The sequence below is a fragment of the Puntigrus tetrazona genome, chromosome 3 (genome assembly GCF_018831695.1).
Source record: "Puntigrus tetrazona isolate hp1 chromosome 3, ASM1883169v1, whole genome shotgun sequence".
Taxonomy (NCBI): domain Eukaryota; kingdom Metazoa; phylum Chordata; class Actinopteri; order Cypriniformes; family Cyprinidae; genus Puntigrus; species Puntigrus tetrazona.
Window position 1 is genome coordinate 21,754,204 of NC_056701.1, and position 121,896 is coordinate 21,876,099.

General features: G+C 38.6%; 3 protein-coding genes across 17 annotated transcripts; 2 read left to right on the forward strand and 1 right to left on the reverse strand.

Annotated features, from left to right (window-relative positions):
* The first annotated feature begins 29,252 nt into the window (after positions 1–29,252).
* Positions 29,253–41,200, forward strand: cdc27 (cell division cycle 27). Of its 2 annotated transcripts, none has more exons than XM_043235446.1 (19): positions 29,253–29,416; positions 30,556–30,631; positions 31,556–31,703; positions 32,971–33,096; positions 33,791–33,888; positions 34,016–34,188; positions 34,517–34,728; positions 34,891–35,002; positions 36,887–37,002; positions 37,082–37,181; positions 37,269–37,473; positions 37,758–37,930; positions 38,014–38,166; positions 38,261–38,469; positions 38,635–38,752; positions 38,989–39,117; positions 39,586–39,660; positions 39,746–39,911; positions 39,983–41,200. In XM_043235446.1, the coding sequence occupies exons 1-19, from the start codon at positions 29,390–29,392 to the stop codon at positions 40,069–40,071; spliced, it is 2,505 nt and encodes an 834-aa protein (XP_043091381.1). In that variant the 5' UTR covers positions 29,253–29,389; the 3' UTR covers positions 40,072–41,200. The 2 variants fall into 2 exon arrangements, with proteins under 2 accessions (XP_043091381.1, XP_043091382.1); XM_043235447.1 differs by having other exon boundaries at positions 39,986–41,200.
* A 1,616-nt stretch (positions 41,201–42,816) lies between these two features.
* On the forward strand, positions 42,817–88,669 carry kansl1b (KAT8 regulatory NSL complex subunit 1b). Of its 4 annotated transcripts, none has more exons than XM_043235271.1 (15): positions 42,817–42,919; positions 52,898–54,134; positions 76,889–77,030; positions 77,580–77,675; positions 78,107–78,219; positions 78,330–78,510; positions 81,184–81,349; positions 83,086–83,268; positions 84,156–84,323; positions 84,426–84,565; positions 84,645–84,763; positions 84,864–84,921; positions 85,376–85,488; positions 85,912–86,167; positions 86,382–88,669. In XM_043235271.1, the coding sequence occupies exons 2-15, from the start codon at positions 52,987–52,989 to the stop codon at positions 86,613–86,615; spliced, it is 3,117 nt and encodes a 1,038-aa protein (XP_043091206.1). In that variant the 5' UTR covers positions 42,817–42,919; positions 52,898–52,986; the 3' UTR covers positions 86,616–88,669. The 4 variants fall into 4 exon arrangements, with proteins under 4 accessions (XP_043091206.1, XP_043091208.1, XP_043091205.1 ...); XM_043235273.1 differs by lacking the exon at positions 42,817–42,919 and adding an exon at positions 43,037–44,281 and having other exon boundaries at positions 86,391–88,669; XM_043235270.1 differs by lacking the exon at positions 42,817–42,919 and adding an exon at positions 43,043–44,281.
* Positions 88,670–89,507: 838 nt separating this feature from the next.
* Positions 89,508–121,439, reverse strand: maptb (microtubule-associated protein tau b). 11 transcript variants are annotated; one of them, XM_043235279.1, is made up of 16 exons: positions 121,173–121,439; positions 119,373–119,468; positions 106,331–106,516; positions 105,172–105,267; positions 102,970–102,984; positions 100,823–102,022; positions 98,847–98,881; positions 98,378–98,569; positions 98,065–98,128; positions 97,530–97,580; positions 97,085–97,317; positions 96,597–96,689; positions 94,643–94,724; positions 94,347–94,453; positions 92,812–92,950; positions 92,211–92,346 (listed from the first exon to the last, which is right to left on the reverse strand). In XM_043235279.1, the coding sequence occupies exons 3-16, from the start codon at positions 106,497–106,499 to the stop codon at positions 92,342–92,344; spliced, it is 2,481 nt and encodes an 826-aa protein (XP_043091214.1). In that variant the 5' UTR covers positions 106,500–106,516; positions 119,373–119,468; positions 121,173–121,439; the 3' UTR covers positions 92,211–92,341. The 11 variants fall into 11 exon arrangements, with proteins under 11 accessions (XP_043091210.1, XP_043091209.1, XP_043091213.1 ...); XM_043235275.1 differs by lacking the exon at positions 92,812–92,950 and having other exon boundaries at positions 89,508–92,346; positions 119,373–119,449; positions 121,173–121,437; XM_043235274.1 differs by lacking the exon at positions 92,812–92,950 and having other exon boundaries at positions 89,508–92,346; positions 121,173–121,437.
* Between the last annotated feature and the right edge of the window lie 457 nt (positions 121,440–121,896).

Sequence of the window (121,896 nt, forward strand, 5' to 3'; positions counted from 1 at the left end):
GACCTGTTTTTGATTGTACACCTGTTCTGTATATTATAAAAGTTACTGTTTTCCATTTATCTTAATTAGCGATTCACTAAATCCTGTAATTTCAAATCAATTTCCAATTCAACATCCCGTGTGACCAATTCAATTTAAACTCCAACTCATGAATGTAAAAGCAGAAATTTCAAGGCTAAAAACAGCAGTGCTTTTTGGATAAACGCCACCTATAACCTTCACATTCTGAGAAGAGACTCTGGACCTAAATCCTCTTCAAACTGGCCTTATTCCAACTCAAACACACATAATCACACACATTTCTCCCTCAAACGCAAGACACCACCGTAACCATGTTCTGTTCCTTCCATTCTGTCTGTGTATTCATGTGTGCCTATTAGATGTCGACTTGAATGAAGACCATATTCCTTTCCATCTGACCCTTTCAGCCTTTCCCTATTATAGACGTGCCCTCCTGCGAAGCCTATACACAGGTGTCCCCACTGAACTGTGCCCTGGGACGTGAGCGAAGACCACCGAGCTGCGAGGCGCCCACTGAATGGACACAACAGCATATCTTCTGCGTGACTGAGCAAATTGTTTTGTGGTTATATTCCATATCTATCTCAGGACTTGGTGTGCCATTGCTTCCGCTCTTTCTGCTTTTCATAGACGTTCCTGATTGAGAAGCCAGTCCCTTTGAATTCTCCGTGATTTCTGCTCCATTCTAAATCTGCTCTTTTGGTGCACAAAGCGCTTTCAGGGTGTGAAATGTGAAAGGTATAGTTGTCATCATTTACTCACCCTCGTGTCATTCTGATGCCGTATTATCATTTTCTTTCCTCTGTGAAATACAAAAGGAAATGCTATAGGCTGAATGTCTGAGCTGCTAATTTCCATGTGATGACAGAGGATGATGATTTATGCTGCCAAGCTCCAAACACACAAAAGAACAGCATGCTAGTATCATAAAAGTAGTCCATATGACTCACGCTGTTCCAATTCCTTTAAAGCCATAGCTTTCTGCAAAACAAAACGTTTTCTTAAAAAAAAAATTCTTACATTTTCTTTAAATATTTTCACATTCGGTGACATCTTACCCGGTTTCACTAGACCAGTTTTGAATGTAGTTTCTTTTAATTACTTTTATGATTAATTTATTTACTATTTATTTGAGCATTTCATACAACTCTTAATTTGATCTGATTTTACAGTTCTACTGTTAGTCTTCTTTCAGTGCTAATTTAGTACAATTTATAAACTATTATAGATTTCTTGTTTAGCTTTTAGTGATTTTATTTAGCTTTAGTAAAATCTTTTTTTTTACTATTTAGCTTTGATGTATGTATTTATTTTCAGGTTTAGTATTTTTAAACTTATTTAAACTTATTTTATTTTGGTTAGTTTTCCATCTAATATACAATACAAAAACAATTTTATTTTAACGATTTAACAAAATACTTACTAACAATACTTATTTATTCATTTATTTGTAAAACATTTTAATGAGGAAAGTGCATGTTTAAGTTAGTAAATAAATAAATGCATTTATGTTTTAAGTTAATAAAAGGTATGTCTCTATACTTCAGTGCCTGACAAAATGTATCTGAGCCATCTGCATTTTAACATGAGCTGTTCACAACATGTTTTTCAGAGAGGGTTATTGGTAATCGGAGGTATGAATAATCAAATCATTCATCCATCTGTATTATGCATTGTAAGAAATAGTACAAATGGAAAACTGCACTGCTAATCTTCTGCAACATAGTTAGCATTCGTTACATTTACAGACATTTCCTTTAACCCTAAAACACAGAGTATCACACCTGTGAAAAAATAGCACAGTGTATTTAGCCATATTTTGAGCGATATTTCTTAGAGTGTAGAAGTGTTAGTGTCAGTCTTGCATGAAATCAAAGCTCTACTTCTTCCTTGCAGTTGACCTGCACTTAACAGAGGGCTTTGTCAGCTTAATTCCTTTCATTCATCCCTAGCAGAGAGAAACGTGTATCGCAGGCTTATGACAAAACAAGACGATTTCCACTATCGCCTCTTTACAGCGGTCAAAGCGTGCACCTGTGTCCTTTTTTCCTTCTTTCTATCTGGGTCTATTCACAGAGGGGAGAAAATGCCTTTTTAATGACTGACTCACTCCTGCATGTCATACGGGTCAAGGACACTGCAGGTATTCGTAGCAGCACTTGCTTCACGCTACACTGTTCTTTAAATGAATCTCAACTGTTTTTAATCAGAGGCGCCAATCGCTTTCGATTTTGAACATTAGTTACAACTCACAGTTGACAATAATGTGATTATTCCAGTTCTTCTGTTCGCCCAGAACAAGTTTCTTGTGTTGGGAGCCTGAGAGCATAGCTGTACGAAACCACAATTAACCTACTGCTGCAGGATCAAGCTGTAAATCTTGCTGAAGCAGAATTGACCACACGAAATTCAGTCTCAGATATGTTCTCTTCGGGTTGCTCGGCAATTGCTTTTAAACACTTTATCTGTGAATTATGGCCACGTCATAGCCAAACGTTGTCTTATTGCTACATTTTTTCCTGATATTCCGCCAGTAACCCAAAAAAGCAAAATATGTCCTTGCATTAGGACAAAAAGAAAACCTTCTCTAACAACCTTCTCAATCTTCAGAAACCTTCAGGGGTGTTTTGTTCTAACCAACCAAATTCATTTAAATGGTTTAGTTATTTCAACTGAATCAGTGCTATCTAATCATGCTTGCACGTTAATTATAAAACCAATATTGAATTTAGAAGTAATGGATCCTCCAAGTGCAACATGGTCCAAACTGCTTATTAAAAACATTATAAAAAGTTATTCACACATCTCCAGCCCACCAATTAACATCTTGTGATGCAAAAAGCCAGGAAACAAAGCCGTTAACTTTATGGCTTTTTTTTACTACTGCTTTCTCAATTGTAAAAGCTACTGTCATAGTTTATATTTATGTTATCACTGCTTCAGGGATTAGAGTTGTTTGTTTTTCATCAAAAACCACATCAGCTACACATTCAGCAACCTCTGAGACACTGAATACAGATATCTGACAGCTAAAGGTCACTACAATGTCTACACTAAAGCAATATTAAAGCCAGAGGAAGGACCTAAAATAGAACATTATGAAATCTTATGAAATATGTCAAACATCAAACAGTACAAAGACATTGTTTGAACTATCTGGGACATTTTCCCCCAGAGTTCTGGTTAATGTCACTCCCTGGCATCTTCTCAATTCAGCTTCATGACTTTGCAGCCAATGACAAATATACTATAACAACTCATTTCAAACATGCTGCCAGTCTGTGTATCAGTAATGAATTGTTTTAAACGTTTTTGCCGGTTTCATTGGCAAAAATTGATTTGTTGTATGAGTGAGTTGCTTTAGTCATTTACTCAGTTGAGTCATTAGAAAAATTACTTATTAAGAAACAAAACAAGCTACTACTATTTTATGGATTTTATTTGAACGAAACAAGTGACTGTCTATTCCCATGTGAGTTATTCACTAAACCAGTTTGTTTAAAATATGATTGATTGCGACACAGAATACGATATAATGCACCACTGCACAACTGGCAATAAATAAATGAATAAAATCCTTTCAGCTCAATTATTTGTCATGTGAGAGACGCACATTAAGCGCTGACATGCCAACCTTTAAGTCATGAATATTTGATGCTGTAGCTATCTATTGATTTAGTGAATAGTGTCACGTTTTCCTTCTTGACTAAAATAAACCACATCACTTCATGTGTAACAACACTACTGCAGTTCTGTTTTTTGCCCTTGAGTAAGGCACTTAACACCAGGCTGCTCAAGGGGAAGACTGTCCCTGCAATTAACGTACCATAAGTGACTTTAAATGAAAAGCATCTGCTAAGTGACAAGGAACTAACTTCCTCTGATTGTGAGTCCAGTTCGCATGGATGATGTTTAAAACGGGTTAATACAGAGACTTGGGATTTTATCTCTGTCCCTGCACCATTTGTTCCTGGAGCAAGGGCAGAGGTTATTTATATATATAGTGCATCAAGACAGATCTGGGAAAGAGTTTGAAAAAAAAATGATGCATTGAAGGTTCACAGAAGCATGTAGCCTCCATTATGCATAATGTAAGATGTTTGGATCAACCAAGATTCTTCCTAGGGTTAGACTGCTCGCCAAACTGAGCAACTGATGGAGAAGGGCTTTGGTTAGACTGGTGACCAAGAACCTGATGGTCACTCTAGTTGAGATCATATAGGAGCTGATGGACAGACATCACTATAAAACGCTACCTAACTGGATCTGGGATTTAAGGCGAAGTGGCCACATTCAATTTTCTCCTCAGTCAAGACATGTGAAAAACCACTTGGAATTTGCAAAAAAGCTCCTCGTGGACCCCAGACTGTGAGAAACGAGATTCTCTTTTCTGATGGCGCTCAAGTCCAAGGAAACCAGCCACTGCTCATTACCTGGCTAATACCATCCCTACAGGGCAGCATGATGGTGGTGTCAGCAACATGCTGTGGGGTTGTTTTTCAGTGGCAGGAACTGGGAGACTAGTCAGGATCAAGCGAAAGATAAGTGCAGCAATATACAGAGACTTCCTCAATGAAAACCTGCTCCAAAGAGCTCCAGACTTCTGACTGGGGTGGCAATTAATCTTTCAACAGGACAACAACCCTATAAGCACACAGCCAAGATAACAAAGAAGTGTCTATGGGACAACTCTCTGAATGACCCAGTCAAAGCCCAGACTTGAACCTGATTAAACATCTCTGGAGAGATCTGAAAATTGGTGAAAGCAGACCCTCCCTTTTAACCTGATGGAGTTATAGATGTATTTCAAAAAGAATGGGAGAAACTGTCCAAAAATAGGTGTAGAATTTTAACATTAAAAATGTGGAAAAAGTTAATACTGTTTGGACACAAGTAATTAGTAGTAGTAGTAGTAGTAGTATTTGTTGAAGTTTTATGGCAAAATTAGTAGTACCATAGTCATTGTAAATATTACACAATTACAAACACCATTGGGACATTTTGTAGAATGAAAAAAAGTGAATAAACAAACAAAAAAACAAACTGCAATTGATATATAAGTCCAGCAAGTGTGTGTGTGTGTGTATGCACTGCACTGCTGCATATATGTACTACTTCATATGTGTGAGGTGTGTGTCTGTGTGATAAAGCATTGCATTGCAATGCAAGCAGGAAGACATACAGGTGCCTATAGCTGATTGACCTAACCAGCGATCTATTCAGTCATCTGTTGAAAGCAATTTGTTTCACAGACACTTGTAAAAGAATAGCTCATTCCCTATTTCCACAGATAATAAAGGTTGAAATGCAGATACAGGCGAGATTATGGGTAATTAAGGCTGGCGTATGTTAAATGTGAGTGCTGTGAAATCCAAAGGAGGAGGGGCAGTGTGGGATGCCAAGCTCTGAGGCCGTCAAGGGCGATTATTGGGTGCTGGGAGAGATGCTGTCCTTTCCAATTAAGCAGAGCTGCTGTCGACAGGGGTGAGAGACTTCTGGAGAAAATAAGACCCAGGGAGACAGCAGTGAGACGTGGAGAGTGGAAGAAAGATGCCAAACATGTTGGAAAAGGGGTTTTCATGACAAAATGTGATGGGAGCTGAGGTCCAATGAGGAGATCCTGGATAGACTTCTCAGATTTAATTAGCGCCCGTATCAACAACTGATGGGGGCTATGTTACTGTGGCCAAGCTTCAACCAACAAACCCACCATGAAATTAACTTGTTGTTCACATTTGTGTCTCTAATTTGCTTCTCAGTGACAGTTTCTGAGTTGCCTCTTGCTTAACTTTTTGTACTTCAACTCATGTCACACGTCAAGGGCATACTGAAGTGCAGTATTGTTACCACTGATTCAACTAATGGAGAAAAAATTAGGTATTTGTACAGGTAACTTAGAATTCATTTTTCTAAATAGTTTTGAATCCACTTACTATACTATTCAGATGTAGCACCTCAAGCATACAAAAGCACGTTCTATGAACACTGGTAACACTTTATAACAGGGAACAATTATTCACTATTAGCTATGACTTTTACCTACAGTTGCTAAGGTAGTTAAGTTTAGGTATTGTGTAGAATTAGGGATGTAGAATAAGGTCATGTAGAATAAGGCATTAATATGTGCTTAATTACTACTAATATATGACTGATATTATAGTAATATGCATGCTGACAATCAACTAGTTAAGAGACCTTAAAATACAGTGTTACCAAAACATTGGAATGTTACTTTAGCATGTTCTCTGGACATTCTGAAACAAGCTGTTCGTTGTGGCTTTTTCAAAGTTTTTTTTTAATGGAAAACAATGACTACTGGACTACTAATATCTCATAGCATCAGCAGTTGACCACTTGTAGTAAGTCACATACATTAAATAGATTTCCTTGTGGGCTTGCTTGAAGCGTTTGGAAATAGATAAAACATACAAATTTTGTTACCATTAATCCAAGTCATACTGTTCTTGGTTGTAATTTAATATATAAACAAACACACAAACATAGTACATTGTGATAGAAAAGCTGCCCTGAGATGCTGCTCACTTCCTTGAATTCCTTCAAAAGTTTTTTGGCCGGGATGGCTAATGTAGCCACTGGAGATGCTGAAGTACTTTTTAATGATGTGAAAAATATCACGGACATGAAAGTCAGTTACTTGGAAAAAAAAAATGTCAACAAGTTCTACGAAAACTGTGTGGAGGGAGTTATGCAAGACGTGAGCTTAACTTAGTCCAGCCACATCTTGTCAACGCAATATGTGTTAAATCAACAGGGGAGGATTTTCTGCTGTCATTACATTACCAGTCACAATTTAAATTGTCATTCACAGTTAAAATTTCAAAACAGATGGGATATAGCACAGCCATGCGGTTAGGTGTAGCATTATATTATGAACATGTGAGGTTATTTGTTTCCATCCATCCGTTCATCCATTCTCCGTAGAGCTTGTCTTAGGTACTGTCACACTGTTTCAGTCATGGGATGTTGAATCCTATATGCCTATATCTGTCTGTTTATTTAGACTGATCATTTTCTTCTTTTAATACATTCTCATAAAATTTTTCTGAAAGAACACATATAAAGTTTTTTATATTTTTATAGATAATTTTACTATTTTGCCAGTGACAGTGTCTGACTGAAATAAACACTCTGCAGCTACAAATAAACTTTTCAGGCTTATCTTCAAATAAATACTTTTTGAATTAATACAGTATGTACAGTATGAGAGAGAGAGAGAGAGAGAGAGAGAGAGAGAGAGAGAGAGAGAGAGATAGATAGATAGATAGATAGATAGATAATACTGGCCTTAGCCTCATCACATATATTTGAGTAATTTCTTTATTTATTTGTTTAGATGTTTTGTAGTCTTCATCAAGGAATTTTCTGTAACACTGACATTTGTCACAGTACTCACTGTCCGTCTAATTTTCATACTCCTGCAAAGAAAGCATTACAAATGGAGCCTCAATTCTGTGGCTAGTGTTCTCAAACCGCCAATATGCAATCTGCTCAAATGTCTTTTCAGAATTTTCAGACTTTTAGTCATATTTCCTTGGCTTTCTGTTTAACGTTGGCTGATCTGAAAGCTGTCTGGCTCCAAACGTTCTCAGGTATTCTCCCTGAATGACAAACACACGCCCTGCATGGTGTGTCAACCAAAGGACACTATTGAATAAAGCCGTTTGAAAACCCTTGTGAAAGTGCCAGAAGTTTTCAGAAAGAGGATGTGGGGACATAACCAGCAAAGACAAAGAGGCACTCTTACCCCTTTTCCACTGAATAACTGGTGTTCAACCTGGCACCGCTCCATACTTCTCCACTGAAGAAAAGGTGATTCGGCCTTAAAATCAGAGTACTATTTGAATCAGAAATCTTTTGTCACATTAGACATATTTTTACTGTTACTGAATAGAATAAACCCTATAATAAAATGTTAAAACCCCTATTGGCAGTTGAGTAGTTAATTTTACATTGATCATGCTTTCATTGTGATGTTTGTTTGTTTTTGTAGCACTGGTGCCCGTCCACAAAGCTTATATGAATTTTTTTCCTAACATCTGTTCCACAGAGAATAGAAAGTCATTCAGGTTTGGTACGCCAACAGATTTTCATTTTCAAGTGAATTAATCTATTAAAAAAATGTGAAGAAGGATCATTTGGAGTATCAGTGTAGCGTTGGAACTCATTTCAGCGCATCTAACTGGAATGAATTCAATGAATTTCATAAATGAATTGCAATGTGAACTCTAAGATAAGGCTAAGAAGTAATTATCTCAGAAAATCTCCTGACTTGACTAAAATCAACCAACATTGAGCCTGCTGCTCCTGCTATTAGCAGACCTGCCTAACCTACTTGTGTCTCATGTCCGGTATTTATTACTACCACCTCTATACAGCCTTGAACTGATAACCTATTTTAAAAACCAAATGCAAGGACGACATGTTTGAGGTTACTTCACTTTCACCTCTAGCTTGAATACAAAATGTAATGATTCTTGCACCCACTTTGACCTATTTTTCCTCTAACCGGGCCACAGTGAGGCTTGCTATACATTACTTCAGCTAAAAACAGTATAATGTACAAGGATAGTCTTTCCGCCTTTGTGTGTTTGTAGAGCGGTGATACATCCTGTTTCCTTCTAATAAAATTGGCCTACAAGTAGACCTGACCTTCTTTGTCACGATTTTACTGACATAATATGTAAAACTGGGTGCTATTTGACAGAAAAGAAAGGTATGTCACTGCATTCTTCATCATGAACATTTTGCTGTATTTTTTTCAGCAAACTGAGAATCCCGTGAGGATTTATTCTCTTCTATCCAAAATTTAACCTTTACCATAACATAAAAATGTCACCGCTGACATGAAACGTGTGAGACATTCACCTGCGTCCTACTTATTCATGAAGGACATGAGAAGAACAAATAAAGAAGAAACACTTTTCAATAACAACACAAAACTTTCATTGGATTTTTAGCACATGTGAGGAATTCACTGTTTAGACTGTTTTAGCTCCCAGTGCAGTTCATAAACCAGGTAATGGTGCAAATGGGTTCACCAAATCCAAAATATTTGAAAAACATTCTATAATGAGCATAATTTGCACAGAAAAGAGGTGGATTCCATTTAAATATGCAGTGATGTTTAAACAAACGGTAAAATACTGCATGACACAGTGCCGCAGTTATTTCGTGTTGATTTCATACAGGCTAACTGCATGATTTATGGATTTACCACTTGCTTCATTTGGAATTCATTGTTGGATTCAGAAAGTCACGACACATAAAGAACACGTAACTCCTAAGCAAATGTAATTAGCCTCCAGTTCTGGACCATGAGTCATTTTATACCACTAGAGGGGAAAAATCATGTATTTTAAAGTCATACTTTGAGTTTCTTTATCCTGGCTAAATGATCCCATTTCCCACAAAGTTTTTTACTCTTTGCAAACTCATGCAGTAGATTGCAAACAGACTGAGCATGTCCAATCTTCACTTATTTTTAATGGAAGTTTTGTAAGCTCATGAGCATGGCACTGCTGCCAGTTTTACAAAATTTCTGTGTTAAAAGGGGGCCAAGATTAGCATCTGCCACCACAGAGACTCATTTGCTGGCTTTCATGTGTGTATCAATGCTAACAAGCACGGATGCAAACTGATGTTAACTTAAACGGAAGATGCCACTTGTGATATGGTAAAGTTTGGGATACTCATTCAAAGAGATTCAAGCTTCACCGATGTGAAAAATTAGGAACTAAATTACCTGATAAGGTTTATTTTGCAGTAACGAATAGTTTACCGTACATTTGCTGGCTACTATCAAATAATTCAATATGTGGACGTAATATATACATTAAAAAGTTGATCAAAAAAAGACAAGAATGCATTTTGGTTTTAGGACAATTTAAGGACAGTTTGAATCTTGATGAAGATTTCGTTCTACTTGAAATGTTGAGTAGTGTACATATATAAAATTCCAACTTTAAACAATAAATACAGTTTGGGTGTTAAATGCTGTTCGAAAGATCAGCAGCAAAAAGTTTCAAAACGTCAAAGAAACGGCTTGTCACAGATAAGCCATTGAGTAAGAATAAATTTGTTACTTAACTAGGATGATTTTGTTAAATATATGCGCTAGGTGACATTCATATTTTTTTACTTAACCTGTTCTTCAATATGTAATGTAATTGTGTTAATCAGAGAGGTTAACAGGTTCAAGGGAAAATCCAAGGGCAGTAGTCAAGAAACAGGCAGTGGACCTATACCAGGTCGTGAGTCCAATCAGGCAAACAAAACAGTAGCGCAGAGACTTGAATCGGTGAACAAGGAAACAGGCAGAGATTATACACGTGACAGGTAATTAGAATAGCAAGAGAGACCGCTTAGTAAGGCATGTGAGCAGGCAATACGCCGCAACGAGTCTGAGAAGGGCTTCTGTTTATATAGCCCTGAACAGGAAATGACGGTAGAAGAAGGGAGTGGAGTACTGCTAGCACTCCGGTGAGGGCTCCCTCTGCTGGTTAGGCATTACAGCATGCAGTCAGAACCGCTGCAGATTTGCAATATGCAATCGAAATACATAAATCCTATGAATTGAGGCTAAATATTTTTTTATTTTATTTTTTTATTATAAATATTTTTCACTCAGTGACGAAATAAACAATATAAATACAGGTAGTCAGGCAGGCAGGCAGATAAGACAAAATCACACGCACATAAAGACGAGATCGGACAAAAAGAACTGAAATCACAGGACTTAAATACACCGGGTAAAACACTAAATTAACTACACAGCTGAAGGCAATCAGGACAATAAACTAAAGCGGGTTAAACGGATCACATGGCACATGACAAAAACAATAACACAGTCCAGAGAACGTGACAGTATCATCATTATCACGTGATCGCAAACAACCTACTAGTCCATAATTGAGACATTTATATGAAATAGTCACAAAAGTGGCAATGGTCATTGCTGCCATCCCTTTAGCAAAAATAAATAAATAAATAAATAAAAATCGAATGATTTCTTTGATAAACTTATATAGGTTCCATGACTCACCGGTTCCATGACTAAATGTTTTAAGCTACTTTCTGTTGAAAGTAGTTGGCATCCTATTTTTAGCACCGAAATGTTGCAGAGAATGTAGAATTGCTTTTCATGGCAATTTTTCTTTTGTACTCATTGCGTGGACATTTGTTAAATGCAGTTTACTGTATATAAATGTGCTGTTACACAGTGTTGCCATGAACGATGACTAATCTTAGGAAATATCTGAAAGCTAGATTTCACGACTGAGCAGTCGGTGACCTGTAATGAAGATGACATTATTAGAGCTTCTTCAAGCGTCTCGCACACTGGATTTGATGTGAACCACTCACAAACCAGATCAGGAAAACACAGCAAAGCCTCTGCTGCCTCCCGCTTTTGGGAACGATCAGAAAGGCCTCCAGATATCGAGATGTGTTTACACTATTGCACTACTGAACGCATCCTGTCAAGCAGTTAAAATGCACCACAGGAGAACAAAAGGACCCGGAGAGGGCGGTACATTCAATTTAACATATCACAAACAGGGTTTCTTGGGGGAATCTGAAGTTGTGGTTTACCACCAGCTTCTGGAACCTCTAAAATGGATATTTCTCTCCTTAGAGATTTTGCCCACAAGTGCCAGAGATGTTAAATATTATAAGGGTTTTTGGTCGCAGTCCTAGATACAACTAAAGTTTATGAGAAAAATAGGAAACAGAGCACTACACTCTGCATTCAGGATTGAGACAATGTCTCATGTGGAAAAGATTTTTGCACAAAAAGAAGAAAATAATTTCTTTTAACTGACAGCAGAAAACAGTGCAATTTCATACTCTGATATAGACTCAGAGATTTTTCCATATGGCTTGTTCACACGAATCAGCAAGATTTCTGACAGCTGAAAGCTTCACACTATTTTATGTCCCCCTCGGTTCAAGTGGAGCTTTCTTGATGATCTTTAAATGTGAGCTCAGATGTTTAAATGTGATTCATACACTTCATGTTCACTATGCGGGCTTGACATCCAAATTGAAGTGACAAAAGAGCATTGTGGGTGTGTAGGTAGATGATGCTCAGGTTAGAAAAGAGATTGCTTTAAGCAGGTGAAAGAGCTGCAGTTATATAAGTGTACAGAGCACTTGTAAATGTAAATGTAAAAATTCAGTTCTGATCTTGATTTTAAAAAAAATATAATATGCTATCATTATTACAATTAATTTTTTTTAAATATGTTGGACAGTATGACCAAACAACAATTACTTGAAGAATATCCTGTTAATATATCTATATTAATGTAATAAAAATGTGTGAGTGTAAAGCACTGAACCTGTGTTTTAGCACAACTCGGTGAACATTTCTCTATTAAACTGAGAGACCAGTTTAAAATGTATCTATAAATCACATTAATTCAATAATCTTTAGCCCAACCTATACTGAATAAATGCTAGAGATAGATAGATAGATAGATAGATAGATAGATAGATAGATAGATAGATAGATAGATAGATAGATAGATAGATAGATACTTTAAATGGTATAAGAAAGCATTAAGCATTTACACTGTGCTTAGTGGCCTTCACAGATACAAAGGTTGACATAAATTAGACTTTGTGTTCATTATTGTTACCGGCTTTTATTGTCAGGGAGGAGTGTGTTGATACACAAGGTATTATATTGTGTGTGTTAACACAAGGTGGTTGAGTAGTGAATTGATAAACCTGCAATTTTGCTTTCAGAACAGGGACACGTCTGTGTACTTAACCATCCAAGTGTACAGTGTTCGCTCTTTAGATGTTTGTTCGTTGTTCCCGGTGATTTAGTAAAGAAGTGTTCTGCTATCTCATGCTCAGCATAATTACCATAATTATGTAGTATCCATGTTTTTAACAGAACAACAATCCTATTACTTATAGTCCCCATGGTAACCACTAAGTGGTTTGCCCAAGACCAGCTTAAGAGCTTCTAGAGTGGCAATTTAGAATTTACTTTTACTGTTACAGTATAAACACAATGCTGGCAGGGGACCAGCATTACATTACAGGCACCCCAAGTTGCTCATTAGATCAGATTCTTAATGGCAGCTGCTGGGTTGCCAAATTGGAAAAGTTTTAAGGAGCAGATTCATGACTAACCTGTATGCCATTTGGAAGTCTGCCTTGCCCTTGACTAGGAAAAAACTTGAGTCATGCATAAATCTTCCTTAAGATCTTCAAGTGTCAGGTGTGTAACTATAACTTTAGGGTAACTTAAATTGCTTCAAATGGAGGTAATGATTTACCTTCTACAGAATTTTGTAAGTGTCTAGAGAACAATTTTATACAGTCATAAAATGCAGGAAAATATTTGTGAAAATTCTCCTAAAACAAAATATTAGCTATATTTTTATGACATTCGCGGAGCGACTTATGACAGTTGTTACTAAATAAATACATAATAATAAAGCTTACGTCTGATTTTTTAAAGCGTACAATGTATACTATGGTAACTTTAATGGCTAGCCGCGTATTCTTTTTTATAATTTATTCATATTTCTGCCTTAAATGGTGATCATAATTCCCTTCGGATCTCAAACAGAAGAGATTTGAAACACTCGCTGCTATCTGAAAGCGAGCTAAAACTATTTTATCTGTTAACTTTATGAAATGATCCATGGTGCTGACACTCCAGATGCGGTGAAACTCTGCCTTTGTTTATAACCACTGCTCTAGCCCCAGGCAGAAAACCAGGGCTGTTGGCCCTGAGGAAGCATCGACAAGGCATGAATGCTCGCTTTTGGCCCAACAGTGGAAATGCTGCTATTATGACAATTTTTCAACATGCTGTCCTAACAGTACATTAAAATAGAAATTAAATAGGTACAATTGTGTTTCATGAGAAAACAAGTTTTACACACATATTGCATAAAACAGTATTTTAAACATTTGTGTTAAATATTTTATAGCATAGTTGATAATCAGCCTTAAACAAAGTTTGGCATAAACAATCCTGACGTTCAATTGGAAATTTAAAAAAAAATTAAATCACATTGTTTTTGCTGTTTTGCTTTTTTGATGTCTATTCATGCACTTTAAGTGGACATAAAACTACAGTAAAAATTTTTTTTTTTTCTTAGTTTCAGGAGGATATGACAGAGGGAATTGTAAATTAGAAAACAAGTAAGCAAAGTCGAATACAGCAAAAATGTGACAAATTACATAAAAGTCAATATTTAAGAATGACTATTAAGGTGCACACCATAACATAGTGGCCAGTCACAAATAAATGACTGTTATGAACCACATCTTTTTAGTGAATCAAAAACAGCAAAGTCCAATTCATTAAAAAGTGACTAAGGTTATCACGCGTGTGGTAAGCAGGAGAGCACGCAACTAGTATAAATGAAAATAAAGTGTTTTAATCTACTCAGAGATGAAATAAACAATATAAATACAGACAGGCAGGCAGATAGGACAAAATCACACACACGTAAAGACGAGATCGGACAAACAGAACTGAAATCACAGGACTTAAATACACCGGGTAAATCACTAAATTAACTACACAGCTGAAGACAATAAAGACAATTAGGTCACACGGAACGCATGGCACACGACAAAAACAATAACACAGTCCAAAAGTAACAAAGTTTTTTTAGCGAACCAAAAATATACAGCACTATATACAAATATACAGTAATGTAAACATGGACAAATTGCTTTCTTGAGTTGGTCCTTGTAATTAATTATTCATTTCACTGAATAGACTCAATAAATGTATTGTTGACCTTCTTCTTGATCCTGTTCAGGTAAATTGTAATTGATGAAATTGCTACTGTGAAATTCTGCAAGAAAAATGGCAGACAAAAATCACCATGGAGAAAATCAGCAGTTCAGAGTAAGCAGAAAGTAAGCAGATGTGGCGGAAGGCAAAATTTGAAATTCACTATAGCATCTATAAAGACAGACTTCATGTTTTTATTGTGGAAGCTAGACAGACTTTCTTCTCAAACCTCATAAATAGTAGCTTAAACAGCACTCATACTCACATAGGAGAGTCTAAGTGGACATCCATGACATGCAGAGTCCCACAAGGCTCCTGTTTAGCCTGTATATGCTCCCACTAAGTCAGATAATGAGAAAGAACCAAACTGCCTATCACAGCTATGCCGATGATACCCAGATTTAAATAGCTTTATCTCTAAATGACTATAGCCCCATTGACTCCCTCTGCCAATGCATTGACAAAATTAACAGCTGCCAAAATGTGGAAAAAACTGAAATCATTGCCTTTGGAAACAAAGATAAAGTTCTGAAGGTGAAAGCATACCTTGTCTCTAGGGGTCAAACAACTAAAAATCAAGTCATGAATCTTGGGGTGATTCTGGAGACAGATCTTAGTTTCAGTAGTCAAAGCAGTGATTAAATCAGCATACGTACTATCATCTACATAATTAAATGTTTTGTTTCCAGTCAAGACTTGGAGAAACATGTACATGCCTTTATCACCAGAAGAGTGGATTGTTGTAATGGTCTCCTCACCAGCCTTCCCAAGACGTCCAGAACGCTGCTGCCAGGACTCTCACTAGAACCAGAAAATCTGAGCCTATAACACCAGTCCTTAGGTTCTCACACTGGCTTCCAGTTACATTTATGATAAATTTCAAAGTACTTTTACTCGTTTATAAGTCAATTAGAAATAAAAAGGGTTCACACAAAACAAGGGGACTCTGCCTTTAGCTATTATGCCACCAGTAGTTTCAACCAGCTTCCAGAAGGACGTTAGCCACTTTTAAATCTAGACTAAAAACTCTGTTTGGCTGTGCATTTGTTGAAAGATCACTGTGCTACGTCCAAACTGACTGCACTGTATGCTATCTGTAATACTTTTTTATTTTATTTTATTAAATATTTTTAAATTCACATAATTATAATCAATTTTAATATATTTTTCTCATAAATTTTTTTTTGATTGACGTGTTTATTATTTTAATGTCTATTTTACATGCTTTTATGTAAGGCACTATGAATTACCACTGCGTATGAAAAGTGCTATATAAATAAACTTGCCTTGCCTTGCCTAGAGCAATTTCTGAATAAATGTCACCAAATCTAAATTTAATAAAAAGCTTGTGCTAATCAGAATTGAATCAGGAAATGTGTACCAGGAGGAGTAAGCCATATTGATTCCATTAGGCTACTATATAATAATGAGAACTATCATTAAAGGCCAAACCAAAATACAGTAATGCCATACTTCAATTAACTGCACATAGAACTGTGTAATGAATACAACATTGAGACAAAGCTCCCCTAAAGATTGAATGAAAGGTCTAATAGTGATTTGGAGCAATGTCAAAGATGCTAACTCTGGCTCTCAAAGCATTTTTGTCACTTCATTTATCCTGGCTGCTTATGTGCCTAAAATGTCCACACATAGGTTCTGGTCTATTTCTCTTGTGTTTCACCACAGTTAGTCTTCTTGTTAAAAAATCCTGTCCACTTTCTAGGATACAGTTAGGAGCCCATCTGTGAGGTGCGAATGGAAAAGCTGTCAGCAAGATGTGTTGAACAGCTGAAAGCTGTGAAAATGTTGACGCAAGCCATATTTGTGCCCATGTCCAGAAATAAACCTACTACCTGTTTTAGTGCCAGTTCAGGTATTTAACCATTCGGGTATCACAACTCCCTCAGATGTCACTTAATCTCCGCGAAATCAAAGGTTTTGAAAAAGGTCATAGGTTCCTCCTAAATTCAATTATGGTAAAGCACAATTTATTGACCTCAAAATACCTAATATACTTCAAATGTTTTTTTTAGGCAATAAAAGACTCTCTTCACGAGTCACTGAATCATTTCAGATTTGTTCAAACGCATTAATTCACATATTAATCACTCAATTTTCACTGTCCCTGCAATTTTTCACTTTGTTTTGAACCGTATTCGTTGGTGAGATAAAACAGACAAAGCAACTGCTGCCAAATCAGTATTAATTTCTTTATTAAGCTATTGCGATACAATATGGATGTATTGACAACTTAACGCATAAAAGTATTCAGCTATAGCTTTAGAAACAAATCTACAAATAGTTTATTACGAATGTATTTTTATTGCATATTACTTTTTGTTTGTTTTTTGCAGGTAGTTTGAAAATCATTGTGAGAATTTCAAGAACAAAAGGACCTACTGAGAATTAACTTGTACATTTTGTAGCAGGTTACAATCTTTACCCTGGCAGTTTTTTCTTATTCAGTGCTTGAACAAGTAGTCGGAAATTGATTTTTTTAAAGACAACTGTGATGGAATACCAGAAGCTCCTTTATATTGAGAACCAGGTCATTGACATCACAATTGACATTGATCCTTGCTGACTCGTCCAACCTTTATATGGATTTCAAGTCCAGTGACATGCAGTGATTAAATGTTAATCTTAAAAGGCATGTAATTCACTGCATGCAAACATAAAATGCTGATGATGAAAGTTACATTTGTTGTTGATGAATAATGTTGATGGCAAAGTTCAAATGCATACAAATGCATCTGGAAGAATAAAAAAATCACAGAGTTAAGCAGGTGACACAAATAAAAAAATTCTTGAGTCTGACTTGGGCTCAAATTTACAAGACAATATTGAAAACATTGTGTACAATACACCAACGCCTGTAACGGTAAAAGGCGCTACACGTCCGGACAACATGCATTAATTGGTGAGTCAATCACCACACTGAGCCCATTGAGTTTCTGACGGAGGAAACAGGAAGTCAACAGACCATTTTTAGAAGAATGTAAAAGCTGTGTAGAATAAGGTTAAAATATGTGAAAAATAATGGATTTTGTTTTTTGGGGGGTTTTTTTGTTACAATGCACCCCATAAACACAATCAAGTCTATGAAAAAAGCTGGTGGACCAGCCCAGACAGAGTTCACTTTTATTTTGTATTTTAATGTAAGTAATCCCCCCCACCCCCACCTCTACCTCCTCACTGGCTCATTTAAAATCATAACTCAGAACTCTGTCACATAAATGTAACATACACAAATGCGTTTTCTTTTTTTCTGAAAAGAGTCAATACAGCTGTTTTATTCTGAAGCTTCACTTCCCCAATTGGTCACACCCTCTCATAAAGATGCAGTCTAGTCCTGCAACATCCCCGCGGGGACAGAGCAAATTGCTTCCATTTTATCAGATGCCACAGACGAAAGGCTAACACGGATCGGCTCGTTTCAGGGCTGAATACTCGGAAAGTAGCACAGATGCACAACGGGAATGGTGGGAGGAGATAAGATCTGAGTTTAAACCCGTGGTTACTTGCAGTTGCTTTTGTTAAAAGGAGGATGATGGGTTAGTTGCTCAAATTCTCTGGTATAGTAGTTAACCGTTTATGATTCAGACTGCATGGGCAGTTGTCAAAGAGCTAGTCGCTTCTGTTCCTGCAGAGCTGCAAATGATTTTGGATTCACCATAGGGGGTGATGTGATAAAGATGGGGGAGATGAGCTTTGTGAGCTACAGTAATGCCACTGCAAATATAGGAAAACAGCAGCATGTACAGAGGTGATTCAATTTTTGAGAATGAGCAAGAATTTGTAAACGCAATTGCCATTTTGCCGTTTTCATATCTTTCGGTATGTTTGATTACATATTTAAAGGTGCGGATAAAAGGAAGGCAGTTTACATTTTTAATCATTTCTGAATAAATAATGCATTATATAGGGGAAATGAAAGAAATTACGTCAACACGAAACATAACACAAACACTGAGGTCTTTCATCTGACGCGGAAATCATCATTTCAAATAAATATGTAAATGTGAAATACTCTCACTGTCTGTCATTTCGAAGTGCCCCTCAATCACAACTGAGATCTCTAAATTATATATCCCCCGCAAAAAAAAAAAAATCTAAGTAATGCCTTCATGGCTAAATTCACACTACAAGTGTTAGTTCTCACTTCTGATTTGTTTATTTGTTTTATGTGGCCAATATCAGATTAGAATGTGAACTGGTCAAGGTCCTGAACTACTAAACGCGTGCAATAGAATACTTAAAAGGGAACCTGGAGGTGGGGGTGTGCAAAATATATTTTCTGCAGTATCGTAATTGTTGTTTTAACTATGTGCGATTTGACATTATTGAGTATTTTGCAACAAACGTTCAAAGATCTATAGAGCATATGCATACAGCACTAGTCCAGACCAGTGCGCATTAAGAGTGTGTTCTTTCACTGCAGGATTCAGTCTAATGAAATGCCTTTAAATTGATCGCAAATTTAACACATACAGGCAGAAAATGTACCACTTACATTTTACAGAGCCTGGTTAATCAATTTTACACAAAGAGTGACGTTTTTTCTCCAAAATAAGCATAATTACAAATGGCATATAGATTTTTTTCAACAATTCAATAAACAGGAAGTTAATTAAGAGACTTAGGTTTAAGACAGCATGTTTCCTGTTTTTGAGCTACTTCGACAACAACAACAACAACAAAAATAATCATCCGCTTAAATGATTCAGTTCAATGGTAATCATTGTGATTGTTTACACTGACTTACTGCCACCTACTGGTTGTTTCAATTTCTTTTGTTATTTAAAAAAATTCAAATACCGGTAACCAAAAAACAATGAACGCCTTTAGAAAAAAATGGCTTTATAAAGGTAAAAATGCCCATAAAATGTCAGTTAAAAATATAATCTGATAATAGTTATCGTTATGTTATAAAATCCCAGAAAATATTGAAGTATGATTTTTTTGTCAATATCGCACAGCCCTAAATCGGGGTGACTGTCAGTGTTTACACCTTCAAGGTCAGGTGCTGTAAAAGATGGAGGACAAAACAAAAGGGGGACAAAACAAAGATTAGGAGTAGGATTTCAGTCATCAACACGTATAAGAAACTATGAAAATCTAAACATTTTATATGATAAATAAATAAACACCCGCAAATATGAACTGATTGCCTTAAATGTACATCTGAAGCCACATTGCATATCTTGTTGCATACCACTATCTGTCAACACACAAGCAAATGACCCATAATATGGGTCAGGACAAAATCAATGCCAGTCCACAAGCGTAAACCCATGACCGCATCTACACAAACAGCATTAGAACAAATACACACATCACTGGATGACACTAACGAATACTGATGGACACAATCAGATGCAGTAACATGCTCTCAAATCTTCTGGAATGGGGCATAAGTCCACTCACTGTGACTCCTGTTTCGATAAATTGGCATAAGTGGTTTAAAATCTTCCATTTGTATATAAATATTTGGTTTCCTTGTGAAATTAAAACTTATATGGTGTGATGTTTCTTCTTATATACCCTCAAGGAACACATATATACAGCGTGATCACAGTCTCTATGTTTTGACCTCTGGGGTCGATTTCATCCAGTTTATTAGTGCCCAATAGATTTTGACCTGCAGTCTCCCAGGCATTTGTGTCTCAAGAGTAAAAGGTTGTGACCTCAATCTCATCATGTGGACACAGATATTGTTTGACCTTTGAGAATATGTGTGCATTTATGTGCATTCATGGGGAAAAGCCTTTAAGACCTTTTAGAGCAGGAAAACTAAACTGTTCCTCTAAATGCAGTCTCAGTTCAAGCTTCACTCAGAAAAGATATTAAATCATGCATGCACCCTCAAGCAACGACAGCTAAACAGTCTCTACAAATTTGTAGCAATCTAACCTCACTAGGGCAATTAAACCTTCCAATTAATTTAATTTTCATAAACATCAGGCAGAGCATTTGACACAATATTTAAAAATGCTCCCTGTTTGCGCGCGATTTCCCTGTGGACTTGTTTTTTTTTTTCTTTGACATACAGTAAATTAATTAATTTTAAATGGGATATGAATGTTGTTAAAGATATAAAAACATTAAGATTTCATCTTATTCAAAAATTACAGGAAGCAAATGTAACTAATTCCAATTCTAATTACTTTGATAATTCGTATCAAAAAAGATTGCTCCAGAACTCCAGGTCTAACTAGAATTTTACAAAAGAAATTCATTTTACTGAATTCCTCTCAATTTAAGCATTAATATATATATATATATATATATATATATATATATATATATATATATATATATATATATATATAGACGTGGACAAAATTGTTGGTACCCTTTGGTCAATGAAAGAAAAACTCACAATGGTCACAGAAATAACTTTAATCTGACAAAAGTAATAATAAATAAAATTCTATAAACGTTAACCAATGAAAGTCAGACATTGTTTTTCAACCATGCTTCAACAGAATTATTAAAAAAAAATAAACTCATGAAACAGACCTGGACAAAAATGATGGTACCCCTAACTTAATATTTTGTTGCGCAACCTTTTGAGGCAATCACTGCAATCAAACGCTTCCTGTAACTGTCAATGAGACTTCTGCACCTCTCAGCAGGTATTTTGGCCCACTCCTCATGAGCAAACTGCTCCAGTTGTGTCCGGTTTGAAGGGTGCCTTTTCCAGACTGCATGTTTCAGCTCCTTCCAAAGATGCTCAATAGGATTGAGGTCAGGGCTCATAGAAGGCCACTTTACAATAGTCCAATTTTTTCCTCTTAGCCATTCTTGGGTGTTTTTACAAGGTTTACAAGGTTGTAGACACCTGTGATGCTAATTAGTGGACACACCTTGAATTAACATGTCCCTTTGGTCACATTATTTTCAGTGTTTTCTAGGGGTACCATCATTTTTGTCCATGCCTGTTTCGTGAGTTTATTTTTTTAAATAATTCTGTTGAAGCATGGTTGAAAAACAATGTCTGACTTTCATTGGTTAACATTTATAGAATTTTTATTTATTATTACTTTTGTCAGATAACAGTTATTTCTGTGACCATTGTGACTTTTTCTTTCATTGACCAAAGGGTACCAACAATTTTGTCCACGTCTGTATATATATATATATATATATATATATATATATATATATATATATATATATATATATATATATATATATATATATATATATATTCTTCTACTCTGGATGAACAATCTATACAATTTAATGTATTTCGAAACATTTTAACACATGTATTATGTTTTCCAGTGTTTCTCTGCTTTTGTACTTTCTGACCATTGTTGAATATATCGTTTATGTGAACATCAAGTGGACTACAAATAGGCTATACCACATGCATTATTGTGCATAAATAAAACTAAAAGACAACAAATTAAAACTTCTTTTTTACAAAGCTAAGCAAGAAGAGGAAAAACAAAGACTTGTTGAGAGCAGAGAGAAAACCAGACGGCTTGCGTTCTATTTAAAGGGACATCTCATGCCAATAGCACATTGCCTTAATGAACAACAAGGTGTCAAAACAGCTCAGACGCTTCTCAGTGTTTTTCTCTGGTTTTGTAGAGCTCCCACCATGAGTTCAACAAACCCAACCCCCTCTAACAAAGGAACAGCCTGAAAATTGACCCTGGAGCTTCAGTGTCATGCCAAGCAATTTCAGATAGAACATGGTGCTAATGAGTAAACATCACATCACTTTTTAAATACATCTTCATAAGGTCGAAGATCAGCAAAGTAGAAGACAGTGTGTTTGTGAAGTGCCAGTTACGTCTGCAGTTTGATGTATTTCTGAAGTAAACAAGACTTTTAGAGCGAAAAAATGCAGGAAGGGAATTCACTGAATGGTAAAGCCCTCAAGACTGAGCTAACAGTGGTCAAAAGAGCAGTGTAATTACGTCAGTCAGCAATATAGCCTTCCCAAGAGTCTTAAGTTCTTACAGTGCAGATTTTTAATCCTATAAGAACCTGCGTCTGATGACAGAAGCACCTTTAGACAGCTGTGTTTTATTTTCTGTTCTATTACAAGTTTTGTGTGCTTCCTGTAAGATGCTACAAAAAATAGCAATCAATGCTCTTGAGGTCCATGCACAATATATTTACGATAACAATCCGATTTCTCCCAGCAGCACAGAGATGTTAACATTATGCATGATGGAAGTGGGTTTTTTTACGTCAGTAAGATGCTCTTGAAGCCTCCGCAAAAACACTCCACTGCAGTCGCATTCTGGCAATTGGAGAACTTTAGCAAGTGGAGCTTGTGTGAGCAACTACATGGGTGTGCAAATATTGTGTGTGCTGATGCTTATTCAGCTTTTAAAATGCTACAAGGGGCTAATTGGCTTTCCTAGACCCAGATGGGGGCTTTATCTCACGATTAACCTAGTAGGTAAACTTAAGTCCTCAGTGACAACGTTAAAAAAACTACAGACGATGCAGATTATCGTTCATTTCCCTAGACATCCTAATGTTTGGGGTGTTCCATATTTTCAAACTAAGGATGTCTATAATGTGGCAATCCATTCAGCTCAGTGGCATTTACTTGCAGTAGAGCTTTGAGTTTGAGAAAAGCTCGTTACAGATACAATTTATTATTATTATCATTATTAGTGTTATTATTATAACGATTCATTGCAATTAGTCGCATCCAAAAAAAGATTTTGTTTTCTGAATATATATGTGTGCACTGTGTGTATTTATTACATACACAACCGACATATATTTAGAAAAAATGCACATGTGTTTTTACGGGGGGGAGCGAGGAAGGTGAGGAGGTGGCCTCGGAGGATGAAGGCAGAGGTGAGGGATTCTCTATCTCCTGCGACGCTGGAGGATGGCAGTCCAAACACAGCAGAGGAGGAGGCTGGAGCGGGTGCGAGGATTTTCTAGGAGCTGGTACTGGAGGTTTTTTTGCAAGCACTGACACTAAAGGGGCTCTGCAAGCACGGTGTCTGGTTGGTGCCTACGAGGAGCAGGCATGGAGGGCACTCAGTAAGAGCAAGCACTGGAGGTTCGGGAGCCCCTTCTGAGCTGAGATGAAATAGGGCTGGACGGGACCAGCGGGGACGACAGAGTGAGGAGAGGGGGCATATTGAGAGGAAAAGTCACTTTACACCTCCATAAAGGAATGTTGTAAATAGACTATTATAATATTGCCTGCAAGTTTCAGCACAATTCCCAAACAAGCATTGATCCACTTCTTTTTAGTAAATTAAAAATATACAGCACTATGTGGTATTATGAGTTATAATTCTTTAATAAATTGTTACTACATACAAGTGCTAAAAGGCCTTGACTTCCAAATTCAAACTATTGTTTTCCTTTTCGAGTATTTAAAGAACAGAAGGACTTAAACAAATAAAAATGAATTATCCTCACACTTTTTGGCTGAAATTTCAATCAACTCTGAAGTGTCTTGTTCCTCTGAGAGCATAATAAACTCTTCTGAACAGTCGGAATCTTACTAAGGGCGCTTGACTAATGACTAATCCATAAATGGTGCTTACAAATAAAGAAATGATTTAGCATTTCTGGTAACCAAATGTTTCTAAGCACTTTTCAAACACATTCACGCAATTTAATAAACTACAATAATGTCTATGAGAGCAGTTACATCTGCTGATTGTGTTAAATATGCTGGGGGATGTGCTAACCAGTGGATTAGTAATCATCAATTGTAAAATGGATCCAGGAACAAGTTCTCTGATTTTAAAGTGCCCACTGACTCTCTTCAGGTGATGTAAAACTGTGTTGAATAAGAGCCACTCGTGGTCCCACCTCCACAGGTCACGGGTGCCTGGCTTAATTTCCCTTACATAATATGAGTAGTCCATATTAATTAAGCCTTATAAGTTTTTTCAAAAAACTTGCGAAAGTGCTCATTCTTTAACAACAGGCAGTACAAACAGGCTCATTTTTAAAAAATAATGGCCTCAAAATGCATATATTTTTGCATTTTTCACACTGTTTTGAAATCTGAGGCTATACCGTCAACAGAAGGATTTCAGTTTTTGCACATATATGATTCATCTTTTCATTTTAGGACATAATGTCTCCAAACGGAGGTTCGGTCAAATTTAACAAATTTCTTGTTCTCTCTCACGCATAATCTAAATAATAATCATTAAAATAAGTTGTGTTATGCACAATTTTATTTTGACCAACAAGGATGCAAACATTCGTTATGCATTATCATTTATTATATAATTTTTATATAATTAAAGTGATGACTTCGGATAAGGTATTTGATTTCATCACAAAAAATCCACACATTTTATCAACAGAAGCTATTGCAGTTATGTGTCACAAGGGGCAGCATGGAGTGAACCAGACGGCTTGGGCCTTGATCATAACTGGGCAGCTGAATGAGGAAGCCTGGCGTGGGAAGAAGTAGACCTGCTGGTTTTATGATGTTCTGAAATAGCCACACTCACAGCATATGGATTTGAGATTAATATTTCTTTCCCATGAAACAAAAAAACTCAAAAAGAAAAAATGAAAACCACAATAACCGTATTTAACACAAAGCAATATCTTGTACATTTAGTGGGGTGATTTGTGACAGAGATTGAGGTCTGCTGCATCTCAGAATGATTAGATCTGATGCCAAACGTGTCTTTTCTTAGAGCTGGTTTTGTTCGTTAATTGATTTTCTTTTGTTTGATGTGGAGCATAAACAAATGCCAGGGGGACCAAATTTAGGCCATTACATCTAAAAAGGAAAATATCATCTGCAACATCTAATAACAAAAAAAAGAAACGCTTCTCATGGGGAGTGCAAGTCGATGGTAATGCAACATCAAACATCTTTGAACAATAACACATTCACTCAGCCCATATGCAGGCGGACAGACTTTTTTACCAGTAATTGTATAGAGCTGTGCAGAATGGATTTAAACATGGTAAAATATGACTTTTGCTGGCAGGTACAAATTAGCCAAATATGTAATAAATTCATCAAAGAGGTCTTAGTGATAGAATAAAATTAACAGACTGAATGTCATTCTATGTGTTAGTGATCTCACATATATTCTACGAAAACGTTCCGAATGAGTCACGAAAGACTGTCTGCAAGCATTTGGTGTGAATCAGTGTTGTTTTTGTGAAACCGACTTGTTGTTTAGGCATCTTATATACCGTCATCGAACCACTGTTAACCACCATATCATTACAAATTCGGTTAAGAAAATGTAATTAGTTCTAAGAGAAAGCAGATTCAAATCAAATCAAGTGTCCAGATGAACTTCTCCCAAACCTTAATGAAAATCAGTGATTCCTCTCTCCCAAAAGTCCACGCGCCCTCAAGGCATAGCTATTCTCAAGAACTATGTTTAATACATAAAGCTGTAATCACTAACATGTTCCATTACCCTTAAAAGCCGAATTTTAAAATCATTGACTCATCAGACTGAGCCGAACATGGTTCTGCAGTGCCACCAAGTGAAATGTAGAGTAACATGTAAATGGATCTCATTACCAGATAACAGGCATCATGAAAAAACAGAGGAAATAAAGTCCAAGAAAGTGGCCTGAAATAATCTCCAGTGCTATTAAACATTATATTAATGAATAAAATATACTATACTAAACACATTCAAGAACGGGTCAGCTAAAAAACTGTCTTTTTTAAAAGGGATGCATATATTTAAAACAAGCTACTTTTATGGTTAGATCATATTTTTCCGTGCAAAATGCAGTGAACAGCAATACGCTTTGAAGGGCAACTTCTTTCTAAATCCGAGATGGTGCAGAATTGCATTGGTTTTGGCTCATGTTCACAGTGTCAATTACCAGACCTGATCTAAAAGTGTTGCGCTATCTAAATGTTGTAAATGCAGCACCCAGCTGAAAATACCACAGCTAAATTACTTATCGACCCAGTGTCACATCATCCCAGCTGAGCATGTCACATCATCAGTGCCGGTGTGCCCCAGGATCGTATCCCGGTATCCTCAATCGCGTGCTGGAGTTCATCCCAACTCCAATCAATTAAGTGTGTCACTTTAACTGAGGTTAGTAAATTTAGAGTGCAGAATCTGAGATACTCATTCAACCTACAAGGAACTTTCATTAAGCTTTTATTAGACCCAAGAGGATGCATCCAGCCTTCAAAAAAGCCTGGAGTAGTGGAATGCATTTGCCCATGACTTCAGTGTCATTGCATTATATCAGTGAATATTAATGCATTACTTACTAAATAAATAAAGGGACCGGCGAATTGTATTATGTGTAAATAGCAATAGATGCAAATAGCATATAGAAAAAGTAGCTAAAAATAATATATTGTCTTAGTGATATATGCTATTTACACTATAGTGAAAACATCAGTATTATTCTTAGTGATATGCTATCTGTTTACACTGTGTGCAAATATCTGTAAAAATATTATTCAAAATAGCTACTATTTTCTGCAAAATTGTCTGCATCTTAGTGTTTTAGTACACTGTAAATCAGTATTCAATAATAACGTATTGCGTGTAAATTATACATTTTATTCAAATAATTTAATTTTGAAGCCTACCCGATGCTTTTATAATACTTTACTATACTTAGTTTATTATAGATTACTTCTTTATTTAAAAATAAACGCCTTCTTGGTTTGATATGAGATTTGAAAAGTGAGACAAACTAGATACAAGGCGGAATTGAACCTGGGTCGATTGCCTCAAAAATAACTACAGTAAACACTTACACGACCTACACCAATAGAGCTGTTATTTGTCGTCTTGTGTAATGATGACTAGCCCAAAATCACACGTTGGTGGGTGGAGTTACTTTTGGAAACTTTTGGGTCAACTACTCCTTTAAATTATATACCACGCTCTTTGTGACCACTATATTCTCATATATCCTCAAAAGCAAAATCTAAAAGTAAAGGCATTTTTTTGTCATGTCATGATGTGGTGTGCTTACATAAAACATACAAAATGTCTGTATTTGTTTGTAATATCTGTATATATAAATGTTTTCTGCATATAAAAGTGATGTTGTGTAGAATTAGCTTTATGAACAGTCAGAAGAGAGATGCAGACAAGAAGATGTATTATGAATAGCACTAGTGCCATCTAATGGAGCACATCCGCTTCCACTATAAGACAAGTTCACGCTGTCCAACAAACAGCAGGGAAACATTGCTGGATTGTATGTTTAGAAACATAGTCTTTTTTACTCAAATTCGGCATTATTTTCTGTATTAATTCAACAATCATTGATTTCAAGCCATAGTTTTTGTCAGCATAGCATGAGAAAATCGATACTGTTTCTAGTCATTGTTTAACTTAAGGGTTATATTACTTCCTGGACTGTAAATCATTCATTGTATTTATATGCACATACAGTAAATAACAAAACAACTAGCTTACAAAAAAAACCCCAGAAATGTTGCAATGTCATGCCATGTTGCTGCTATCAGGCATTGGCAAGACACTGATGTACAAGTATAGTAAAAAAAAAGACATTAATTTGGACTGAAACCCTCCTCGTGAAGTCATTGCATTGAAAGGATTATATGGGCAGTTTAGCATTAGAATTCTGATATTTGGGAAATATAGACTCTGGCCAATATATAATAATCACTAAACATCCACTTGGGAAAAAAGACATCTGAGAAGACACCGGTTTCATATGTGCCAATGCATTTTTCTGAGAGGGTCTTTTTGCTTTAATTTTGTTCTTCAGGCTGAAAGTCAAAAAGGGAAATGTGCCACACTTAGTGTGGTGATCTCCAGACCAACCAAAAAAGTAGCCAAATGTAATTTTGTTTTTTGTAATTGTTACCGAATTACACTAACGACTTTATGTTCTGTTTGGTTTTTGGTGTTTGGTGTGATCAGATTGCCTTATCATTTCAGTCCTTTCTAAGACAAATTCACTTGGTATGCCCCAAATTTCACCTATTTCCAGTCAAGTCCATCATATTCCATCAGAATATAGGCTAGTATATTAAATAGTACAGTATAGCACAGTATTATTACATGTCATGCAGATTATTGTTAGCCTATATTACTCCACCTGAATACCTGCATAGGTAAAGTATGATAGTTTAATTTGCTTCAATAGCTTTTGGCTGGTTCTTGTATTGTCACCATCTTATTTTATTAAAATAATAACTTCTACATTGGATTATGTTTTGTCTATTCGAAGATTTGTCTATTCAAATCGTAAAAAAACAGGATTGAATTGAGGTTTAAGCTTAGACAGTTATAGAGTAACAGGTTTACAGATTTTAACTAAAGAGAGCAACATTCTATACGTAGTGGGCATTTTATGTCAGTTTTGCCTGTCAGTTTTCACCCTGTGATTCCGCAAATAGAGTTCTCCTAATCGGCCATTTCCGACAGCCTTCGGCCCTTATCGTAAAGTATGTATTTGAATCGGTCGTGTTCGGGCATTTCCGGATTCACCGATAACGGTTGGAATGTTCAAATCTTCGATGCTAGTTTTGCTACTTCTGGCCTGGAGTGGATACTGAGCTAAGAAAGCGACTGAAGAAGGAGCAAAGAAACCAAAAAAGGAGGTGAAGAGGAGCCTGGCTACGGAATGACGGTGTTGCAGGAACCTGTCCAGGTATTTGAGCTAAATGTTAAAGCGCTCTGTTGCAGACCCAGTTGCGGGAGAAGACTTTTATCCAGCGCGAGAGACCGGATGATTGAGCGCTGCTACACCGCGGCCTCAGTTAGCAGCTAATGCTAACGGCCTCTACCCTTTACCTCACACAAAACCTGCCCTTAAACATACCACAACTTGCTTTTATTTTAATTTACAATAGCTGCTTTAATAAACCAAGTGCCTGTCAACTCGGGGCAGATTGTTTGTTGGTAGTTTTCAAGGAAGCTAATGTGTTGTCTTGCAGGTTAGCCAGCTAACGTTACCTGATTTATTGGGATTTATTTTGGTATAGTGATGTTTTCTTTTGCCTCTTGCTTTAGAGAATATCAGCGGGGTTGAGGATAATTACAAATCGTGAAACTGAATGCTTTGCAGAGATATTCACAAACACGCAGTGTGTGAGGAGTAACACAAACTAATGCGTTTGAAGAGATTTGGTGCATTAGCAATACTGGAGCTGGTTAGTTGCCTGAAATGGAAGCTCATCGTCGAAAATCATGTATATATTTTATTTTTAATTTTTAAATGATGGTGCTTAACGGGCCAGCAAACGTCAAAGGTTGTGGGTTCAGTCTTTGTCAAAATACCAGCTAGCCAACGGTTCATCGAGCACAGCTGCTAAACCTGTGTGTGTCTGTCAGGAGGAAAAAAAACCATCAAACATCACTTCAAATGTATGTACATTGGCTGTGCCTCAAAGAAAGAACGAGCAGCCTAACTGGAGAATTTTTTGGGCGTCCAATATATGCGTCTCATCTGTCAACATCATCTAGTTTCCCCCCTCGTCTTCAGCCTTTGTATATACTGAAATCGTTCACCATTTCTTAAAACTGTGATCAAGATGTGACTTCATGACAGCAGATTATTTTGTATACGTGATATGTTAAAATCTCTGCGATCAGTGCCACTGTTTTTCATTGTGAGCCCATTTTCATTTGTAATGGTGATTTTCAGAGGTGTACGCTTGCTGTCAGGTGGTAATAAAATCATTAAGCCTGATTCATAAAATGTCATGTTTTATCATTGTTGTGACGCATACACCTTTTCGTCAACTGTAAAAGGGATGACGGTAACAGCAGTTGTGTTTTGGTCCATAGGCTGCTGTCTGGCATGCTCTGAACCACTACGCCTACCGAGATGCAGTATTCCTGGCAGAGAGACTCTATGCTGAGGGTAATTGCACAAATCGTCCTCCGTACATGGAAGGCAACATCCTCCATTTCCCCTTGTTTTTCAGAGCCGGCTTTTCAGGCATTGCATTAAAACAAGTTTGTGTGATTCAAAATGGAAGCTGACTTTTTTTATTGATTTTACTCATCAGGGTAAACGGCTTAAAGTGACTTGCACTGCATGCGTTGTTCTTTTTAAATCCTGAGTTGAATTTTTGTGCGGGGATTTAAAAAGCCTTAAATCAACCTTCCACAAATTCAAGCCTAGAAATGTTGCAGAATAAATTTGTAAACGCATTGAATGTTGCATGAAAAACAGGAATATATTAATCAGTATTTGTATTTTGTTTTCCAATACAAATATGTAGACATCCCAAATTTAGGATAAAATTCTTGAGATGCAATTTTGAGCATGTGGCTTCTTGTTTTTTTTGGGAAACTTAAATTTAAGAGAATTATAATGCTTTAAACAAATGTCTGTTAATGGGGCATGAAAACTAGTTTTCAATTTTGTGAAATTTTATGGGCAAATATTTGTTGTTCTTTTAACCGTAAGCGCAGTTTTTTTAATAAGACACAACCAACTTATTTTGTGACGTTTCTTCTCAAGTAAATGTATCTTGATTTGCACTGGAAAACAAAACTACAATCCTGAGGAAGTGCATCACTTTTTTGCCGTGTGACCAAAAGGTAAAGTTAAAACAATTTGCGTAGCGGTTAGGAGCAGAGGTATTGAGATCATAAGCTTTCTTTTTTTCTGAGATCTATTGTATTTTCAAATTGTAAGACATTTATGAGATGTACGCCATGTACAAGACATTTATATTTAGAGTGCAAGTATTGAATTCTATTCCATTTGTTCCTCATTTTCTTTGCTTGGTCCTACTTTTAGCTTCCTCTTAATTTTCTTTTTTTTCTCGCCTATCAGTCCATTCAGAAGAAGCGCTGTTTCTGCTGGCTACGTGCTACTACCGTTCAGGGAAGGCTTATAAGGCCTACCACCTCCTGAAAGGACACAGCTGCACCACCCCACAATGCAAATACCTCCTCGCCAAGTGCTGTGTGGAACTGAGCAAGTATGGATGACCAATTTTTTCCCCAACTAATTGTAACTCATGGCTCATCATCATCATCGTGTCTATATCTGTTTATGTCATTAGTATAGTATACAATACATGTATGTGTCTTTTGCAGTCAGCCACCTGTCTGTGAGAGTGAGGTAGTTTTATGTACTAGCTGTGCTGTAGACTGAGTTCAGTCAAGACGGACAGTTCTGACCTCTCAAAGTGGAACAGATACCAGCGAGTTTAAAGGCGGATAACGCGTTATTCACACTCATGATCTGTGTTGCTGATGAACAACCTTACAACATTAAATACAAACGTGTTGTAAAAAAGATTGTGAAATGACAACCATCACGTCACACAAAGATAACACTGCCGTGTTTAAGTATTCACACATAATGTAAACATAATTACGTAAGGGAGACGCCTTGAGATGCATTTCCAATGAGTGTGCATCTCGCGGTGATCACTGGTAATCAGTTCCGCAGTGATTTTGGTCATCCCAAATAAGCCTTGTGTCTTGACTCAATGCATCCCCCAGGATTTGATGAGACTTGTGGGGGCAGGCGATGTCACCATATTAATTTGCATATTTATGAAGTCATTGCATCAAGTTAGCATTCAGACAAGTTCGGCACTTCAGATCTATTCTACTTTATGAACTTTGATTCTCATACTGTAATATAAATGAATGCCCAATAAATATGTCCTCATTTATATATTTTCTGTTGTCATACATAAAACAAGTATAAATAGTGACTAAACATAACCCATTAATTCTATGTTAACTAGGAATCGCTCTCACTACTCCTTAAAAAAAATTCTCATTTACAATCATGGCATTATCTGATAAAATCAGCATGCATCTACACTATATCTTGGCTATATTTGTCTCATTGAGTGCATTGCTTGCCGCTGAGTAACTGTGCATATTAACTGAAGAACTATGCTCATAGCTAAATTCCATACAGTCAGTATGCGACAGGTACTTGGAAGCACAGTTTTGTACTAATTAATTTACAAGTATGCAATGCTATGGCTAATTGAATGCGCTGCTTCTCTGCCACTCAATGCACAGAATAAATGCAAAGAGAGGCCATACTGCACCAGGAAAATCAGACTTTTTTAGGTTGATCCAAAACGGTTGTTCATGATTTTATTAGCCGTAAATACTATGGCAGACAGGGGTAGCTTCACCTTCGTTCAAGATTGGCATCAGATATAAACAGTAATTGTCATCTTATGAATTTGTTCACAAATTTGTGTTTTTCTCCATCAGATTGGCAGAGGGAGAGCAGATCATGACCGGAGGGGTCCTGAACAAACAGAAGAGCCAAGACGACATTATTACTGAGTTTGGCGACTCGGCCTGCTTTACTCTGGCACTGCTGGGGCAAATCTACTGGTACGTTAAGCTTGTTTTGGCTGCTTTCCTTCGCCTACTGAAATCAATAAACCTTAGTGAAGATACAAAAATATCTGCTTTACAATTATTCCTGGGAGGGAACCACTAGTGAGAGGCTATGTTTTAATTTGTTGGATAAAGCAGGCTGGTACCAAAGCTCTTTATCTGTAAGGGATTTAGAGGTTTTGCACTTGTGTAGAGCAGCACTCAGTTACTGTGAGAGACTGCTTTAAGAGTTCTGAACATCTTCAGGTAAGTTAGAAAAAGCATTTGTTTTCCCATATGAGGGATTCTGCTTTTGCTATACTTCATGAGATGTTTTGTTAAACAGCCTCACAGCCTTTGCAATCTTTGTTTGTGTGCTAATAACCAAGAGAAACTCACTTTTGGGGATGTGGACTTTACTACACAACTAGTGTTAAATTTTTAATGTGTGTATTTTAACTGTAGCGTACCTCCATAGATGTCAATACATTTGTTGTTTTATTGCTCTCACTGTTTCTTTATGATTGTCTCAAAAAAAAGAATCAGTGCTTTTTGAAATCTGTAAATGTGACCTTTTCCTCCGAGCAGTGATCCATTGTCATTTACGTTAAATCCAGTAAAACCTGCTGTTGTCTTTAAGATTGTTGTTGTACTTTGAAGTTGTGGAAAACCAAAAACAAAGATCTTGCTCCTTTCTTTGTTCCTGCAGCAAAACGGATCGGATAGCAAAAGGAGCTGAATGTTACCAAAAAAGCATGAGCGAGAACCCTTTCTTATGGTCTCCATTTGAGTCTCTGTGTCAAATCGGTGAGTTGCGTTCTCGTTATTAATCGGGGTCGTCGTAAGAACTTCATCCAAGCTGCACAGTTACAAGACTCCCTGAGGAGAAGATGACTGATAATGTGATTTTTAAACTCCGCTCTCTGTGCTACAGGGGAGCGACCGGATCCAGAGCAGATATTTAGATTGACCTCCTTGCAGAATTTCAGTGGAGGCAGCGGAGGAGTCGTCCCCCCTCCTCCCATCAGCCCCGCACACACACCTAGTAACAACATGGGACACAGACAAGTTGACACCGTCCTAATGGAAACCCCACAGGACACTTTGGTATGTCTTTCCTGTGGTTTTATACAAAGATATGTATTTGCATGAAGGTGTTTGAACCAGTAGTCTAAATCATAATTCCTGGAGGACTACAGCTCTACAGAGTTTAGCTCCAACCAGCGCTAGCTCACACCTGCTTGAACGTTTCTAGCAATACAAAAGACCTTGATTAGTTGGATCAAGTGTGTTTGATTATGCTTGAGTGCTGTGGCCCTCCAGGAATTGAGTTCGAGACCATTGATGATGTATTGTTTGGGAATATGTTAAACGTTGAGAGTTTGGATCACCTTCTGCATCATATCTTGCCATTGTCTTTCTGCTCTCTCTAAAGGAGCTGAACCGGCTCAATCTAGAGTCTTCGAACTCAAAATACTCCCTAAATACGGACTCTTCTGTGTCCTACATCGACTCCTCTGTCATCTCGCCCGACTCTGTGCCACTGGGCACCGGTGGCTCACTATTGTCCAAACAAGTGCAAAACAAACCCAAAAGCGGCCGATGTCTGCTGGGGGGCACGGCCACACTTAGCCCTCTCACACCAAGGTAATGACTATCGGTCACTAAGGCTGTCATACCTCATACTTAACTGTGCATGAGGCTTTCTTAATGTAATGCCAAGTACGTTTTTATTGTTTCAAATTAGGCATGTGATTATCTGGCTTTTATGCTTTCATTCTAGTAATTTATCTGCTTAAAATTGTGTAGTTTTGGAATTTTGCCCCTTGAGCCGAGCCCGGGTGACCCAACATACCTACAGAATTACAGTCACAGTGGAAGTGGGATGGAACCTCCTCCTCCGCCTGGTCCTCCGAAGAAGGTAAACCTGTTCTTTATTTATTTTTTTTTAGCAGCTTGCTATTAAAGTGCTTCCATGCGACTTAGTAATTTTCTGGGGCTGTGCTCTACACTTTATTTTTTTCCTTAAAAACTTGTAACGTTCGTCAAGGTTTTTTTTCACTAGGAAAAAAAAAAGAGATGCAGTTTAGTTTTTACCTTTTTGTATGCTTGTATTACTGTAACGTTGAGCCTTTGTTTGGTTAACCCTTGTTAATTATTGAGTTGATTTTAGCAGAATGAGACAGGTTTCAGATACAAAGATTTTGATGTGTACTTTGTATATAATGTGATTTTGCAGCTCTTTAAATTGTCTGGGTTAGTTAATTCAGCGTGTTGTTTCTTTGTCATTAATTGTGAAGTTTACTAGCAAGAAATATGTCTTAATTGTGAGGTTAGTCTTCACATTTAAACACGTTATGTTTCTTTGTAATAAAAAGGGTTACTCCACCCCAAAATTAACATTTTGTCATTAATCACTTACCCCCATGTTTTTTCAAACCCGTAAAAAAGCTTTGTTTGTCTAGGAACACAATTCAAACTATTTTGGATGAAAACCGGCCCAGTAAAGATATCATCAGAATACTCCATCTGCCATCAGTGGTTGAACTGAAATGTTGTGAAGATACAAGAATAATTTTTGTATGGACAGGAAACAAAAATAACAACTTTATTTAAAAAGTTTTCTTTTCTGTGCCATTTTGGTGAAAAACCACTGGATTCAAACTATGTATGTTTTTTTGGTGTCAGCCGCAACACAAGCTGTTTTCATACAGTATTAAGGCATAAATACACGTTGAAAACGTATCCTTGTATCGTAAACGTATCCACTTATCCTTGTGTTGCAGCTGACACACATCAAATATATATTTTTTGTAAATAAGGTTGCTATGACATCTACCTTTTAGAGACCAGCAACATGCCACGATTCCCAGTAGCACAGCAGAATACTAGAGCAACTAATATTAGTTAAAACAACAACAAAAGGTCCTCATAATTAAACAGCCAATAATAAAAAAAAAGCAAAGGAATACAATGTCAGTAATAAAACAGGAAAGTAATACAGTAAAATAAAGTTATAAATGAAACAAACTGTTCAAGTGTTTAATGCAAGTATTTAGTTAACAGCCTGCTAGAGAACTTGAATAAACTAAAGTAGAACAGCATAATCTTCACTGTAAGAATTACATTTCCTTTGATTCTTATTATAGCATCAAAAGTCTTCTGAAGAGCAGTGAGGGTTTTTTTTGTTGTTGTTTTTTAAATGAATATAAAGCGTATAGACAGCGGAAAGGAATATAGCCTGCTGTCACTTTAAAAGCCGCATGGATCCAACTTCTTACGTTCATTTATTACAAAACCAACAAGGTTTCACATGAATAATCACTGCTTTTTTGACACATTGTCAGCATGTATAAGCATTTTATCTTGATTATTGTATTTACATGATCTTTGGAAGCTAAAATCAAAATCGAATCTGAATTTTGATTAATTGCACAGTTCTACTTGATAGTGTTCATTGTTTGGCCATCCATGGGAAAGTCAAAAGCCAAAAGTTTTCATCCAAAATATCTTTAATTGTGTTTCTGAGGATTAACAAAGCTTTTACATGTTGGAAACGACATGGGGGTGATTAGGAGATTAATGATAAAGTTTACTAGCAAGCACTAATTTCACTGCAGTACATTAAACTAAAGCATGGGGGGACCTTTCTGTGTCTTATTTTATAATACAAATTATCCAAATTACATCTTAAAAAATATATATATTTTGAAGTTTATTTTGTTCTAGCAAAACATTTGTTCTTTTTATAACAAACTGTAAATAATAAATTGTCTTTTAAAACAATACGATTTTGCGATTTCAGGCCGTCAGTAGAATCAGCCAAGTGGGAACGAAATCAGTGTTTGCACAGAGTGGAAACAGCAGAGAGGTCATTCCAAACCCTTTCAACCAAACTCAGACCACTGCCCCACAGACCAGGTACATGTCACCACTCATTTATACAGGCAACTCGTGGCTATGATAGTGGCTTCTGATGACATCCCTTTCTGTTTTGTAGTACTACACCGCAAGTGCTGAGCCCAACCATTGCTGCTCCCCCAAACGTGCAGCCGCGGCGGAGCTCAAGACTCTTCACCAGTGCCAGCTCCACTGCCAAGGTACCGTCTTTCACACATACAAGTTTATCCATATGCCACTCTTTTAGAGGAAGTGTTATCAACACTCTTTATGATGGAATTGAACAGGAAAACAGTAAGAAGCTGAAAATGAAGTTCCCCACCAAGATTCCCAATCGAAAGACCAAAACGAAAACGGGTAAGGGAGGAATCACCCCATCTAACCTGAATGAGAGCATCGAGATCCTCAAGCTTGATTCTTCTATATCGGAAGGAAAAGGCAACATCAGCTCACCACAGTTCCAGGCTTTTAATCTACAAAAGGCTGCTGCGGGTATCTGAGATTTGTTGTCGTTTTATGATGTATTTAAGGCATAAAATAAAATGAAATGCAATTAAAATCATTATTTTTTCTTATTGAAATATTGCATTATTGATCCATTTTTCTAATAATAATAATTTTAATTCAATTATAATAAACGACTTTAAAGAACCAAAAGCAAATAGTAACCATTGCTCAAAAGAAAGTAATTCTTATTATAAGGATTGTTAAATATGATGCATTTTTGAAAATGTGACTGCGCCAAAACTTGAATTGGTTTCCTACGTTTTATTCAGATGGGCTGATGACGTTGATGCGGGATATTGGGAGGGGCTATCTTGCTCTCTGTTCTTACAACTGCAGAGAAGCCATTAACATCTTGAGTCAGCTGCCTTCACACCACTACAACACAGGATGGGTGCTGGGACAGATCGGACGTGCTCACTTTGAGTTGGCTGAATACATGCAGGTGAGTCTGAGCTGTTAAAATGAGCAGGACCAAAAAAATCTGTGAATTGTGGAAAAGACTAAATTTTGTGTCCATTTAACCAGGCGGAGAGGATATTCTCGGAGGTCCGGCGTATAGAGAGCTATCGAGTGGAAGGTATGGAGATCTATTCTACAACACTCTGGCATTTACAGAAGGATGTGGCACTTTCCGCCCTATCTAAAGATCTCACCGACATGGACAAAAACTCACCAGAGGTACGTCTCTCTAGAGCAAATAAGCAGGGTTTGCAGATCTTGAATGCATTTAGTCATGGTTGTTTTTGTTTTTTTTTCTTCTCTCTGTGTACAGCCCTGGTGTGTAGCTGGTAACTGTTTCAGCTTACAGCGGGAACACGACATAGCCATTAAGTTCTTTACAAGGGCCATCCAGGTGGACCCCAGCTTTGCGTACGCATACACCCTATTAGGGCATGAACTAGTTCTCACAGAAGAGCTGGAGAAAGCCCTGGGCTGCTTCCGCAATGCTATACGCCTCAATAAACGTCACTACAATGCCTGGTATGGTTCAAACTCTACATTTTGGCTTTGAAAAGGACACTTTACTTTAGCTGAAACCATAAATGTATAAAATAAAACTGTTCATTTTATATTGTCTGTTAGGTTATGAAAACCACTTGCCAATTTTACAGTAAAAAGGCTCAAGTGTCTCTGTCTTTATGCTAGGTACGGCTTGGGAATGATTTACTACAAGCAGGAAAAATTTAACCTAGCCGAGATTCATTTCAAGAAGGCTTTGAGCATCAATCCTCAGAGCTCTGTGCTGCTTTGTCATATTGGAGTGGTGAGTAAATATAATGAGAGGAAAATAATATTCATCTAAAGTAAAGCAGCCTACACGCTCTCATTTCTTTGGTAAACAATAGTGCAAGATTGTTGCTAGACATCATTTTTTGATTTTGGTAATACCAGACTAGCATATGTGCACATGTTTATTGGTGCATGCTGCCGACTGTTTGAATATTTGATGCTTTTTGCATTGCTGTAACTTCATATCCTTTCTCATGTCCTCCATGTCAGGTTCAACATGCTTTGAAAAAATCAGACCATGCACTGGAGACCCTCAACAGAGCCATTAGCATCGACCCCAAGAACCCGCTATGCAAATTCCATAGGGCCTCTATTCTCTTTGCCAATGAAAAGTATAAGGTACTCCACCAACTTGTTTCATGACATTAAACAGTCTAAGATTCTGCATTTTTAAAGCATCAAAATTGTTGATTGCACTGCAAAAAACAAACCAACTTTGTTTTTTGTTTTTTCAACAAAAAAAAAAAAATCTAAATGTGTATTCATTATGCAAATAGAAAACCCCAGCTATTTAAGAATGTTTGGACATTTGTACTGGAAAATAATGTTGTTTTTTTGTTGTTTGTAAAATATTTTCATATTTTTTTGGTTTGGAACAGAGATATTCAAGCCATAAACTTCTTTTTTTCCTGAGATCTGTTTGAGAAATGGTTAATGCAAAAACCATGTCTTCCAATACGTTTATTTCCTGATTTTTTTTTTTTTTTCTTTTCTTTTCTTTTTTTTTTTTTTACTTGGTCTAAAAAGGCTTAAATGTAAATTTTTAGAAACAATCTTTTTGAAAATGAAATAATTTATTCTTCACAGGCGGCTTTGCAGGAGCTTGAAGAGCTGAAACAAATAGTGCCCAAAGAGTCCCTTGTTTACTTCTTAATAGGAAAGGTACTGCAACCACTCACTTGCATTTTTCTGTGTACTATTTATCAAATATATATTTTACTAAAAAAAAAAATCATCACCTACATAGGTCTATAAGAAGCTTGGCCAGACTCATCTGGCACTAATGAACTTTTCTTGGGCCATGGACTTGGACCCTAAAGGGGCCAATAATCAGATCAAAGAGGCCATAGATAAGCGATACCTCCCAGATGATGACGAACCCGTCACGCCTGATGACTATCCCTACTACTCAAGTAAGTCTACTACCCAGCGAACCATTCAAGTAGGCCTGTGTGCACCATGTAACGTTGTTCGTTGCTCTCAGCAGCTGAGGTGGAGGAGTCACAGGAGAGCAGTATGACAGACGCTGATGACACGCAGCTCCACACCACGGAGAGCGATGAGGTTCTGTAGCCCCCGACACCACTCTGGACTTTGAAACAATGCCAATCTAGGGGCTACTTGAAGACTTCAGCTCTGAAAAAGGAGGAAGAAGAAAAAAAGGAAAACAAACTGCTGCTAATAACAGTACCTCCTCATTTCTGTCGTTTTATTTTCGTCATTCGTTCTTGCCTTTTTCCACCCCCTCGTCATCATGCCTTAGAGGTCTCTCATCGGTCTGATCTTCTGGTCCTGTCTCATCCCTCATCGTACCTGGCAGGCATCCCTAACTGCAGACAGAACTCAAGTTCTGCCTGAGCCCAGATTTGCCAATGACCCCACTGTCTTCTCAGCAAGTTAATTGTCAGTTGAAGACTCAAAACAGGGCCACAGACGTTCATGGATGTTCCTGTCTTAATGCTTAGGCCTTTTATGTTATTTTATCGGCATTTACTTTGAATAAAGACCTGTGTAAGAGTTGGTAGTCCTTTGATTCCTCTCCCCTCCCTTTTTCATCGTGGAACGTAATTGCTGGGAGAAAAAAAGCACTTTCTGCCCACATCAAAAAAGCGTTTGGCAGTAGAGATTCAATGTAAACTGCATATCTTCTATCAGATTACCATCTGTTTAGAAGAACAGTGTTTTTGAGAGTTAACTAGTTCTGGATGAAGCAGATCTTTTTCCATTTTGAAACTTGTGTGTGACTGATGCTTAAGCACTTATGTTTAAAAAAAAAAAATTGTCTTAATCTGAAGAATTCGACACTCGCTCTCATCTGTTCAGTTCTTATCTACCTTCAAAACATCCATGTGTTTTGCCCAGCTGCAAGACATTGATTAGATTTAATGATAAGCGTATAGGTGGGGTGGTTTCCTTGACACACTTTCATCTGTGTTTAGGACACCAGACCATGATGTCCAAATTAACAACACTATTGTATGGCACAGTGACCAGTGGTCAGACTACTTGAGACAATTTTCTGAAATGTTGGTGCTGTTGAGGACAATACTGATGAACATAGAAAATGTGCACAAAGTATCTTTCATGGATTTTATTTTACCAGAACATGTTTATTATAAAATGTTTTTGATCTCTGCTAAATGCTTCTTATTGTACATTTTAAGGAATTAAAAGGTAATAGAATAAACAACTTTGACTGAAAGTACTGATGTGGTCATTGCTGTTGAGGACAATACTGATGAACAGAAAACGGAAGAAAGGAAAATCGAAGGATTGAGGGAAATTCGTAGAACGTTGATCCTCACGTTGCTCTCTTCTTAAACGTGATCTTTGTTTATAGGTTTGTGAAATTACCACGGTTTACACGAAATGCCATGATCGTTACAGTCATTGGTACAAATGTGAAAAATAACAAGTTAAAATGCGAGCTTGTTTCAGTGGACAGTTAAAGGTTTCAGTAGTTGTAACGTGATTATGAATATCTAACAATAATAATTTATTTCCCTAAGTGTTGACATAAAACTGCGAGACTGACAGCAGCTAACAAAGATACTGTGACATTAAGCTTTATGTTAGGCCTGATTTAACTTCAAACGTGACAGCGTGCTTTATACATATTTATGAAACAGACAATAACAGCTAACAAATAAACAAAAATCAACACTTTAGCAAAGTTACAGTTTTTTACTTTCACTCGTAAGCCCATCTCTTGCTAAAAACATGAAAATCAGCCAATCAGCGTCCGCCTTTCCGCCCACTGACCAATCACAGGTTGAAATGAGGCGGTACTTCCGGCTCAAGTCTGGTTGATCTGTGCAGGTAAGTGAACGTGAATTCTGTACTCTGTCATTTAAAATATACTTATTTTTGCTATTTTCGCGTGGGCTAAATTCCGTCTTCAACGCGGAGGGCTGAGTAAGGTCTAGGAGAAGACGATATTTCGTTTTCCTCTCATTCGGCGAGCGGTAGACATTATGACAAAGTAATTTCATCCCGGAGATTGCAGTCAACAGGCCAAAAATTGTTTGGGTACAAAAAAATCTCTCAGCCTGTCAGAATTAACATCCAGATAAAAACAAAACGGCTCCCAAATCGGCACGTCTCCCGTAGTTACAGGTGAAAATGTCCGCTAAAAAAAACGACTCTTTGAATTCGTCTTCAAGATGTGAGTGTGGATGAAAGAAAGGCTGTAATACAGCAGAGACTATCAGCTGATGATGTTAGCATGCTAAACCTACAGTCAACGGGCCTATGAGTAAATGAAATTATCACTGGACTGTATTTTAAAGAACTTACCTAATCGGCAGATCACGTAATGTTCTTATTATTCTTATTATATTCGTATTATACTTGTTTCCTGTACAAGTTTTTAATTACATTGAAATTGATTGTGTGCGGTTGTGTTTCAAAACCAAGTGAGCTCCCTGTTTAGACGGCACCTGAAAGGCGCACACGCCGCCAGAAACACTGTCAAGTAGGCAGCTTGTGTGCTTTTGAAACACACTCCGTAACTCCATCATCTGCCTTCGGAAGCGCCGTTGCTAAAGCGCTGTTTGTTTTGGATTTGACTTCTCTTTTTTTGATAGCCGCCCCCTCATCCCCCGGTTTTAATTTTTTTAATGTTTTTTTTTCCCAAGATTTGAAATGTTGACGGACTAAAGACCCTGTTTTATGTAACAAATACTGTTGTTTAAACCTTAAAATATAAAGATGTGAGAAACAGTTGAAGCTGAGTAATCAGACTTGATGCGTTATTTTTAATCATCTCACAAATGATGCGTGGATGTAAATGCTAACGGTCTTTTATTTGGTTTACAGGCTGCGGGTTGAACCGTCGTTTTGGAGATTGCAATTTACTTTTGGATTAATGATGGAGGTTCCAGTAAACCATCAGATTAGACCGAACCCAGTCATTTCTAAGGTCTGATGCTCGTTTAAGTCATCGTGCGCATTTCTGTCTGTCTTAATACATTCACGTTTGCTGTTTTTAGGGGGGTGTACTTGCGGTATGCATACTTAAAGTTATCAGGATAAGATCGGCTAAATAAGTGCCACAGAAAGGTAATTCTGCTTTTAAACAGTAGATGGTGCTGTCCTTTTGTTTATGAGGACCTCTAGAAACAGGAAGCTTGTGCGGGTTTCATAATTTCTAACCTATTACGATAAAAGCTGCCTTTGCTGCAGTTTTAAGCTAGAAGTGTAGTCCGTTAACTTTTAATTTCACGTTGAATTATTTACTTTTTTTGTCTTCCAGCCCGATTATGACTACTATCAATGCAATTCTTGCGTTTTAGTGCAGTTCGTAGGCATGGGTCAGGAATAACACTTATTGAAATGCGTAGAATTCAGTGCAGCGCCGTTTGATGTCTTTTTGTACTTCAATGAGTATGTTTTTCTCGAGTACTTCCTGTCTCTTGGTCATTTTGGGACCCTTGAGTTCCCTCTACTGGCAAAACGTTTAATTTTAGAGCTTCTTTCTAGAAACATTCGACACTGGGCAGGGCTCTAGGTACTATTTATTGTCTTCATTTCGTCCACGTGCTATACTGTGCTATTGTGTTAAGACGTAAACGTTTTTAAACTACGCTCAAATGAACGTTTCGACAGTTTTCGACTAATTACGCGGCCTTTTCAACGTAAAATGTTGCCGCTGTCGTACGCTTTCGCCTCCGCGTGGCGCCCCCTGTCGTCCTGACGCATTATGACAGGAAGCCGAGCGCCTCTAGCGGCCGGTGGGGGCAGCGCGTCTCTCTCCCGCCACTGCGCCGCTCCGCTTCTTTCTGTTTGTCAGACTCGCGATCCGAGGGAGAGAAGCGAGCCGCCATTTTCCGAGCTCGTCGCTTCCCCCTCGAACGACAACAATAAAAAACGGACAAAAGCGGGGTTTTCTCAGCCGACGTCGACCACGAAGGGCTTCGGGAGAGCGACAGAAGGGACTGCGCTCAAAGAACGACCGGAAAAGGGATACGTTTCACTGCTTTTTCGCGGCTTTTGTCGGGGGCGATTGAAAAACAGCCGACTGGGCTCCTATAGCTCGACTGCCCCCGTTTCTTTCGCCCATTTCGTGATTCCTAAACGCAGCCCGGAGGAGTGGGAGGAGGAAAAGGAGGGGGGTTACCGAGCACCGGAGCGCGCGAGAGGCCCGGGATTTTTCCACCTGAACGTGCAACAGCGGAATCTGCATCTGGATAATTGCTTCTGCCTGTCAGTTATTACTGCTATATTTCTTAAGCGTGGGGATTTATTACATACATTTCCCCCGGAATCGGCTCCTCATCACGTGGTAGGTTCCTCCTTTTCTCTTTGTTAGTTTAAAACTCGCTCGCGTGAGGCAACTCTAGACGTTTTTAGCGCATTTATGCACTTAAATCGACGCGCGGCGGAACGGTGCACGTCGAGGGCGCGTTAACTCTTACAAATGCGGACGCTTTTCGCTCTCCGTAGTTATTTTCCACCGTTTGTTCTGGTTGAAGCCGAGAAGTAGGCGGCGTTGAAAGTCAGACCATCAAGGTTGCAAAATCAGCCCGACATAATTATACGTGTCAACTTTACGAAAGCGCGCGGTTGGTCTCATCGAGCGCGAGACGAGTTCGTTCACGCTTTACATTGAGTAGGTTAAACGCGTACGCGCGTGCGAGCGCGGGGTTGGGTGCGCAGTATATGTCTGCTGCATCTAGATCAGTAGGCTTTCGTTTGAGCTGGTGCGAATCGTATGCATTACTATCTCGGTTACTGGATGTTGTCCCGGGCCTATGCGTTACGTGGATTTCCAGTAATACAGATTAATTATAATACAGTCAGAGCGGACTGGCCCTTTAAGACTCAACGTCGGGGCAAAAAAAACGCGTTGAAATTGTTATTCTAATATCTTCCGAAGAAAACGAGTCGCGTATGGATTTCCGGAATCCGTTTAGTGCTAAATATACGCATGTATGCGTAAAATAATGATTAAAAATGATGCAATCGGGTGGTAAACAATTACAACTTTTGCATTAAGCCCGGACACAGGGAGTTTTCCATAACTAGCTGCATTACATAATATTTGGTTGTTTTCCCCCCTCTTTCCCTCTAGTTCTGCCCTCGCCCCGCCGAACCGGACTGACGTCGCGAAAGAATTCTTAATGGAACCCTTTGCGCCGCGCGACGTTCCGCTTCGTTCCTAATAACGTACAAAAATGCCGTTTTAGTAGGCACCGCGCCAGCTTTTGAAATGCCGCCAGCTATTCTTCACGGCCCTAAGCTCGCTCTAACCCTTATTTTCCGTATAATCTGGGGGTTTATTTATATTTAGCGCAGTATTTTGCCTCGTCGTGGACGGCAGAAGGCTTTATGTGTAATAGAACATTAACCTGCTCAACCTGTGGTTAGTGTAACGCGCTGTACTTTTCCATTATATAATGTGTTACGTTGCATATTTTTCGCAGCACTCACTTGATCTCAGGTCTCAAATATAACAGGTTCCGCATGTGTACGTGATGTTTATGGTTTAAAGAGACATCCGTGATGTTTTGTTCCTGATCAATGACGCGAATTTATTATGGCTTTGATGGCAAATTTGACTTTTGTACCTTGATCTGTTTAGCCCTTTATAGGACGTTCAGATGCATTACACGTTGTCTGTCCCACAAAACAGCGACTGTTATTCATTAAATGGAGGCCTATTTGTCTGTGAGACCTTGTTTTTCCCCAGATGGGGGTTAAAACATGGTTGAAACAAAGACTTGCTAGACCCAGTCCTCCCCCTCCTCTGATAGATAGATACTTTATTGATCCCTAATGGGAAATGCCATGTCTGTCTCTCGTGCTGTTTGTTTTCCGTTCGCTCTCTTATTTCCTGGTTTTGAGGTCCTGTACTGGAACATGGTTCTGTTTCAGATGTTTTTCTTCATGTTAAGCTTGCTCTCTTGTACACAGCACATGTATTGAATTGTTAAGATCTGTCTGTGGGATATTTTAGGAGTCTCTAGGGGTCGGCATACGATTATGAGCTGTTGTGTACTTTCTTTTTGTTTCGTCCAGATTTATCATTGTCCTACATCCCCTCCTCACAGGAAGAGCTGTTATGTAACGCGTCGATACCATTGACTAAGTGACTTAATTTTTTTTCAAGGCGGTGCAGTCATTTGGAAATCACTTCTTTTTTTTTTTTTTTTTTGTTAGTGCAAGAAATGAGCTCTGGGTAGAACAATGTGACCTTTAAAGTAATGTTGACACTAGTATATTGTTTTTTTTTGTTTTATTTTAGTTTTGTCTATTTCTCTCGTGATGTACATTTTGTGTGGGCCGCTGCAGATTTCAGCTGTTGAGCTGCATGGAATTGTTATTTTTGTCTCCTAGATTGTCGAAGCTAATTTTAATTATTGCTTTGAGGCATTTAAATCATTATTTCTTTAATCCTGTTATGATCCATTTGAGTATTGATTCCTATAAAATATTGATTGTGAATTACACATAAGTTTGAAGTATAAATCGCTGTCACCTGCAGTACTAGTTTTTTTTTTTTATTATTATTTATTTTTAAACTGACTCCCAAACCCCAAGGCCTGGTTTTATTCTAAACCTAAAAGGCTTAGTTCCTTACTTGTATCTGTTAAGTGCAAGATTTGAACTCTGTTCTTTTTGGCAGGGGATTAGATTGGCAAGTTTTTTTTTTTTTTTTTTTTTGCTCTGGGAGGTTAAAAATGAAAAGTGAAAGAGAGTGCAAGCTGCTGACAAACAGTGTCTGGAGACATCAAGGATGTTCTGGAAAGTTCAAGGCCAGGGCTAGAGACATCCACCGGGCCTTTTGCCTGGGAGCAGAGAGAAGAGTCAGTTAGATTGTGAGACAAGACCACCTGTTCAATGTATTTAGGAAAAATAACCTGACATGGTGGCCTGCAGCTGGAAATTTTTGCCATTTAACTCCAATTAACACGGATTCTTTTTTACAATCGCAAGGATTTCTGTTTTACAAAAACAGCTGACTTTTTTTTTTTTTTTTTTTTTTTTTTTGTGGGTAAAAGTTATTTTCTTTGTCTTTTTATATTAAATTCTTTCTGATTTGAGGCTTAAAGGGCTTCTGTAAGTAAATTCACCCAGCTGGGAATACTTGAGTCATATGGAAGAAATCAAAGACCGTTCGGCTGCTCTTCTGTCTCTGAAGTCCAAAGATTTTCTTATTTAGATTTTTTATTTTGTACATTGGTCTTCCGAAGTTATTGATAATGCATAATAATTACACTTGAAAGAACAATTGTCCACTAATGTTGAGTGTATCAAAATAGTCCAGAGTTTTTGAAAGTTAGCCGAGGTAAGACCGAACCTAGAGTTTAAAGTTCATTTATGTCCCACAAGGATAGCTGACAGGACTCACTTTCAGGAAGTTGAAATGTGTAGTCTCGTATTCAGTAAATTGCTTTTGAATTGTTATTTATAAACACAATTCTCATGAGCCCGAGATGTCAACTTTTCACAAATGAAGGTCTTTTAATATAGGTGCTCTCTCTTACACGCCTACATTTACACAGTGAAAAGATAAGCTCTCATTCATATGCTTCCTCATCAGGCCAGACTGAGACATTTCATCTAGGAGTTACAACCGCTTAATCATTTTTTATTTCATTGAATGTATCGTTTGTTTTTGAGTTTTGAAAGTAAACAATGATTTTGAATGTGAATGTTCAGAAGGGCTGGATCACTTATTTAGGCTTTTCAGCTGATTTTATATATGCATGTATATGTGTGTGTGTATGGAGAAAGAGAACATGTCCTGTGAAATATTTTGTCTTGAAAAACTGGTATAGTGTTAATTAGTAAGCACCTTAGGTTTTCTCAGAAGCCAGCACAGTGTGTGTCATCGGTACATAGGTGCTGAGATCAGTGTGGAAAGGGTTGTTGTGGCTTTAGGTAATTGTAATTACACAACTGCACTCTGCTCGGGATAAAACGTGTCCCCTGGGAAAGTATGAGTCTGTAGTTTATGATGACATTCTTGACCCATCTAAGAATAGTCCGTGGTCTGTAAATGAGTGTCCAAATGCAAATTCTTGGATTGTGTGAGAGACGGGCACCAGGGAAGCTTTTCTTTCCCTCTACCACTCCGGAGTCATTCAAATACATGTTTCTGACCTTCACACGTTTCGGGGAGTGTGATAGAGGGAGGTTATCGCAGTCCACAAAGCAGGTCCTTTTGAAAGCTTCCTTTGTGATAGGTTGTAGTTTGAGGGTCAAGATTAGAGCCTCAAAGATGAAAATGACTTAAGAGGACAAGCCCGTTTATTAGAATGTTATCACTGTTTTAATGAAAAGAGTCTAAAGTTAGGAACACCGTTTTAGGTACACTGTTTTCTTTATTCTTAGACATATTGAGCCTTTTGTTTAAATTGATTCAGTTGTTTTCTTTTAAGTCTTAAGTGTCCCAAGACATCCCAGTAGGGAAGCAACAAAAAGAAAATTCTGGGCCGAAACTGAACGTTCTAGATATAATTGACTGAAAATGCTTTGCAATGATTTTTTTTTTTTTATTAATATCAAGTAATTTTTTGGAAGACTTTTTCAGTTAACACAATTTTAATGATACTGAATAAAAACAAAACACAAGCCTATAAAATAACCACACTTTTTCTGAAAGTAACAACTGGACAGAATTTATTTTAATTATGGTAACTTTTTACAATAGGGTTCATTAGTTAACTGTAGTAGTTAACATGAGATGAGAATGAACAATAGTTTATCAATTTATTCATTTTAATTACTGTTAATTGCAAGATTTACTAATGCATTGTTAAAACAACAGTTGTGCTTCTTAGCAGGTAATGCACTCTAAACTACATGAACTAACATTTAAGACAGATTAATAAATGCTGTAATAAATTTGTTCATTGTTTGATCATGTTAGTAAACGCATTAACTAATGGAACCAAAAAGTGTTACCCTAATGTTAAATAGCAATACATTATTTTTATTCATTTCCATGCAACAGAATCAGATATAACTAGTTGTCCAAATAATGTATAATCTCACAATGTTATTATTATCAGAGCACATGAGCAGAGCGTGGCGTCACAAGAGGGTAGCATCAGCTGTACTATAGCATGTTACAGCACAGTGGAGCTGTTGAAAACAGGAACAAGTATACTACATAGAAATTTCCTGTTGGCACGTTATTTGAGCAGACTCTGCTTTTTGAGATTTATAATTTGACGGGACTTTGAGCCTTAGCAGGTAGGCTACTATACGAGCAGAAACACATTCATTTAGAGGATAGTGAGCGGGGGTGTGCCATATATTATATAGCCTATTTTCAGCAGTTTTTCCTCTTACGGTCAAAAATGGCCAACATCTCAGACATCTAAATTTTCTTTGACCTTAATTAGTGAAAGCATGAGAAATCGTCCATTTAGTCCATTTTAAGATTACTCGCAGCGCGCTTGTTTACTAGCATGATTTTATACTCTTAATGTTTAAAGTTGTGCCAAAGCCTATTTATGACACACACCGTTCATGCGGTTTATATATTTTTGCATATAACCCTGATTTTTGCACTGCATTTAAACTGTTTATTTTTTATTATTTTTAATCGGTGATCAGATGTGTTTATATGGGGTGCACTTGTTTATTTGCACTTCCGCTAAACTGGAGATAAACCCAAGTCTTTTAAATCTCATGCATAAGCAGTTTGTATAATGGGGGTTTCATAATAAGCAGATTTTTGATGGTTTATTAGTAAATTGTTGTGGATGTAAACATGCTGATTGTCTGGTTAACAGAAGTCATTTTGTGTCAGTTCCAGAATCGACGACCTTGTCAGGCCTTAATCACTTGCTAATGCACAGCGCACAGTTTCCCTTTAAAGTCAGCAAGTTTGTGCACATCTTGTTCCTTTAACTGCACTGTATCCATCATTTATTTAAAAAAAAAAAAGTTCAACCACTTTTTTTTTTTTTTTTTTTGTAGGTTATCACTGCTCAAATAGGTGTGGTTTCAGAGTTTTCATGGAACACTGCTCTGAAGAAAAATGTAAATAAGGTCAGAGTTGTTCTGACTAGTAGTTCCTTAATAGAGATAATGGATAAAAGGCTTTGTGACAAGGCTTCACCCCACCCAGGGAGGTTTGGATGCACACACAGAGTTCACAAAGACAGTCTTGTGCTTTTCTGACACAATCTGATGCTTGCTTGACTGTTTATTTATTCATTTTTGTGTTTCAAGAATAGCCTGAAGATCAGTCGTCTTGTACTGGTAAAGGTCACACTCTGATTGACATGTCATCGGTGGCACATGGTACTCAACACCACACTTTTTCACACGACCGGAAGCCGTTTTGTGACCATGTTGAACACCATGTTGTAAAACGAGGAAAAATTAAAGAGAAGTAAATCTTTAACTGTTGTCTCTACTAGAAAAGCATTGTTTATTCTTGACTGTTGTCCTTTACAAAATATTCAGTTAACTTTCTTTTAATTTTTACCGTTTGCATTAAGTCCACACACCGGACATGCTGTGAGCAGAAGTAGTATTATTAGGAAGGAATAAAGCTAGAAATTGCCTTTTCAGTTGCTCAATTCCCAACCTAAATCTGCCTCTCATCTGTCTCTGTCCACACACTGGACCTAAACATGACATTTTTATTATCCGGTCTTCCCACTATTTAGTTAGGCTGTGTGAGGAAATGGAAAGGCAGAATTAAGTGTAGTGAAAACAATGGGACTCGATTTCTCCTGTCATCTTTGCTATTATGAAAACCTTTTTTCCCTGCCACAGGATTATGATCCTTCCACAATAACTGTGTTTTTGTTTTTATGCACACACACGCCAAGTAAACATCCATTATGTGTTTCTGTACTTTACACGTCAGCCAAACATTGGAACTAGCCTGTATTAAAGCTGAAAAAATTGCACCTAAAAATGGAAAATGACACTTTAATTTAACAGACACACCTATTCCCCCACACACTTCTTGACATAACATGTTCTAAATTTCGTCCACCCAGTTTGCTTGCGCTTTAAAGGAGTCATTCATCCAAACATTATCTTTCCCTAATGATTTATCATCATTGAATCTCGTAGTTTCATTCAATTTCATTTATTTTCAGGCATCCTTTTTATAGTGTAAAAGTTTGGCTATTTGTAAATGTATGGAAAATAGTGACTTGTTTTGTTGTTTTCTGCTTGTTGATTTTAATTTTTATTTCGATTAAATGTTTAAACGGTTAAATGCTTTTTTTTTTGCAAAGTTGCTGTTTTCATTTTGAGAGAAGACCGTTTAACCACCGTCTTTTTTCTTGCATATAATTTATTGTAACGGTCATCTTACATGACAAGGAGACGTTTCAGCTTTAAGCCCTGTTGCTCTAGTGTGAGTCACCCCACTTCATTTTTATGTGTCTTAAGAACCTAGGTCTCTGCAAATTTTTGTATCTCTACTCTCAAAATATTCACCAAATCCGTTAAGGCACAGCGCATCAGCTTGTTAGATTTAATAAGAATGGGTTACACCTAAAGGGTTTTGACAGCGCAGAATGAATTGGTTTATGTTCCGGATTTAGTTATTGGTGCTGTCAAATAGTACCTGCTTTCATAGTCACTTCCAGCGTCACGGTCTGTTGTCATTTGTTTTAAGAATGAGAATAAACATTACCTGGCGTCACAGAACAGTAAATCTGCAGTTGCTCCATGAAGAAGTACACTCATGTTGAACTGTTCAGGCTTTGTCATTGTGTCTTTCTCTCTTTGTCTTTTGGTCTTTGATACGGTCAGGAGTTGTGCAGTGGTCCTCAACTGGTAGGTTATGTCCCATAAGTGGATTGTACGGCTGTTTGGATGGAAATAACGCAAAGGGTTTTTGCACAATTTAGAGATCTGAGTGATAAATGATATGAGCCCTTTTGGACGGTTTGGATGAGTGCTGATAATAAAATGTAACGCGTCATATAATCATTCATAGTTGGGATAATTATCTTTTACAGTTGTTATCAAAGTCCAAATCAAACTCAAGTATTTCAAAATGAATCTGTTGCTTGGTAGAAACTAAAAAGTAGCTGAGATTCCAGCATTGACTTAAGTGACCATTAAAAAAAATATATAACCCATATTAAATATGTGCACTTTTATTGTGCTTTTAATTGTTCAGCCTGTTGATTTAATCAAATTTATTGTATATTTATAATTATAAAGTATTTTTAAATGTCCATAGCACTATAATTTGTTGTTTTTTTTATTTTGCATTTATTTTTGCACTGTAATATTTGTGTCCTGAAGAACAAACTATAAGCCAGTGTTAACAAAGATTTTAAACCGGGCAGGCTGCACAAAAAAACTCGAATACTTATCAGATTTCATCTACAATTAAAATCACATCTTTATGATGTGCAACACAAACACCTTAAAATGTAGTGTTTCAGAATCATTTATTGTTACTAAAAATATAAATAAATATAGAAAGATCGATTAGTTTTTTTTGATAGTAGTATTATTATTTGTTTTATGTTTCTTAACAATTTAAAGATTTTGGCTTTGCTAAACCCAATTTGGTTCAGAAATGTGAATATATGCCTGTCCAGTGAAACTAACCACTCTAACCACTCCACCTTTTTTTGTTTTTATTTTTTTACTCCAACTCCAAGTTTCCCTGAATCATGAATGTGATATGTATATTTGCTTCCCATCTCTGTCGGCCACTAGCGTAACCTAGCCTGGCTCTTGCTTTTTATTTTCTTTTGTGCACTAGAAATATAATTAAGTGCTCAGTGTTGCACGTACATGTTACAGAAACCCAAAGGGGAGTAGTGTTAACTAGCCTAATGTTTTTTGCATGTTTTCCTTTGATGCTTAACTTGTGGTTTGTTTGTTGTTTCATGTTCATTCAATCCACGATGAACCACTAAACTTGTCTTGTGGTCTTTTTGTGCTGTTTCTTCAGGCTGCCCCCTGGCACAGTGGTAGGTGGGTGGTGTGGAGCTGGCCTCGGCACCGGGAGAGGCCCCCTCGCCCGCCCCCTCCCAGCGCTGCATGGCTGCAATGGCGCCCGCTCTGACCGACGCTCCGGCCGAAGCTCACCGCATACGCTTCAAACTGGCTCCGTCCTCCTCCACCCTGTCCCCGAGTGGCGTGGAGGGAAGCGGCACCGGCAACCACATCCTCGTGTCCAGTAACGGCACCGTCAAGCGCAAGGCCTCGGAGGAGCGCCCCTCTCGCGGGGCTGGCCCCTGCAAGCCCCTCGTTACCTCATATCACTGTTCAGATGTGTCCTCGGCAAAAGAGTCCCTGAAGCTGCAAGGTGTTCTTCTGCAGACGCACAGCATCCTGCCGAGCCTCATACCACGCCACCACCAGGCTTTAGAGCTCTGCGAGGAGCAGTCAAAGAGCGTCATGAGTGCCAGTGGAGGAGGTGGGCCGCCCACCGTCCAAGGCGCCACTGTCAACGGCATAGCAAAGAAAGTGACTAAACCGACTGGCAATGCGGTGACCTTAAATGGTGGCCAACACACTGTCGAGCCGGACTTGTCAAATCAGACTGAAGTTCTTAATTCCTCCAGAGCACTGACAAGCAACGGTCCTCTTCGAGAAGGTGTGGAGCAGCACCTGCCGCCGACAGTTGACTTCCAGAACTGTCCTAGCAATGGAGAACCTCCAGCAACATCTCCCGCCTCCATCGCAACTTTCACAGAAGACCAAACCTCGCCGCTAGGCAGTGAAGATGCACTGGCTGCCCACCAAGACCCTTTAGGGGGTCTCGGGGTGGAGGTGAGCGACCGTACTCAGCACAGCCAGAACAGACAAGGGGAGATCGAGGCACGGCTACGGCGATTACGCAAACGGCTGCAGGTGGTGCAGGCTAAGCAGGTGGAGCGGCACGTGCAACAACAGTTGGGCGGACTCCTCAAGAGCACACTGGGAGCTCTGGATGCCAGGCGGCCGAGGGGCCGTTACGGCGATGACTCGCTCACCCCTCAGGAGAGGGACGGACTAAGACGCTTCATGAAGAGTGGATCCATGCCGGCTGAGTTAGAGCGACTGTCCCTTAGCTGCACCACCAACCTGCAGTCCGCAGAATGTGCGTTCGATTCTGACGCCACGGAAAGCAGCTCAGGAGGAGAAACTGATGTGGAGGAGGATGAACTGGCTCGGGTCGACATCGAGCAACGTCACATTCCCCTGTGAGTACCCACCTCCATAATTCCTGCCATTATGCAAATCCAGATGGAGTAATGTTTGTGAGGATGGTACGTGTTTTTGATGTAGGACAAGTGCCGGTGCAGGCTGGGTCAAGCTGTGTCATGAAACCATTGTGTTGTCACATTTTTAATTATCTGTGATGTGCAAAAGACATTGAATGATCAGTGAACAGCTGTTGTTCATTTGTAAGTGTAGATTTCTTGTCTTACGTTTGAGATCACGCCAGTTGCTTTTGCTACAAAGGAATTTCGTGGTAATTAAGGTACGTGTTCATCTCTTGAATATCATTACATCCTGGTTAGACGAGGACAAACGCCTGCACTCTCTCTAATACACACCAAGCCAGTCGCTCCCTTCCCAAGTGCTGAGCCTTATTTAATACACTCAAATGTCAAAGGATTTTTCTTGAGAGGCAGTGAGTCACTTCCTTGGGCCCAATCACTGATTGAGAAAGTGTGCATATATGGGTTTGTTTTCACCCATCCCAACCTCCGGGTAAGAACGCACTGAACAAGCGGGAGGGCAAAGATAAGGCCTTGTTTAATTTCTACATCCTTTTGTTGTTTGTTTTAGATGTTTGTTTTTTTTTGTACCATCTTTCCAGTAATTCTTTCATTCTCCAAATGGCTTGTTGTCAAACGCAGCTATTATTCCAGATGCAGAAAAGTAATCCTGTTGACAAGGCATATCTGATAATTAATGATAGTATTGGCACGTAAAGTTGTATAGCTGAAAGAAATTTCGCTTTCGACTAATTTTGCTTAACTTGGTGTGCATTAAAAAATGTCCAATCAGTCTCTTTTGCTACATCATTTTTGGATGGTGTCTCGACGGCCAGTGAGTCAGTTTTTTTTTTTTTTTTTTTTTTTTTAATCAAACAGACTAAGGCCACTCCATGAGGGGATAACCTACATTCAGCGGAGTCAGTCACATGACTGTTGCGCAAGGACAAATAGGCTTACTTGCAGATTATGCGACAAGCATAGTGAAGCGTGTTGACATAGGACTGTGTAGATTTTATTTTATTTATTTTTCTTTATCGTTTGCTTTCCACACATCCATAAACGCCTCTCTTCATAGGTTTTTAGTCTTCGCTGGTAATGCATCAGATTTGCTTGTGGGATTGAGTATCACATGACTGCGTGTTGTAACTGCATGCAACTAACTTTTTGTTAATAGGTAGCTGATTTGCCTTTCTGCTTAATCAGCCACTAAAGCCAGCGACTTGATGAGATGAGAGGTCACTTGAGTGCAGTCTGTAATACCCAGTGATTCATTCCTGCTAGTTCGATTCATAGGTGGTAAGTCTTAGAAGACTCTGTAAGGAGGATGTGTTGCTGTTGGATTCAGTTATGTGGAGTTACTGAGATTTTGTTGCTATTTTGTAGATTAAAATTTAATTTTTTTTTGTATTATTTCCTTACGTCAGACAGATTAAGAAAGCTCAATCACTGCTAATGATTAACCAGGTTTGCCACAAGCAGTCAGGGGATGGTGTAGCATGTATCCATGTCCCTCCTGGAGCGAAACCCCAGTAAATAATCAAGTTTCCATGAAGACCAGCCTCAAAATGCATTATGAACACACAAGTGCAATCGCATTTCTCATTCTTGCTAGTGTCCTTCTGGTACTGTGGACTAGCTATTAGCTTTCAAGTACTTGCATGCACCAGCTGGCGGCATTCATTGTTTCTGTGTTGTAATCCTGTTAGCTAGAACCGGAACATCAGACATTTGTACCTGTCATGCAGCCTTCTCAAAAACTGTTTTTTGCACAACCTTATGTCTTTCTAAAATCCTGTGGCCCGCAAAAGGAAATTCTGAATATCATAGCGGTAAAAAGGGATAGGATGCAGTAATGGTTCATACATCTCATGCATTATTTGGCAAGTCTTTTGGAGCCTTATGGTAGAAAAAGTACTCCTCCCCATACATGGCTCTGATTAAATGTTCTTCTCTAAGTACCGTATGGTTTAGAGAGCATTAATCAATGTTTAGATCTCTTGTTTTTATTAAAGATATTTGCATTTTGTTTTGAATAGTATGATGATTTGAGGATATGGACTTTTTTGAATATGGACTTTTGTAGCGCGGTGTTTAGAACCGTTTCCTGGGTTGTGTATACCTAAATAACTAATTTTAAAAATACTCACTCATCACTAGTTTGCATAATATCGTTTATACATATAATGTATTCAGACCATTTTGAAAAGCACTTTTTCTTTTATAGTTATCAAGAATTTCCCATGGTTTCTGGTTTTACCAGTCAACCGTCTAGGTTACATAGCCAGCTTGTCAAGGTTTTTTTTGTTTTTTTTTCCCTACTCCTCATTTGTCTTGTCTTATTAATCCAGTATTAATGATATTTTGATGTTTTTGTTCTGGTATTTTCTCTAGTTACAAGTTTTGTATTTTTCTCTCTTTGCAAGATAAAGTGACCGAGAACAAGGCCATTCTAAATAGAGTTGGTGAGTCAGAGAGACATGTCTTTAATCAGTCAGGATTACAGTTTTTCCAGATTAATACTCCAGACCTAGTGCCCACTGGCCACAGGTCCTATGTGAACAGAGTAAAATTGTTTAGCACCGCTCTCATTCTTAACAGATGATGCTTTAATATCCTTGAGGAGAAATATCAGGTCCTGTCATTCAATGTAGTTCAATAAAATACTTTAAGTAAAACACTGCAGTAAAATTTGTCAGGTCTATCAAAATCAGATCTGCAAGAGAGAGAGTCTTTTTCTTTTATCACCCTCTTGTCTTTCTGTATGATTTTATTTATTCTTATTATTTATTAAATTTTAGAAGTACGCAAGAATTAAAAAACATAGGAAAAACAGAGGCCTGACAACATCAGAACATAAAAATGTGCATCAGATGTTTGTTTGTTTTTGGTTTTTTTTTTTTTTTTTCTCCTCCATTTTTATGTCAATGAAAGCTCTGTTCACAGATTTGAATTCCTGTGGATGTTATAATGTCCTAATGATCATGCTGGCTAAATGCTAAAACAGAGAAGGGCTGGACTGTATGGCCAAAATTTGCGTCACAATATATTTATTCATTTTTAATCATTTTATAAATGCCTTTTATCCCCACTTTTAATCGAAAGTTTTTGAATAGAATAGTGAATGTTAATGATCTTTCTATTCATCAAAGAATCCTGAAAGAAGTTTTAAATACTGATAAGCCGCATATTAGAGTGATTTCTGAAGGATCACATGACACTGATATATTGATGTTGAATTAATGTCCAGCCCTAGCACAGGTATGCCGGTTTGTATTGTGACCAAAAGAACTGTTTTTTTTTTTAAATGTATTATTATTCAGATCTGCAGAGTCATTTTAATGCAATTTTATTCAGTTGAATAACTATACAGATGTAGACTGAACACTGCACTCAACCCTGTCTATTTAAACAGACTTGATGTGCTCGTTTTCTGTACCGTCTGTCATGAAAACCAATCGATTATGATGATGGACAAAATCTTGCATACAGTTAATTTGCATTACAGAAGCAGTTTCTCATGGATCTGCTTTCGTGGCACTTTCTATGTTTATCTCTCCTGTTCTTTCCTCTTCCTTTTTCTCGACACCCCCAATGAAAGCTTTTGCGCTGCTTTTCCTGCATTCTGACGCTTTTTCTTTTCGCCTTCTCTTTATCTGCTCCCTCTCTTTCACACACTACAACCGTTGCTGCTGGAAATGCAAGCACTGCTAGGATAACATTGTCTCTGCATCCCATCCACAGTCATGTAGCAGCACCCGTGTAAGGACTTCTGTTTGTATGCACGGTAGATAGGCCACCTAGTTTTCATCCTAATCTCATTGATCTAATAATCAATATACCCAGGCCAATAACCATGGATGTAGCTGCTTTCCAGTTGTATCGGGAAATTGGAAATTCAGAGTTCCCAGTAGAGAACTTTAACTGGAGTTCTGGTTTGGAATCTTGACGACAACAACAGCTAAAAATGTTGAATACAATATGGCTGCTCAGTACATCAACAGATGAGAATCAGTGTTGAAATATCGTTCATTAGCTCTTATGTTTGTCTGTGTCTCAAACTCAGGGCACACAGTACACAGGCTGCCAAATAAAAAATTCTAATTTCAAATGTTCTTTGAACAATTAAAAAAAATATATCCTTAATGTTGAGTGTGTGTGTCAGGAAGCCTTATCAGTGACACAAAATGTTTTTGTTAGTCTGTCCAGTTGAACCCACCTGACGCTGCATTGTTCAAAGTATTGTGGAAAAAGGTGAATGTGGACATGTTTGCATCAACTTTTCACTTCTTCTTCTTCTTCCGCTTATCCGGGGCCGGGTCGCGGGGGCAACAGTCTAAGCAGGGACGCCCAGACTCCTCTCCCAGACACTTCCTCCAGCTCTTCCGGGGAACACTGCAGGCGCTCCCAGGCCAGCCGAGAGACATAGTCCTCCAGCGTGCCCCTAGGTCTTCCCTCGGGCCTCTCCCGGTGGGACATGCCCGAACACCTCCTTGGGAGGCGTCCTGGAGGCATCCGAACAGATGCCCGAGCCACCTCAGCTGGCCTCTCTCGATGTGGAGGAGCAGCGGGTCTCTCCGAGCTCCTCCCGGTGACTGAACTCCTCACACCTATCTCTAAGGGAGCGCCCAGCCACCCCTACGGAGGAAACTCATTTGGCCGCTGTAAAGAGATCTCATCCCTCGGCCATGACCCAAAGCTCATGACCATAGGTGAGTAGGAACGAAGATCGACCGGTAATCGAGAGCCGCCTTGCGCTCAGCTCCTTCTTCACCATGACAGACCAGTACAGCGACGCATTACTGCAGAAGCTGCACCGATCCGTCTGTCGATCTCTCTTCCATCCTTCCTCACTCGTGAACAAGACCCCAAGATACTTAAACTCCTCCACCTGGGGCAGGAGCTCCCACCAACCTGAAGGGGCAAGCCACCGTTGCTGAGGACCATGGAAATGCAAGCACTGCTAGGATAACATTGTCTCTGCATCCCATCCACAGTCATGTAGCAGCACCCGTGTAAGGACTTCTGTTTGTATGCACGGTAGATAGGCCACCTAGTTTTCATCCTAATCTCATTGATCTAATAATCAATATACCCAGGCCAATAACCATGGATGTAGCTGCTTTCCAGTTGTATCGGGAAATTGGAAATTCAGAGTTCCCAGTAGAGAACTTTAACTGGAGTTCTGGTTTGGAATCTTGACGACAACAACAGCTAAAAATGTTGAATACAATATGGCTGCTCAGTACATCAACAGATGAGAATCAGTGTTGAAATATCGTTCATTAGCTCTTATGTTTGTCTGTGTCTCAAACTCAGGGCACACAGTACACAGGCTGCCAAATAAAAAATTCTAATTTCAAATTTAATTTCAACATGTTCTTTGAACAAAAAAATATATCCTTAATGTTGAGTGTGTGTGTCAGGAAGCCTTATCAGTGACACAAAATGTTTTTGTTAGTCTGTCCAGTTGAACCCACCTGACGCTGCATTGTTCAAAGTATTGTGGAAAAAGGTGAATGTGGACATGTTTGCATCAACTTTTCACACAACATGTAATTTGTGAATTTTCTAGAGGGACATATGTTAGCGTTACTCTCGAGCAAGAGTGCTGCATGTTTAGAAATGTTTTAGAAAATTATATTTGGATTATATTTAACAGTCATGTTTTGGTTTGTATTTTTTTTTTTTGGTTTAGTTTTTTTTTTTTTTTTTGCTTTAATAAACATACAATTTTTTATATTTTACCTGAAGCCAAAATCTTTTTATTCCCTCTAAGTGAAATTAAATGTTTTCATTATTCAAATATTGATAATGCTAATTTTAAATTTAGCCTAGTTGTTCTGCCATTTTGATAACCCTACACTATAGTATATAACCTCTATTTGTGGACATGATACTATGGCGTTTAATTAATTATTTATTTATTTATTTTTTAAATCAGCTTGTTGCTAACAATAGATGTGTCCATCTTGGTTTTCTGAATCACACTAGAGTGACGTCATTCCCAGCTCTGATATCTGAGGTAAATTGAATGAAGCATATGATTTGCTTTGTGCTATTGCTAGTCAGAGGCAGATGGCACTAGAGGGAGGTGACATTTTAGTTTTAAAGAGTATTTTTGAACACACATTTGTAAGTCTGAGTGCAGGGTGAACCATCAGTATTTCTGCTCTGTTTTCCTTGATTTAACGATTCTCTTATCCTCTGTTCTGTTGTACTGTATTCTGTGGTTTTCACAAATTTACCAAATCACAAAAGTGGCATAATACAGTCAAAGCTGTCACCCAACAATTTTAAACTCGTGTAGAGTGTCCTACATTAGTGAGTGCAGGAAATGAGAGATCTTAAATTGTGGCACTGTGGTTTCCGGCGCGCACACGCACGCACTACGAGAGAAAAACAAACTCAGATGTTGCAAAGCACAGACGACGAGACAGGCGGTCATGTGTCGTACACCCCTAACTGCAGGGTGATCGTGTGTGTCACTCACTGTAACCAGCGACCGGTGTGACCCAGGAAATGTGGAGGATCTCAACACGTCCTGAGTGTTTGTGAGGCTGTTTGTGTTTGTAGTAGCCTGCAGCAGAGAAAGATTGACTGATTTTTAAAGGGCAGACCCAGCTGTGCGCCGCTGCCTCCGCTCTCAGGGCTGTCACTATGAGGCAGCTCTGTTCAGCTAATGCTGTCCTTTGTCTACATGGGCAAAATGTAAACCACCTTTTTAATAAATTCAGAGGTTGACACGCTTGAATCTGCAACAAGTTGTTTGGTCTGTAATGTTGGCTTAGATTACTCAAAACTAAAAAAATTTCCAAAGCTGTGTAAAATCGGAATGCCGCCTTTTCTTTGGTGAAACACAGAAGAACAAATGAATGGGATCCGATGCTTTTAAGCTTGAAAATGGATGCTGGGGTGCCATGAAAATGTCATTACGTGAGAGTAGTTCATGGGACTTACCGTGGCTTTGTGTGATTAACAGATGTAATTATTTACTATAAATGCATTATTTCTAATGATTGTTGTTTGCTGTGAACCAGAGTCAGTGATATTAGACTCAAACCAGATTTGTCCAGTCTGGAAGAAGGGCACGAGGGTTAGTAAAAAGATGAATTACCTAGTTTGATAGTCTCTACATTCTGATCTCTCCTCCATTAATCCTAACTTCCGTCTCAAAGCTAATTGCAAATGATTTAATTTGCTCTTAGCCGGTGCTCAAGCACCGGTTTTCTCTGCTTGAGTATGCATCTTAACCATTAGTGTAGAAACGGTAAATCAGCTCTCAGATGAATATTTAAGAGCATCCTTTTAAACATCAGCGCTGCTTTGAAACCGCCAGCAGCTTTTTCCATCCACCCTGTTGCCCTTTGGACCACGGGATACAGCAGCCCTCCGTCTCCTGTGTCTTATTGGTGATGGCAGAGCATCTCCGTGGAAACCATGTAAAGGTGTGCGTGTGTGGGGGTTTTTTTTTTCCTCTCTTTTCTTCCCTTCCCTCCATTTTTCCACAGTCAGATGTGTACCGTGCTCTGGCGGTCTGGTGCTCACTCTGAGCACATGTCCACGACCTTTCAGAGCTGCAGTTTTTATGCTGCAGTAGGAAGTGTAGTACTACCCTGCACTTAGTATAAAAGACTACTGCACTGAAAAATTGATGTTTGGCAGTTTGTGAGGTGGAATGTGCTTAAATTGAGCCTGTGCTGCCTTTTTGGCTCAATTTAACCATTTTGAATATGAAGTTTCCTTTCCTATAAGGCAGGTCGATACCTTGTTCTTATATTAAATAAATGGCATAGTGTCATTTATCTTATTTACACGACGGCTTCTAATTTCGGTGGGTCTACACTTACATGGTTAATTGTCATTAATAATAGGATAAATTAAATGAATGTAGTTGACGTGCTTGGTACCTTTTGTGGACCTTGATCGTGATAGTACCCTTGCTTTCTAGGATCAGAAAGCTGTTGGATATAATCAAAAATGAACAAAGGTCTTACAAGTTTTAAACATGAGGGTGAGTAATTAATGACGATACTTTTTTTTTAGATACAAGGGCTTAGTTACGTTTTGTCTATTTTTGAAAGTACACTAATATATAACTGGTTCATAAACACGGTTTGTCACGATATTGGCAATTCAGTTTTCATGAGGTCTGCAAGCTCTTTTTTTTTCCTCTCTCTTTCCTCTTTCTGCCTGTATGGCTCACTATCATCTGTACCTGGCAGCGCCCGCAGTGCCTGGCCCATAATGAAAAGACTCCTCTGTGAAGTGTGTGTGTGTGTGTGTATGCCTCTGTGAATGTGTGTGGCACAGTGACTGAATAAAATCGCTCGACGTGTCTCCTCTTTCTTAGGCCCATTTTTGTTCTGTAATGAAATATGCATGCATCATATCTTGGGCTCAGGTCACGTACCCTTTCCCGAGGCTCCGGCTGTGTCTTTGTGCTCGTGTGGATCACCGCTACATGAATATGTCGTCACTCACTTGGCGGTTCATTAGCATGACTCATCACTATCGTGACATCACATAATCACCTCGTCAGTTTCTCCAGTCTCCACCGATTGGATGAAGTTTTGCTGCATGTTTGGTCCATGTGGCTTTTTCACTTATTCCCAGGTGGTCAGATGAACAATGCCAGAACCTTCTAGAAGCAACAGCACAAATAATGGTACTCATTTACTGCTTGAAGGGCCAATATATGCTTTTGCATCAACAACCAGCTTTTTACAATTTGGCCTTGCTTTTTTTTTTCTTTTTCTCTCTCTCTTCACCATCAGAGCCATAAACAACTGGGTCTTGTGTTAACGTGTCAGGCAGCTGTTGGACAGATACAGTCACTTCTGGCCGAAGAACAAGCTCTCTGGATTATTGAATATTTTTTACATTTATTCATTAGAAGGTAGAGCGGCACGATTCTTGCTAAAATGTGAATCACAATTTTTTATTTATTATTATTTTATTTATTTTTTCTTTCCAACCAAAATCTATCGCACTCAAGTATATTGAGTATAATAAAGTGCTGGTCTTTTTTCTTTATTAATCCTTAAAGTGAAATGTAAAAGCTTTTAATATATTAAACGTAACATAATAAAAACAACTAAATGGAACATGTGCTTTTTGCTCCAATTGGTTCTTGGCCAAGAACACTAACTTTCAAGGAGGAATCCTCCTTTTTTGTGGTGACGCTTGATGATTTTTGCCATTTATTTGTGTTAGAAATATTTATTGCTGTAATGTCAATTTGAATGTTTTCTTTTTTTAATTAGTTTATATTTTTGACAGACTGCAGGTTATCATCCTTCATAGCATCATAAACAATATGGGCCGCTTTCAGTTTCACATTGACATTGTAACTTATTGTGGTGACCTAATGAGGAGTTCCACAGTCATAGTCATGTTTTGTTTTAAAAAAGGAAAAGGCTTTAGCTCGTAGGCTCACCAAGACCAAAGGTTTTTTTCCTTTTTCCTTTTTTCCTTTTGTTCTGTGGTGGCAAAGACTAATTCTAATATGCTGATTTGCTGCTCAAGAAACATTTTGTATTATTGTCAATGTTGAAAACAGTTGTTTGCTTAATGTTTTAGATTAAACTGAGGGATTTCTTTGGATTCCTCAAGCATACAGTTCAAAAGATTTTTAATTTGTTTGAAAGAGAAATCTTTAAGGAAAGGGAAGCGTCTTTACTGTTAATGTTCGATTAAATATATCCTCGCTGAAGTCTTTATTTCTGAAAGGCTTACTGAGCCAAAATGTAAACATTATTTAAATTATACTTAAAACTCTTTATTTGTTCAATTTGGTAAAAGTTGATATCATCAGTGACAGTGTCTCCAAGATGACACCTTTTTTAGTTAAATTACAAAATTTTTTTGAGTTGCTTGTCTCTCCAAGGGACATTGCTATTTTCCACTTGTTCCAAAAGTTTTTGTCTGAACATGAAAGAAGGTATTTTGAGCAATGTCTTTGTTGGACAAAAGCAGACAGAAGCATGGAGCAGTTCTGCTTCGAGTTTGTAATTGTTTTGCAGTCAATTTTTTTTACTCCGCCTGCTCTGTCTTTAGTTTATAATATCTTATGTCAGAAGGTTGTGCTTGTGTTAGACTTGCAACCCTAAACCTGTTTAAAGCACTTAATCCTGAACCTGTGGAAAGACTTTAGTATGAAGAGTTGTGCGTGTGAGTTTATGCGTGTGTTTGATCGGGAAGCAGCACTAATGCGCTGCAGATAATCTTATTGTTTTTGAACATTGTCTGGGGAGCACAATGCAAATTCCTGAGCTGCTGAACTGTGCTGGGGAGGAATAACGGAGGCTCTGCTCTCTTCCAGCGTTGGCTTTTGATCGCTGCTCTGGCTCCAATTCAGTCCAGAGCTTATGGGCTGATTGGACCCAACTCCACCAGGAACTGTTTTCAAGAGGAGATCCTCTTGCTGTGTCTAAAACACTGGATGAGCGTCAGATTCCTCTGCTGAAATGTGTCCTTGTTCTGTTTGGGAGCCTCACTTTGTATTTTTCTACAGTCCTGAATGCATTGATTGAAATCCAGTTTTGCCACACACAGGCAAATGACTCTCATAACTTCTAAACACGCAACAGTTGATTTTTTTTTTTTTGACAAACACGAGAGGGCCGGCTGGACGCAGTACAGACTCACATTGGCCAGCAATCCCAGAGCTGTTGGAAGCTCATGCCACATGTGGATGTGTTTTGTTGGCTGCTCGAGTAACTCCAAGCAATGGAGTTTGTTTTTTAATCTAATGAAAAGTGTGTGTGTGTGTGTGTGTGTGTGTCTGAACAAGTTCACAAGAGTTCATAGTATCTTTAAATCAATTAACTCTTCAGCTTCTTTTTGTGCAATACTGGGAGAAAATCTAGCCTGTTATTATTATTATTTTTATTTTTTTTCTACATGAGCACAAACTCCAAAGTTGTGGTTTCATAATTTCTTCTACTAGTTGCTTCATTTTGATGCAGTGTGATATTGAATCAGTGCACATGCTTTGAACATGTTTGTGCAGTGTAGTTTTGAGTAAATGCTGATTTTAAAACACACATTTATATGTAATGTTTTAAATGTATGAAAAATAATAGCCAAATGTGTTGTTTGAACTGATAAGAATGTGTACCTTGAATGCAGTGCAAGACATTTAGAATAAAAATTGCATAATGTCTCCTACTTCCATAAATTCAAATGGGTTAAATACCCTTTACTGAAATTATGGTGACTGATGCGCGTACAAGCGCATTTTGTCTCTTCTCCTGTTAGTGCGTCAGTGACTGAAACATTAGCGTTGTGCTAGCTCTTCGTTGGTTGTTGGAGGTGTCTGTTTCTTGTAGGCCGTGAGTGATTGCTTTTCAGATCAGAGCGTGTTTGATGTCACACCAGCAGGTGTTTGGTGCATCACAGACGTACACATTTCTAAATAGAGTGTCTGATTCCTCCTTTAGGGGTTTGATCAAGCTGGTTCATATCTGATCACCAGAGTGTGTCTGGCTTAAACGCTCCCTTGATCAGCACACACATCTGTGCTGTGAAATTAAATCTTCTCTCTGTCCCTCACACTGATAGTAACATTATTTCTGTATTTTAGATTTTTTTTTTTTTTTAAATCCAGGCTCAACGCGGCCCTGCAGAGTGTATCATTCATCATAGGCATCTCAACACAGAGGACTAAGAAATTTCTAATTGTATTAATCCAAATGTCTAATTAATTGAAATCAAGAAACCTTTTTAGAGGTTGTTGAGAAGACTTATTTCTATATACTTTAATGTGCTCATATAGAGACGACAGAGGCTAAAATCACAGCGGGCATCATGCACGCTTCAGTGTGTGTGTTTGTGGTAAATGAAACGGTGCGTCTATATCACTTAGTCACTCAGATCATGTTGGATTCATATTTAAATAGTATTTTGCTGCTTAATATTCAAAGACACTAGACCATGTTGCTTTAAGTGCACTGACCTACTTTTGATTTATTCCTCAAATTGGCCAATAGTGAGACATTCCACATTACGTAGTACTTTTTTTTTTTTTTTTTTTTTTTCGTATGTATGTATGTATGTATGTATGCATTTCATCCAAGTTTTCTGTGTCATGGAAATCATAGGGCCCTACACATGAAGAAGTCTTCGCTCTGCATTTAACAGTTCATAACTATAATGTTAAAACTACTCTGGGTGCAAAACATCTAGTGAACAGAATCCTGCAGTTTGTAATCATTAGCAGGCGGTTTGACTCCTGACAGTGATTGTCACTTGGCATTTGGCTCCACTGACCGCCAGTTATTTTTATGCAGTTTGCATTAAGTATTAATGTAGTAAAGCGGGTATTAAAAGGTGAAATTCAGTAATTGCCTTATTGATTATGTATATTTTGTACAGGCAAGCAGATGAAGCCAGAATATAAACACAATGAACAAAGTTTCACGTCAGGCGGTTTCCCGTAGAAAACCGTTACAAGGAAAACACTGAACCGTTCATATTCTGGCATCATGTGCCTTACAGAGATTACTGAATAATACTGTTGTATATCAAGGCACTTTAAGTGTTTTTACAATGTTTAGTTGCGCTGTTTAATGAGTGAAATATTTTCGCAGATGCTTCATATGGATTGCAAAATGCCAAATCTTGAATTTTGCTCTCATACCTTTTGTTTTATTGTTTTGAGAAGTGATGTTGTACGACTGCAGTTCTATGGACGTTTTGTCCTCCAGGTCTTTTAACCGGTCATGTGACTGAAGACTATGGATTGTCTGAATTTGTACCAAAGTGCTGCTTTGATGGCTGTAGCAGCAGTGCTTAACTTCTCCAAGAGGGAGGGAACAACTAGAAAAAGGTGTATGTTTAGTTTTTTTAAGAATTTTATCCTGGCAACCTGTTAACCCTTCTGGCTTTATATCTTTATTTCTTATGTGCCTGCTAGTTTTTAAACATTTGATTTTTGATTTTATTCAGGGTTTTTTCTCCCTCTAGTATTATTTTAGACTTGAGTCATAGTCAACAAGACCTACCACATGTACTTTCCTTGATGCACTTAAACATTACTAGCTCTCCTAAAGGTTAGAGCTAATTTATTTATTTTTTATCAAATAGTCTGATTGGACAGCAAAGACAAAGCTCTTACTGACTGTACAGCTATATATTACCTTTGCTTTGTATATAATGTATCCATATAAGAATATTTATATATATATATATATATATTATATATATATATAATCTCTTTAATAGATGTTGAATTAATATTATTATTGGTTCATTTGGTTGCCCAAACATTGTTTATTATAGGTACAAAACATTGTTTGGCTTCCCACTCACTGTGCATTTAGTGCTCCGTATTATAGCCTGTAACACCAGCCCACGCATATTTTTTGACAAACATTTCATCCTGTTAAGCGTCACTAATGAGTCTCGTTTTGATAATTGGTGCAGACATGATTTTAAACAAACTTCATGGATAATCAGCTGCTCATTTTGGCTCGAATTCTGCTCATCACAAACATCAAGTTACAGGATGCTTTCTAAAATACTGATATATGGTTCAGTTGATGTCAGAGTGGTCGTAATTATGTTTGCTGATGTTTAGCGTATTACTAATGACATATTATTTCAGTATGTTTTACTGAAGCATTAACATGAAACTCCCTTGCGTAAATGTTTTCAACACATTCATGTATACAAATATTTTTTATTATTTTTTTTGTTATATGCCCCAAGATTCAAGGTAGTCAAGTATGTTAAGAAAATCAGATGATCTATGAAATGATGAAAAAAGGCAATTGCCTCCTAAGAGTTGTGAGCAGATGTGCACAGTATGTGGTTTATATGTGTCCCACAATAGGCTGAATATCTCCCAAGTTGTCTTCTATGTGAGAAACACATCACAGATCTCTTATGCCAGTATGACAATGAGGCCGTTCTTGCTTTGGTGGTGCAGTCAGTCAAAGTTCAAACATGCCAAGGAGCAGCGTCACTTTCCCACCATGATCTCCAAACATCTGGAGCTGCTTACGGCAGAACTGATGGCCCTTGAAAATCTGCACCCACACCCATTGCATAACACTTCACACTTGTTCTCTTTCTCTCTCATATACTCACTTGTTCCTACATACTTGCTTTCTTAGCCAGTTTGTTTTCTTCTCTCTCTTTTCCTTTTCTCCTCTTGTTAATTTATGTAAAGACTCCAGAATACCACACAGGATTCACCTTTCTCTCAATTCACTGGCTCTTTCCTGCCTGGAACAAGCTCAGGTTTACATTTTCTGCTCTTTTCACCAACAAATACAGCCGTAGCTTGGCCAACATGTAGTCGGCACCTTTTTACTGGAATCCTGCAGTTTGATTAAATGGAACACAGCTGGGAGGATCATATTGGCCAAATTTATTTACAACATGAGCCCGCACGAGTCAAGGGATATGTAGAAATCTTTTAAAGATAAGAGGTCAAATTCTTCAGTGATCCTGTGGAGCTTTGTCTGGAATTCTGCAAGATATATTCCTAGATTTCTTTCCATGCCGTCTTGTGCTCGAATGGAAAAAAGTATGTTAAAATACCCATTTTGGCAGGTATCAAAAACAGTGGGTTTAAGTAAACTTTAAACAGTTGAGGAAAAATATCTGATCTCGATCAATATATTAAATCCATGAATTTAATCTTTTTAATCTGATGTGCTGAATGCCGTACTACACCAGTTTCAGAGCTGCCCTGACTTTCTCACTATCTACAAATAAATCTTGAACTGGTTATAGGCCACGTGTTTGTTCAAGTGGCCGCAAGTTCAGCATCACCCTGTTTATGCAAGCGTTTATGTGGAAACTGCATCCCTTACAGAAACTCTCCAGATGGCTCGGTATTTTTTCCCTAAACTTCACTGGAAATATTTACTTGTTTGGGAATATATGTTGCAATCATCATGCCTGTACTTGTGCAGCTGTGATCATCTGATCACATCCTACTCTGACCTGTAGTTGTATATGTGGAGATGATACCTTTTGTAGAAACAATAGAGATTAACCCCTGGGAGTTGTATCTTTTTTTTTTTTTTTTTTTTTTTAAGCAATGCCACACGTTTCTGAAGTTTATAGTGCTCGCCTGAAAGGCGATTGAATGTTTATTCGTCAAGAGTGTTCAAATGCTGGTCAGTCTGTGTTGTTGTAGTCGCTAAAGTTAAACATTAGCACAGCAGGCCATTTCTTTTGTTAGCCTCAGGCACCACTTTGGCCATTTTTGTGGTGGGAGCAACGGTCGTTGTGTGTTCAACAAGGAAGCATGCTCATTATCAGACCCTACAGACCCTCTTCTATCAGTACTAACACCCCCCCCACACATGACTACGGGTGCGTTATTTACGAGTTCACAGCGTTATCTAGCAGACCACGGCCTCCAGCACACACTGGGAGCTGTGGGGGGATATATGGGAGAGTGTTTAGGCGTACGGTCAGTCAGTACTGTGGAAATCTGCTGACTTGTAGTAATGCACTGGGAGCTGGAAAAATGAGGGCATAGGCTTCCTGTGTGACCGGAGACCAGGCCCACACATACCACACATACTCGTGTGCGTAAAAGCTGACTGCTGACTGAGTTTATGGTCCGCGGCTTATTTAGATGATATCTGTTTGTTGAATTATGAAATATGGTGAATGTTAAGGTGCTGAGAGTACTATACTGCCATTGGTAGCAGAAAACAAAGTCAGGTTTGACAAAATATTGAAGTTTGAGATGCAGGAATAGTCATGCTTTAAGCATGGTGTGGGAGATGCTACTTTGTCTTTGTGCGTTTTAGTCATTGGACTTATTGCTGCTGAATGAGTTTCTCAGCCCCGTACAACTCCCAAACAACAATACAATAAAAGCTATTTTAAGCATGCTTAAACACTATATTCATGCCGTAAACTTGGCATGCCTTTTCTTTCTTTTTCCATTCTCTGTTCTTTTCTCCTTTATTTTGCTCTATGCCTGCCTCCCACCAGCCACGTGACGGTGAAGGGGGCGGGACTCCCCGTCTCTCTTTCTCTCTCTCTCATCACATCAAACTCTTTGTTCTCCAGACGACGCCCATATCATGTCTGCAGTAGAGCGGCCTTGAAGTCAGCGCTCATTCTGTCCTTCACACACTTCACTCTTTCTCACAGTGATTACAAATGCAGGGTGCACTAAACACGAGTTGCTTTTTGACTTTTTTTGCCCAACAGTTTCACCCTCTCCCCCCTCCGTGGCATCAGCATCTTTCCGAGCTACCTTAACTCTAACTCTAGTATAAATTGTGCTCAAGGTCGTTGCTATTTGCATGCATCCAGGTGTGTGTATTCAGTCGTCTCATCTCAGCTGTCTGCGTGCTACCCACGTAATGATCGCCGCAGGCTTGATTTCCTGTGTTTTCGTTTTGCTCCTCCACCTCGTTCTGTCATTTCCTGAAAAAGCAGGGTGTAGCGTGCATACGCTCTCTTGTGTGTATGTGTCAGAGGCAAAGGAGTTCATCATAAAGGCAATCATGTGGAAAAGCCTGAAAATTACTTTGCTTGACAACAGAATTGCAGTAGTGATATCCTTTTATTTACTTTTATATTATAATTATGTATATATATATTTTTATCATATATGATAGAGAGAGAGAGATACTGATTGATTGATTATTGGCTATAGTAATAATGTTAATATACAGTATTAACGTAGTAATGTGTGTATAGTTATTTTTGTCGTGTAATGATAAATATGACTTGTTTTTTTAATGAAAGAGAGCGAGGTTTGCCTTTTTTAAAACATGCAATGTTAAACACAAGCTTTTCACGTATCTGTTGTCTTGGTACTGCTTCAGTTGACAAAAGCCCCAGGCTCTTTGTGTGTGTTACAGAGAGCTACTCTGTAGTGTTTTCTGACCTTGAGAAGGGACGCTCCTGTCCTTCCCACTTGAGCTGGGCTGAGATTGTCTTGGCTGTAGTGCTAATGCTAGACTTCATCATGGTTTGTTCCGTGCAGAGACATCAGAGAAAGATTGTCTCCCCTTCTCTCTTGATCATCAGCTCCGTCTCGCTTGACTTGGGGAGATTTTCGAGTGACTGCTTTCTGCTCGCAAGTTCAATGTTTCCCATACATTGATTTTATTTGTGGCCGGCCAATACAATATTCATATTGAGCGCCAAAAATATTCACCGCCCGTTGCCATCAGCTACCACAACTCACACACAAGCGTGACTTTAGCACAATGTTTAGCATCTTTTAGACCATTTTATGATTTTAAATACTGCACCACATTATTATGCAATGTTTCAGCTGAGTTAAAAAGGAGCCTAATTTTTTTTGTTATTCAGTGTTGTTTAACAGTTTGTGTGCTACTGGCAGCAAACATAGAAAGTACACAGTAGAAATGGAGTAGAATACTAATAAAAGAAAAACAAAATTGAACAAATTAAATGGAGTGAAAAATATAGAGAAATGTAAATCGTTAGATTTGTACAGATATATTTGCAAGTGTACTGTTTTCAAATGTGATTTTTTTTTTTTAGATTCTGTGTATAAAGACAGTCATTCGCCTTGCCTTGAGTATTGAGAATTCTTAAAGCATTTTCATTGAAGCCTGTTATTTCTAAACTTGTACAAGATGAAGTTTGTACAGGATGTAGTTTTAGTTCAGGAATCTTTTCTGCAAAGACATTTTAAATGATGATGAAAGCTCCATCTGGGGCAATTAATAAAGAAAAAGTTCTTTAAATCATGTTGTAGTTAAGTTTTTAAGTTGACCTAGTTAAAATCGTAAAAAAAATGACAATCGACAAATGTTCTGACAAAAGGTTTTATTTTATTATTTTTTTACCAAATTGCAGAGCCTACACTAGAGCTGGGAAATTAACCTCCAAATGACTTATTTATACTTGTCTATGCGTATTAGCCTGGAATGGGAAGTGTTATTATGTGATGATTATTACACCATCATAATGATTATATTTACAAAATAAAGCAGTTGAATCGTGAAATCTGAAATTGGATCACTCTTTATGAACTGTATGAGTATGTCATCCAATTTCTAGTCTTGCGTAGAGAGACTTTCAGACTGATGGCAGAACCTTGTCCTCTTTCACTGGCCAAGGCCCGTCCAAAAGGGCTCATGACTGACAGATAAAGCAACCAGTCAGGTCTCGTTTTGTGCCTCGCCATGTTTAGGAGCATGGAAGTGTCTCCACAATAACAGACCAGTGTGTTTTTAAAAAGCTTGGGCAGCAGACTTATTTCACATAGTTTTGAAAATCCTGCATGTAATTGATCCATGCAAGCTCTCATCCTCACAGTTGTACATATGATGAATTTTTTTTTGTGGGGAGTTTTGGCATCACTGCATATTTGTTTCCAGGCAGAATGTGACGTCTCAAAGAAATGCTATGTATTTTAACCAATTCGATGATGATTTCAGAAATGATTCAAATTTTGTGTGCGATACTGATCAGACGTTCAGCCAATGGTCTATCATTTCATTGCTGGGGAATAAATATTAAACTCATTAATCAATGCTGTCGTATGCCTGTTTGGACATTTTTGGACATGTGCCGCTTTTTATATGTTGGTTTGAAATATGGGCAAGATTTTATTCTGTGTTGTTTTATTGTTCTGGCTTGTGTCCAATAATGTGAACGTGGGCTTTTTCTGATGATGACCTACTTGGCATCAAGCTGAAGGTTTCTGGATTATTTGTCCTGCTTGTATGTGGCATTTCATTTTGTGTGTGTGAGACTTTTGTTTCTGTAGAGGGCTTGTGATTCGTCCTGTTAAAGTGTTTCTGTTTTGTGTCAAATGGAGTGTGTAATTGTCAAAGTTAGATCAAAACTAAATCTCAGGCCTGGAAAATAGCCTGGGTTTTTTCTAATGCTAATTGGATGAGGGTTTTATCACCGTCAGTGTACGTGATGGCTGCAAATGCGGTGGCCTTGTGGCTTTATTGATTTGAATTGTGGGATTATTTTTAATGTTTATGTTCCCTTGACCAAATACATTGTCAAGACAAAAATAAAACATTTTGCTTGATGGAAGTGAAGAGGAAGTTGTTGGATGTGATAAATTGAAGGGCGTTTGAGTGAGTAAAGTTAAATGTAATAGCGCTTGGTTGCGTTGTTTTGTGTTTAGTCTATGTAGGCATGGCATGTTATAGCAGGCATGTGACTTTCATTTGAAGGCTCATCGGTCGAGATGTATTGTAGATCGTTTTAGCTTATGCAAATTTCCCTTTCTCACACCCATTCAAGGACTGCGTGTTGTGCTGGCATGACCTGCCTTTTGATCTTTACGCACGGTTGCTTGTTTTCATTTTGGGGCCACTTCCTGCTTGTTTCCCGTTTCCTCTGAGGACGATGGTTTGGGAAGCATCTTATTAGGGGTGTTTTTGCGTCTCTGCGCCACAGTCACTCGATCTGATCAAATTTATTACTGGTATGCATGCAAATTAATTTTTCACGCAAATACAGACTCAAAAACTCCTTGCATGCAAGCATGCATCACATTCACTCATGCTCATGTACTGCCTCTCGTGGCAGCAGCGTGCGTTGGATTATTGTGTCAGTCCCTCCCCCACCCCGAACCCATGTGGAAACATTTTGAATGCCCAGAAATACAACATACTCATCTGAACTGGCAAGAGTGGAAACATGGCATTCCTGTGAAGAGGAAAAAGGCTGGTCACAGTGTTTGTAAAGCTTATTCCAGACACAATCATAGCATGCTTAGAGAAGCCTCATTCCTGTCTTTGTCAGCCTCTTCTAAATAGATTGAGGTTATTGGTCAAATGTATACGCACATCGTCTGCAAAATCAGTTGGCCTAATATGAAGTTAAACTTCTCATGCCTGTACATGGTTTTCTGATGATGTGTTTGTAATATCATTATGTCAGTAGTAATAATATAGTTATTAATTAAAAACATTTGTTAAACTAATTACATTTTGATGTCTGCAATCAAATAGTTGTAGTTTCCATTTTATGTGTGTGTTTTTTTTTGTTTCATTTTGTTTTGGGGGGGTTGTTTTGTCCATAGAATGAAGGTCAATCAGAATTAAAACTGATTGGTCCTTGAAAATATAAATTACCTTTTTTTTTTTTTTTTTTTTTTTTTTTTTTCTCTTTTTTTTGTCCATTTTTGCCTTTATGATGGGACAGATCATAACTGACAGGAAGCAAAGTGGGAGACAGAGGGAGGGGAAAGGAAAAGGACCTTGAGTCTGGATTTAAACTCAGGATGCCCACAAGGCTATCAGCGTCAACAATGATGACATTTTTGGGGGATGGACTATTCCTTTTAATGTTACAATGTTTTAGTTTGTTTTTAAAGAATGAAACTGAAAGGTTCATTGAAGTGAAGCAGAGCATGATTTTGTGTCTGTGTGCAGGCTGTAGCACAGATAGATGCCAGATCTCCTCATGATCACAGATTGGGAGCTCATATCTGGGCCAGTGATCTTCCAGGTATCCAGAGTCTATGTGGTGTTGGTGGCAGGGATGTGCGATTTTTAAGAGTTGTTTTAGATATTTTATCTAATTTTGTTGATAGCGAAAATATGCCAAGCATGATATTGTGCTGGTACTGACAGGTTAGGGCTGACTCCCAAAGCTTTTAATATTCTTCATTTTTCTGTGCAGTGGTTAGTTTGTAGGAGTTGCTGAAATGAACTTTTTACCTTTTGTATTGCCATTTTTTGTATTGTATTCTAACCTAATTAATTGTATTCATTTTTTTGTGTGTGTTTGTTAAATGCTTACATTCAATCAATAAATTCAAATAGTAAGATGATATAGGAGAATGAAAGTAGAAGAAGAGTCATAGAAACTGCATCTAAAGGGACTGTAGGCTGTTTAGTGCAGGGGTGAATCATTGAGTCATTCATTCAACAGATTCATTCAAATGGTTGATTGGTTCAATAATGAAACATTGCTGTTTGTGGTTCAGATGTGCAAAACAGTTCAACTATGGCTTTTTCAAAAAATTTGGCGTGCAAAAACAGGAACTTGATTTCAAATGCGAGTCACTTAACTTTTTTATTATTAGCAACGATTACCAAATCATTGTCGTCATTTGCACATCAAAATATTTGGAGAAAACATCATTACTAATGTAATATTAACTTTAATCATCAGACATGAGCTATACATTTTGCCCCCATTACCTTAAAGTTTGGGGGAACTCTAAAAGTAAGGTAGTTTTAATAGACTTTGCATGAGTCAAATCTACATTGCATTTATGTGTGCACTTTGAGTGTTTTTGTGTTATTTATGCAATGTACTTTAATTGCATCTTGTTTAAACAGAACTTATCACAGACTATATATTGCATGTGATAACTCAACACAACCCCTTTTCACTTGTTATTGGTAGATAACTAGTGCTTTGAGTTTATGCAGTCAAAGAATGACACTGCAGCAATGTTATTTGATTGGTTGTCAATAACATCACATATGATTGCTCAATGACATGCAGCTGTCACAAATAAGTCCTTTTGTCCTGCTAAGAGCACAGTGAAGCCGCAGGGTTGTCATGTATGAGCTTGGTAAGCGGTAATGCCTGCTGCTTTTCTTCCATTTAAAACAAACTGGGAACTTGTGATTTAGTGTAAAATGGCCTTAAAAAGTTTCTGTGTGCATCTGGGACTGCAGCCCACAGGATAAGAGCACAAAAACACAAAAATCCTAAATGTTGAGAATGAGAGTCTATTGATTGGTATTCTCTCGGGTGAAAAGAAAAGGAGAGCGAGGCTTCAGACAAGCTTTTGTTGCTGTCAAGCTCCTCTGAAGCAGATCTGAGTGTAATTCCAGTCTGGAAAAAGCAATCTTATTGGACTGTTAGAAGAAAACACAAAAAGTAGTGATAAGTGTGTGTTTCTGTCTTCAGTACACTTTTAGTTCTCTCCTCGTCATTCTCCTCTGTGGTTACAGTGATGCTTTTTTTTTTTTTTTTTTCACTTTTATCTCTTTAAGACTCGTACTCTTCTCTCTCTGATTCAGGGAAATCTTGAGTCATGTTGTTGTTGTTGTACTTCAGATGAAACGGGATATGTTTATTTCTTCTCGTGTTTTGCAATCTTTTATTTTCAGTAATGTGCACTGGTTTTGCTTGGTTTATCTTGCCTCACTGCAAGAGCTGAGAGAGCAAAGGTTATGCAAGAATGTACTGGGGCTAATGTAAAGAGGTCAAAGGTCAATGCATTGCATTTTTGGCAGGTCTTGACCTATTGTTATCTTTTTCTTTTTTTTTTTTTTTGTGACGTTTAAAGGGAGCACGTTGAATTTTCTTTATTTGGGGAAAAGCCACACTGAATGCCCTGTGTCACGTGGCATGCTAAATTCTCACGCACATAACATCTAGAGGAAGTTTTGGATGGAACTGATGTTCTTGGTTAACTTCCTGTCAGATTTAGTTTCTCGATTTTATTTTCACACATCCATGACCCTATGTGCTGTGGGGAGGGGATAACCAGCAAACAAAGGTTACTCTGTTCTTCACTCCGTGTCATTATACCTTACTCTTAGGACTTGAAATTGTGAGGAATTGCGTATAAAAAGGATTTGAACTTGAACTCATTGTCCACATAAGCATCGTGACATAACTTACTAGAACTTTTACAAGGAAAGTCAATGGGGATGCATTTGTACTTTCAGCTCTGTGCGAATGCTAATTAGGAAGACGGATATTTCCTAAAACATGAATGAACATTTACTAAAGTTTTGCTGTGAATTGTAACCAGTGTATTTCTGTGTGTTTTCCAGATGTAGGAGAGCAGAAGGCCGCTATGCCGTTGACCGAGCTGCCATCATTAGTCACTGGAACTGGCTGCAGGCCCAAGTCTCAGATCTGGAGTACCGCATACGCCAACAGACCGACATTTACAGACAGATCCGCTCCAGCAAGGTGTGCACATTCACTTTGTTCACTTTGTGCTGTTTACCGGTGTAAGGTTTCACCCAGCAGAGGTGACTTCTGCCTCTAGTAATTTGCCAGTGTGGGTCCTTTCTCGTGTTCCCGTGGTGAGGCAAACTCTTTTGGGTTTGTTGCTTTCGTTCACTGTTTTTCTTTAAAAGTGACTTTTACAGCTTGTTTTCCTTGTGACTTAAACACAAACGGATCGTTTGGAGATCGGTTTTCTAATTGTTCTGACTGAAATGTTGAAGTTGTGCATACAGGCAGCAAATTTTGGCTGATCCTACACGTTTGAACGGCTGTGTGTATGAAATGCACACTTATTTCAAAAGTTATTTATATGAAGTGCATAACATACTAGCATAAGATTGTACATCCTCTGTGTTTGTTACTTTTAGTAAATGTTTGCTCTGCTGTTGCTGTAGAGAGACATTAGTTTTTATAAAATCTAAAAGAGCAAGGTTGAGAGGATTTTGACAGGAGCAAAAACACTGTCTCCAAGTTCTGGTCTATAATTTGTCTGTATTTGTGCCTCGATAGGGCTCTGTTGTACTTGGGGGGAGCTCAGTGTGTGAGTCAGTATCAGAAGACAACAGTGACTCAAGGACAGAGACCATTACCTGCCCTGTCCCACGGGTAAGACCAGGAGCACAGACCCATGACCACACTAAACAAACTACTACACAGTCAGTGTAGTCCTCAACTCTATCTAAACCATCTTTAAGACCAATGCATGAGTTATTTTCTCTTGCACCATAGTAATCAGTTATCTATAATAAAAGACCCATTAGTGTGTTTAATTCCCAAACAAACAGATAAAGCACACATGACACGGGCCCACGCATGGCCCAAGAGAATGCTGGGATTGTTGAGCGAGAAAATTGAGAAGAGGGGCTACAAACACTCAGTCCTTTTGTCTGTCGTATGCAAAGCACTGCTGACCTTTTCATTCAGTCAGAGTGCTGAAGAAATGCAGCTAGAACCATTCAGCTCACCCAGACCAACTCAAAACTGGTGAGGCGGCCTTTCCAACATCACATTTGTGGGGTTTTTTTGTGTGTTTTTAGGAGCATGATATTGTTGCAGTGGAATCGTCTGTATCACCCAATGGTATTGTCACAGAAACGGGCTTGAGGAAAAGCTGTGGACCTGTGAGACAGGTCAACGGCATTATCAGCAGGTACAAAAGATCACGTATCATTTAAATGTGTGTTCGTTCATTTTCATTGAAAAAGTAGGAACATTGCTTTTGTTGTCATTCATTCAAAATGATTTCTTCTTCTCGTTCAGCATACGGCCCAGTTCTCCTGTCAGCATGGACCCAGACGAGTCCCAGCCTAAACTGGAGATGGGCCCTCAGGCTTCCCCTGCACACGACAACACTTGTGTGGCGGCTCGCACGCGTCCTCTGCTTTTGTGCAGGAAACGCAGAGTCCTCCGGCCCGGCTCGCTCACCAGTCTCAATCGTAAGGTAAGGAGAATCATGTGCTATCTCAAGATCAAGAGGTTGGTGTAGTTTTGGTCAGAGAGCGCTATGATAGAACAGAGTGAATTTTTGAAAGCAGGGAGTGAGAGGTGTGCGAGGCGGTAGAGACGAGCTCTTTCAGTGTCACCTGTGGAAGTGTTTTACTCGAGACGCAGTGAGCTCCTTAAGGTCCCAGTGGGCTTCTTACAAAGGTTACAGATTAAACAGAGGCAGTGTTACAGAGATCACAGTACTGCTCCAGAACTGTCACAGCTGTCGTTTAATGTGTTTCAAGTAGCTGTGAATATCAAATGGTTGACTAAAGCACATTTTTATCCTCCAAATATGGTAATTGCTTTACAAGGGAAAGAATTTGTTACACATCTTGCATCTTTGGATGCAAATCTTTTTCCGAGAAGAATTTGTTATATCTTTAGTGCAACATTATGAAAATGATGTGAATGCAAATAGAGAGACATTTTAAAGGGCTTTTATTATTGAGTTTATCTTTCTTAAAAACTTTCAATATAGTGATTAATTTTGTCATCTGTGTCAGTCTTTAGAAAGTAGAGAACCATGTTTAAACTGTCTACGATATCCTTTTAATGATTCCCCGTGTGGAGTTGATGGATTTGTCGTGTAATATGTGATATTTTGGAACTTGGACATGTTCAAGCCTATTTGATATTTAATTTATAGTATCGGGATTTTGGTTTAGCTGTGTTTTTGAAACCAATTGGCTGTCAAAATATAGTTTGGCTGGTTAGGACAGAAACTTGGATTTACACGAAAGACAACTTTTATGATTCATCGCCCCGTGCCTGGTCTGGAAGTGGTGTAACGGCCCATGTCTAACAGGCAGCTGTCCTCTGAATGATACAACAGCGTCAGCCATATTCATGAGATGGCTACAAAGTCTCAGCACTTCTTTTACAGACCTATTTGCTCTCTGAACAGCCTTTTAAACTCGATTCCTCCCATAACACAGGCCCACTGTGAGCGAGAATGCGCAGGCATGTGCTAAAACAATAAGCGCAACCCCAGTCGAGCTGAGCTCCATTACAAATAACAGCGCTTGGATGTCATTCAGAGACGACGCTCCTGAAATGTTTTGAGACGCGCCGCCAGTGTCATCATTGTACGAACAGCCAAATTCACTCGCACTGCCAGTTATAACTACCTGCTATAACCGATGTTCTATCAAATCCTAAAATTCTGGCTTGCACTCTAGATGAACGCTGCCCTAGTTAGAGGCACAAGCTCAGTGGTTTTTACAATTTTTATTATGTTTGAATAAGAACCATCAAAAACATACCCCTAGCTTATTAGCTGAATCTTTATTAAAAGTGACTGCATCTATATAATTTTATCTTTAAAGGATAAGCATTTGCTTTTCTACAGCTCTATAGTGTATATTGTTGCAATCGCATCCAAAGAATAAAATTTTTTTGCTACTTTTACAGGTTACGATTGAATATTGTTTGTTTAAAAGTGCAGCTGTGCAGAACTGTCAGAAATAGCTTTCATCTGCAAGTTAAATAGTTTAGTGCTTTGTTAGATCTTTAGTTGACATGTTTCAAAGTGGATCTGGAAACACTTGGCGCTTGAAATTTAATTGCAACTAAGAAACCAGTTGAGTTGTGTGTTTCCAGGTGTTTTCGGCTCGATCGCAGCGATGATAGTCCCTGTACAAACTGTCCTGTTTTAATGTGAAGCACTCTTGTTTGAATAGGCTTGGAAAAACTGGGCACAGTTGCCAATAGCAACCCGTTCTCTCTTTCTCTCCAGCGCTGTGCTCTGGGTTAATGACACGAGCACATGAGCGCTAGGGAACCTGCCACATGCAAAACTGGGTCAGCAGCTCAGGATCCGTGTGGTCATCTGCTGCAGAGATTTATGTGAGAGCATCAGGTTGGAAGGGTTGACTCAAGTAAACATAGACAAAGGGAAAGGCTGATCACTGCTAGGGCTAAATTTTGAATGCTGGTGCTCCAGAGATTTTGTTCACAAAAAGCAAGATCACAGTGGACGGCACTTGAAAGATTTATTTTTTGTTGTTGTTGTTTTTTTTCTTTTTTCTGAAATGAATAAAAAGCATATTTGATGGTTTATACTGGCTGGGTTTTTTTATTATTATTATTTGTTTTTGAGCACAAAGAGAACAAGTCAGTCATCTCTCTCGCTCTTTATAGTGTATATATATTCACACCTCCTTGTTTGTTTATTTGATGTTAAGCTTCTTTTTTTTTCTGCCACAGGACACAAAAGACCAATGTGCAGTGCGTTCATGAATGTTTTAAATACAATATTCAGAATTTAAGACTGGGAAAAAATGCATTGTTCATGCATGTTCAAATTATGTTCCTAACACAGATCACCATTATCATCATTGGAAAAATGGTCACGGAAGTCATTTCACATTAATAGAAATGTTTTGGTGTCTGTAAATTTAGTTTGCTTTTTGTATCTATACTTCTATTGATATTGAGCTTCTATATAAGCTGTTTATTTTGATCAATTCAGTGTGTTGTCCTCCATAAAAGTACGAGCAAAATGAACTGTGGTACACGTCGAATATTTATTCTTCTCAATGCATGGCTGATAAGTGTCTATTTTTACTCGTACCATTTAATTTTCTACCATTCATGCATCTCGTGTGCTCATCATTCTCTCTGCCAGGCTCAGAGGTCAGTGGCTCCTCGCTGTGGCTGTGAGCTGAACGCTCAGTGTGTGATGTGCAGCGGACGTGCTCTCCCTCCTGCAGACACCCAGCACCAGCTCCCTCTACTGGACAGACTGGCACAGTTCGACCCCTGCGTTCACCCCATCCTCTCTTTTACAGACGGTAAGGACACACCCCTGTCCTGTACGTGCTTGTTTCACTCATTCTTTCCAGTATGCGCGCACACGCATGTAGACAAAAACAGTGACAGCATCCAGGCCCGGGTATACTTCACTTTCCTTCACTTGGTAGACTCGTTCGGTTTCAGTATTCACCTCACACCTTCACAGCTTGCCATCCACGCAGTCACAAAAACAGGCTGCATGTGCACTGCTCGTGAGGACGCTTATGATGACAACAGTTGCGTAACAGGGATAGATAAAGTATACCTTGGCCTTCACACAGCTAGCACAGCTCTATCTTTCCCACAGACTTCCTCAAGGATGATGAGTTTTAATAAAGTTTTAGTCATTTTTTCCTGCATAACAACTAGGTGTTAATTTTAAGTGTTAATTATTCTGGATCTGGTTATTGCACCTATTAAAATAACCAGCAGGCTGCTCTGGGTTAAGAGAAGGTCATTAGTGTTGAGATCTCAGAACAGTTCTTGCTTTTCGTGCCTGAGAATTCAGTAACATTGGATTTGAGGGGCTGATTTTAGATCAGCAGTCCTTCCCTGTGCTGGTGGGATTAGCTGATGAAGCATTCAGCTGCCTGACCTTTGCAGTGATAACCATTTTAAAGAGCAGTGCAATCTGACTCTGACTAAGCGTGCCAGTAGCAGCTAGCTTAGTCAGACTAGCTGAGAGAGAGGCGTATTTTCCCTCATTAATATGAATCGCTTGTCCTCTTTAATCTGGTGTCTGTTGTGCAAATGAATGATGGGCGTAGAGAGGCAGGTGACACCATGTGTGAAACTAGAGTAGATGGAGGGAAAAAAGGAAGAGGAAACCTGGGTACAGTGAATGTGAGTCGAGCTCTGATGCCCTCTGCTGGAGATTTTACTTGTGACTCTGTGTGTCACTGGTTCAGATGTTTCTCAGTAGTACAGTAGCCAACGGATAGTCATATTGAATGAGGTTTTTATCAAATGAAATTTTTATCAAATTTATGTCTGTCATGCACATTCAATTTATACCTCTTGATTTCCTTTATTTATGATTGCTAACAATTAATGTTATTTGCACACATCATATATGCTTACTACAGAGAGAATAGAGTATTATTCAGAATAACATGCAATTACCCTAAAACAAACTTAATCCTAAACCTAGGTTAAGTATGTTAATGATCTTTACTGTTATGAATTCATTTAGCAATATTTGAAACGCATTGAATTATGTATGAAATGTATGTGACACATAAATGAACATGTCTAAATGTATAGCGCGCTCCTTAAATGCGTTGTAAGTCAGTTTAAATAGCTGTAATAAAATGTAAATGCTTGTCTGAATCCCAATCCCATTTCACCCTTTTGTCCCATAATTACCTGACCTCTTATTGCCGTTTCTGGCTCATCAGTGAAAATTTAATTCCATTTTTTTTAATCCCATAAAAGTCTTAAATCCAGCTTGAACTGGTTTTACTTTCACCATGTGTTTTTTTTTTTTTTCACTATGTCGATGTTCAAAAAGGTCAGTGTTTACTGTGAGACATGTTTATCGGTAACTGAAAAACGACCTGGTGCCTGCCAGGTTTTTTGGAGATGGAGAAAGTTGCTGCATTTCAATTCAATTCGATATTTGCTGGCCAAGTATGATAACGTGACATTTTGATAACAGATTAGAAAGAGGAACAGTTGGCACGGTCTGGGTTTCTGACATGTTTCGGATGATGAACTCTGTCATCTTCTCTCTCAGATGTGATGATGAATCTCCATATGCAGCGTGTGCTGAAGGGACACTGGCAGAATCGTCCTCTGGAGAAGATCAAGCCCATCAAGAAGATCTCGCTCAAGCACAAGTTGTGTTTGGGTAGCCGCGTCCCAGACCCGTCATCCAAAGACAAACATAAGCTCGCCAACTCTCTCCTCTCCACAGTCCGTAAGTGTGAAAACGATTAATAGAGACACAAAAACACCTCATTTATTTGCCCCTTTATTAAAATTGAAATTAGAAAGGAAATGGGAAAACTTCAGGGAGCTCGAGTCAAGCCTGTGTGCCCTGCATGAACTCTGTGGCTCAGAATGACCGTGTCGTGCACGTTAACATCTAGGCCACGGCTTTGGCATTAGACAGAGTTGTGAGTGAAAATCCCCTGCTTCCTCAGCATCTGAAATGTCGAGAGTTGATTTTCTCTAATGGAGGCAAATTCTCACACCTTTAAGAGAGTCTAAATTTGGTTTAAATGTGGCGGCCCCTATGGGCAGTTAAAGTGACCTGTGAGTGTCTGGCCGTCATTAGCTGCTCTCTGCCAGACGCTCATTGCAGTGACTCAGCAGTTATTTCTGGCATCATGCAAGTTCAGCCACAGTTGCTGACATTTGTTTATTTCATATTCCATGTGCGAATTATAGAACACTGAAAGGCGTCCAGATGTAGTGCTGTGGAGTTGAGTCGTGTAATATGAAGAAATGTATTAATATTTTTAGCAGTTGTGTATTTGAGAGATTTTGGCATCGCAATTGTATTGTTTGGCATAAATGTTTAGATGTTAAGAAAAATATGTACCATGTTATATAAAATAAAGTATACTAGCTAAGAAAGGAATTTATAAAATGAACAAGTCTTAAACAACGGTCTGAAATGGCTTTAAAAATAACCTGAAGAGATTAAAATACATGATAAAGAAAGGTATTGTTTAAAAAAAAAAATGCCAAAACAAAAGACCGTTTGTAGCAATAATCAAAAATGCATTGTATGTGTCACAATTAACATTTTCAGGTGTATAAATCTCCTTTCTCAATCTTCCTATTTGCCATTTCTCTCAGGTTTGTCGCATCCTAAGGTGCGCTCAGAGAAGGTTTTTCAGCAGCAGTTAGACATCCCAATCAGTGCCAGTAAACATGACTCTCGCCAGCCTTTCCGCCAGAGCAGTTCTTTTGACAGGACTCACGGCCGCAAGAGACCTCGTGAACCCTCGCTGGACCGCACAGAGAGTATGTTGTTCATTCTTTTTTTTATTTGCTAGTGTCCCTTTTCCTTCCACCTCAGTCTAAATTAAGTCTCCTGACTCGGCACTGTCTTTGGTTTGTCTGCAGATGCTCCAAAGTTGAGTATGGACATGGGGAGTCCGTGCCCATCTCTGTCTTCTCTCAACACACCCACCCACAGTCCTCTGATGAGACAGCCGTCGATCTCCGAGACCTCCACGCCCCTCCAACTCAACAGCAGCGCCGCCGTAAGATGCTCTTCAATGCATCTGTGTTTGTGTGAACTCTTCAGATCAAGTTGCTTAGGCCTGTATGTAATTCTTTCAGACTATTCGCCGACGGAGAGGAGAGAGCCCCTTTGACATCAATAACATCGTCATCCCCATGTCTGTGGCTGCCACCACCCGAGTGGAGAAACTACAATACAAAGAGATACTTACCCCCAGGTCAGAGGCACAAACTGTTTATCTATACATAACTGCCTTGTATATTCAAAGATTTGTTCTTTACCTATTAAATATGTTGCCCTTTGCTTTTTCATTGTAGTTGGCGAGAAGTGGACATTTTTGCAAAACCAATATCTGAAGAGGATGACACAGTGGAGGTACGGCCTTGCAATTAGTCACCCAACTGTTACTTAAGGCTGTCTTTCAAGCCCATTAGCTCCCTACCTTGACTTTTATGGGGTTAATGGTTTGTTACATTACGCTGGATGATGATGCCCCAAAATGATTTATTGGTAGCCTAATGAAATCTAGTATGAACAAATGACTCTTATAAGCTGATTCTTCAAATATTTTCACAAAACAGTCTCTAACTGCTTGTGAAGTTAGCATTTTGAATCAAACTGGTTATTCTGTTGGTAGATTAATTGATTACTAAAAATATATAAATATAAAATATTCAGAGGTGTTCTGCATTGCTTCTGAACAAACATCTTTATCAAATGATTCTGTAATTTGTGATTTGGCATGTTAATGTTGAATTTTATAGCTTGTAGCCCTGAAAACTGCCTGTTTGTGTTTTTTGTTTTTAACAATCTTCTCTCATTGTTTCAGATCGAGGATCTCTCAGACGTCACGTTCTCTCAGCTTCACCTTCCGTGTGAGGAGCAGGAGCGCTCTCGCTGGAGTTGGACTGCCAGCAACATCGCGAAGAGAAGGGGCAGCAGGTGGGGCAACACAGCTCGAGCTGCTCTTCTCTGCTCTTTTTGAGGAACAAGTGCAATTTCTCCTCATTAACAACTTTGCAGTTCTGTTCTTTACTTCACAATGCCAAATGAGTAATCTTCCAGTTTGAAATTTGACAGAAGAATTGCTGTGGAATAGGACTTACGCTTACGTCAACAGTACATTAGTTTTTTTTGTTAAAAAAATGAGTTTAGTCTCTGGTTTGTGTTGCATTCATATCTTATTCAAACCACATCTTTTCTTGTTCGGTGTGCATCAGTGTTTGAATGGCAGCAGCGTTTATACTTTTTCACTGCTGTAATGGAGCAATCGCGCTAGTTTTTTTTTTTTTTTTTTTTTTAATCGATTCACACCTGCCGAGTCTGAACACACTTGATGACCAGCGCTAATCTTTGTCTCCTCAGGTCATACAAGTCTGTGGACGGTCGGACAACCCCCTTGCTGTGCGGCACAAACCCCTCCACACCCCAGCCCTCGTCTCCAGACACGGCACATTTCCACATGCTCCATGACTACAATTCGGTGGCATCTCCATCCAGCCCTGTCAGTCCAGAGATGCTGATGCTGTCCGGCCTCCACACGCCCGGCTCCAGAGACTCCCAGCGGCTGCTGTCCAACGAGGACACGCGCTGCTCCACCCCAGACACCTACGAGGAAATGGTAGGCCCCTGATATAGAAGCAGCACTGGTAAATTTCCTAGAATTCATGGTGGCTAGTGTTTCATGTAAAGCTAGAGGCTTTATTGTATGTTTAAAATCCAATTTATCACAAGGCCTGTCACACTGGTGCAACCGAAGAGGAATTGGGGAAATTGCTCTTTTGGTTATTCTGTGTTGAGATATTTACTCTGCGTGTCTCTGTTTGTCCCTACGGGTTCCCCAGCCAGTACAGCCATGGGAATGCCGGACCTTTCCCCTGGATGTGGATCCACAGCAGGAGAGCGAAATCCTACACAGTCCAGGCGGAGAGAGGCCCTGTAGGACCATTCGACGGGTGTCCGGGTGCAGGTCGTCCAAGTCGGAGTCTGACGCTGGGCCTTCGTCACCTCTCGGCGATGACGGCACCAAGCAAAAACAAACCAACCCACCCAAACCTACTCACCGATGAAGCCTAGACTCTGCCCGCCCAACGAAACCCCACCCCCCGCCGCCCACCAGCTTTCACAAACTCCTGAAACAGCAGCGTCGTAGAAGAAAAATAACACCACCAACGAAACGAATGAAAGTCCCTGTTGTTTGATATTCAAACATCAGTAAATTCTTTCACAGTTTTTAGTGAATCGTAAGGAGATATATATATATGAAGACCTGTTTTAATTTAGTCTCGCTTTTGGGTCACTGGACAAAAAAATGTGTAAAAAAAAAAAAAAAAAAAAAAGGAAGAATGAAATTAGCTTGAGGGCTAAATCAAAATAAGAAGCTCCGAAACGTATCGTATATTGCAGAAGAGCACTTCCCCCTTGGCATGCTGTCGCACTGAGGGGCTCAGCTTGCATTGTGTGTGCTACCCTTCCAGAGTTTTCCGAAATCCCACCTAAAATTACTCTTTCAGCCTTGCAGTTTATACTGGAGTGATAAAATGCTAAAATAAAGCCAACGATAACAAGAGACTTGCACAAAGGCGCAGAAGCCTGTCTTTGTTCTCTACGAGAAAGCACTTCAAATTATTCTTCTCTACACATTCCCTGCCTATTATTTTAAACAGACAAACTTGCTCGAGAATGCCATTAATTCCAGTTTCTGGTTTCATTTCGGTCCCATGTTCTCGTGAGTGCTGTGGTTTGTCTGTGCCCCACTTCTGTCAAAGTGACGGAGAGAGCAGGTGCCGGGAAAACGAGACTGCCGCATTGCTCTCGCGGTCCTTTAAACACCGCCGGGTTGATTAGAGCACTTAATCGGTCTCTTGCACGACACGATTGCCAGCACACTTAAAATCAGCACCTGGGAAAAACATGCGCAGGACGCCAACATTCAAAACAAGGTTGCACTCGGCGCAACTCTGCAGCTTAGACGAGGCGGCTCTTGCTCATGTGGGCTTGCGTTAGTGCGAACTTTGAAGCACTTGTCGTTGCGGTGCATGATTGGGTCTGGAGAACGTGCGCTCACTCCAATATAAACTGAAATCCGCTGCCACTCTGCTTTTCTATCAATTTCGTTCTTACCCTAATTATAAGAGCTCTTCCGTTGATTGGTCAGGTCTAAACTCCGTTTGATAAAACAGTCTGCAATACCTACAGCCATCGTCGAATCCCGTAACTTGATGTTCGAGTAATAATGTTTGCTGGAGTGCGCGATAGGAAAGGACTTGGCAAATTTTCATTCGTCGGCTCCTCAGTTGCTGTCGGTCACAGCCCCGTTTTTTCCATTGTGTAACGATGAGGAACGATTTCTGTAAGTTCCTCAGTCGGTGAGTCACTGCTTGCAACTCCTTCCTGTTATTTTAACTAATACGAATGTACAAGTCTAATAGCGGACACCAGTTACTTAAGATTTTTATAAGTAGCTTCTCTGTATCTGTCGTCACACGATTCTAGCTATTGTAGCCATTTGTTCTTGTTTAAGGGATGTCACGTAAACCAGAAATCCTTAATATATTCCTTTTTATCTCACTGGAGCGTAACAGCATTCATAGCGTCAGAGAAGTCTCATCTGTTGAGGTTGTGTGGCAAATCGCAAGGGGACCATCCACGACTGTCCCATTTCCTGCTGAGAAAACCCGCCGCCCCTTTCATTTTTAATATCATTAATTATGGTTTTATGTCTCTCTGTGGGGGTCTGTGTACTTATCAGGCAAATGTACCATAAGGTTTGACTAGCTTTCAAAAGCCAATATTGTATCGTGTGAGTTATTTTCATACTTTGAATTTCCAATGTGGTGAATGAGGGTTGGGTGAGTCTGGTATATCCTTTAGCATGTAATAGTTTGTACAAAACGACAACGACAAAAAAAAAAAAAGTTTATTTTGTACATACCTTGTTTGATTCTTTACTGTGTTTGATGTTCAGGCTGTAGCTGTCCTGATTGTCTAGGGAGAAGACACACGAGAATATTTAACACTTTCTTTATGGAGAGGCAAAAAAAAAAAATGTTTATGGATAATTGGCCGATCTGACAGACAGGCAACGTTTGTGCTTCTCAAATTAAAAGTGAATTATATTGTACTCAAACGTCTTCTGTCTTTCTCTTGTCCCAGAAACATGTTTTCATGAGGTTCATACATGTAGCAAGTTAAAATCATTACAGATAGTGCTTTAAACAATTGAAAACCTAACAGTTTTTCACACTAATGTTCAAGGTCAGAAGAAAAGGTTGTTGCTCATTTTATCTGGACTGTAATCTGGATAAACAACCACTCGGTAAAATTACAACTCGTTTTTGTTTCTTCTCCAGGCTGCATATAGTTGCATTTCATATAATTGTATTTCATTTTTTATTTTTACTTTAACCGAAGCAGCCCGAAAAGAAGGGTGGCTTTAAAAGCATTTATTTTAGCATTTGAGCCAATGCAGCAATATTTGGACGCAAGTGTTTTCAGATTCGCTTCACTGGAAATGGCTTCCTGTTGACGTTACCGGATGCCTTCGAGAGAACTTTAAAAGGTACACGGTTTGTAATGAGCTCCAGTCTTTATACTGCCGTCCAGCGGCGATGATACTGCATGCACATTTGCATTTAAAAAAAAAAAAAAAACTCGATTCAATTTATTAGCTCGATTCCGTAGTATTCGTCCAATCTTGATCTGAACACGAGGCTACCCCGCTATATCGAAATGTAAGAATGTCACCTGATCACCTTTTCGCCTTATGTCAGTATTTCAAATATTTTTTTTCGATAGGCTTTGACTTTTTTACACGCCTGAAACTTTCAAACGTAAAAAATGTGCTGTACATTTTATGTGTCTATAACCGTGACCGCGTAGGACGCATCGGCCGAGTAAATAATCTGGCGGGAAAAGAAACCCAAAAGAGCGAACTTACACAAAGACAAAGGACACGTAAAGCAGTTTAATACGGACTTTATTTCCAAATTCACGTTTACAGCAAGGAGTATCAGTGTAAACCAATTAATAAAACACATTACGATAAAGACAATCACAACTGTCAAGCTAGAATGAAGAAACTGCGATGAGAAGAGCAGAGCAGAGGCGGGAAATGAAACGGAGGAGAGCGAGAGAGAGAGAGAGAGAGACCTCGGAACCGGTTGAAACACAGCTAAAGGGTAGAGTTACTTAAAAGGCCTTATCCAGTGCCATTTTTAAACGTTTTATCTTTTAAGTCTGTTCTTCAGCTTAACCCCAGGTTTATGTTAGCAGCATGCTGTTCAAAGGACGGGCCACAGTGTTGGGTTTCCAGCAATCCTCTAAAGCTTCTCACAGAGATGTGTGTGGCACTAGTTAAGTCCTTTACCGAAATTGTGGATTCTGGAAGTGTACTGAACTATCCCTCTATTTGACCTATTGTTATATATATATATATTTTCCCCCCCATTTCTAAATGCAAGGTATACATCCAGATGGGTAAATGCAGTTTGTGTAGAGGCAGCTCTTCTGTCAAATCAGTGCATTCGCTTTCAAATGACCGTAAAGCTGCAATGCACTGCGGATATCAAATAAAAAGCTTAGTGTCAGATCCAAATCAGATCTTCTGAACGCATTCGTACATCTTTTACATCGTCCGCACAATACTATTAGAAAAAAAGAGTGCAACATAAACCTGGATTTTAGCAGGTAGCTTTGTTCCTTCAATCTTCCTCCATTTTTTTTTCGTTCTGTCTTTTCACGTTTTAAGGGGAGTTAAACGCTCTAGTAAAGGTAGTTTTCTAGGGGTGCGGTGACTGTGGTTACTATATTCAAGACCATGGGGTGAAGTGCATTGCATGCTGGGAATGTGCAGCGTGTGAGCGTTGTGGTTTGGTTTGACGGCTGTATTGAAGACTTTAGTACTGAGGGGAGCCTGGCTATGTGTTAAATGTGCTTTCGCGCCAAATGAATCGGCTCTGTGATGCTGTACGCGACCGGATCCATCTTGGACCAAAGAGAAACTTTACAACACAGATTTCTTGAATGCAGCAGATGGACACCGGGAGGCACTTTTCTGTTGTCTGTTCTCAATATGAGATTCCCAATGTGATGTTAGAGTTACTTTATTGAGTGCTTTGAAATGCTGTCATGTCTTTTGCATTGGTCCGTCCATACGCGCATTCTTTAAAACAGCATTTTAGACACAGAAGCTGAAATCCCATCGATACAGAAGCATCGTTACCACAGAGATATAAGCTGAAGGAGACGGTGAGAGATTGTAGAGTGAGATCAGTTTTGATGGCGCTTGTGTAGGGCAAACTGCTTCAGAGCTCAACCATAAGGTCCGGGGGCCTGCGGAAGGTGCTTATGTTTGGTCTCGTAAACCTTTTTAAACGCAGCGCTCATTTTTGTTTTGACAATGGAAACTTCGAAGCGATGTATTGGAAGCAGTGAGAATGAAGCTCGTCATTAATTAAAAGACATTGCGTGAGGGTTTTAGCGTCACTTAGCTGTGTAAAAAAACATCTTTCGTGCAGTTTTTGAGCGTTTCCACTAAGCAATTGTAAAAAGATCGTCTTAAAATAGCTAAAAAATAAAATATTTCCCAACAAAAGCTGTATGTAAAATTGAATTGCTTTCACGGAGTTGCATTTCTAATTATTTGCCATGAATAACGTAATTAAAATGTGGTTTAATAGAACGGATGTATTTTTAGGCATAACGTTTCTTATCGTTGAGCCCTGGGCAGCAGTTTATTTCAGTATTGACATTTGCTTTCTTCTCTGTCAGAAGTCGCTAGAGGCCAAGCGAGATTTCATTCGGCGATGCAACTTCCTGTGCGTTCACGAGGACAGATGAGCCTGGAGAACTTGCTGCGGTGATGAATGAGTTTAAAAGATTTCACAGGTAATGATATTACAATTACAGCATTCTAGACCGCTCTGGAAAAAAACAAAAAAACATTTCTCAAAGTCTGTTTTAATTTGGGTTGAACACGCGCTTGAGGTGTTTCATGAATTTAAAAGCTTTTACTGATCGCCAAAGCGTGCTCTGTAGTGCTCGCTGATGCATTTGATTCAAATAATTATATAGCAGGCCTTTTACCTAGCGTTTGAAACGTTTGCGTCCTCTCCAATTCGCTATCAACAACTGCACTCTTCCAAACCACGTAGCGTGTCAAAACAGGAGTGCATAAGTTATGCTAAATAAAAACATTCACAATAAGGCAGCGAAGCAAATACGGCTTTGAAAGCAAATGTCGTTGTTGTTTTTTTTTTAAAAAAAAACAGGGTATTAAATGAACAAAATCAGGCTACTCAGTGCTGTAAATGACCATTTGGATCAATACACCACCAGCTCCTTTTAAATTTTTTTTTTTCTTTTCTTTTGTTGATACTAAGCCAATAACATCAATACCTGTCTCTCCTTGCCAGGAGGCAAAAATTATTTCACAAGCAGACAAGCCGCTGGGACAACCTTGAGTTAGGAGAAATCCGACAAGCACCTCTTTTGAAAGGACTGAAGGAGATACGTTTTTTTACTTTTTTTCTTTTTTTTTTTTTTTCTCAATTTGTCAATTGCCGACCCGTTAGTGCCTGCAGCTCACAGGCCTTGTTTAGCGAGGGAGGCAGACACCTGATCAGCTAGCGTGGACAGTTGCGGGGAGTCGGTCATGTTGATGCTGCCGGAGGAAGACACGTTGCTGAGGCGGCGGGGCGATCCGTCCGTGGAAATGTCGGGGGACTGGTACACGATCTCAGCTCCGTGGTCGGTGCGCGCTTTGGCTTGCTCTCGGAAATTTAGCTTGTGGCTCTCAATCTGATGGGAGGAAAGGTGGGATGTGGATTAAGTTGAATGGATGTGAACAACTGGAGGATAATATGTGCATAAAATCAAATTAACGGTTGTTTGGGGGCACTTAATTGTTTATTAGTGCTGTCAAACTATCAAAAATACAGTATATATTTATATTTATATTTATATGTAGTGTGTATTTGTTGAAAGTCATCCAGTAAGGCTACCCTCTACAATAAATAAATATATATATATGTGTATATAAACCTTCAGCACTAGTCTTCTTGCTTTTACCTTTTCCACCCATCCCATTCATTTTAATAAGAATAGCTAGATTCACTCACAAAAGTGGGATCAGAAATGTATTAAAATACCTACTGATTATTTATGATTCATTACAGTGCTGACAAAATTATTCCTAGCACAGAACATAAAAACCAAGTAAAGGTCAGTTAAATTGACACTTTGTAATTTCAGTTAAATACTTACTGAGGCCCTCTGACTTAACCAGACTGTTCCCCTCAGAGGAGGGAAGGTCAAAGGTCATGTCCACGTCATTAGAGTGAACAGCGTCCCCATTAGAGGAAGCATTTGCGGCCTGCGGCTCTGCTTCCTTCCCCTTCTCCCTCTACAGCGTGGACGCCACATAGTTCACATGGTTATGGGTAAACAAAACAAAAACCGGGTTGGGATGCAAATTATGAAATGAGGTTACGAAGGGAGAAAAAATAAAAGCACTCAAACTAGAGGGAAAGCTGGGAGAAGGGCCGAAGCTCTCTTAATACTTAAGGAATATTTTACAAGTAAGAGTGCTGATCTACTCTGTCATCTTCCTTTGGATCAAATAATAATGGCCATCAATAAGTTAAAAGCAAAAACTGTTTGATCAGAAAACTAAAGTTGATTTATTAATGCGTTCTGAATCCATAATTATGATATATCTAGTGCTAGGCTGAAAATGAAATCAGAAATCCTACTGAATTACTGATTTATATTAAAAGCTCTTCCTAATAAGCTTATTATCTTTCGTGTGCTCAGATATAGTTCTCGGATCAGCGCTCCTGAATGTTTCTGAATGTGAACGCGTGAAAGCAGCACTCAGTCAGCAGTTTTTGGTTACGTGTTGATTAAAAAAAGACACAGGAGCAGAAGCAAGGGAGCATCCGAAAACTGATAGAGATTGCGCTCAGTAGAGAGAGAAGATGAAGGACAGCAAGAAACCCAGCTTCTATCCAATAAATCCTGTGCTGTACATTGATTTCATTTATTACATAAGTAAAATCACCCTAATTCATTTAGTCATTTAATATATCAATTTAGTGCTGTCAAACGATTCTGCGTTTTTGTTTACATTTGTGTGAGTACTGTGTATATTTATTATTTATATATAAACACACACACATACAGTAAACGTTTTGAAAATATTGACATGTATATATTTTTATATATTTATATATTTATATACCTTATAGACTTTGACTGTGTGTTGTGACTGAATTAACTGATTTTTTTTTATTTTATTTACTCACTCTCATATGTCATATTATTTTTTCACTTTAAAGAAGCCCGTAAACACCCATTCACTTTCATTATATGACAAGAGGAGCAAAAACATTCTGCTAAACACGATCCATGAAAGACACAAAGTCATGCAGGTTTGGAACAACACGAAGCGAGTAAATTCAGACCCAGCTTAAGATTTTAAATGAAATAAACATTTAAATAATAGTTAATAGTAAATAGATAAGAACATGCTGTGCTGTTGATTAGGTGCAGAACAGTAGATCTTAAAAGCAACTCAAAGAAGTCGGCAAAAATATGTGCAAAAGAAGTACACTGAAGTCTGCCAAGCAATAGGAAGCATGCAGACCATAGCAAGATCTAGCATGAAGGAAACTTTCAAGTGAATATTGATAAGAGTCAAAATGCACGAAACACATTTTTGTTTAATTCTACGTCCAAATGACAAATAATTGAACACAGTACGACACATTAGAGACTGTTTAATGAAGTCAAGGACATACCTTCCTCTGTCCACCCCCAGGAACATGTCCAATGTTCTCCAGAGATCCAACCTTTGACTGGCCTTTGAAATCCAACTTCTCAGTTTTGATCTCCACATTTCCACCTCCTAAAATACAGATGAACATCCGTTTAAATCAATCCTCGCCAATTTGTTTTTAGTGTACTGAAGGTGAAGGTAATGGTGTAGGGATGCACTTTTAATCCAGTAAGGTAAATAAAATGTTAAAAAACTGTAACAAGCAATCTTGGTCATGCCTATTGCCATTTTATGCAGTGTTTCTGACTGAAATCTCACCCGGTTTGTGATGAATGTTGACCTTGGAGCCACACTTTGATTGGACGTTGCTAAGGTCGATCTTTTTGTGCACTATCTGAACCTGAAGCAGGGGAAACAAATAAGAGTCAGTTATCAAACAGGAAGGAAATGAAGCGCTTGCTCAGGCACCTGAGGAGCTGATGATCTGGAGTAGGAAAATTACCATTAATTTACAACAACAAAAATGACACCAACAGGGTTTATGGGACAGAGAAGTAACTTGCTTCCATTGAGAAGATATTTATATACTCACGCTCACGTTAATGGAGTGATGTATTCAAATTCTCTAGGAGTAAAATATATCTAAATAGATTAGGCTGACACCATGATTTATCTGTCTGAATGCATTCATGATCGCATGTAAAAATGTGTAAATACCCTTTTCAAAGAGACTTAAGACATGGAAATGTTCCTCTCTGTCCCAAATACTGAGTCAGAAAAGAGATTCACTCAATTTATGCATCACTCAATATTTTTGTCAAAGGGAACCATGGGCTTATAGAGGGAAGAGATTGTAATGCAAAAAATGCACGTTATATCTGTTTATAACTGTTTCAGGCGAAACTCGATATAACCACATTTACATCTGAAGCCAGTACCAGTGCTTGCAAGGCAACAAAACAAGCAGATTCGAAGAAAGAAAACAAGAGAAACAAGTAGCGCACCAAAGAATGCAATAATATACAAATTAATGTCTGAATTGAGACGTTAAGCATAAAAAATTACAAAAAAGTGCGAGCGCAAGTTCTGTATTGGAGTATAGATTAATGGATTTGAATGAACCTTGCAAGCGCTGTATTGCACATGCTCAGTTTCAAGCTCTCAAGTGAAGATTCATATACCCCTTTTTTCTGCGTATCTGACTACCTGAGACCCATTTGCAATCTTCACCTGCAGAGGAATTTATTTTACATGCATGCAATCTACACAGCACATCTGCAACACAGCATCCATTCAGAGATCCGGTGCATCACCAGGAGCAACACTAGGTGAGAGGAGAAACCAACACTGGGGATTCAGGCAAATGAACTGAACCTAGTTTGTGCAAAGGCATCTAGATGGATGTCTTGCCCAAATGCATCGCCAGTGCAGGCATGCTGCAGTCCCCGGACTAGCCAAACCTTCACAGAACTGCCATTTTTTAGCACAGCTCATAGCTAAAGCCACTAGTCAGCTCACATTTTTTTGTTCGATTTCTTACAAAATCAACAAGAGCTTAAAGATACTAATGAAGTTGGTTAAGTTTTTTTCCTTTTTACAGTGACTTTTAATGTACATACCTAAGAAAGTAACTGGTAATATTAAGTAACTGTATGGGTTACCTTAAAGAGTTAAGATTAAGTTTTGGGCCTATAGTAAGTACACAGTATGTACATGCTATGTAATATGCTAAGAGGCAAGACTATACTGTGTAAATTCTATTTACATATAACTAAAATCAATGTGTATTTTGATTATTATTAAGTAATAAGTGTTAACATTTTTGTCACTTAAAGGAATTTATAAAAATTACAGCAAAATCTTGGATTTTTAATCCAGGCTCAGTAGTAAAAACAGGTGGATTCATGTAGTGGTTTGGTAGAAAACACTACTGAAAGCTTTAAACTGTCTGTTAGTGTGCAGTCATAGTCAAAGCTTAAGGTGTTTAAGTCTTTCATTTTTTGATCATTTCAAAACATAATCAAGTAGAATATCTTGTGTAACTTCGACATAAGTGGGGTAGTACCCTGAAGAAACTGCTCTGATTCACAAACCTTTTTACAGGATATTTCATATACATTATGTCTGTTATATCCTGTTTTCAATCAGAAATAATATATTTGCTTAGCTCTTCCCTTTTTTCCTACACTATTTTACAACTGCATCTAATGTTAACGGCTTCTAACTACACTGTTTTTCAGAGCGAGGAGTTCTAACCCTCTCGGTTACTCACATTACCACCTCCAGGAACATGCTTGATATTGTCTTTGGATCCACATCTAGACTGAACATTAGAAAAGTCGATCTTCTTATGAACAATAGCCACCTGGAAAAGGACAAGGAGAGTCAAGAGTGTTAACCTGATGCTTTGAGTTGAGCTGAAGATCCCAGGTTCTGCAAAGAGGTTTCTTCATTTGTTAAAGACATAAAACTGCTTTTCAGGGGTAATGTACTTCCAATTTGCCCTCTTAGAATAATTAACTAACTGTTCCCAACATGAGTGAATTTAATTATAGGCTTTTCTGACAAATATCTGAGCCTAAAAATGGAGTAGATAGAAATAAACCAAATCAAACGTGACACGTCTACTTCCATCAGATGGGTCAAAGTTGTCTCCTAAAGCTTTTACTGTATGCAAATCTTTCAACTTCAAAATAAATGCATCCAAAGCAGCTGGTTTGGTTTTTTAGATTTGTTGAAAATCAAGCATGACTGGATTACCTTCCCGCCTCCAGGTTGGTGTTTGATGTTCTCAATGGAGCCGATCTTGGACTTGACGTTCTTCAGGTCAGGCATGGGTGCAACAGGAGCGATCGGGGCACGAGATCTCAATGAACCAGGTGATTTGGGAGGGGTGCGCACCACCGCTACTTTCTTCACCTGCTGTCCAGGGGTGGAGGACCGACTGGCTGGGCTGCTGCAACCACTACGGTCTGGGGTTTTAGGTGAGTCAGCTGACGATGAAAAACAACAGAAGACAAAAAATATTTTCATTCTTTTCTGATTATTTACTCTTCAGTTATTCCCTTCCAGCCTCTCTTTAAAACTCTGTCTAATATGTAGAGCTTTCATGGAGCTCTGTGCACTTTTTTATCATTTCAGCAGTGCAGATTTTTCATTTGCAAGCATTTAATTGGCTACCACATAAAAGAGGCTCTTTTTTTACCTCTTTCAATGGACCCTGGTCCTGCCTTTCGCTGCTCCATCCGTGAAGCAGCTGTATTTCACAAATCAAAGTGGTACAAATCAGTCATGTAAATTCTCTATAAATAGAGAATCATTCCCTTGGGGTTTCATAACCCATTTCAAGTAGGCAGATATTATGTACTTCCTGAAGACTAGTTAAATGGTGCACAGTGAAATGATGGGAAGGTGTGCTCACTTTTGCAGTTTGCCATGCAGTGAATACACTGAACCACAAAATACTTCCACATTTGTAATCACTGCACTTTCATTTGTCATGTCACGCTGAGTGCTGGAGTGGGCTTATGGCATGAGAGAATGCATTAAAAAAAGGAAATTTGTTGTAAATAGTGAGGGCTCCATAGCCTGAAAGTGCTTAGTTCACATAATAACATTCAATTTCCTCAAACTGTCAGGAAGGGAAATTAAAGGTTGAGTCACCAAGTATCCTTTCTTTTCATGGTACTAAACAAAGATTACTGTGGACCCTTGAGAAGATGCATCTGAAAATCACTTACCAGGGATTTTGGTGCCAACTCCTTGGGGTTTGGCACCCGCTGTCCTTGTCTTGGCATCTCCAGCCTAAACATGAACAATAAAAACTAAAATCAGTCAATAGAAAATTTGCTGCTTTTTAAGGGACTTTTTTATGATCATTTAAAGTCAAAACATGACAGAAATCCATTCATTAGCTGCTCTGGTATTAGCGATGTTGTGAAGTCTCAGGTGCTGTAAATTTAATCTCCTCGTAGCGTTTGCATTTTGGGGGGACTTTTTTTTCAAAATGTTCACCACAAATTCTCTTGGCCGATGGTTAGGGATGGTACTCACCGAGGCCCTGGACTCTCTTGCTCCTGCACTGTTGGGCCTTTTTACTGAGTTGGCAGAGCTTGGACTGCTAAAGCGACATGATGGAGTTGAGGATGAGACTGAGGGCTTTTTGCTGGGGATGCCTGAGACTGAAGACCCTCTTTGGGGGGCAGAAGTGGGTCTAGCTTTTGCATGCAGGTTTGTGGTGGGTGTCTTATGTGTTTGAGAAGGTGATAAAGACAAAAAATATAAAACAATGGCAAAAAGCAAACTGATAATTAAAGAGATTAAATTAAAGAGATGCTAAAATCCAATGAAAATGCAACAAAAATGCCAAATAAAATTTTTGACTAAAATTGAAAATGATTTAAATTAAGTGTAAAACAAATCAATGACTCCTCTCAGTTGTTGTGTATTGTAGCTAATCTGGCTACGAACTTATAGCCACTTTTCCCACAAATCATGATATCACCCATGATAACGACAGTACCTTTTTTTCAGGAGTTGCCCCTGCTCCAGCCTTGGCTGTAAGAAAGGAAGAAATAGTAAGTACAAGCTCATATATCAACATTTTGGTGGCCTGAGTCAAGACTTATCAAGATTTCAGTCTATTGATTTGAAGTTGATGTTGATCTGTTTTTACATCAGAGCTCAATGTGGTTTTAAAAGTCCTGTTTTCTGAAGCAACGATTCCAGCCTTTCATTTTGGCATGTTTGTTTATGACAAACATTTATTGCAAAATGAAAATAATTAACCATTAGTAACCATTTACTCACACACCTCTTTGTTTTAGTTTTTTTGTTCAAAACTTGTATGCATTTTTTCCTTCCATGAAACAGGCAAGTTTGTTCTAAATCTTCTGAAGCCATTCTTTAGCTTTACGTGAGAAACAGACCAAAATCTAGCTCTTCTTTGTGGATTCATTATGAGATTTCATGAAGAAAATCTCTTAAATCTCTGATTTATTTTAAATGAACTAATGAATCTAGTTTACACAACACATGTGACAGATTTATGAAATAAACTGGTCTGGATCTCAGTAACATAATGGGCCGGTTGCCTTGAAAACCTTCCAATGGAAATGTGAGGATATTCCTTGAACACTTCCTTGAACCTCACATTTGGGTTTAGTGTGACAAGAGGGTTAGTAAATGATTACAAAATTTACATTTTGGACAAACTTCTTTTGCAAGAATTTTTGCAAGAATCCTTTTTGGAATAATTCGGTTTGTGCAGGACCTTGTTTCATTAATAATGTTAAAAAGACTTAATAATGTTTTGCACAGGGAAAAACATCCTGAAGTAAATAGCAGTGCTTGCAAGGCAAAAAAATAATAATTGTTAAATGTATTAAAGTTTTATCTTGGGTTTTAAGCTTTATAAATAAAGAGTTGTCACTGCTACTATCGTGACACTAAATATGCATCTTACTTCATTTTGGCTTAGCACAAATCAACACATAACTTGACATCTTCAAAGTTGCTCTAGTTGATTAACTAGATATAGGTAAGAGAAAACCAACTGCAATTCAGAATGCTACTGTACACAATACAAAAGACCATTTGCAAACATGTATGCAAAATAAAAGACAATCTGCTATTCAGAATATAAATATGACTATGATATCATTACAGCCACCATTTTCAATGGAGAAATCAGTGGCTGATAAAACCAGTGGCAAATTCGTAAATTAAATGTCTTTTAGAATTAACTGTTTATTGATTTCTTGTAACAAATAAAACAGAGGGGGACGAGCAAAATGAGTCAGAAAGCTTCTTTGCCTTGCAAGCACAAAACTTAGATTGCAGAGCACCAAAAGATTGCCTTGAGATTGTTCACGAAAAATGAATGTTTTGCATTACTGAGTGAGCTTGTCTGATCTTTTTGTAGAAGATGTCTGCACAGCTGTGGGAGACATTTAGGGGATTTTGTCTTGAACCCAGCAGCAATTGCTGACCTTCTCCTTTCAGTGTGTGTTATAGTCACCCCCATCAGCATGGGCTTTTTGGCCCACTTGGTTGTGTTTAATAACACAGACATCTGAGAATGTGGTGGACCCATAAAGGTAAAGCACAGGTTTGTGAGTGATACATTCAACATACATGCACAGGTGACATGCAATAGAGAGGGGCAGGTGAAAACTGTGCCAGCAGAAACGGTCAATCAATGCAGAGTTAGTCACAGACACAAGCGAAATAACACTGACCACACACAGAGAGGGAAGGAGAAGAGACAGACACACAGGGCACAAAGGAGAGAGAGAGAGAGAGAGAGAGAGAGAGAGAGAGAGAGATTTTGTGGCTACAAGCAGCCCGTTTCTTCAACCAAACACACTCTTATCACAGTGTGCGCTTTTCAGAAAGGGTGCTGCATAGTTCTACTGATCTACTTTGAAAAGAAGAAAAGGGAAGGTGAAATAAAGAAGATCTGTGAGGGGTTTGGAGAAACAGAACGGAAAAACAGACCTTTGGATGGGACACTTGCTTTTCTGGCCGGAGCAGCATCTTTAGAGGGAGTTTTCTGAAGTTTAGGAGCAGATTTAGGGGAAGGAGTGGCAGCAACTGTAGCAACGGGTTTCTTAGTTTTTTTGGCAGGAGATTCCTTGATAGGAGCTGCTTTGCTTGGTGCTTTTGTAGGCATTACTTGGGCGCTGGGCTTAACGGCATCCTTAGCTTCAGGTTCAATTTTGCCAACAGGTTCGGGAATGGCAGCAGGCTCAGGTATAGCAACAGGCTGGACTTTCTTCATATCAATGTGATCATCATCGCTCGTCTCCAAATATTTTTCCTGCTTGATCTCGTTTTCTTCTTCAGGTTCTCCACGTTCCTCTGCTTTAGGCTGCATCTTGGGTGCAGCAACTTCTTGAAAGGACGGAGGAACAGTGGTCACCTCGTCTTCTTGTTCAGGTTTTGGTACCTCTACTTCTTCTTCCTCTTCCTCCCGAGCATCCGTTTGTAAGTCTGTTAGAGATGATTCCTCTTGGGTGGGTTCGGCAGCAGCACTGAGAGAAAGAGGTGATCCCGGATCAGCCCTGCAGGAGTCAGGACTCTTGCTTTCTGGTGGTGTTTTGTCAGAGCTGCATTCCCAGCCCACAGGACCACCCTGGCGACCTGGGTCCTGAGGTTCTGTGTAGTCGAACGATAGGCCACGTTTCTTAGCTTCTTCTGGAGTCATGGGAAGATGAGAAGGGGTTTCTTGTTCGTCATCATCGCTGTCATCTTTCTGGATTGTTAAGTTTGTGGTAACAGAGCTGGGCACCAAGGAAATTCCAGTTTCTTCCTCTTCTTCATCACTAACTGCTTCCTTGTCTTCTTTTTCATCCTCTTTTATTTTGATAGCACTTCTGGGAACTTCTTCCTCCACACTGGAAGAACCAGATCTCTCAGATTTTTCTATTTCATTTTCTTCGTTTTCCTCCTCAGATCCACTGGCACTATGATGGTCAGTCATCTTTTCTGAGGGACTGCTCTTCACCTGGCTGTCAAAGCCTGTGATCCCTGAACCAAAATCATCAGGTAGAGTTGTTGGTAGTGCATGTGGAGACACTGGAGACTCTCTTGGGCTGACAGAGCTCTCCTTCTCCCCATTCTCTCGCTTTCTCTCCCCATCCACTGATGCAGCACTGCTCCGGCCACTCTCGGGCGGACTTCCAGATGTTAACTCTTCTGATGACGTGGAAGGCAGAATGATAGGAACAGCCACAGACAACACTGTAGAGTTAGCAACACTTAACCACGCTCTCTCCACAGTCAACATTAGAAGCAGAGAAAGAAAAGGAATCAAGGAACTGAAAGGAACTAAATGCACAGAACCACATAAGGGGCCCGAACACAACACAAACACAAGTTTCTGTTTCATGTCAAGTTAAACAGTGCAAAAAAATTTTTTACACGCTATACTTTGAGTTAAGGCACTTTTACAATAATTGATGCTTGGTCATTTAAATTAGCAAGCAGGAGACTACAACATGGATTGTACTTTAAAAAAGTAATAGCTACAGTAGAAAATGAGGGGGTCAGTACAGTAGGGTCAAGGGGTTATGGGATCAGTGCTTATAAAAGTGCCTCTTCACTCAATCAATCACAACAAAAACAATCAAAACCATTAATAACAATAAGTACTGGCCAATCAAACCACAATATTCAACACAACATCTCTGTGAGCTTCAGTGTGTAAAGCATTGATGACTGGTAGCAAAATGACCAGTGAAGCAATGAACTGGTGCATTGTCCATTAGCGAGTATCATTTAATGCACAGATAGAACCTTCTGGATCTGATCTGAGCAGTAAAGTGTATGTTTTGCATTGTGCTATGAATGCATTCAAAAGATTTTGAATGCATTCAGTTATACCTAGTTTTAAATGAACACTTCATTATCCTCAGACTTTTCATTTATTAGATACAGTTTTCCAAGGTAGCGTCAATATAAACACACTTAAGTGGAAAATGGTTCCCACTGAGAGCTCTTATTTGATTTTTTTGCATGTATGTGCAAGCAGTGAAATAATGAAGTTGTGGTGATATATATGAGCTCAACATATGTTTGTTTAGATGGAAATCCTCTGATCTTTTACATTGCAGGAGGATAAGGGGGTGGTGAGCCCACCATACCTTCTCCAGCTCCTGCTGTCCGTCCAGACCGGTCAAAGTTGTTTGATCACATGAAAGCAAGTTAAAAGAGATACGGAGAACATTAGCTTTAGGATTTTTTTGCCCAGTTCGGTAGGTGAACTGATCTTATTACAAGCAGCTTTGCTAATAAATTGTTTTGTATATATGCTGAATGTATGCCCTCAATTGGTGTCAGACAAGAATCACAGGAAACAAAGAAAAATGTTTTCATTAAGTTGACCCTTTCTCTACAGCTTTAAAGTAAAATGTGTTTATCCTATGAAATTATTGGAAAAATCTACATTACGGATAACTGTATAGACATTTGATCTGTCTGGTAGTTCATAACAATTGAAGAGCTCAAAAGTAAAGTGGACTTAGTAGCCATTAAAGTTGCAGACCCATTTCAGCTGTACTGCAAACATCAGCAACATGTTCCGTAACATGAAATATTCAGCTGATGGCTAATGGTAGTCTAATACATTTACATCACTCCCAACTTCATAGAACCACAGCATACAACATGCTTAACGCCATCTTAAAGCTTTTGTCTCAACTAGACTGCTAATTCTTTGACAAGATCAATGAGTTTGTGTTTCTGGGAGATAAATTATAAATGATGCTTGTCTTGAAGTCTATTCACTTAGGCCTTGAACTTTTGTGAAGTAATTATATGTCCTGTGTAAATGGATGAAAGAAGCCTTAATGTTTGTTTGTGTGTGTGCATGTGTGATTATATAACTTTTATTTTGTGCACATGTATTAATTTGTAAAATTATTGTACATTGTTCATTTCAGTTTAAAGTCAAATTAGTCAAATTAAAATAAGTGATCACAGAATTGAAATGAAATGTGCATTTTTATCTCTCTTTTGAGAGAAGTGTTGTTTTGTGAGTGTTCCTCTTTTTTTTTCCTCACCTCAAAATTGTATAATAGTACTAGCTAGAGCTGCTATTAAATCTTTTGTTTTAATCACCAAAATAATTCTTTGTATTATTATCATTACTACAGCTTTGTATGTCCGGGTCACGGCACCAGGCAGGTACATCCATCTAAACCATTAGGAATTCTAATGCTCATGTCATTTACTCACTTCCTGATTGACCATGTAAAATACCAAATGGATGTTCTGGGCACCACTATTTAGTCTAGCACTCACCCTGCCCAGAACTTATATTATATTCTTATGCAAAAGGAAGGGTAGAGCAGAACTGCCTAATTGCTCTATGACAAATATTCTGGGCTTTTACTGGCCTTGAATCCTTTAAAGAGCTAGTTATGCTGCTCTGGAAGACTACTTCCTTTTGCAACTGCATTTTGCAGCCTTGAAGGCATGCAATTAGCTTTCAGTGATTTTTTTCAGTGCTGCTCAACATCAGCATATTACAACATCAGCAAAGAACTCAACTAAGTTTCCAAAAAGCTTCCAAGAACATGACAAGGTCACTCCTGAGAGGTTCCAGGCTTGTTGCCTGGAAAAAAAAAGTCAATGTAATTTTTACTGTTGATAATGTAATAAGCATTTCTTTTTGGAAACTTGTTATAAGCAAAAGCAAGGCAAAAATTCCTAGTGTTAAGGTTCCCACTGTTTATAGCGTTGTTCATGTTGTTAATTTTTTTTTTTTAGATTTTTACAATGATTTCTAAGTGTTCATGAGTAAATTTTCAAAAAAGACAAAAGGTTTGAATGGGGCTCAGTTGAGGATTTGGTTTTCTCCACTCTATATTTATTCACTATAAATTGTCATATAATTTTAGCAAAGTTGCATGCACTTTCAAGTTCTCCGATTTTTTCATGTTTTCCATGATTGTGGGAACCCTACAGCCTGGACTTGGGAAAATTATAAGAGTAAAAAAGTGTATGTTAATAAGCATTAAAATTAAAACTGCATAACCTGCCTGGAAGGGCCTTTTGTTGGAAATCAAATAATGGGCAAAAGCAGCAGGTGTGGATGATTAATTTGTATTTAGCACTCTCATTTGTCCATAAGAAATATGAGAGGCTTGTTTTCATCACAAAAAAAAACATTCAAGTTATTTAATGAATTAATTTCACTGATAATTATAAAGACCAAATTGACAGTCAAATCAGAAGCGTAATAAAGAGTAATGGGATCAAGGGAACTGGCCCCATGAAGCTGAGCAACAGGCAGGGCAGGACAGCGAAGTAGAGAGGCTGTAGTTTAGCATGGAAGGTCATACCCAATGGCACATCTTTATCAAAGGAGGGCTCGGGTTCGGTGTCTTCTAAGACAGGCTTTTGGGTGTTCACCTCAGGCGTTGGTTCATGTGTATCCTCTATGAGAGAACGGTGAGCTTTTAGTTTGGACGGCAGAGGACTGAGGCGTTTAGATGGCAAGCAAAGCAAAACTGACAGGACCTTGATTCATCTGTTAGCACGTTCTTGAGACGATAGCTATAATTGCTTTTCAAACCGCTTTTCTTAATAGACAAACTAACTCCAAAAGCCAGTGTCATGCTGTTTCTTGAACTTTATTTTACAGAATCTGTCATTTTAGAGACGTTCTGCTTCGATGACTTCTGCCATCACAATTGAGCTGAAATTTTAGGTTGCTGGTTGATAAGAAGGTTTCGTCTGTGCTCTCTGAGGGAGCCTGGGGCTTGCTGAAAGCTTGTCAGTTGTGCCAGAACAATCCAAAGCGGGTAAGACAGATTACCCTTTTTTGTAACTATGACCTATTTCCTTATGAAACCAAAAGAAAATCTATGATCAATGTTATCTGACCAGATTTTTTAAAAACAATTGTGAACACACAATGCAGGCAGGACAAAATGTCTTATAGAAGCTATTATTAACTGAACCTCATTTTCCAACAGTTGAAGACATCTCTTTTGTCCAAAAATCTTTAGGATAAGATTGTATTTTTTTGTTATTGCTTGTTATTACTTTTTCAAACCTAGAAATAGTGTGATTTTTTTTTTCTCTTCACTTCCCAGGTTTTCCACTGACAGTGGGGACCCTTTGGTGAGGAAACGTAAAGGTTTGTCTACCACATTGTCATAAGGCTCACGATCACTGTGCAAATTGCCTTTTTAAATGTGGAAATTGTGCAATTGTCCTCCAACAAATGGAAAATAAGTCTCAACAAATACATTCCACAAGACATTTTGCAATTGACCTGAATGAATGAATATCTTCACAGACATCTGAAACCAACACATGGCTGAGTGTCACTGTCAGCAAATGTGTAAGGTTTCTCAGTATGAGACGAGACATAAGCGAGAAACACACTGCCATGAGTATCACTCAGCTCTTCTGCGCTTTGTGGCGAAAAGGGGGTTTTCAGGCTTACATTTGTACCTCTTTTTATTACTACATTTTCCCCCTCTATATACAGACCTTTCACTGGCCCATCACCCGGTCCCATATGTCCTGCTGTCCCATTCTTCATGTCTCGTTGATGGCCGCCACTGATGGTCATGTTGGCTACACCAGATGCTATGTTGTTCCCAGGAGAGTGCTGAGAGTCACCCACCTGTCCAGAATTCATGTGGTCCTGATGGTCCATTTTGAGATGATTTCAGTCTGTAGAGAATAATCAGAAAGAGTTTAATGTGGCAATTTGACAAAGAAGTGCTGCATTGCCTTTTAGCCACAAGATGTCTCCTCACTCACATCTAATTAATTTTAGCCGTATCAGAGTGACGTACATATGCACAGACACACATTTAGTTGTTTGTTGGTTGCTTGGTTGGTAACCTCTATTTAAGTATGTTAAAACTAAGATGTTAAGATTTTCGTTATTTAATTATTTGAGATTAAAAGAAATGGTCTGGCTCGGGCAGAAGCAACAATCACAACTTCATGAATTGTACAATACAAAAACTTAAGAGTAGAGTTAGCCGGTTGGTTTGTTCGCTGGTTAGTAAGCTTTATTTAACTACACTAAAACTATTGTGTTGGTTACCTTTGTTAGCTGAGATTAAAAGAGTGACTTGGAAAGAGCAAATAAAACAGTAACAAGAAAAGTGCATTTTAAAAGAGACTGCGATGAAAACGTAATTTTAGAAATAAACTAAAAAAAAGAATTACTGCAGATAAGGACAACGCAAGACACAAAAATGGCATTCAAATAGAGACAATTTCCTGTAAATTGGCTCTTGTTGCTGGGGTGTTAAAACATTCTTTAAAAATAGGAACAGGCAGATGCATAATATAAGTTGACCAAAGACTGTAAAGACAACTGTTCATAGATAGACAAGATGGGCAAATATAAGCAAATATTAGACCAAGAGCATTCAGTCTAAACATTCAGTAATTCTTCTGTTTGCTCAGTTTGATTGTTATTTATTACAATTTGTATATTTATGTAACATAAGTTGTTTTATGTGGTAAATAATGTGATTTTAAAATTAAAAGTTACCAGGTTAATTTTAGACAAACAATCCCATTATGCACAGTAAATATATCTGCTCTGATGAATGAAACATACAAAGGGCAATAAGATTACAGGAAATAGCAGGAAGTGGTAAGAGACCTCTCTTCCTCAAAAACAGCTTCTGGAATATAACATGTAAAAATAACAATTGCCAATGTGCACATGTTCTTCAATATAAGCAAGGTCAATAACTGTCTGACAGAAGGCCAATTCGAGGCGCTCTGCCATCCGTAAAGGTACCAGAACCTTTCACTCAGCTAAAAGAGCGGGACATGATATTATATGATGGTATTAAATGATGGATTGATGGCACTGGGATTTCCTTTACTCTTAAATCACACCCAGAGAAAGCCGTATCCTGTTCTTTTACTTATGGTGCTGTGTGTGGGTCTGTGTGTGTGCTTCCTGTTACAAGTAAGAATGTGGTTTTCCTTTTAGCAGTTCTGCTTTATACTTTGCACAAAGATTAAAAATGTCTCTAGTCCCAGCAGGGCTATTAGTAAATCCACGCTGGAGACGGTCAAGTGAACGCTCTCGTCCATCTCCTTCAACCAGGATGCCCATAAACCTGAATTCCATTAATGCTGAAATGGGTTAGATCGCTCACACGCAACATTGTCACATCCCATAATTCCTTTTTGTTGATGACACACATGTATGTAATCGGACACCCAGATGTTTGGCCTGCGCTCCGAGACCCACACAGCAAGGTCATCTGAATGCGAGGGTCATAATGAAAACCAAGTTGTTTTAGGCAAGAAGTGCTGCGGAGCTGAAAATAGTGCCAAAGCTGCAGGGGTGAGTTACATTTGTCAATTACATCATCCTCAAAGTCAGCAGTGACCAGCAGGGTAGAACAACACCAGAAGCCAAAATGGCCTTTAAAAGGCATAGTTCATCCAAAAATTAAAACCCATATGACTCGAACCAATGTTTGGTTCTTTTGTAGCTTTGAATTTGCAGTCTCCATTTATTTCAACTGCAAAGAATATAGAAAGCAGTCAAATTTTCACCTTTCATGTTCCACAAAGTCATATGGGTTTGGAACGACCCCAAATTTTGGGTGAATTACTCCCTCATGCTTTGTGTTTGAAGGTGTTTTGTCCCCTGTACCATGATTGCACAAGTGCACTGAGGATTGGGAAGCATGGTTCTCCAAATTCCCCAAGGAGAATCTGTCACCTTCTTAATAAACTCTCACAAGCCGGGTTTCCCTGAGGCAGCAGTGGTGCAAATTCAAACCTGACTCCCGCAGGATCCTTATGCATTATTCAGAGCGTGCCATGATATCAGTAAACAGAGCTTAGAAACCATCTGCAACCAGTCAGTCCAGAACTAGACAACCAGTGGAAACCACCACTACTAAATGCTTGTCGGAAAACACAAACTGGGGAGCAAATGCTAAAATGCTAAAAAAAAAAAAAAAAAAAAAAACAGGATAGCCTTGCAGCTGGTCTTCAGCAGATGGTGTGTTAGTGGTATGCTGGAGTCCCCATCTGACTAAAATCCATCCACTACAATAACTCACTCACATGACTGCAGAAATTAGCAAAAAATTTGCAAGAAATATTCAGTCATTTCCTGAGGATAAAAACAAAGATTGAGCTTAAATTCTCATTCAAGAAGCCATTTTACTCAGATATGTCACAATAAGGGAAAAAGGTTGACTTTATAGGTTTAGTGGTGTCAGATTACATTAATATCTCAAACACCATTGGTTTTCTGTTCCTCACACAAAGCCGAAATATAGCACACATGAGGCCATATCAGTTATTGTTATGATATATTTAAGTATAGTCCCAGGTTACTAATTATTTATATATATATATATATATATATATATATATATATATATATATATATATATATATATATATATATATATATGTTTTGGGGTTTTTTTGTAGATAATGTGGACATTATTTATGTGTGTGTGTTTATAGTTTTCGAGTGTTTAACGTCACAACAATGTTATTTTATATCAATAACCAGCTCAAACAGTTAAGTCAGTCAATCAGCAGCAACGAGCGGGCACTAACTGGGATAAACCAGCCTGAGGAAGCACGTGCTGATCTTGACAGAAGAGAAAATGTGTTCGGCGTGTGATTCAATGATTGCAGAAGGCTCTAAAATGCATAGTAATAAAAAGAATGACAATTTCCATCAACTGAGCACTTGATCTTGTCCATAGGGAATCGACTGGATTGTGAAAGGCAGACACCAGATGGGCCTCAAGAATAAGAGGGATTGATTGTCAGTTTGTAGGCAGAGCAAGGTATTACGTCCTGATAAAAAAGCGCAAATAAAAAAAATTATTTTTCTTTCTGCGCAACCATTTGCAAAATGAATGACCAGGAGTGTGTATTAAGAAAGTTAACAGTACAATTTAAGATTCCATGTTGTTGTTGTTTTTCTTTTATTTCCAGAAGCATTGTGATGTGTAGTTTTATGCCGCTTGGTTCACTTGACCTGAATGATTGTTATCCCTCCTGGGCAGTGCAGTGAGAATGTCACTGCCCCTTTAAGAAGCCTACGCCTTTCTTTCTGACGATGGATGTCTCTCGCTCTCTGTCTTTTTTCGTGGTTAAGGGCTTGGCATGGAGCACAAAGGGCAAAGCTGGATTTATGAAGGGTAGGCCTTGGAACGAGGAGGGCTCTTGCAGGGCGACATGCGGCCGGTACGGCTAAAGGGTGGTCCTGACTGAAGTGGGCAGGGGTGAGACGGAGAATTGTAATGAGAGCTGGCCAGCGGCCAAGGACGGACAACTCTCACCTCATCAATATTCAGGACACATTACTGCAGAAAGCACGAGAGAATGAGAGAGCAAAAAAGAGGGTGAGAGGGAAATGGAGACTGAGAGAAAGAGGAAGGAGGGGGCAGAATAGGAAAGAGGTGTGTAGTACACTAATGCAACAGAACAGCTCAACAATAAGGATGGCACGCTGGTTCCGAGACAGTGTCGGAGAGTTTTGGGCCCTTTGACAGAAATGTCACTTGCTTTATTTGGACTGTACTACACTGTCACTGTGACTTACATTTGCATGTGTTTGTATGCCTTGCAAACTTATTATCTGGTTAAAAAAAAAAAAAAAAAAAAAGCATGTTTTGGACATTTTGGAACCAGAAACTGTATTGGGATTTGTTTAGAGAAGAAGACATATTATATATAGATAACATATTATCCAATTTTCAAAATAATTGTTAGTTAGCCTCATAAGAACAGCATTAAAAATGAGTTAAAAACGATAAGATTAGTATATCAATATTTTCCAGAAAATGTGTTATCTATCATATACGCGATATTATTGTATTTATTTGATTATATTAGTCGTTTATTTTTGTTAGCATAAAAATAATACATGAAAAATGTCTAATGAAATTTTATTTAGGAGAGTGTATAAAATTCAACTATTTTATGACGCATTTTATACACTCTCCTAAATAAAATGCATAACTGGTGATGCTAGTGCAAATTTAAGCAATGAAGTAATTACTTAATTACTGGACCGGATCAGCCAGTACATGAGAAGCCGAAAATAAGCCTTATCGCCGAGCCCTGCTTGCAACAATACAGTAAGCAGTGTGCAAAGAAGAACGAGTGATGAGGAAGACAAAACAGAGAGAGACAGAGAGGGAATGTGTGAGGGTTTCTGAGCTGAAAGGACAAGAGCGTGTAGGCGGAAACGAGAGCGAAACAACAAAGACAAAACACGCAGGAGGAAAGAATTCAGCGAGCGAGAAAAAGAGAGGGAGGAGGACAGAAAGAGAGAGCACTTTGGGAATGAAAGGATAAAGGCACTTCAGGCGAGAGAAAAGAAAGAGTGACAGACACGCAGACAGAGCCTGCAACTGTATGATACAGCAGATTTCTAGAGGGACTTTCACTGATTTTGCTGCAACAGTGCCATCACATCTAAAGGACTGGGGCATCGTGGGTATTTTCATCGCACTCAGCCCTGTCTTCTCTCATCAAATCACATGTTATTTTGCCTGAGCACACTGAGCTAAATGATCCTGCAGCACGGCAGATCTGAAAGGTTTCTTGAGGTTGTGCATGGCCCACCAACATCTCTCCGTGTAGTTGGCACATTTGCTGACTGTTTGATGACCTTCTCAATTTGGCTTGCTCTGATCTGTTTGGTATGGAAAAAATAATATCTCGTCTTTTTTCACAAAACTTTTACGTTCCCTTTAAAATTTTGCGTCGTCTTGCAAAATGTTTGGCATTTACCTGAGAAACCCTGCACTCCCTCGCGAAACCTTTTGTCGCCAGAACCCAAAGTTTTTTCTGGGAAATGGAATAATTGTGCATGTTTTTTTGTGAGAGATAACAACGATTTTTGGGGATAATGCAGTAGTTTTGCAAGCGAGTCCAAATGTTTTGTGAAAGAACCCAAAGTTTCTTGAGGAAATACAAATGTTCCACAAGAGCATAAAAAGCCAAGTATAATACTATATTATACTATAGTAATAGTATAAATCAAGTATATATTAACATTAAAGTGTCTGTAGGATGGTAGCTGTTAATTATCATTTATATTATATTTACTGACACAGACTACATTTTCACACGACAGGGCAGCTTACTTCTTCTGAACATGCAACACATTTATTATTTACTATTACATTTGTTTGCTTCTCTCTGCCCGCATGCTGTATTTTTATGCAGCTAAATTCTCAAAACTGTTTTCAATTCTATATTTCACTGTTTCTGTCGTCAGACAACGGAATGAATGTGAAATAGTGACGGAAACGCAACCTCTTAAGACCACATAATCAGCATTTAATATTATAATCCTGATTTATAACCGTGCTGTCGTCTGATAAAACCAAATAGGCCACACAAACGATGTGTTACGATTTCAGCTGTACTTGCATCTACAATTAGAGAAGCACGTTCACCTCGGGGTCATGGTAAAGAACGCTCGCATGTTTATGTTTATCTTGTACATGAAAAGCATTTTAGGGGTCCCGTGGCTTTTGGGGGTTCAAGGCAGTTGCTTACACTTTCCGGGGGAAAAATTTAACGCAATAATATATCATTTGCAGTATTGTTTACCTTCTCCCTAAATGACATGTAAAAACTAATTCGGTCACTTGGCAGGTCATTTGGTCTCTTCCTGTCTAATTGGGCAGTTCTTCACTAGAATATACTGTGATGTGAATGAAACCTATTACCAAGAGCCGTTTCAAATCAACTAGACATTGGTTTCTTTTAAAGCTGTACATAGTTGTTCTAGTTTTGCACTGCCTGCTTATGATCAGATGCAAATACCAGGTGCAAACGTGACTTATCATATATATTGAAGAGCCAGCGGCCAATTTTCAATATAGAATGACTCTGATCCTGTCGCGCGTGTTAAATGTGACGCCATGTAACCTGTCAGTGGTCCTAGTGTGATGAATATCGGCCATTTTTCTGCTAAATTGAACTGACTTTTGCTTATTCAATTGGAAAAATGACCATCTGTCAAACCCTGCACACCAGATTCCAGGAAGAAGAGGAGTGTGTGCGCCACGGCTTGATGACGTGGAGATCCATAACCTCACGTTACCTCATGCATGTCTCCTTCTGTAATTAAGGCTTGTCAGTAAATGCACAGCCTTTAGCAAGGGTACAAAATGAGGCAAACGCTCTGCTGGCAGAGAGGAATCTGTGAAAAAATCTGCAGATGTCGACAGAACCCAGCTGATGTGATAAGAGAAGAAATCAATAGAGCGGTCATCTTCGATAAATATGAGCCGAACAACAAGCAGCGGAAAAAAATGTGCACCCATAATGCTCTCGAAGACATTTCTTGCTTCCACGGTAACCAGCCTAGCAAGTCAATATGATAAATTCCCACACAAACACCCTCCTTTCACATGAAATTCAGTCTTTTCACTTGGTTGGGGCCTCAGAAGGTTCATAATCCATAGCTTTTCCAGAACTAAGAATCTTGACCTTTGCAACATAATAAAGGTTAACGTCTTAATGAAAGAGTAAATGAGAACAGTACACGTGACATAAGTGTCCTGAACTCTGAATAATTATGTTAGGCCCTTGTGGCTTTAAAATTCATTATTTGTAATCCATCCATTTGCACTCTTCCATTTCCTGTCTATGTTTTGTGGCTTGTTGGCTTTCCAAGCCTCTAATACATTGAGGTTTACATTAAGGTCAACATGAAATAATTTTGCCCTCTCTCATATATTTTTTAATAAACATTCCTGGTTTTATTGAGAATTATGAATCTGTTCATGTCATTTTAAAGGGGGAAAAATCTCTTGTAATATTTTAAAATGTAATAACTTAACTCCCTTCAAGACTGTGGACTCGAAAGGCTATATGGTGGAATATACATTGTAGAAGTATATTTTTCAGCATTTCATGCTGATTTTTAATTATCTTGGTTGTGCTAATGTTTAATAATGCATTAGTCATTATGTCTAGGTCATTATTATTCCAGGCTAGCAATAGCAATGTTAGCTTTGAAATCAGCATAAGATCTTAGCCTCCATGCATAATCTCTCCAAAGCCACACCTCCTGCATAACACATTACATGCTGAGGCAGAGACGGTGTTGATGTACAAAGTGCATAACATTACAATAATAATGCTTCCATTCTCTTTTAGTCTGCAGTTGTGTAATGAAACACATTTATTTATTATTTATTAATTTATTATTTATTTACATGTATTTATTGACATATATATATATATATATATATATATATATATATATATATATATACATACATATATATATATATATATACATTTAGCCTTAAATTAATGATTGCTATCGGGATCTGAAGAGACCTAAAACCAGCATAGCAAAAGTGTTTTTGAACCAAATCACCTATCCTGTTTTTATCAGGCTGGAGGTTGATGAAATACGATTGTCTAGACGATTGTCTAGACAAGGTAGCTATTCTTTAGACAGGGCATGTCTGAGCTTAAATCCACCTACTATACTCTGAACGCAGCTCCATATCTGGATGGTCATTGCCCTATAACTAAAATACTAGCTTGTTCATCATTTGTCTCCTTTAACAGCCCGGAGAGACACTCATACCTTAGCTGCTCTGAGGGTTAAATTAACCAGGCTGTCCTTTCCAGCTCAGCATTTCTGTTCACTAAATTTATGGGTCTCTCTCAGTTTTTCAGGCAGACCAATTACATAAGAGCCCTATGCGCGACGTAATTGAAGTGTCCGGGAGATGGTTCTGAAATGCCTCTGCAACAATGCAGCAGAAAAAACAAACACCCGAGTCAAGTCCACTCAAGTGAAACTACTTCCTAGAGGCAGTTAAGTGTGAAATTGTCTACTGTTTTTTTTTACATTTGTAGAAAGGTAATAATTGTGTGTGTGCTTTGGTTGTTATTGAAGGGTGGGCAACTCTGCTAGCTCCCCTGTCTGTGCACAGTTGGGTGCCGCTCTGCCTCTGACCTAGTTTTGTCCATCCCAGCTAGCGGTGCAGATTGCAGCATCACTTCAGAAGTGTGCAGCCATCTCTCTATCTCATGTCTCCACCCTTTAGTCCATCTCTTTCTCATTCGCTCTCTCTCTCTGTGTTCCCGCAGAGCTACAATACTGGGCAGCAGCAGGGTCAGTGAGGCCGGTGGCTGCAAGTCTACACGTGCCAAATGCATGGCAGGTGCACGGCTCGATCAAGACATTGTTCAGTATTTTCTCAAGCATTGCAGCATGCTTGCACCAGCCACGCAAGATTAACTGGTAAACACTAAATCCAGTGGTTAGGAGCTTATCTTTTCACTGGCTCTTCAAAAAATCATGCTTATGTATAAAGAAGTAGTTCACCCACAAAATTGTGTCATTAAATGTAATTTCAAACATGTTTGGGTGTGTTTCTCAGCTGAAACTTGACATGTTTTATATATATATATATATATATATATATATATATATATATATATATATATATATATATTCCCAAGAAAGCATCATAAACATATCATTAATGTTGTCCACACACCTCCTGCACTATATTGTATGTCTTCTGAAGCCAAATGATATTTTTGTTTGAGGTAAAGTCTTAATGTATCTGGTTATTCACTATCAATCTTTACTCCATTGCTCCGATACTGAGTTAGTGAGATCCTTGATCAAATCAGTTAATTCACTGAATTGAAAACAATGATTTCTTTACAAATTGGGCGTCTCATGAACACATCAAGTGGAGCTTTAGGGCAGAGACGTTTCATGAATAACGACCAATTAATAAATAATTATAAGATGGTATGTTGTATAAAAGAGATGTTGTGGAAATGAATTTCACAAATAATTACAAAGAAATATCAAACAACATACTGAATTAAACGTGACATTTTGAGGTCTTTCAAGATCTTTTAAAAGATCTTTCAGAGCTGATATTTAAAAGATCTGGAATATAGTGTCCAAGCAATAATGTTTTCTGTTGCTCATTTAGGAGATGGATGACTTCATTCCTCACTTGATATGTACCATGTGACTAAGATATTCTTCAGAGATGTACATTATGACTTCCACAGATGACAGAAAGTCATAGGTTTGTAATTGTGAAGGTGAAGCCTCACAAGTTCTATTATTTTCTTGAGCGAATAATATAAATGATTAACCTTTTGTGCATTTGGAAAATCCATAGGTTCATGGAAGCACTGATGCCAAAAAAGGACCTTTATTTGCACAGAAAAAAAATGCTCAACTAAAAGTGTCCACTAATGATGTCAGGAGCATTTTCAAAGTCATATGCATTACTACAAGCATGACTTAAAAGCCTCATTTATGCATAAAGAGAGCTGTGGTGATCTGCTCATGTCACACCTGCTCCAACAAGATGTCCTTGATCTAACCGAGAGATGCAACCTTCCCATCTGCCGCGTGGTCTAGACTAGACCCACAGCCCAAGTCTTGCCCAGACTCCACAAGAGTTCAGATCACACCTCACTGAGCTGAATCTGCACGTTAAATGAACCAACTGGCGGAGCAGTCGATGTGTTTGTGCGCGTGGACTTCTGACATGAAATAATGCTCATGCTGCCAGACAAAGTCGCTGCTGATAACAGCATGATCCACTTTGCATATAAAAATATTCAGTCCCCGGAAAGGACGGTTGGCATTTACGTGAACATGTGTTGTACAGATGCTGGCATGAAGAGGAAAATGTCAGTCTGGTGATATACATCCACCGCAAAATGTGTGCGGATGCAGATAGCTGTGAGGCACAGACATCATAAACTGCTCAACTGGCTTCAATATTGAGAATCTAAGAAGCATAAACACCATGAAATCAGCTTGTGTGTGTGCAAGACACATGTGTGTGATCTCCAGCCGCTGCACACAGGAAGTTAGTCATCTGTTGCCATGGTGCATCAGGGAGTTCAGGACTGCAGCGCACACTGCATGGGATCCGGCCTACCGGGCCAGAGAGGCACCGTCTCGCTGTCTTCGAGACTTGTTGAGTCTGGTTTGTCATTTCTGCCGTATCCCCAGACGTCCCTGAGAACTTATTGGGAGATAATGGATCTTCTAATGAAATTAAAATGAACTCTAATGCTCACATCCCCCTTGTGGAGACCCTCTGACAACATATGGTCTGAAACATATCTGTTACTACATGCATTAATGCAATTCATTGAGAATATTGATTAAATGACTTATCATTACGACTTTTTAATGAGCTAAGCTCAATTTTGATGCAGTCGTTATAAGAAGCAAATGAAAGGAGAAATTCAGTTTGAAACCAATCCCAGTCCTCTATTCTGAAGCTGCAAGTGACTAACAGTGAGAAACTGAAGCAAGTAAGAGGCGGTTATCTGACAGGAGTAACACACACTTCTCTGCATGGTCTGTAAAAGCAATCAGATGTACCTAATGTTACATGGGTCTCCTTGATTACCATGGTTAATTAGATTATGCTAAGCATAACTGGACAGAAAGCACTCTGGTTTTGTATGACGGTGGAATCTACTGTCAGAAAAATACTTAACAATAAATCTTAATCAGGGGAAACTGTCTTTCAGTGGATTTGTGCATGCAACCAACTCCGTTTAGACTATTAATTAACCATTTTTGGCTTTTATTTTACAGATAGCATGCAGCATGCAGACTTTTTCGGTTAATAAGTGAGAATTTTAAATCATGTTTGACAGCTTTACCAAAACGTCTGCTTTTGTAAATCTGTTCAAAACTAATACTGAGGACTAGTTAATAATCTCCTCAGCTCTCTTTGTGCATCCCTTGCCGTGTCTTTTTGGTCTAATAACGGTTACCGTATTATTAATTTCCTCCATTTCATAACATATAATAACACTGGCTCAGAATAACGTTTTTAATAAACTAGGTACGGATGCGTGTTTATAATTCGCACAGACAGGCGATGACAAAAACGTATTGCAGAATACCAGCCGACCCACCATTACATATCGATGAACTTCTCCTCCAGGAGGAGCCGCCGCTATAAAGCCACGCTGTAACACCAAACGCAAATGCCATTCCGTGCTCTTTAAACGTTATAAAAGCGAAAGACTACGGACGTAATCGATAGGAAGGCGACAGAGCCGTTGGGCTAAAGGCAAGGCGGCAGAGATGGGCGTGGGGAGGAAGAAAGATGCGACCGTTACGATTCAAATGTTACAGCCAAGATTTTCGAATTCGGAATGTTCATTAAAAAAAAAAAAAGAAAGAAAAGAAAGAAAAGAAATTGTACTTACGAAGCGAACAATGGGCGAGGATGATGAGAGTGTGGCCAAGCAACAGCAGTGATGAGAGAGAGAGAGAGAGAGAGAGAGAGAGAGAGAGAGAGAGAGAGAGAGAGAGAGAGAGAGACGGGGAGGGCGGGGGAGCAAGGTGTGTCCGCTGCCTTGAAAATGCAGAATTAAGTCTACACATCCTTGTATTCTCATACAAATCATAAAACAGCAAAACCAGCGAGCTTTGTGTGCTTTAACGGTCAGATTACACATAAAATGAAACAATAAAAATACACGGGAATAAATGTTACCGATTCCGGCATTGTTGCTTCTACGTCCCATTAGGCTATAAAGTATTTTTGTGATATGTCACATTATAAAACTGTTTTTAGTTGAATGTGCCGTTTTATTGGCCTCAGACAAAAGCCCCATGTGGTGTTACAAAGGTCATCGTCTTCAGCGGTGTCCGCTTAAAGGGAAAAAAACAGGCTTCTCTGAAAGACGCGCGTACTAAACTCACCTTAAATCTACAGATAAAGGAGAACCTTTAATAGTTATAGCGATTTGTGTAACCATGGCAAAAACGTCCACATGCAGCATCAGCACCATTTTCGACGCTGCGAAAATCGCTTTACACCGGAGGATCGGCGACGCGTCGAGTCCGCTTATCGCTGCCGGGCGGATCAGGACCGCGCGCAAAAGCCGCATAAAAACCCGATTATCGATTTGTCATCCGTTAAGACCACAATGGACCTGTGGGAACAAGAACCGGCACCTTTCATCCAGACTGACTTTAAGCACCGGTGTGAGGCACATTACGCTCCATCATCAGTGTCTCAATACTTCTAGGTTTTTCCACACCGGCAAACCGCGTGCGCGTGAAGCGCTGCACGCGTCCGTCGCCACACCGCCTCGAGATTTCACGAAATTCCTGCGTGCCGTGCTAAAACACAAACATAATGTAATGTGATGTTCTTTAAATTAAAAATAAATGGTTATTGTCTATATAGTGCATCCACGGAAACAACTGCCGGTGCGGGAGAATGCATAAAGAAAGCGATCCGATGCAGCTTTTTTTTTTTATCGATGCCACCTCAGAGAAATGACATTCGTTTTGTTTCTATTCTAGATCAAACTAAAGAGAAAATCAGGCCCGCTGTGTCTCAGTCACACACCCAGCAGTCGGATATCACTAACATCCTAAGACCAATAAACTATTCGCAGGGGTACAAACTGTGCTGGGCCTTCAGAGGAGATCCGATTTCTTGATTAATGGTGCATCGCTGTTAAATACAAGTCTTTGAGTTTGTAAAGCGGTTTGACTTACCTCTGTGGCACACTGAGTTATTGTCTGTCCAACTGCAGCAGTCAGCAGTGAACAAACCCTGCAGGTCCTTCGGCGTCCTGTAAAGGGAGGATGGCGCTAGAGAGCGAGATCAAGAATGATGTCAGGGTAAAATAACTCTTCTCATTTCTTCTCGCAATTTTCTCTTATCCGTTAATTCATAAGTATTAACGAAACGTACTTTATAGGTTTGGTACGTATCGTTATGCTCGGTTTATTTTGTGTGTTCTTTAATCTTTGTTGTTTATTATTGCAATAAAAAAATAATAATAAAAATACTAAAAAAAAAAAAAAAAAAATATATATATATATATATATATATATATATATATATATATATATATATATATATATATATATATGCTATTCACAAAGCTAACCTAATGTTATCGCATTCTTTACATTATATTATATATTTTAGGGTTTCTGCGTCGTGATCGGGAATTACCTTTACACTTACTATCATGGCAGATGCTTTCTAACATGGGTTTGCAAACTTTTTTGATACCTTGAGCATTAAGGTTTATTTGTTAGTCTCATATAGGCCTGTTAGGAACTGTTAGTATTACTGTGTAATAGACATAGACATGGACCCCCTTAGAAAGCCCCTGAAAGTTCCCAGACCTTGGCGATCCCTGGCATACTATAATTTAAAATCATGTGTGAAACTTTTCATTTTAAAATGAAAACATGCTACTGTCACTACAAGGGTTATTTAATAAAAACTAAATCAATTAAAAAAATTAATTCTATAGTTAGTTGAAATTACGAAACACTCGACCTATCAGAAGTGCTTCTACAGTGTCTGAATTGAAATGTTTGTTAAAACCTCATCTTTTCTGCTGATCTTTTAGTGATAGTTGATTGGCCTGTTTTAAGGTTATATGTATTTTTACAGTTGTATTTAAGCATAATGCATCGCTTCGGTCTGTGCGGTCATTTTTAAATGCTGTAATTAGGTTTATGCTTTATGCACGGCACCTTTGGTCAAATTGAACACTGAATATCGACCACTTGAAATAAAGTAAACATTAACAAAAAAACATAGGCAACCTTGATCTTATTTGATTTCAGCTTGCCAAAGTGAAATGAAGTGCTTATTTAGTTTATAAGGGTTAAAAATTGCATTAAAAATAATACAACTATGTAGACATGGTGAAAAACCACAAAATAAACAAACTGGAATTAAAGTAAAAGCATAAGATATCACAATACGATTAAATTAAAATGATACTAAAGCAACGCTAGTAAACACTTCAAGGCGAGAGTGCCCAGGAGGACCTCTTTCCTGCAGAGTTTAGCTCGGACATCTTTGCTTTAATGTGTTTATAAAGGTCAGACGAGGCCATCCATAGCTATCGTATTTAAAAACAGGCTATAAGTGATCAATATTTCTTTGTTTATGTTCCAGCAGATGCTTTCTTTCCACATTCCATAAAGAGTATAAGATGGCTTAAACATTACAAGGCTAAATCTCAAATAATTTCTTTTTTACTTTGACTTGGAAAATGACATCCATTCTTGTTATTTTGAACGGGTCCTTCTTTAAGTCTTACAGATTTTTGGTTTTGTGTTGATTCAAAGCACTACACAGCAAGCTAATGCGTCATATTACATTACATTAATAGATTTATAAAACAGTGTGCTTTTATGATTAACCCCTGTATATTTTCACAATCTAATCTTAACAAACATCCATAACACACATAATCTCTCTCACACACGAAAACACATTGCACCATCTGCCCCTCAAGTTCAACCATGTTCCCCTGAGATACGTACCGAGCCAAGTCCTTCACCTGGACAGCTTCACATCAACAGTGAGAATCCTTGTGCTTCTGTTTCACCGCTGCGCAACCTACTGCAGGTTTTATCCCAAAAGATAAATTGCAAGATCAAATTCAAATTCTCCTGCTTCCTATTGCTAAGCAAGTTGATCTTGAGCTCACGTGCAAAAACAAAACTACTGATCTAGACTTTAGAAGGATGTGTGAAAAAGAGCTGTGCCGCTGATGCTCTCAATGTCCTTGTGTTCTTCAGATGTGTGAGATGCTCCTCTGAAAGCCAATAGAGTGCTTGGCTGAGGCTGGGCTTGGGTGGGTGTTGCTCAGCAACCAGCCCACATGTGAATGAGTTGGCATTTTTTAAGGATGTTTCTGCGCTAACGGTCTGATAATGTTTGTCGCACAGACGTGTTGTCTCGGGTGGAATTTTCACCCTTCTTCATTTTAATGTTTTAATACGTCAACCTTTAATATTTCAAATATTGCTAATGTCATGACGATATTGCTGCATTATTAAGATCAGATCTGTCTGTTACAAACACTTTTGACCATTAGATGGCGTCTCAGCCTTGTCAATATGGTTGCCTGATCTTAAGGAATTTTGTTTTTCAGCAGAAATCTGACATGAATTTGTATGCACATTTGTTTCATTAAAAAGTAAATAAATAATAGCATTTTATAAAATCCATTTGTTGCACCTTGTCATTGTTAGCTTCACTAAA

What these genes read in the sequence shown, in the direction of transcription:
- maptb (XM_043235275.1), bottom strand. Translation starts at nt 106,499, where the DNA reads ATGGACCATCAGGACCACATGAATTCTGGACAGGTGGGTGACTCTCAG. An exon ending in CAAGAGAGTCCAGGGCCTCG is followed by an intron (nt 98,129 to 98,377) that starts GTGAGTACCATC and finishes GTTCATGTTTAG; the next exon opens with GCTGGAGATGCCAAGACAAG. An exon ending in CAACATTCATCACAAACCGG is followed by an intron (nt 94,454 to 94,642) that starts GTGAGATTTCAG and finishes TCTGTATTTTAG; the next exon opens with GAGGTGGAAATGTGGAGATC.
- cdc27 (XM_043235446.1), top strand. Translation starts at nt 29,390, where the DNA reads ATGACGGTGTTGCAGGAACCTGTCCAG. An exon ending in CTGCTGGGGCAAATCTACTG is followed by an intron (nt 33,097 to 33,790) that starts GTACGTTAAGCT and finishes TTGTTCCTGCAG; the next exon opens with CAAAACGGATCGGATAGCAA. An exon ending in TTGCCAATGAAAAGTATAAG is followed by an intron (nt 39,118 to 39,585) that starts GTACTCCACCAA and finishes TATTCTTCACAG; the next exon opens with GCGGCTTTGCAGGAGCTTGA.
- kansl1b (XM_043235271.1), top strand. Translation starts at nt 52,987, where the DNA reads ATGGCTGCAATGGCGCCCGCTCTGACCGACGCTCCGGCCGAAGCTCAC. An exon ending in CTCGCTGGACCGCACAGAGA is followed by an intron (nt 84,324 to 84,425) that starts GTATGTTGTTCA and finishes GTTTGTCTGCAG; the next exon opens with ATGCTCCAAAGTTGAGTATG. An exon ending in AACTCAACAGCAGCGCCGCC is followed by an intron (nt 84,566 to 84,644) that starts GTAAGATGCTCT and finishes TAATTCTTTCAG; the next exon opens with ACTATTCGCCGACGGAGAGG.